Consider the following 140908-nt stretch of genomic DNA (forward strand, 5'->3'; position numbering starts at 1 on the left):
AAAAAAAAAAAAAAAAAAAAAGATAAATGTGAAGAGTTAAAAAAACAATCAAATAAAACTTGACTGCATCATGTCAGCTTCCCTCCTGACCTCCATGATAATACAATAAATGAAGCAGGTTTTTTTTGGAGGGGGGGGGGGCTGTTTACACGTAACTGAGTAAACAAAATCAATTCAGATTTTGATGCCACATTGAACATGAAAATAGACACTGAATCGAGTTAATTGTAGTGCATCTAGTTTGCGTTCATTGACGCTGCAAATTACAGGATGGCAGCGAGAAGCAGAGCCAGAGGAGAAGCAGAACAAAAAGCAATTTCACTTGTTTGATCCGCTGCCTTTAAAATGTGAAACTCAGCCTTCATATGGGTTGACATTTCTGATGGAAGCCTCTGACTGAATTAGATTTTACCATTTCCTTTTCTGAGGTTATGCCTCAATGTGATGTTTGAAATAGATTCTTTGCTACTGGTGTGTTTAACAAAAAAAGAAAAAAAAAGTTTTATTTTTGTTGTTTTGAAAAAATATTCCAAAACTATTTCAACGAAGGGCGTTTTAGAGTGTTTCATGCAGAAGCTATGCAACGTTTTCTTTGGAGATTTGGAAGAGAAATGATGAAATTGTAAAAGCTGCAAAAATAGATACAATCTAAAAGTATTCGGCCCCGTAATACGCAGCATGTTGACAAGCGTGGCTTTGTTTACTTGGTAGGAAAGGCAAATGCAAAAAAAAAAAAAAAAAAAACCCTCACATTTCCCTGCACATCTAGTGACAGTAATTAATCATCGCTCACATGCAGAGTCTGCAGGGCGCGCGCGCATACAGACACACACACACACACACACACACACACACACACACACACACACACACACACACACACACACACACACACACACACACACACACACAAACGCGCACAAATAGTGAGAAGTGAGCCTTCACACAGCGTGCATCCGCAGTTTACCAATGCTCCGCGGCCGGGATAATATTTGGTGGTGGTTAAAAAACGTGGGCTGGCGTGGCAGCCGAGGAGGGCTTTCTATCAGCGGCCTGAAATGAAGTCTGTGACATCTTGGCCCGTTTACCCCCCCCTCCACCCCTCCCCGGCCCCGGCCCCCCCCCCCCCTCCCCTTCCCCTCTCCTCCCGTCTCTCCACCTCTGCACTCACCCTCAGGTGAAGAGCAGCAGGTGTTAAAACACCCTCAGCCACAGAGCTACTCACTCCTAATGAGTCCTGCCTCCGCGCTCCATCCATGCATGGAGGGCTTTATTTTTAGTGCGGCTAGTTAGAAGAAGCCCCCGCGCGGCCGCGGGCTCGCGGGGAAGAGGCGCGCCGTGGCCTCGCGCCGCCCTCCCGTCATGCACCGAGCGCAAGAGTCAAATTATTAATGAAAGGGGTAATGCCATCACGCGCCTGCAACGACTTAATGGCACCGAGGATGGCTTGAGAGAATGTCCAAAATAAATATTCTCCTAGATTGGAAAAGGCAAAAGAAACACTTGATTTTTTTTCCTTTTTTTTTTTTTGCAAAAAAAAAGTATCAATGAAATAAATCTAATTTATGCAGGGTCCTTTATTTCTGTGTCTCAGCTCAAAATTGCATTTGCAAAGGGGAAAAAAACTGTCATCATTACTGCTAATATTAGCTGGATACCCCTGCTATTATTTTACATTTTTCTGCAAATTCTGCCTCTATTCTGTTAATGGTTTGCTCACAGCCGTCTGTAGATACTATAATCGTGGGAAAATAATGACAGTTATCAGTCGCACCCACCAAGTACCCATAAAAATCTGTCCTCTGTTCTGGAAGATGATAATTATTGGTTGTACTACCATTATCATTGTCGTTGTTGATAGAGGAAATCTTGAAGCATTTTTCGAAAGTAATTCCAGAGAAATCACTTCAAATTGGCCTATTTTAGGAGGGACAAGGGACCAGCTTTCGTTATAGCCTAATATTTCACAGAAATCTTTAAATCCAGGCATCGGCAGCCGCCTGGCACATTGTGGCACAGGCTGCGTGATGGCAGCGCTGCATTTTCATAACACATTTTGCAACTTGCTCGTTCTGTTTTGAGTTCAATTATGTAATTACACTGATAATCACAGTGACGGAATTTAACTGCCTTTAATTTGTTATTCAGGTGGAGATGAAGGGACCGCGGATGGAGCAGCCAGCCTGTGTTTGCTGCTCCGCACAGACACGAGCGGAGGAGCGCGAGCTGTCTGCGAGCGATCCCGCGCGAAATGAGGAGCAGCCGGACACCTCGCGCCTCTCCGGCCGCGCGCGTCCTGCGGAGCCTCCCTGACCCCGGACGCCGCGCATTTATCTGCTTCTTCTCCATCACATGAGCGTTAAAGTAAGTGGAGTTATACATTACTTTTTATTAAACAGCTGACATAAATATATATTTTTTTCTTTTTTCTTTTTTTTTTTTTTTTTTTGCAAATATGTGATTAGAGGTGAGGGGATCTGCAGCAAAAAGCGTCCTTTTTTAATTAAATTAGCAGTCCAGCGGTGATTACTGATGAAGGCGGGAGGATGGTCGCACCCCATCCTCACCTAGGTCCGTAATGACCAGGGGTGTTTAACAAACCTGTGACCAATAATTGGCTCCAGTATAAAGGATGAGATGCATTTAAATGCAGTAAGAAAAACGGGACTTTGCATGCTTGCGTTGCTTTAATACTGGAAGTATAAATTCATGCGATCAATAAACAAAACCATTATCTGTAGCGGCAACTTTAAGGAATACTTTAAGTTGATTTAATTATGTATAATTGCCACCTAGTTAATAGAAATCCCCGTCTCACTGCATTATATTCACCTTTTCGTGTTTTTTTTCCTCTGTGGTATAAAACATTATTAGTGCTATTCTCACTTCACATCCAAGCAAACTGTTTTACCTTTTCCAGTGCTGCCAGGTGTAACTGAGCCCTCAAGTCAATCTAAGTGTTAAATACATGACTAATTACAGAACTACTTATGAAAATTGAACGCCAGTGTTATGTTAATACGCCTTCCTCCTGGTGGAGCATTAATCAAAGAGGCTTTAATCAAAGTGGTCAGCAGACACACAAGCTTTAACGAGAATGGAAATATTATTTAACTTTTATCAGAAACGCCAGTTTTTAATGCCACACTGATATCCCGTTATTACTGTAAATAATCATTACATCATAATAATCATAATCAAATTAATAATAATAATACGTTGTTTCTTGACATGTCAAAAGCAAATCTAAGGTTTTGTGGTTTTCCTCGACTTTATCAGCTTCTTCGGACCCAGCCCCACCGTCACCAATCGGCTTCCCTCTTGGAGAGAGTGGACCAATCAGCGACAGTCTTTGATGAATATTCATGAGTCCGAGATTCAAACCTTTGAGCGAGTTTGTCTCGGTCCACAGCATCATTCCTGGGACTTTTCACAGGCACAAACTACATTTTCTTATGAATGGAAAGAGAAAAAATCAGTTCGGCTTAAATTGGGACCCATCCTTCACTGAGATCATAGAAGGAAAACAACAAAAGCGAGACAAGGGGGACCGCCAGAAGAGATGACAATGACTACGATTCCAGAAAGTCTTAATAGCCCTGCCTCAGGAAAAACCGTTTTCATGGAGTTTGGACCCCCGAGTCAACAAATGTCGCCTTCCTCCATGTCTCACGGACACTATCCCATGCACTGTTTACATTCTGCAGGTCACACACAGCACGACAGCTACAGTCCAGCCTCGTCGTTCCCCAGATCTTTGGGTTATCCATACGTAAACTCCGTGGGCAGTCATTCCACCAGCCCATATCTCAGCACAGTACAGACTTACCAAAACAGCTCGGGACTGGCACAGACGCGGTTAGAAGAAGCAGGTAAGTGCGGATGATCGTCGCTCATAACTTTGTGTGTGTCTCCACAACATTTACAGGCTCCAGTGTGTGTGGAAAAGACGAGCCAGATGTGGAATTAGGCTTGGTAATTATTTATTGCGTAACGCTATAAACAATGTATGCAATTAAGGGTAATTATACCTAAAGTACAGGCTGTAAAACTTGCGCTGGTGTAGTCATTGCAGAGCAGCACTGTTCGCCACAACTGCCTCCTCATTTCTTTTTCTCCCCCCCTTTTCTCCTCCTCTGCTCCCTCTCTCTGTGCTTCCCCAGCGCCAGAAACGGAGAAAAACACGGTGGTCGAGGGCGGAGAGGTGCGCTTCAACGGCAAAGGGAAAAAGATCAGAAAGCCAAGGACTATATATTCCAGTTTACAACTTCAAGCCCTGAACAGGAGATTTCAACAAACTCAGTATCTGGCGCTACCGGAGAGAGCGGAGCTGGCAGCGTCGCTGGGGCTCACGCAGACACAGGCAAGTCTCCCCTGCAGCACCGCAGAGCTCATCACATTATTATTATTATTATTATTATTATTATTATTATTATTATTATTATTATTATTATTATTATTATTATTATTATTATATGTCGTTAAATAAAAATGAATTATTTTTTAATACTCTCCCGTGCGTATTTATTTTATTTATTTGACATAAAAAAATTAAAATAATTTTAATCTCTTCCAGGTAAAAATCTGGTTCCAGAATAAACGGTCCAAATTCAAGAAGCTGATGAAGCAAGGTGGCGGCACCATCGACACCAACGCTCTGGCCAGTGGCCGCGGACTGTCGAGCGGCTCCCCCTCGGTGGCGCCGGTCTGGAGCTCCCCCACCACCGTCAAAACCTCCGCGGGCTCCACCGGATCTTACATCCCCAGCTACACCTCGTGGTACCCAACCACACACCAAGAGTCTATGCAACAGTCCCAGCTCATGTGAGCAGAGACCCCCCCCCCACACACACACACACAAACCCCTCACCCACCCCCAGCATCAGGATGGCGACAGGCCCTGCGGCCAGCTCTGCATCGATTTGAAAGATGCACATCAACAAATAACAAAACAAAGAACAACAACAACAACATCAACAACAAGGACGATGGCGACCCTGGAGCTTTTTGCTGCCGCCGGCCGACACAGAGGAATTCACGCAGAGAGGCGGAATGTGGAGGAGACTGAAGGCGCACGCGCTCCATTACAGCGGGAATCGTAGACAAAAAGGACCCCCCCCCCCCTTCCTCCGTTTTTTTTTTTTTTTTTTTTTTTTTTTTTTTAATTTTTGGGCTGCTGTTGATCACTTTTTTTTGTCTGTTTCCTATATTTTAAAGTCATATCTATGTGAGCAATTCTGTTGTTGAGCTGTAGGCTACATGTTAATTAGAAAACACGTGTTTGTTTATACCGGATGTCGGGCCTCAAAAACCTTCAAATCAACCTGCATTCTCTCACACAGTTTACTGCCACAGTGGTGTTTCTTTTACCAAAAAAAAAAAATATAATCCTCCTCCACCGGTATAATACAGCACATTGTGCAAAGCCCCAAGTCGCTACGATGCTGTCTTTATGTGTTTGTTATTTAAATTAAGTTATTCGGGCTAGTTTTGTTTTCCTTCTGTTGAAGTCAGTCTGTGTTCTTTTTTGTAAGTGTGTTTGAAAAAACAACACTGTTGTTAATGCTGCACTAACGCAAGCAAAGCTTTTCTATGCCGTGCCCCGATGTTATGTGAAAAAAAGTGAAAAGGCCTGACGATTTGCTGCTTGAGAAGAGAAAAAAAAATATCCCGAGGTCGAGCAGCTCATTTGTCACTGTATTTTGTACATAACTTTCAGATTTGTTTTCGTGTTGTATACTGGATACGCTGTGAAACAGGGTTTTAGGCTTTTGTGTACTCGTCGAAATGTGTTTAGTCAACATAGGAAATATTTAGTTTTGTATTGATCACTTTAATTTATTGATCTGTTTCTGAAGTTTATGTACATAATGTGCAAAGTTTCAAAAGCAGTAAAATATGATTTAAATTATGTCACGAACGGTGTCTGATTGTAAACCCCCCCCCTCCTCCTCCTCTTCCTCCTCCTCCTCCTCCTCTCCACCCACCTCTCCTGCGAGAAGAAAGGCTGCAGCGTGGTGCAGGTTTAATGCGAGCTGACACAAAGCAGTATCATGTTGGCTATTGTGGCAGACACCGTGTGAGCGCGCTTGTGTGAACTGCAAAAGGCACTTGGTTTGGATGCATGCTCATGTTTTAGCCTCCGCGCTGCAGCTGCTGCACACCCCGCAAACATCTGGAGCGAGCAAATCACACCTTAATTCATCGTCAAAAACTATATTTCACGTGCAGATGGTGCATATTTAGGAAAACGAAAAAAAAAATGCAGCAGCAAATGTCATATTTGTGGTTGATAAGCTACAGCTTTTGCCCTGTGTTGTGCTTTAAGCGGCGCGGCGCTGGAGGCCTGCTCTCATTCAACAAGCGGACCTTGTTCCTTTTCATCTTTTCTTAAAGATAATCTCCTTTCTGTTTATCTTCGGCGATCCCCATTTTCCGTCTTGAGAGAGATCAATTGTGTGTGTTAAGTGAATAATTGGTCAAGAGGCAGGTGCTGCACACGGGACGGGGCGGATCAGTGAGAGCGAACGCTTCCCAGGCCTGCCTGTCTGCAAAACACTGTTACTGCATGGATGCATGATCTGAAATAGTTCCATCTATATATTTGATTTACGGGTTTAAATGCACCTGTTTGGGATTTATTTGTCAATATCATTTAGAGATTTGGAGTCCCTGCAGAATTACATTGCCATCATTCTTATTTCATATTTATACACAAAATAATGAGTAATAAAATTTACTTTGTGCATCAAAGAAGAGTTAAAAACGTGGTGTGGCAGTTTAATGTTACATTGACAGAGTTTAAAATGTGATATGGTGGATCAAATGTCTTGTTCAGCTAATAATCAAAATAATATATATGGTAGAATAATTATAATATATTAGATTAGTGAAAGTAATCCACAATTAAGGCGAGAAATAGAAAGAATTTTTTTTTTATTAATTATTTTAGTGCATTTTAAATATATCATTGGTAATTTTGGGAGAAAATTGGTAAAGCGTGATCTGCATTGGTTTTTATCTGCTTAGCTTAGCCCCATAATATTATAGATGTTATGTAATTGTATATTGATAAAAAAATTGCAACGTGTGCAGTCTGCAAAAACTGAAACAATTAATGCATTAAGAGATAAATTATTATTATTATTATTATTATTATTATTATTATTATTATTTTTATTGCAATACTATATCACACTTCAAATGAATAATCCCTGTTCCTCAAGAAGCTCTGGCCTCGTCCATTGTCTGCACCCTTCTCTTCCATTGTTCTATTCTTATTTTAATAGAAAACTTGAAACATAGGGGATCCTTTATGAGGAAACCTTAAATCCAGAAGAGGCCTGACTATATTTCCTTAGCGTGAATAAAGCAGTGCTGCAGCAGTGAACACAGATCTGCCTACCTAGCAGCAGAAAAGGCGCAGCTGCACATCCAAGAGGGTCAGTGTTATTTCGCTGTATTCTCTCCTTGATTATACGAGCTGAGCCCATCAAACCCAGCATAATTACAGTAATTTCGCCCTTATTTATTCTAATGCAGTTTCCTATCTCTGAGGTAATTATGAGCAATTTTTTTCGCACCGAGGATCTTTCTGCGCTGACAAAAGAGATAGTGCTGTGAAAGAAATTTTCTACAGCAATAGAAAAAAAGCGAAATAGGTGAGCTGCCATTTCGTCTCTGTTCCCTTAGACTTAGCCTATGTATAAGACTGACAAATTGCTTGCAGGTGTAGCCTACATCACCGAGTTGTCAATGCGAAGAGGCTTCAAAAAAAATTAGAAAAGCACAATGTGCGAGAGCAACGACTAAAGAACAACTTCTGTGTCTCCCTTTCCTTACATTTCCTCTCCGTGTGAACAGATTTCTAAGCTATAGGAGTGTCCCATAAAAGACGCTCCTTGGTTGCACAAAAAAAAAAATAAATAAAAAAAAAATAAGCAGGATATGTTTTTTTTAATTGATGTTACAGGATAAGATCTGACATTTTCTTTTCCGTTAAGGAACCAGTCTTTGAAATAGTTCCGCATCATCAAAGAATCTACAACATTCACAGATCTGACTAAGAATAAATTAATAGCTTACATGTGAAAGAAATAGATAAATCGAGCAAATTCTGAGAATCGAGCCTGTTTCCTGTTTTTAATGATCACACAGCACATTCAGACATCCCGCTAAAAAAATATGTAAGAAATAATTATTAAGCACACACCTTTTAGCTTGAAATGTGAAGAGGCAGGCTTCCTCTTAGGGTTTCTCAGAAATCAGCATGAAGGCAGAAGAGCAGCAGCAGCAGCAGCAGCAGCATCCTTCAGCACAGAGACAAGACGAACGCTTAAATCCCATAAAATGTGTCCCATGTGTTGGTCTAAGCTATAGCAGCAGAGTTCAGAATATGACTGAAAATGCCTGCTTTATTTCCCCTCTTTATAGCTGATGGGGAAAAATGTAGATTATTAGCATAAATGTTTACTCCTCATTACGCTGATGACATTGTGCACTCGAGATCTTGGTAATCTTTGGGGGGAAATTATGAGTAATTTTTTAAAATTTAAAGCAGCAGTTACCATGCAATTCAGGCTAATTCTGCGTAGGCTCCACACGGATATAATTATCGTTGAGTCAAGATGTTAGGCTAAAAACTATGCATTGATATTCCCATTTATTATGTACATACAACTTTGACAATGTTGATGCTTGAAATAGCGGGAAATTGTCTTGTGTAAAAATTACACCCCATATTAGGACATCTAAAATTGCGAAGAATTATATAGTAATTGCAGGCTTTCAGATTTGAAAGCCAGGAGGCTCAAACCAGAGCAAATGTGGATGAAATTACAGATCAGGGTATAAATTAGGATGGGGGGTATGGCATTTACAAGTTGCCTGAGAGATACACAAAAGTGTAAACCACAGTGGCTCCAATTCATGAATGAAATCAACAAAGAGCTCCAAGAAATTCCATTTTATTTCCAAAAAAGCAAACAAACAAACAAACAAGCAACAGAATTTTGATGACATGTCTGCATTGCAGTCTAATGTCCACTGGCTGCATATGTTTACAGCAGCAGGGTCAGACCATTGGAAGGGACACATGGATGTAGAGAGTGTGTGATGCTGAGTTATCAGACAGCTCAGATCGGCTGCATGCCTGGGGTTTGATACTGTCAGCCCCGGGGGGAGGCTCCATCATGCAGATATAGCAACCGCTGACAAGCTCCAGTCCTAATTATGTACAAGGAAACGATCCCACTTTATGGCCTGTGGTCTTGTGAAGGGAAGCGCGTGGGGGAGACAATGAATGAGGGCTACGCTAACTGATAGCACCGCAGCCCCGTTATTACCTTTCTCAAGCTGAAATAAATTCCCTTAAGTTAAAATAAAGCCTAATGAAATCGACGTCCCCTGTAAACGGCAGTAAATTCCGCCTGAGTGTGTTTTCCGTGCGGCCCGCGGGCCATAACGTGAGCCACATGCATAATGTGGGTCAGCGTGCTCGTCTTCAGAGATCACAGGCTTCCACTCTGCGAGACGTGAGAAATGTTTCCATGATGCTGTAGCTCCGGGCTGTCTTGGATCTTAGTTCCTGTCTCTCTTTCTCTTGTTAAAGGCTGAGTTCATAAAACGTCTGGAAAGCGACTCTCCGACTCCAGCGAGTCTGAGGAGCCCGCGCTCGGTCGTACCCACCCCGGCCTCGCGGCTCCACGTCTGCTGCCTTGTTGTGGTTATTCTGCCCCGCTCGGTGGCCGCTCCTCCTGCCGTCCTCCTGTCCACTGCCTCGGCCGAGTCCGGCTCAACCAACCAGGGTCTCAGAAACACCTCCATGTCACCAATAACACCATTTTTATGGCATACATTTAGTTCATTAAAGCTTTAAAATCCGTCCAACTTTAGCTAGTAGCCGGATCCTGGTTGCTAAGCAACCATTAGCATGCTAAGCTATTACCTTGTGCAATAATTACCATGTTTAGCTTTTTTAAACCAAACTTTAAGTATTTTTATTTTTAATGTTTCAGCTTTTCTTCGCCAAACTTTAAGTATTTTTAGTTTTAATAAACACAAGTGCAGAATTGCATAGTTTGCTATGGCATTTGTTCAATAAACATATTGTAGAGATTTAAAATCTATTTTTTCCCTTAAAAATAATATTATAGGTGTTGAAACAAAAAAAAAAAAAACGAGAACAGCAATACACAGAAACTATATGCTTAAAAAATAATCTGCATTATTTAGTCCCAATAAAATATAATCAATATCAAACCTAATCAACAACAACAGCAATTAAAAAAACCACATGAGAATGCACAGAAAACATTTTATTTAAATAACGTCTGGTCATATATGAAACACTGCTAAAATAAATAAGACAAAAAATACAATTAATTGTGATACACGTGAATCAGAGGGGAGGACAATCAGTAGCTTCAGGTGGTTGAATGGATTTGCACCAATAGCCTAAAAATAGGAGTCAGCGCGACATGAGCTGTCAAAAAAGCTGTTTTTAAATATTTACAGATGTGGATTCAGTCACTTACCCCTTCAGGATATTTAAATCAACTACATGAGGAAAAGATCAAGGTGAGATGCTTTTTTGTTTCATCGCACAACAAAATGAGGTCATATTGAAAAAGGCACGATACAGTTAACTTGTGCTACATTTGTGACAGGTTGTCCTGCGAATAATGCTTTTTTATTTTTTGCAGGAATGGTATAAAAAAGTGACGTCCGCGTAAAAGTGGGCTTCACGCCCAGGCTGTGATTGCTTTGGGTAGTAGTGGTTCATTCATCCCTCACATAAACAAAATAAATAAATACAAAAATAACTGTAGAAATCTGTGTCTACCATTTACCATTGCGAAAACCAGCAAGGTCCATGAACCTGTTTTGGCTCCAATAATTTCTCCTAAATGCTTGCGCGTAAAAGTCTGCGTGACGCACACACAAGGTCTGTGAAATTGTAGGTATTGGCATTTTTCTTCACCAGTATTGTCCGATTGAAACCCGGCGTTTCTGTCTTTCTTTTTCTTTCTTCTCATTTTTTTTTTTTTTTTTTTTTTTTTTTTTGTTTGTTTGTTTGTTTGATTTCAGAATATTGTCCCGGCGCTGAGGGCGGCGTTGTGGTGGTGCTGGACCAGAGGAGGCTGCAGATGCGTCGTAGAGTTCGTGGTTGAGTACCAGGAGTAGTTTGCCAAAAAGGAGGAAGGCGCAGTCGTGTTGGGAGGGCTGCTGCTCTGAGGTAAACTCGAGCTGACACTGTTCATTCTTTGAGTCTGTGGAAAGTCCCAGACGGTGGTTGGCGGGGACGTGCACGGGGGAGATTCACTGGAAGCAACATGTTGTTCTGGAGGGATTTCTCCACTTTTCCACAACTTCTTGAACTTGGAGCGGCGGTTTTGGAACCAGATTTTGACCTGAAAAAGAATCCGATACACAAGCATACAAAAAATGATTAACAGATATTTTCCGGCTCACGCCCTCACTTGTCACCTTTCATTTATCCCAATACAAAACATACATCTGATTTGTGACAGCGTATAAACCCCGTGTCTTTAGATGTACCCACCTGTGTTTGCGTAAGGCCCAGGGAGGCTGCCAGCTCGGCCCGTTCTGGCAGAGCCAAATACTGCGTCTTCTGAAACCTCCGCTGAAGTGCAGCCAGTTGGAAACTGGAATAAATGGTTCGAGGTTTCCTGACCTTCTTTGGTTTTCCATTAACCATCCGGATTTCTGGCTCGCTCTCTTCTTTCTCTGAGGAAACATTCACATGCAATTCACGTCAGCTTATGCGTGAAGATTTATGCCATTTTCCCAGTCTCGCAGACTGTTGGGCATATTTGCATAAATGTCTGTCTGTGTTTGACAGACTAGAACACAACCACTAATTTGACATGATGACATTTTAATGTTTAAATGCACACGGAAACTGTCTTCCTTTAAAGTTGTGTGAGAATTATCTTAATATTTGTGTCATTTTTCTCTTATACAACAAGATCTGGTCGTGGAAGTGTTTTTAAAGATCTGCGTTCTCACCTGTGTCGGCAGGATTTGGAGAGGGGTTGGAGGCGTAGGAGCCGTACGCGCCATAAGACGAGTTGAAGCCGAGCTCGTACGACTTTGCGTTGTAGGGCACGGAGCTGGCGGCGCTGCCGTGGTACTGGTAGGTGCCGAGCTGTCCAAACGGAGACCCGGCGCAGTGGCCCGGCTGCTGGCTGTTGTAGTAGCTGCTGTCCGTCGCCGTGGACACGGGCAGCGTCGGCGACTCCTGCGATTTGTGCAAGCTGTGGTAATTGCTTGAGGTAATCTGGTTCGAATGCATATCGGTATTCAAGTTCTCAAAAACCCCGGTCATCTTCCAGCTGGAGCGCAAGCAGCCTCGGGTACCTTTACGCGCTAAAAACCGCAAGATTGCAAATGCGCGCGCTGAAAAAACGACTCGGATCTCGGACAGATGACAACTTTCTGTGAATAAAGACGCATCCCCGTGTAAACTGTGGCAAAAAAAAAAAAAAATCAGCGGAAGGTGTGTCCCCCTCACAGTGGCCTGTGATTATCTGCTTCGGTCGGTGGTGGGAGCGCATTTATGGGAGAGTGAGAGGGAGAGCTACTGTGTCTGAGGCAACCAATGGGTAAGGGCTGCACCACTGACTACTCCCCACCGCGTCCTCCCTCCATTATTTGTTCAGGTCTGTCTGTCCCGGCTTTCTTCCCACAGTTTTCCATCAAAGCATCACAATCAGAGAGAGGTGACCAAACCCGAAGACCTAAAAAAAAAAAAGAAAGGTTTGATCACCAGGGACATGGTGGGCATTTTATAATATATCCACGTGCAATCAGCTACGGGGGAAAAACAAAATAAACAGAATGTTTCAGTTTAGTTGCAAAATGCACCATGGATTAAAAAAAACAGTGAAGCATAAAATTAAATAAAGGCAATAAACTGGTGCAACAAATTAGTTCTGTGACTTTGATGTTTGATGTTGCTTGTTGAGATTAATCATGAGGAAATCTTTCTTCTTTTTTTTTTTTAGTTTCCAGATGTTCTTATAAATTTGGTGAAATGTGGCAGAAGCTTGCCAGACTCAAACCTCGAAAGATGTGGACATCGTGGAGTGATCAGAAGGTGTTTACACATAATCAGATCTGGTAAATCAGGCTTCAGTGGAAGGTTTGAAGCTGTAGAAGAGGACCACAGCGCCCCCAGGTGCCAGAACGTCACACTACAGACGCGTATCTTCTTCATTTACATTTTCTCTGCTTTTGGTGGAGAAAAGCGAGAAAAAAAAGAATCATTATAGAGTTCAATTCACTTCAGATCCCAGCAAAAAATTAAGAGCTCGTAATGTTGGTTATTTCACCACGTGGAGCGTTAAAAATTATTTATGCAGTGAAAGTTAGTAAAGTGTCTGTTTATCACCACAAGGTGGCAGCAGAGTTTCTTTTATAGCCAGGACTGCCTCCGGGATTCAATGTGCTATCAAAAAAAAAAAAAAAAAAATGGAGTTGACCCTGACACTCCAGGTTTTTTTATAACGTGATGTAACTTTGAAATCAAAACGTATATACACATAGAAATGATCCCGAGGAGTTCAGTTTGATGAAATTTCCATGCATGTGTTTGCATGCTTTCAATTGGAAATTTTGAAATGTGAAATGTTCTACATTGATAAAATAATTAATTAATGACCTTAGAAATTAAATCTTATATAATTAAAATGTCAGAATTAAATGGACCCGGAGAAGTTTCCTTCAATATTCAGCCTGCAAGTCAACTGAAAGAATTGATCTCATCAGAGCACAAACCAGCAGGTGTTTACAGGAAGTATTGTCAGAACATGGTTCACAGTCAATATCAGGATGTGTTGCTCAGAGCAGATCCTCTGTGATTCATTATTTGGTTATTTAAAGTTATAAATGGAAGGAGTTCAACAAGAGGTTTGATATGAAGTGTTGGAGCAGAAATAACCTGAGCTTCACCCCAGAGGACAGGTCAAAGGTCAAAAACACTGAAAACAATGCAGTTTTCTTTACTCCGTGCTTGGCAGTAACTCCAAGTGTTTTAGACTCTTTCAGGAATTAAGCTCCTTGTCATACATTAGTCTTTTCTACAGCCGTAAAAAAGAAATAATCAGAGCTCATTAAACAAGCTTGTTTGCAGCCGTTAAGGGCAATATATAACTTTTCTTTTAAGTGAAGAAGTATTATTCATAAAAATTAAAGGTATTTCCAGGACAAAATAACATCTTGATTGATATCAGCGAGTTGTTTTTTTCCATATTGATGAAGCTTATTTGAGCAGCCACTATTCAAGTTCACTTCTTCATACTGTGATGGTGTGTTTTCTGTCACTGCTCTGCAGCAGGTCCCCTAGTTTGAGTCCCCAGATGAATGTATCAGTCCATTGTTTCCCTGAAATTCACGCAGTCCTCTCCCATCGTACCGATGTAGCCGCATGCCACGGCTCATTAGTGGAACAAAGTCTCTGCATTCAGCCTCCGCCATCGGAGCCAGAATGAGCAGAAATGACTCAGGCAGTGACGTAAAAGCTGAAAAATCTACTTCCAATTATTTATCCTCATCGTTAATAATGGAAACCACTGGTAGGAGAACTATCTCTAGTGAAAATAGTGGTTAAATTTGCTGCATGTTATACATTTCATGCTGCAAAGAGGAAAAACTAATGTTTGAATGAGGGATATATTTTCTGTAGATCAGGGTGTCTCCATTTAGTTCAAAGGTCACAGCCTAATTTGACCTCAAATGATCTGACTCATTATTCAAATCATAAAATCCTTTGAATATTGAGCTTCTGCAAGTGTTTTCTTTTTGTTTAAGTTCAAAGAGGTAAGAGGGTCATTTTAGCAACTCACATCAAAATAAATATTTTTCCAAAAATACTTAATAAATTGCTTTTTTTTTTTCAAATGACAATAAGTGCAGGCAGAATTTTATTTGGCAAATTTGATGAAATTCTTAATTTTTAGCGAGCAATCAACAAATATTTTACTGCATATTGACTGGGCGAGCAGTTTTGGCCATGCTGAAGTCCTTTTTATTTAACATATGAACATAGACTTTGCTGCACAATTTCTTGGTACATGTCATTACTCTCAGATCAGTACTATGTTGCATGTATGTTTTCCCCTCTGTTGCAGAGCAGCTGGTGGACTGGATCCTCCCGCTGCCCACTGACATGGAAACGATGCCAAATGACCGCACACAGATGTACGCTGATTTCATCGCGCATTTCAAATTCGTCACTTAAATGGGAGTTCATCCTGACCTGCATTATTCACACGAGTCAGGCAGTCTGTACAGTCTGTGTCTGCTGTTTGTTACAATTGTAAAATAAAAAAAGTAATTGGACACAATGTGCCTTATGGAAGTTTGAATTTGTATTTTTTAGAATTACGAACCAAAATGTATTACAGGATCCCTACTGAAACATTAATTTTTTTAAAAATTTTTTTTAGTTTAATCCAACTGAGTGTTGTGGGGAGACTGTTTCTCATTAATCAATTTCAAGAAAATAATAAAGTTTTTTTCACACTGAGAAAAAAAAAACAAGGTCACTGTACAGGGAAACATCACATGAAAAATATTTTAATAATTGTCCAGAACAAGGTTGTCAAACCTATTTTAGTTAAAAATTTGGTAGCACTTTATTTGAAGCACCCGGTATAACACATAATAAGTAGTTATAACACTCACAAATGATCACAATGCTTTATAACTCACTATACAGCATAGGATTAGGTTTAGGTCCTGGCATTGTGATCATTTATGAATGTTTATAATTATAGCTACACATGCTATAATGGAATTATTATGCTTTATAAATGTACTTATAATATGTTATACAGGGGGGCTTCAAGTAAAGTGTTACCAAAAATTCAAATTCATGTTACATCAGTGTTCATGTTACTGGGCCAGACCAGTAAAATGTTAACATAATGATACACACAACTCTAAGTTTTTCCCTGAAAAGGTTCACAATGTTCAAACCATACTCCATTAACGACTAGAAACATTTGGAGGAAAAAAGCGACCTTCCACAGTATTTCCTTCTCAAAAAACAGGATTTCTAGTCGATATGTTTCCTCAGATTTACTCCCACAGCTGAATTTCATGCTGATACTTGCTGGTGAGCATTGAGGTAACTCGCTTTCACTGCTGCATGACGTCTCAGCAACATCACTGCTATTCTGTTTACTTTACTCAGTGTTGAAAAAGTGAACAAATGAGGATCAGCGATGACTTTTATTTCAAAATGGAGTTGATGTTTTTGCACTATGCAAAGCCATCCTCCAGCAAGGTCCTTATTTTTCGTCATTTCTGGCTGTGGAGCCTCAGTATGTTGAACATCTCTGGCTGAAGATGTATCCTTGCACCAAAGGTCTTCTTTCATTTATCCCAATAAATGAATCCACAGCTTGAGTGTATTGTGTTTTTGTATAATCTTAAGTCAACATGAGAGATGGCAACAAGATATTTTAGCTTCTGTTTTATCTGTAAAAGGTTGAGTGGAGGAAAAATAAATGTGGGTGTTATTGACATTTTATCCTGATCAATCGAAGTGCACAAAACAGGAAGTCACTCTGAACGATAACCATCCCATCATTTTGAAGCTGTATTGATCAGCGGTGTCTGCTATCTTGGTATTTTGTTAGAGCGGCTGAATCGACACAGAAGGGACCTTTTGGGCGGCAGAGCACTCTCATACGGAGAGAGGAGGTTCAGGAAATGTCAGCAGAAGTCGGGGCTCCAAAGAAAAATGAAAATAAAATGTGTCGAATGTCCTTGTTTGACAGGATTGGATTGGCTACAAACATCCCAGTATTCCAGCCCATGCAAGAAAACAATAAAAGAAAGACAAAAACTTCTCCCATCTTCAAAAGATGTTACAGGTTAAAGCTCATTTGGTTTAGATTTTATTGAGAATTGGGGTTAAAACATTGACGAAAGCCAAAGGTTGTTTGTTGTCAGAGGAACATTAATCTCCATTACAAGGGTGATGACGTTCCACATCCAAATCTAAGTAATCCATGTTTTGATGTGCTAGATGATTTCATATGAATGTAAAAACATAAAATATTTGTAGTTTTTAATTTACCTTTTACTGCTCCTTTAAAATACAAATTTCATACAGCTGGTGGGAGCTGAAGTTTACCGCTGTGTACTGGGGGGCATCTCTGTCCGTCTCTCATTGTGCGAGGAGCTGGCAGCTTTCTACCTCAACAGGCTGATGTGGCTCTTGCTGCTGGATTCTCTGAGCCGGTCGCCCGCTGGGCCCATTGAAGCATTCATCACCATGGCAGCTCAGCCTTTTACTCAAATCACATCAGTCCAGGCTTATTTTCACCTTTGGCTGAGAAGTCGAAACGTTTTTTTTTCATGAGATGATTTCACACAAACACCAGTGGGCTCATCCATTTTTCCATTGTTCAGAGAATCAGCTCGTCAGAGCTTCTTCAGGGTCTGAGTGCTTTATGATCACGCGCTTCTTACAAACATGGAAATGATCCACCAAATGTTTCTTGACCTCTCTGCCTCTGAGGTTGAGTGAGCGCTGCGCGGCTCCGGACGTGTGTGGAGCTGGAAGCCTTCTGCAGGGTGTCCGTGATTGAACACGTGCTTCCTAAGAATTAGTCATGGGGGGGGGGCTTTTGCCCTGCAGAGAGGTTATTTTTAACAACAAAGAGTTTAATGACGAGCAAAGGCAGACAATAACAGTGGGAAGGAAGTGTTTGGTTTCAGGCTCCTCGCAGATGCTGATGTTCAGATTTGATGCTCATGGGGGGAAAAATGTGTGTTTGCTCTCATGTTGGAGTCAGATACACTCCACTAATGCTGTATGCTTTTCAATTCAAGTAAAAGGAAACAAAACCAATGTGTCTGTTTATATGAAAGCCCTAATGACTTTGCAATCTGAAAGAAATGAATAAATTCCTGTTGCTGTTAAGACAAAAGAAATGGACTGGCTTCTTTTTAATCAAATTTAAACAACTCACTGTTCGGGTAAATGGCTACCTCATGTATGACGTGATGGTCATGACGTAGTGACATAAGGGCAATCCTCAGGCATGATTTTCTCATTTTGTAGGGCTAACAAAGGAATCCCCAGTATTCCCTGTGTCATCCGGATGAGAAAGAATCCAGAGGGGTCTGCGAGGTCTCGTCCCCTCATTGTTGATTCAGCGGCACACCCCCCACCCAGGAACCATAAATGGAAGCGGCCCTTTGTGCCGGGGGAGTGGAGCAGATTTACTGCGGATGGTCACCTTACAAAAGACCGCAGCACTGTCACAACAGGACCAGGATCAGCTGCTCCAACTTTCACACAGTATGATTCAACGCCGTGCTTTACACAGCCACTGATGCAGACACAACTCCTGTCATCACTCCGTGTTCGCGCACCTCCACAGCAAGTCAGGGCCACAGCACTCATCCCTGTGTGTCATATGAGGGCCAGGCTTAGAAGTTCTTGCAAAGACAGTCTTTTAAGGTTTGATACTCAAAACAAACTCTTGGATTTGGGGAATTTCAGTTTTCTAAAATTACTGCACAATGTAGGTTGTTGGTGCATATTTTTGAACTCTGAGATGAAAACCCATCCAAACATGCACACAAAAGGTGAATAGAAAGAAATTCCTAAGCCAAAAATCAAACTGGGAATGTTGCAGTTGTTAGTGAGCTGAGAGGACAAACCACGGCACTCATATTTCACTTTCAACTAAATGGTAAAGAAACCCCATCCAACTGAAATAAGGCTTTTAAAATTAAATGTCCCTTTGTGTTGCATTAATATCCTGACCTGCAGGATGTTTAATTAATATCAGTCTATTTAAAGCTGGTATATTCAAGTAAAACAATATCCTTTCAGCATGATGCTGCTGTCCTCAATAGCACTTGATTTTTTGGCACACCAGCACATATCCTGTCTTTTCCAGTTGTTCACTTTAAGGCATGTTGTCTTGCTTCTGATAACTCGTGGGTTCAGAGTTTCCTTGAATTCGAAACATCAAATGTTTGGCCTGCTGTCTTTCCAAATAAATTAAATCTGAATTCAAATTGATGCTGAACTTTTGTCTTGAATTTCATCTTGATGCTTTGAATCCTTCTTTTAAAGCAGCAACATTTATTTGTTTGGATGGACACTGCAGCCATTACAATAGTTTTACACCATCTGTTCTTTGGAGGAATGTTTCCCTGCCTCTCTGATAACTCGTGGGTTTGGTTTCCTCCGTCAGTGTCTGCTGTGTTGAAACTTAAGGAGCTCGCCCTTCTGTCCGATCAGGACTTGAATTTCACCAGTCACCTTCTAACAGTCCCTAAATCCCTCCATTATAACAATTAGGGTCAAATACCACTTAACAACACGCTTGATCACAAAATTTTAAATATCTGAAATGAATAAAAACAGCAGCAAACACATTTCTTAGTCAAAAATTTATTCGGGAGGAATAACTTTGTCCACCGCCGTCTACTTTCAAATAAAATTTATAAGGAGAAGAAAAACATGTTTGAGTTGGAGGACTTGTTGGATTTATCTCTGTTCAGGTGCACATAATAGGATGTGGCACACTTTTTGAAATGCTGATGCCTTTTTCTATTTAAGTGTCACAAATATCACCGTAATCTGGAAGATAAGAACTTCCCTATAACATGGATGTCAAAAATACAGCTCTCAGGCTTTATCCAACCTGGCAAAGAGCCAACCAAGACCTGGAAAATTAGATTGGAAATGTATTTTTGATGGTGATGTTATTCCTAATTTGTTCCCAGGGGGTTAGGGTTTTGTCAACATTAGCATGAAAGTATAGGTTTGATAAAAAAAGAAGCTGAAAATGGATGGGTAGATGGATGGAAGTTTAGTAAATCTGAAAAGTGGAGTATAACTTCAGAAAAGAACGTCAATTTCCTTCAAGAAATGTGATATCTTTAACAGTGGATTGACGAGAGGGAGAGGAACACTCAGGCCTTTCTGAGATGAGTGTTGGTTTTTTGTTTGTGCAGAAGTGCAGCTAATCTGTGAAGAAAGAGCTCCTCACCTGCAGGGCTCCACCTGTCCGACCTGCAGCACGTCTCTGGTTTCTGTCTTCCGACGCTGAGCTCAGACAATGCGGGGCCACGAAGCCTCATCGTCTCCCACAGCTCGCGTTACACAACCACCCAAGGCAACGCTGGACATGAAAGTGCTGCTTCTCGGAGGGCGGGTGAACTCAGGTGAAGCCGGTTACACACCTTTGTACCAACAGGAACACACACAAACCCCATAAGGCGAACTATTGGAGCAAATGAAACACTTTTGTCATGATCCAGAGGAAAAAGAATTACTACATGTTTATACCAAATCTGGTCACTTCTTTCTGTTTCCTCTGAACTAACTGTAACGGATGAATCACAGATTGCTGTATTAAACTGTCAGACAAAACATTAAAATGGGTTCTGCTTAAATATTTTTTAAAAAATGATTCCAGCACAAACACAAACACTTTTACGCTTTTCCACTTCTGTTTTTGAAAGCTTGTTTTTGTGTACCTATTGATACTTTCAATTGGAAAATATAAAAAGAAGAAATTGTAAGTCCTTACTGAACATTTGCACCATGAGTGCATTCCTCTATAGGTCCACTTGCAAACAGTGTTTACTTGCAAAGCAGTTTTAAATCCAACTAGAAATACTGAAACGTATGTCATTTTGCACTTTTTAATTAAATTATGTTATATTAAAATGGTATATAATGGTACACTGGTTCAGTTTTTTCCTATTCTGTATTTTCCTATGTGAACACTTTGATAATTATTTGCTAAACTGCACATTTCAGCACCTTGAAAGCAGGTTGTGTTTATATACTCACAAATGAGTTGAATCTCGAGCTATTTGCCAGTAAATGATGACTGAAGGAGATAATGGAGAATCTGGGATGACATCAGTGAAGAAGCTTGTGATGAGTTAAGATCTGATGCATCTGTTCCCAAACCCGCAGCAACAGAGATGCCTTTCACATATTTTACACCAGAGCCTCCCTCAAGTCTTTTGCTGCAATTAGGAATGTGGTTAAGACCCTGCTACACCCCCTCCGTCCTCTCTCACACACACACACCCCAACACCCACCCAGCCCCCGGCTGCCAACAACTCACACACTCATGCATACATACAGCAACACACACTGACATACACTGGCCTGTCTAACGGGCAACAATGGCCACATTGTGTAGTGTTTCGTGGTTGTGGCTCATTCTGGTTCAAACTTCACGCTGCCATCAAACGCCAGCAGATACATGAGGGGAGAAGTGAGCGGGCCTGATACAATGAGGTAGTTTCATGTGCTTGGGCACTGTTTGGGAGATGACACACAGCGGCCCATGCCACTCATGCTGGCGGGTGGAAACATCAGACATCTGAAACGCCAGTGTTCAGGGCCCGGGTACCTTAAGTTTGGCCGTTTGAGATTGAATTCCTGAAAACTGAAGTACTATACGATTTTCTTTTCATCTAAAGCCCATTTTAGGCTTGACACAGAGAGTCTCAGTCTGGATGTCCTGAGCTGACTGAAAATCAGTGTGCCACAATCACAGGACCACAGAATCTGAACTGATGATTTATTCATGCCTATTGTGCTGAGCAGGTGTTATTAATGAAAGAAAACATAAATATTTTATTATGGTTGTCTCAGATGAGAGATCAACCTGCATACAGTAAATTCTGAGCTCTAACTGATCAGAACAAGAAATGTTTGTATTGTGAGCATTTTAAAAATAGCTCAGTCACTTGGTGGCCATCTGAAGCGCGTCTCTTGAAATTGGGGAGGGTTTTATTTGTCCAGCTGATGTAAACATTTGCTCTTTGGGCATACTAAAATAGCTAAACAACATATAGGACCATGTGTTGTTATATGCAACTTGAACAAATATGTACATTTTGAAAATCTAATATAAAAAATGACTGCATTTATTACATTTAAAGGGTTTTGTTTTGTTTTGTGATTTATTACCAGTGATGGGAGTAACTGTGATAAAATGAGAGGAATTACTAACGGCATTACTATTGCGTAAAGACTAACCTAACTAATTACTTTTTCCAGTGTTACAACACCGTTACTGACAATAATATGAGGCTCGGTTCTGTTACTTTAATTTACCACTTTCAGCTTGGTTTTTCCTCCACTGGAGTCCAGTTGAGGCCACAGAGCATGAAGTTTGTGTACAGAAAGAAGGAACCATTCAAGTTCCATTAGGGGCAGTCTAAATTCTATGATATGTCTTTTTTTTAAATCAAGTCACGCAATAGTTACTTTGTTTTGTAATTAGTTACTTTTAGAATATTGTAACTCAGTTACTTAGTCAGCTTTCGTTTTTGGAAGAAGTAACCAGCAACTGTAACCAATTACTTTTTTAAATTAACTTGCTAACCTATGTTGTATTTGGCGCTATTACAAAAAAGCTGAATTGAATTGAATGGAATTGGTAAATTGTGTTATACATATTACAATAATGATATAAATGAAACTGCATCATGTGAAATAACGATAATATTTACATTGAATGCTTGATAATAAAATTAAATATGATGCACATTATTGGGTTTTGTCAAAAAAAAACAATGTTGCTTTAAAACCGATACAATGTAGCTAACTCCACAGTCAGGAACGGTCTACATGATGTCATCATCTAATTTGCATAACAACTCATTTACATATCTAGGTCAAATTCGACCATGATGATGTCATTTAAACCAATACATTGTTGCCAACTCCTAAGTCAGGAAAGTTCTATTTGATGTCATCTTCTAATTTGCATAGCTGCTCATTTACATATCTAGGTCAAATGGACCTCCTTTATCGTCCTGACCAGTGATGGGAGTAATGGCGTTAAAATAAATGGCGCTAATAATGCTGTCACTTAAGTAAAGAACAATCTTACCAACTACTTTTCCTAGCGTTACAGTGCTGTCGCCGTTACTGACAATAATATGAGGCGAGAATCCATTACGATAATTCACCGCTTTGAACTTGTTTTTTCCTCCTGTGAGAGGGAGCATGAAGTTTGTGTACAGAAAGAAAAAAACGTATTGGTGCAAAGTGTGTCACGTGACATGACAGCTTATCATCATCATCATCATCATCATCATCATCATCATCATCATCATCATCATCATCATCATCATCACCACCATCAGCAGTAGGGAAATCTGGTCATTCAAATGCGGCTTTCAAATTGAAATACAGACATCTATTGTGTTTGTACATGTACATGTATCACTCTTTCTCAAATATGGATATGATATTTTTATGACATTATTGTCCATTTATCAATCACATTTCTAACTGTATTAAATTTATGGCAGGTATTACGTTATTGGAGCAAATGAATTGTGACTGCGCTGACTTGCTACACTATCCTCCACAGGACCTGGACATTCTGCCTCCCTCCGTCCTCTGCAGTGTCGGGGGCAGCCGTGGGGGGCGCTGTGGAGCAAGCCGCCGGGAGCTGCCCCGCTGTGCTGCACCGGCCGCAGCCTCCAGTCTCGTGCGGGCTTCAGAGGAGAGGAGCAGCGGGTCCGCGGCTCGTCACTGTGGGACTTGTTGGACGCCGCGATGCTGCTGCCGCCGGGAGGAAGACGCCGGGCTCTGCTCCTCCATGCCTGCCTGCTGCAGCCCGCCGTGCTGCTGGCCTTCAACCTGGACTCCGCTCAGGTCATCAGGAAGGACGGGGAGCCGGGGAGCCTGTTCGGCTTCTCTCTGGCCATGCACCGGCAGCTCAACCCCGATAAAGCCATGTGAGTGAGCGTCCAAGTTGTTTCTCTATCACGTGTTGACTTAAAAAGGTTTTTAAATTAAAAGTCAATTCCCTGTTGAGATTTATATATTTACTAATTCGACCGAACTTTAATTTGTGGTGACAAAATGTGAAATATTGTCAGCACATTGAGGTTTTTATGTGTGAGGCAGCTGAACTTTTTGACTTTCTGTCAGATCTTTTTCTGTCTGAAGTTAAACTTTTTACATCTAATTCACTGATTCTGCAAGACAATCAAACCTATTTCCCCCCACTGGCTGTGCAGCATTGAGGTTAAAGTTACCAGATCCTATAGGTCTCTGTCAGTGCGTCAATAAATGTCAATTGTCTCTCCCCCAGTGAGACTTTGAATAAGAAACGGGACGCGGCCAAAGCACAACGAGTGCATCAACAATGGTTATTACTGAAATGTAAATGAGTAAAGTCAAAGGGAGCAGGGAGAGTGATGGGCAGTGATGGCAGGAACAAACATCAGGACTGCAAATGTGTGCAGCTTGGTATTTTGAAACAAAAGTAATTTATTGACTGAAAAACTCCAAAATAAATCCTTGCTGATCACGGTTTTTACCATGAAAATTAACATGCGTGTCCTTTCTGTTGGGAGAATCCATAGAAGTTTGAGTGCAATTCTATATTTTTAAGAAGATATTAATTTTCATGAAGTATTTCACTCATGTGAAAAGAAATTATGATGCAAGGTTCCTGTCTAAACTTCCCAAAGAGGCCAGCAGTGTGTCAATCTGGAGCTTCTTGAGTGTAAATGAGTGAAGTTGGGATGAGGGAGTGGTGCATCAACGCCTGGAAGCAGGGTGAGGCAGCATGTGAGAGGTGGAGCACATAGCTGGCACCGATCCCTGCTGCAGCATGTTGGGAAACGGGGAGAAGGGGTGATCGGCCCTGATAACAAGACTCAGAGAAAAACTCTCAAAGACGACACAGATGAAGCGTGTGGAATTTTATCTTGATGCTGTTTTGACTGTTGTGCACAGGCATGCCTTGGTTCAGTGCACCTAGTGTCCACCGAATGTATGAAGCTCTTTAAAAATGTGCTTTTTTTCCCTAAACAAGGACTGCTTTGTCCAGAAAGAATCCTGCACTACTTGAAAAAAGGTAGTTTTACATTTGTCTGAGGAGACAAGTGTAAACAGAGTAGGGAAGTCACAGATCTGAAGTCATATTTGTCAGGTAAATACAGGCCTGAAATGTGACACTGTCGTGAGAGTTTGTTTTTCAGCCAGTAAAAGTAAGAGGGTGGTGCAGATTTACCTCCTTGACAGCCTGCTGCAGTGGGCTGACCCAGTTTGGGCCATTCTGCAACATCAAAAACCCCAAAAGACATGAAACCATCACTGCATGTGTCATCTACAACTTTGGAAACATCTTTCAGACTAATTCGTGATTTTTGCAATAAATGCTTTAAACGTATGAATAGAACAGCTGCACTTTTAAAAAAGTGTTTTGAGTCTTTTATATGATGTAATCTCATTTTTTTGTGTATAATTTCAGTCTTTTGTGGAAGCAACAATAATTGCTTCAACTAATGAATAATTTATTGATGAAGACTGAAAAAAACTTAGAAGTTTGTCATGTAATTTCTTGCTTTGTAGGCTCAAGAGGCCTAAAAGAGCTTAAAAGTTGTCTTTTCAAGCAAGCATAGTCATGCCAAACAATGTTGGTCTAATGTAAATCCCTGAAAGTTTTTGAATGTTGTTATTCAGTTATTTTGCTTGTTTTGAAACTGTAGTTTAACTTGTTCATTGTGTGACTTTGGATGTCCAATAAGGTGCCACCGCTGATACATTAAGTGTATTATTATTGATTATCATGTTAGACAGAATCTGTAAGATTATGAAATAATATCAAAGTTTTACTTTAAAAGTGACTGAATCTGAACAAAGCAGCTACTAGTTTTTTCATTTTTTCGTTTCACCCCTCTTCGTTTAATTTTATTTTATTAGAGCCAATGATCACAATCACCTCGAGGTCCTTTAAAAGATGAAAACCCAACTCAGTGGAAAGGAAAAGCTCTTTTACTCTAACAGTAAAAAAGCCTTTGCAGAACCAGGATCCGAGGAGGTGGTTTTCTGCTGTTAGGAGAAGAAAGAGAGAAAAGGATAGGAGAGAGACAGAGAGCAACAAGCAGCAAGCAAATGTCAAAACAAGGTAAGATAATCCACTAGCAGACTGGACGGGGGCAGGACGCTCAGATCACTCACTTCCGGAGACCCTGAGAGAGAGAGAGAGAGAGAGAGAGAGAGAGAGAGAGAGAGAGAGAGAGAGAGGGACAAATATCCATCCATCTATCCATTCATATCCATCTTCTGCTCCATTATTTGATTTAGGGTTGTGGGGTGTGGAGCCGTAAAAATCAGATACAACTTAGACAGCTCTCCAGTTCGTGACAGGACAAACAGAGAGACTAACAGTTTCACCAATTAACCTCAATGCATGTTTTTGAACTGTGAAAGGAGTAAGAGCTCAGGGACACGAGATAAATGAGAACATGCAAACTCCAGGGGCTAACAGCTACAGCACTGCGTGGTCCTTATCCTACCACAGTTTGATTTGATTCATTTCAATTCGACTTCATTTAATTATTCATGTTATAATTACAAGAAAGCCATTTCATGGCACATCAGTCATGTTCAGTCCCTGTTCTGTTTATTATTGTTAAAAGGCTCCTTCCACTTGGTTGTGATCTTCATCCTAAATCCTCATGTGACCCTGAGGCAATTAGCCAGACAAGTCAAGTGGAAACTCAGCAGAGTGTTCGGACAAAGGTATACTGAACATCTCCGCTTCAGTTAAAGCTGGAAAGCACACTGAACTCATGAAGGCACAGTGAGCAATGTGTGTGTCACACTCTCTGCATCTGTCGCTCTTGCTCTCGTGTGAACATGTGTTTGATGATGATCGCTGGCAGCTGCAAACTCCACTGGATACCACATCTTGGATTAATACCATTACTGTACATCATACGTGACGAGAGCGGCTCTGACATTTGGAGGATTCATTTCGAAATGCTGAAAAAAACCCTCAAATCTTCTCCACCCCTATTGTGCTAAAAGTATTGTTTTATTTATAATTCATAAAAGCCAGTCCACACATGTCGGCCATCTAATGGATTCCTTAAAAGCACCACTTTCTCTCAGTGTTGATGTTATCACGCCTTCCTCCCGTGTTGGTTTCTGCTGAGTGGAAGATATGAGATCCACATCGGACTCAACACTCTGTGGTGTCCTGCAACGAGGCAACTGGACACCCCCTTCCATGAATACTGTGTTAAGTTACTGAGATGGATTTAAAGTCCTCTGAATGAAACTAGAGAAAAAAAGCAATTTGACTGGACATGCACGGCCATCTGTGCACATGTAACCTGATAGATGATGAATCAGTGAATCATGAGTTCAGATAAACTACCCACGTGTTTGTTGAGCTTGAAGAAAGTTTGACATGGTTATAAAAAAAAAAGAAAAAATGTTTGATAATACTTTCATCACTTGCAGCTCTCCACTTGATTTTGATATAAACTTGCAATGAATATTCATGGTTTCTGTTCAGCCAATGGGCGATTAGCACCAATCAGTGTGCGGTGTGTGAGCTGAAAGGGTGAGGACAGCTGCAGCGGTTCCTGTGGGTTCTCGCTTTGAGTGCACAGCTGCAGAAGCTCTGGAGCACATCTGTTAACGGGGACCAGTGAGCTCACTGTGTAAACCCACACCGGCCACCATGCATTCCCATCAACGCTGCGGGGAAAGACAGGCTGCATGATGGGACGCGGTTTCATTCTGTTTCACGCTCATACGCAACACTGTGAACACTGACATGACGCTGATTCATGAGCGCTGAAATACACTGGGACTAATAGTTTATCTGGTGTTGTTAACATTGATTGAGCAGTTACTTTTTTAATAACGGAGTTCTGCAAATGAGATGCATCGAGCCGCTTACAGAAACCTGCACATTGCTTTGTTTGTGCTTCTCTCACTGGAAGCACTGTGTGTCTTTCTGATGACTCATTTAGTCATTTCCCTAAGATTCTGCTACAGTTGCATCAGTTAGAAGAAGATGATCTGGATGTGAAAGTTTCTTTAAAAAAAAAAAAAAAAAAGGGTTTACTCATCCAGCAACATAACCGTTGAAATAAGAAACAAATGTCAAATCATGTCTTATTTAAGGCTGCTAATGCATGACAGATATCGAGGCAAAAATCAGATATTTTATTCTTCTTTTACTGTCTGACATGTTCCATGTGTTTGAGAGGCTTTTTCATTCAACAGGGGTTCAGAGAAATACTAATAGAACTGCTCTTCTCTTGATTCAGCACTTTAAAAAAAAACTCTGTTCAACACATATTAGTGGCTCAACTTTCCTACAGAGCTATTTCAGGTACAGAGAATCACTATCGCCAACTATACATGGTTCGTCTTTGTATATTTCACATACGGCTCGTATTCCACAGCCTGGATGATGATGTACATTCAGAATCAGGAATTTAACCATCTCAAAAGAAGCTGCAGATCTCTGACAGTAAACTGTTGCCCTGGCACTCTGCAGTAGGTAAATTATGCAGGGCAATGAACCACTTCTTCCTTTTTGAAACTTGCTCAATAAAGTAGTTGTTCTGCCAACCTTTAACCTCCAAAGCTCACCCTCTCACAAAGCATCGCGGAGCATCAGCAATCCATGAAGAGCTGCTGTGTTTCACGAGTGACTCATGTCAGCAGCCAGTGAAATGACCCCATTAAACTCTTCAGACTCACGACATCCTCTTTTTTTTGGCATTAATTTGAAGACGAGTGCATACCATATACATAGAAATCCCACTTGAAAGCATGAAATAAACACTTTGTAGCACATTTATGAAATTATTATAGTATTAAATTAAAATGTAAAGAAACTGCAGAAACTATCAAAATGCTTTCAGTGAAGAAAATCACTTTATACCAACACTTTTTATCATATCATTGCTGTAAGGCAAAAAAACTTGTGATGTTGTCACTGAGTCATCCAGCAGCAGCTCACGTGATAACAAAGGTTTTGCAACTTACTTCTTGTTGCTTAGAGATATGGCAAATGTTGATAGCTTTTATGCATGTGTAACCTTTTACATGCTGCCAGAGTAGGGAGGAAATTACAAATCACGTGGCTTGAAACGAGACCACAGAAGCTACACCTAACCACCAACTGTGCAGACTCTGTACATTTTAAGTTCTGTCTCTGTCCATTGGGCTGCAGGGTTGGGTCATTTTGGAGACTTTTTTGTCTTTTCTTTAAATTAAATGTGAATTGCTGTTTTCCAGATTGGTTTTCAGTAGGTTACCGGCATGCTCATCACGCAGCTAAAGATTCAGACGTGATTTTGAAAGACTCTTCTTGCTTTGTAAACTCGTATTGCATGATTGGGAAACGGTATTTAAGATATAACGGTATGTCAGGAGTTCTGTTGCGAGTCGATCTGGTGGTTATTTCAGGTTAAAATACAATAAACCTTTAAGTTTGTGCTGCCCTTGTCTTGGTGAATGAGCACCAAAGGAATTGTTTTGATTAAGTTATTAAACACGTGCTCAGAGGGTGTTCTTGATGTAGTTTTCTGATTCTGATTAGCGTTTCAAATCCCGCTTTTGACAAACGACTATAATCAGCCACATTACCGATTGCGAGTGGCCCGCCAGACTTTCAGTGAAGGAATGTCTTCAAAGCAGGCAGAGGAAATCCTCTCCACCCGTTTATACTATAAGCTCTGACTCTGTATTTGGCTTCTGCAGCCCACCTATTGATCTGTGAGCCTCTTCATGTGTTAAACTCTCCCGAGGAGGTCAGAGGTAAGAGTGACGAGCAAACTATAAAGCCTCCGCTCAAACAAAGCCCAGTCAGATGCAAATAGGAGCAGAATCTTCCCAGTTTGCTTTATTTTCACACAACAGATACAAAACTTCATAATGAGGGACAGGTTGCTCATGGAAGTTTAAGCTTTCCTGTTGTATCTTAAAAAGCTGCTGCATCTGTTTCTGTTTTCTCCATTTTCATCTTCGGAGTTTGTCATTTAACCTTTGCTCGTTCGAGAAACGAGCATCGAGACAGGAAATGCTGTACGAGAGCGTGAGGTGTAATACGCAACAAAGGTGGCGGCAGGAAATGAATCAGGGATGTTGTGATTATATGTGTCTAAAGTCAGGGGCCGCCAGGATGCCCCCATTGTTCTTAGTTTTTGTGGATAGTCGTGCAGATGCGACGTAATTCAGATATTTTTTTTTCTCTCATTTTAACAATCAGTAGGGAAAAGAAGAAAAAGGAATCACTTCCTCTGCCAGCAGTGGGCATCACACCGGTGCTGCACCAGACATTTTCAGTCCGCCATCCCCGTCACGGCAGATGTTTTCACATCTGTGTGCTAAATTCAACAGGCTACCGCTCTGGAGCGTGTTGAAAAGTATTCAAACAGAGGTGATAAATAATGAACAGAAACAGAGGGAAAGCTAATTCCTTAAGTTTTCACTCACATTTGTTTTTTTTTTTTTTTTTGTGTGTTTTTTTGCACAGGGTGTTGATCGGCGCCCCGAGAGCCAGAGCTCTGGGAAGACAGAAGGCCAGCGTGACGGGGGGGCTTTACAAATGTGAAATGACACAGTCCAACCACTGTGAGCGCATCGACTTCGATAATGAAGGTGAGACGTTGGTCTAGTTTTAGTGAATCTGTCTTGTAATCTTTCTATTTATTGATCTGTTGTCGCATAATTTAATTAATTTGTCCTTTATTTTCTATCCGATTCTTCCGTTGCTCACTGTATTTTTTCAGCAATAACTTGATTGATATTTATATTGTTCTGATATTCTATTGTTGTGCCATCAGTTTAGGGCTCCATCTGTCATTTCGTGTATGGTTTATTATTCTATCATTCCATCTGTTCTATCGATCTGTCGATATATATCTATCCTCATGTGACTGTCGTGTTGCTCGCCTTCCACAGAGGACCTGCGTATTGAGAATAAGGAAAATCAGTGGATGGGGGTGACTGTGCAGAGCCAGGGGCCTGGAGGAAAGATAGTGGTGAGTGTTTGAGACGTTGTTCCCACTTTCCTCTCCTCACACTCCCAGTTGTTTAAAGATAAGAGCTAAACTGCAGCTGTGTGGCTTTATTTCAGACGTGTGCCCACCGCTACCAGAGGCGTTTGTTCGTCAACACCCCCCAGGAGTCTCATGATATCACGGGCCGCTGCTACGTCCTGAGTCAGGATCTGACCATCGACTCGTCCTCTGACGAGGACGGAGGCAACTGGAACTTCTGCGAGGGCAGAGCCAGAGGCCACGAGATGTTCGGCTCATGCCAGCAGGGTCTGGCCGCCACTTTCACCAAGGACTACCATTATGTGGTGTTTGGAGCACCGGGAGCTTACAACTGGAAAGGTCTGCACTGACTCATATAGAAATCCTGTTGTATTTACTTAATCTCCACATGCAATGTAAAATAGTACAAAATTTCACTGACAGCATCACTCCTCTGCAGGGGTCGTGCGGGTGGAGCAGAAGAACAACACTCTGCTGGAGATGGGGATTTATGACGACGGCCCGTATGAAGTCGGTGACGAGCACCTTTTGAATCCCGAGCTCGTGCCGGTGCCTGCAAACAGCTACCTCGGTGAGTCTGTCTGCGTTCAGACAGCTTTGTGTCTGGATCAGGATGAGATGTAAAACACCCCAGCTGTTCATCACAGAGCAAACAGAGAGAGAGAGAGAGAGAGAGAGACAGTAACAAACACCAGTGGGCAGCACAGAGCGGCAAACGGAGTCCACATGCAAGTCTCTGAATAGAGAGAGCATTCAGAAAAACAAACAGAAGAAAAAAAGATGGAAGATATGGATTTATTGAGTGTGCAGGTGTGAGGTTGTGTTGCACCAGCGTCTCCTACTGGCCAGTCGGCGCACCTGCAGAATCACATGCTTGAACTTGTGCACCTGTTCAAGCAGACGTCCATCCATCCATCCATCTCAAAATCAGACTAAAACTATTGACTGTCGCAAAATGCATTTTCTCCGTCTCTCCTCAGGATTCTCCCTGGATTCGGGACACCACCTCACCCGCAGTCGCAGCCTGACGGTGGTGGCCGGAGCTCCCAGAGCCAATCACAGCGGCGCCGTGGTGCTGCTGAAGAAGGAGAGCGACGCCTCCGCCAGGCTGCTGGTGGAGCACATTCTGCACGGGCCTGGACTAGGCTCCGCCTTTGGATACGACCTGGCTGTCGTTGACCTGAATGGTGATGGGTAGGGACCATTTCTCATTTTTTAAGTATATACAAACACTATTTTAATCTCTTTGATGCGTTATGGGACTGTTATTTCAGTTTGATAATGAGCGTGATAGATTTTTCGGTGTGCGTGAAGATGGCAGGACATCATTGTCGGGGCTCCTCAGTTCTACATGAAGGATGGAGACGTTGGAGGAGCCGTTTTTGTTTACATCAACAAAGCAGGAAGGTGGGAAAGAGTCACTCCTCTCCGTCTGAATGGGACCAAAGACTCAATGTTCGGCCTGGCTGTGGAGAGCACTGGAGATATCAACCAAGACTCATATGAAGGTAAATCCAACAGTGATTTTTTTTTAATGGGTTTTCTTTATGAGTTGACATCTTTTTTAACAGTTATTTTTTTTTGCATTCCTCAGATTTTGCCGTCGGAGCCCCACACGATGACGACGGGACTGGAAAAGTTTACATTTATCACGGATCCGAGCAGGGAATTAAAACCAGTCCAGCTCAGGTTGGTTGAGTGTGACCCTGCTAAAGCTTTATTCAGTCACTCTGAGGTAACAGTGAATCACATGACCAGTGCACGAGAGGCATGAGAGCAGAATAGTTGAGAGCTGTTTTGTTTCACAGTCCGTGTTTCAGATTACCGGGAGCTGATAAAGGTTTGAAGCCAAAGTCAAACTTTCTCACACTGTAATGTCTTCTCTGCAGCCGCAACAAAAAGATTTAGCAACATCACCGTGAGAAAATCATTCTGTTTTGAAAAAAGTGCTGTTGCAATGTGAGAAAGTCGAAAAATGCCTTGACACAGATGCTGAGGTTCACCGGCTGCCAGTGGTTTATCTGTAAAACTAATGAAAATACATGAAAATCAAGTACAAATATAGATTTTTTTTTTAATGAAAATTGTAAAACAATGTTTTTATGCACATAAAAACCCACCAACATGATGAGATTAAAAGAGGAGTCTATCACAAACCCACTTTAAAAAATACAAATTTTACCTTGATTTGCTGCTATGAGTTGTGACTAACGCCAGGGCCAATGAAAGGTTTCTGGAAATGTTCACACAGGTGGAAACTCTAATCTTTCTGTACTGTAATTTAGTTCCAACAGTAAAACTTCCATATGTTTTAGTTTTGTTACTTGTTCATTTAAATGTTTAGTTTTTAATGATGACTTTTGCTTAGAAATAATAAAAATAAAAAATACACCTTCCGAGATATTTCAATCTTTCATATAATTTACTTTTTTATTCTCTTTGTTTTTATTATCTGCTCTGGTACATCTGATCAGAGATAAGATAAAATATACATCCCCTGACATGATATTTTTACCTTTGGATTGTGCTTCTGTGTGAAGTTAATTTTCTGTCTTTGATGCAGATTCTTTCTGGAAGAGAGCACAGCAGTCGCCTCTTCGGCTATTCCCTGGCAGGGAACATGGATCTGGACGGTAACTGGTATCCAGACCTGGCTGTCGGCTCGCTCTCAGACACAGCCTTCATATACAGGTAGATGCAGTGGAATAACATTTAAACCCTTCTCATATTTACCGCGGTTTCATTCCACAACCTTTTCCTTTCAGGGCAAGGCCGATCATTAGCATCAGGAGAGACGTCAAAATATCTCCCCAGGAAATCGACCTTACAATTAAAACCTGTGGTGACAGCATCTGGTGGGTGTTCTGGTATTATTAGTTTTACTTCGACCTCACAGTCTCAACTTTGTTTGTTAAGAAAAACTATTCTCTGTCTGTCCGTAGTTTAACTGCGGACCTGTGCTTCTCCTACAAGGCGAACCCAGCGTCTTACAGCCCCAAAATAAGTACGTTCATCGATTTTCCACATATGGAAATGTCGATTATGTTTCTTCTGACGTGTGGTTTCACCTCAACGCCGCAGCGCTCGGTTATTCCGTCGAGGCGGATGGAGATCGCAGGAAACAGGGGCTGACCTCCAGGGTGATGTTTCTCAACAAAACCCGCACCGAGTCCGACTACCAGCTCAACGGCACCGTGGACCTCCGCGGCCAGAACCAGGAATCCTGCGTCAAGATCAAAGGCAGACTGAGGGTAAATCATATAATCTGACACATGAATCCGTCTGCTGTGCTTTTCACTGAAGGTGAAAATCTGTCTAAAATAAAGCCATTGTTTAGTAATGCTCAGTCTGTTTGCACAGGACAACATTAAGGACAAGATGCGCAGCGTTCCCATCGAGGTGTCCGTAGAAATCCTCGGTGCCAGACGCCAGAAGAACAGAAACGGCCTCCCTCAGCTCATGCCCATCCTAAGCTCCACTCAGTCCAGCAAACACGTCACGCAGGTGAAACAGAGGCCGTATTTCAGTCGCCACGAGAGCTGGTTTGGTGATGACAGCAAGCAAAGTGCTTTTGTTCCTGTTTGTTGTTGTTGCAGGTCAACTTTGTCAAAGAAGGATGTGGGAGAGATCATATCTGCCGGAGTAATCTGAAGATGAAATACAGTTTGTACTACAAACCCAACAACCTGGACGAGTACTTCCCGTTAAATAAAAGGTTTGAAATTGTTGAAAAAAATTAGTATCATTTGAAGAGAAGAGAAAAAAAATGATTCAAAGTCTCATAGTGTGGGAGAAATATTAGCGTTTCTACTACACTTTCTGTTTGAGTTCATATCTTTATTTGGATTTATATACACAGTGGACTGAATGCAGGCTGACTGCGGCAAATATGAAGCAAAAGACAGATGATAGAAATGAGTAGAAAATACTTGATGAATGCCAGAGGTGATTTCTTGAAATGAGCTCAGACACGCTGTGAATGTGATGTATTTCCACAGCACATAATGTAATTATTACTGATCAAGACAGTCGAAAATAGAGTACATGAACATCCAAATCAGACATTTCTGCCACTATTTCTTAAAAATATATAGATACATGATATGCAGCTTTAACTTGTACATATAGTTTTCTTTTAAATATTAAAAAAGCTGTGGTTTATGTTGCATTTATGAAGAAATTTATGAGAAATAAGTCCGTCAGGAAGACAGTCTAAGACAGAAGACAGAACTGAAGCAGAATCAGTCAGGCATTTACAGAACGTGTCAGTGAAAGTTACAGCGAGCCACAGAGAGGCTGGAGACCCACATGACTCCTCACCGTCTACTGTTCTTCATCGTCACTCTTCATTTACTGAACTGTAACAGTTCGTAACTTTTGATTTCGCTTTAAAAACAACATCAGTCTGACGTTCTCTGGTGTGATTGTTTCTCTGCAGCAAGAACAACTTGCCCGAGTTTCATATGAATTACGAGAGGAAGGACTTGGCGGTGCGGGTGACCGTGAGCAACATGAACGGCGACGACGCTTACGAGACAAAGCTGGTGGGAAGCTTCCCCGACACCCTGCCATACTCTGGAGTCCGCTCGCGTCTGACAGTAAGGCTCCCGTGTGTTTGATTCGATATTTCAATGTGAACAGGAAAGTGTGGTTTGGTAGAAGATGTTTTTTCCTATAAATGTGATGAAGTCTTCACAACCATAGTCTAAAGTCAGTGGAATTAAATGAAATATTAAAGTATTAAGTGGTGTTTGAGCCTCTAATAATCATCGCATTTGTTATTCTGAAATAAATTCAAAAAAAGCATGAACATTTCTTCCTTAATGTTTTAAAACGTCTTCCTCCCAGAAGGAAAAGCAAATCCTGTGTGATGCCGATCCGTTGGGCACTCAGGCAGAGTGTGATCTTGGAAATCCTTTTAAGAGAGACTCGGAGGTACACACTTGTCACATTTACATGCTAATGTGTTACTTAGGCACTGAGCTATTGTATTTCAAATCCAGGAGCTCTTTTTTCATTCTTTTTTTTTTTTTTTTTTTCTTCTTCTCTTTTAAGACCACCTTCTACATCATCCTGAGCACGGCAGGTTTGAGCCTGGAGACCACTGAGCTGGAGATTGACCTGCAGCTCCAAACGTGAGAGCCGCTGCAGCCGATAATCACCTCGGCTTTGTGCTGCGTTCTGTATCATTTTGATTTCATGATCACATACGGATTGCACCGTGCTACGCTACTGAGACCCCGCTTTTTTTTTTTTTTAGGACCAGCGTGCAAGAAAATATCCCACCTGTGAAAATCAAGGCCGAGGTGATCACGGAGCTGCCTTTGTCCGTCAGCGGGTAAGATCGCCTGTTTTAAAGCTGCTGTTTGAGAGAATGTAGCGATTCAGGACCACCAGCAAGCAAACTGAAGGTTTTGAAGCAGTCTCTGGAAAAAAAAAAAAAAAGGATGCCTCTAGATGTTGGTACATTTATATCCAGAGTTTTAGAAAATGTCAAATCTCGATTTAATCACCAAACTTTGCTGAGATTTCTCTTGGTGCTCTGCAGTGAGGCCAGTCCCAGTCAGCTTTCTTTTGGAGGCGTGGTGCGAGGAGAGAGCGCCATGAAATCAGAAGAGGAGGTCGGAAGTTCCATCAGATATACGTTCACTGTAAGTCCGTCCGCCTAACCTTTTTTTTTTTCCCATGCCAAGTCATTGTTGTCGTTCTGTGAGCTGCAGAGATTTGTTTTCTCCTTCAGATAAACAACTTGTGGAAGTCTTTGATCCCTTCAGTCAAAGCCTCGCTCCACATCCACTGGCCCAAACTGAACAAAGACGGGAAGTGGCTCCTGTACCTGATGGAGGCTTCCAGCTCCGAGGGCAGCGTCTGCTCTCCGGAGTCTGAGATCAATCCTCTCAAACTCATCCAGGTTCGGACTTTGAAGCTCTTCAATAAGTATGATCGACCATCAAATAAACCTTTCAACCATTTTAACGAAAAGGAAATGTGCTTCCAGAAATCCAGCCTGTCCCGGGCAAAACGAGAAACTCCGAGAAAAGACAGAAAAGCTGAAAGGAAAATGTCTCCTCTGTCTGACAAGAGCAAAGTGAAAGTTTTGGTGAGTCTGTTTTATTGATGATTTCATATTATTTGATAGAGCAATATGTGACTGTGCACACTTTTATAGAGCTGCGACATCAATATTAATGCAAACACACATCAATCTTCACATCATTTATACAGGAATTGTCTTCATATTAACACACACTTTTCATATTTATGCATGCTTCCTGTGCTCCCCAGTCCTGTGAGAAGGAGCTGAGGTGTGTGGTGTTCAGATGCCCTCTGCTGGGACTCGACGGTACTACCATTAAACTGAAGTCCCGGCTGTGGAACTCGACCTTCATTGAGGTGAGAGTCAGGCTTTTAATTTCACACACGTGTCTCTCCAGGGTGTCATTACAGCACTGAATGAGCTGAACATCTCTTTTTTTCTTTATTCCAGGATTATGCCTCTGTTTCAACCTCGCTGCTGGTCGTGAAGGCCTCCATCGTGCTTCACACGCAGGCTGAAAACATAATCCTGAAGACTCCTGACACCACTGTAAGCGGTTCAGCGGCCGCACGAGACGACGGTTCACGCTCCGCCTTGCTCCTGGCTCAGCTGTTTTCCTCTCGAACGCCGCAGGTGACGGTGTCGGTGTCCCCGGACAGCGAGGTGGCGCAGTACGGAGGCGTTCCCTGGTGGATCATACTGGTGGCGGTCCTCGCAGGGATCCTCATTTTGGCCCTGCTGGTGTTTCTGCTGTGGAAGGTGAGGAAAAAGCAGGCCGACTCTTCTCATATCAACCAAATATGACCAAAGAGCAGGTAAGTTTGTGTGCTTTAAATAATGTAGCGGTCAGAATAAGACGTCACACTTCACACTTGGTTTGGTTTGTACAGAAGCAAATGACTTTCAGTTTTTTGTGGAGGTGACATTTGATTTCTGCTGTCTTAAAGGAACAAATCATGACTGACTCAGTGTGCCTCTCTAACACACCCCCACCCCTCCTCCTCAGTGTGGTTTCTTCAAGAGAGCAACTAAAGACCAATACGATGCAGCGTATCACAAGGCTGAGATCCATGTTCAGCCCTCTGACAAAGACAAAGTCTCTGCTGAGGCCTGATTGGTAGTCTCTGAACGGGGGTACGGTCAGCATGGAGTGTGATCACTGCAGCGACTAATACACTCGCCGTGCAGCTGGGCCCGCTCGCGTAACGCTGGAAACTTCACACACATACTGTCAACAGCTTTTAACAGAGAGAAGGAATTTAAAATAAATAAACTATATTAGACTCCTTCCTCTGAGGCGATGTACACCAATCAGCCATAATATTATAACCACTGAGAGTAATCTGATGATCTGCTGTGTGCGTCCACAGCAAACTGGGATGCACTGTGGATTCTGACACGAGCATCAATGAGACTGCTTAGACGTCAGTTTGCCCTCACACCCATTAAAAGTACAAAAATATCTTCTCTTCACCTGTCAGTAGTTGTAATCTTATGGCTGACCGCTGTATCCTCAGTTAGGCTTTTGTGCAACGTGCCGCTTTTCTCTCCATCAGGCTTAATATCCGTCGTCTGCAGAATGCCTTCTTCTTATTATAACTTGTTTTATGCTTTGCAGGCGCTTTTCCCACTCAGCTGTCTGAAAACCGCAAAGCATGTTTCACCCTCCTGCATTATTTCTCCCCTTCGTTGTGCATTGAAGCTGCAGACCTGTACTCGTACCATTCCTCGTTGTTTCATTTTTTTTTTTACTCTCCTCCTCCCAGTGTGGATTCTTCCAGCGCTCCAAGCAGGACGACAGCGTCCCACGTTACCACGCGGTGCGGATAAGGAAGGAAGCCCCCGAGTATCAGGACGGGAAAGTCAAACTGGACCCGTTTGAGAGGAAGCAGTGGATGACGACATGGATCGACAATGAAAGTTACTCCTGAGTGTTTCCTGCCGATGATGCTTCTCTCCGTTTCTGACAGGCCACAAAATGAACTGTGATGTTTGTTTGTTTTTTTTAAATATTGGTGAACAGGTGTTTTTTCCAGGGATTAGTTGGGTTTAATCCCACATTTTTTTGTACACTGTAAAATCAATATTTTTGTAATTGTTGTATATATTTACACTGTGTATTTATTTTTTTTTGATAAAAAAAAAAGGGGGGGGGAATGAATCATGCCACCAAAGTTTTTACCACTCATGTCTGGTGCAGCATTACTGATGTTAGCGTTGTACTGTCCAACTTCAAACCTCCAGTCTATGCAAGGAAGGTACACTGTAACATGAATGTAAATCAGTACACAGTTCTCATTTACTTTTAATACTTTCCACTGAAACGCTTCTTTTCCATTTTGACACGATGTTTAGGTACATTATAAATGACCACAGCTAACTCCTGTTTGTCCTGTTCAGTTCTCACCTCAAGGTAGGAATCACTGCTTTAGATCATCACTGGTATAAATAACTCCGCTTCGCCACCTCGACATGAGGGACGCAAAGGGAAGAGTGAAAAAAAAAATCACAGACACCTTTTATACGATGCTGAATTTAACTGTGGAATTGTCTATAATAAAGACTTAAACATTGATTCTTGGTGTTGATTTGTTTTACTCTACAGTGCTAGTTGTGAAAATGCAGCACTTGTTTTCTACCTTTGGAACAAAACTGAATAAATATAAAGCTTCCATCAAAAAATGTATTTTTGTTTGCATGTTTTGGACTGAAGGAGAAAATATGAAAACTGCAGAGGAAGATAAGACCAAACCTACACACAGTGTAATAACATTCATGTAGTAAGACTGAGTGTGTGTACTGAGGTCTACATGTGGCTGCCTCCTTCTACTATTCATTCACCAACGACACTTATTGCAAAGATTCATTTAATTATACTATTTGAAACAAACGTAAGAAGAAAAAAAAACAAAGGAGCAATTTGTCTGTTGAGTACAAATCCGAAGGATTTCATTTCTGCAAACTAATTACAAAAATGTCCACGTTAGCAAGCACTGTTAACAGCAGTTCAATCAAACGTCAGACGAAAGGTCTTCTCCTGCTCCTTCCTCTGGTTGTCGCACAGCTTGGACACCTCCTCCACTCTCCTCTGCAGGAGAACCGAGTTCTGATCGATCCATTGGAGCGAGTCCATGTGAGCGTTGAGGATTTTACAGATCTGCTGAAGCTGAAAGAGAAAGGAAAAAAGTTTGTTTATTTTTAAACAAGCAAGTCTTGTGCAAAGGTTTCACAACAGCAGTCGTGTCTTCGGTCATGACGTACTGGGTCACTGGTGTCTGCTGGCCCACTGGATGTGTTCAGGTGCTCGATGATCTCCTTCAGGTCCTGGGACATCCTCTTCAGCTGTGCGTCCACGTTCTCGGCGAGTTTGTACGTCCTCTCGCGTTCCTCATCGGCGTTCTGCATGTAGATGGTTCCACTCTGCTCTTTGACAGACTCCTCCAGCGGGCAGAGCAGGTCCTCCAGCTCCTTCTGCTGGGACAGGATGAAGTCCAGCTCCTGGTTGAGCCTCCTCTGGTCCAGCTTTACCTTCTCCATCTCTTTGTGCAGGGAAGTGATCTTCTCTCCATTCTCCACCAGCATCCTGTCCCAGGCGTTCACCTGAGTCGCTTGCTGCAAGAAATGTCGCTCTTGGTCCTCCAGCTCGAGACTCCACTTGTTCATGAGACCCTCCAGCTGGGCGTAGGTCATCACGGGAGGGGCTGCAGTGGTGGTGGTGATTGTTGTGGCCGTAGCAGCCGCTGTGGTGCCTGTGCTGGTCAGAGGTTTGAGTCCCAGAGCGAAGCCTGTAGCAGCAGGAGTAGCGGCAGCAGCAGCAGCAGGTGCAGCAGCTGTTGCTGTTGTGACTGCAGAGATCAGGCCGGAGGGGGTGGTGGTGGTGGCGGCTGTAGCTGCCCCGAGGGGTTTAAGCATGAAAGCCAACCCTCCAGTTGTGGCTGCCGTGGCGACTGTAGCTGCAGTGCTTGCTGCTGAAGCTGGAGCAGCACCCAGAGTGAAGCCAGTGGTCAGGGCGGCTGCAGGTGCAGCAGCTGAAGTGATGGGTGTTGAGAAAAGAGTGGGGCCTGCAGCTGGGGCTGCTGCTGCAGGAGGAGCTGGGGTGGATGCGGGCTTGATGCCAAAGGCAAACCCTCCAGCTGCGGCTGGGGCTGCTGCTGCCGTCGCTGGGGTTGCCGTGGTGGAAGCTGGTTGAGCGAGGCTTGAAGGAGTACTGGTGCCGAAGGAGAAGCCTCCACCTCCACCTCCGCCTCCTCCTGCGGCGGGGGCGGGTGCAGCAGCTGTGGACACCTGCACTTTATTGGCTCCAAAGCTGAACCCTCCAAACGACAGGCCCCCCGGGGCCGTGGTGGCTGCTGGCGCGGCCGTCGCCGCAGGTTGGGGCTGAGTCTGAGGGGCCGTCCCAAAGCTGAAGCCCCCTCCCGAAGGGGCAGCAGCAGTAGCAGCAGCAGCGGGGGCGACGGGCTGTGCGGTCAACCCGCCGCCCAGCGTGAACCCTGACCCCGCGGCCGGGGCCGCCGCAGAGCCGAGAGACAGCCCTGCCGGTGCCGCTGTGGTTTGGGGAGTCGCGCCCAGGCCAAAGCTGGAGGTGGGTGTTCCAAAGGAGAAGCCCCCTCCTCCCGCAGTGCTCTTAGCCGCGTTGCCGAAGCTGAAGGAGTTGGTGGCGGGGGCCGCGGCGGAGGCGGCGGGCTGAGCCGGGGTGCCGAAGGTGAAGCCCCCTCCAGGGGCCGCGGCCGCGGCGCCCGTCAGCCCGAAACCAGTGGCCGGAGCCGGAGCCGAAGCTGCGGGCTTCTGAGTTCCGAAGGTGAAGCCCGAGGAGGGCTGACCGAAGCTGAATCCGCCGCTCATTTTCCTGACCGAAACAAAAACAAACTGGACTGAAACTCACAAAATGGTCCCTTCGCTTCCTCGGTGGACGTTTTTTTGGCGCGTGACAAACACGAGCGGTCCTGACTGAAGTTAATGGAGACTCGCCGAATCCCCGCCGGTGAGCTCCCCCTGGGTAACGGCCAAATGAGTCAGGAACGGGTTAGTAGTTACTTTAACGACAAAAACTAACGCCGTTTATACGAAACGTGGTCAATCGCCTGCGTAGGCATCTCAGCGGGCTCCTAACGGAAATGACGTCAGAGATCAGCCCGGAACGACATCTGTCCTGCAGGAGGACAAGTCCCGCCTCTTTCATAAGATCGACACAGACTGTGTCCAATCACATTCACAGGCCAGACTGCAAAAAAATAGAAAGGACGTCATAAGAAAATGTATGTGAAATATAGTTTCTTTGTTGTACTCTAAGAAAAAGTTAATTTTCAAAGTGAGTATCACTTGAAAAAACGATGAATTCTTACCTTCCTGTAGCAGAGACTTTATGGACACAAGAGAGACTTGATTCATCCTGACAGGAACATTTTTCAGTCATGGAGTTTGACCCACATTCTACAAAGAAGCATTCTAAGTGTTGAGTTCATTTAAAAAATATCAACGAGCTAAGAGATAATCAAATTGTAGCATATTTTTAAGCAAAGTAGCAAAGAATAAATCACACTGATACTGAGACAAAATAAAATAAAAGTATTACTGAGTTGAAAAAGAATGTCATGTGTTGGATATATTATAAATCCTGTTTTCATATTACTCAGTTACAGTTTTTCTCAGTTGCTTTGGTGCATTTCTCACATCTCTATTAACATTTGCACAAGTTAGTTCAATCTTCACAACATTCAGTCATTTGTCATAGTATGAGTTTTTCATTCCTTCCTACAAATGCTTTTGGACATTCATCAGTTGCTTTTATACAAGTCTCTGCTGTTTCATAACATTATCATATGCTTATATAGTGCCAGTCAAAATGAATTTTACTTGTGAATGCTGGATATTCATTATCTATAAAACTAACAGTTCTCATTTCATTGCATTTTTGATGTTGCATTGGAACGCACTTCTAGAATAAACTGTGATAATGAAAACATGACAAATCCTTTTGACTATCTTGTTAATAAATAATGGCGTCAGGAATTTTCATCTTGACAACAGTGACGCTTTCATCATCATGAAAGCTTGCTTTTGAGGAATGGAGTATTAATTTTGAGCAAGTGAAACGCAGGTTATTAACTAGGTTTTGAGCTCTATTTTTATTGTTTCAAGAAAGGCATTAAATGCTGAACAAATGTTTGAAAAAAAAGGTTGTGTGAGAAATGCACCAAAGAAAAACTGACAAAAACAGTCATATCCTAAACTCATTAGTATTCCAGCCTTTTACCACAAGAGGGAGCTCGCGTACCACACAGTGCTTCATCAGTTAAAACCAACGAGAAAGAATTGAAGTGAGCGTTTCCCGTCCCGTCCAGTGGGGGCGCTGACTCCCCTATGAGCGCTTCACCAGCCCGTTTTAAAGGAGGAGGAAGACGGGTCAGTGTTTCCCTGTTTATGTTTCCTGAGCATCAAGAGGACGAACGCAGTTTAGCATAAATACTGACAGACGGATCGAACATTAACAGCGAATATGCAGCCCGGACACTCTGTGAACTGCGGGGCAGCCCAGCGATAGTTCATATGCTTGATATCCTGCGATAAACCAGCCACGACAACGTAGATGCGCTCCGGTGTCCGAGGCTCCGCTGTTGATGCCACCTGGATTTAATTTAATCTGCGTTTTGACGTGTCAGCATGAGGATTTTAAGGTTTCTGAGGAGCAGCGTCTCCGTAGCAAAGAACATCGACTACTACTCCAAGTTCTCCCCCTCTCCTCTGTCCATGAAGCAGTTCCTGGATTTTGGTAAGACATGTAGAGGTCATGTGGACCAGGAAAGGTGCAGTAATGTGATGTGCACACGCAGATTTATTTCAGTACTTTTTGTTTACTTCCTTTTAAGTCTGATTTCTCTGTGGGCAGTAGCGAAACAATTTGATTGTACAGGGGAAACCTGTTTCTCTGGCAGTGAACTTGAGTTGAATTGAAGTGAATTCACCCCTCCAGGCTGATAAGATGTTATCTCCCTCCGTCCTCCAGGCTCTGAAAATGCTTGTGAGAAAACATCCTTCGTGTTCCTCAGGCAGGAGTTACCTGTCAGGTTGGCAAACATCATGAAAGAGATCAACCTGCTGCCAGACAACCTGCTCAGTACTCCTTCAGTGAAACTGGTCCAGAGCTGGTATGAAGTTCTGTCTTCTTTACTCTCCTGCTGGTGGCTGCAGACACAACATGATGGTTTCCTTCACCTCATCCTGTAGGTATATACAAAGTTTCCAGGAGATCCTCGAGTTCAAAGACAAAAATGTAAATGATGAGAAAGTCACATATGAGTAAGTTATCTTCATTTTATTTCTTCCAATACCGCCATCTGTTTCTATGGATAGCTCTCATGCTCTCCTGTTTTTTCTTGTCTCTGAACAGTTTCACAGACACGGTCGTCAACATCAGAAATCGCCACAATAACGTCATCCTCGTCATGGCTCAGGGAGTGGTGGAGTATAAGGAGACGTACGGCACCGACCCGGTGGTCAGCCAGAACGTCCAGTATTTCCTGGATCGTTTCTACATGAGCAGGATATCCATCAGAATGCTGCTCAACCAGCACAGTGAGCAAATTCTATTGTTATTTCAGTAGATTGTCCTCAGCAGACACCAGTCTGTGTAAATGTCTTAGTTCAAATCCCACTACAGCTGGACAAGGTGCTCAGGTTGCATCAGAAACTGCACGAAGCATTTAAAATCAATATGCAGACGTCTTAACACATTCTATCTCAGTAGAAATAATTCTCCTGGTTGAGTTATTCATTCACAATCTATCTCTAGAGTCCCATAATCAGGGTTGAGAACCATCTGTCTTTGATCATGTGAGAGCCACAGAAATTGAAATAGAAAAAGGCCCTGAAGACATCTTTAATTTTGATTTAATACAGTAAAATTGAGTATTTTTACAATGTGAATTGCACTCCACATATGGTTAAAACTAATTTCATTAATTTGGGCACATGCCTTAAAAAGAAGGGTCTTTCTACCACAAAGACCCTTTAAGTATTATTCTTTAGTTAGTAAAAACTACTTTCCTGTGTGATACTGAAGCATTTGTTGATCTTTTTTTCCTGCGTGTTTCCGATCAGCGCTCCTCTTTGGTGGAAAGGTGAAGGTGAATCCTGCACATCCCAAACAGATCGGCAGTATTGATCCAAACTGTGGCGTCAGCGAGATTGTCAGAGGTGAGAACGAGCAGGGAGAGCAGGGGATGGAGTTAAACAACGCTGTTCTTTAAGATTTTTTTATTTGTTTCTATTATTGTCACATGATGAATGCAAACCACCTCCTTACAGATGCTTATGAAAATGCCAGGAATCTCTGTGACCGGTATTACATGAACTCTCCTGAGCTGATACTGGAAGAATTTAATGGTAACTACACACAACCCAATCATCTGAAGGGCTGGACAGTGGTGTAGCGGTTAGTAATGATGAACCTACAGGCTTTTCTATGTGGAACTTTTAATTTTTTCTTGTGTCTAGAAGATGTTTTGTTTCCCACGGGGATCGAGTTCAAATGATTGAAAATGCATTCACGGTTCAGCTTGAAAAAAAGTCTATAGCAGAGAATAAATCTGATTTCAAAGAAAATATCTCTACGGAATATTTGACATGGAGAGAGAGAAAGAAAAGCAGCTCAGTGAAGGTCTCTCTTTAAAAAAAAAAAAAAAGGTCCATTGTAGCCTGAGTCAGCTTTAACTATAAACTTTAGTGACCTTTAAAGTAGACACTGAGTCGCCTCCCAAACTGAAACTGGGAGCCGGTTCCACATGTCAGGAGCCTGAGAGCTGAAAGCTCTGCCTCCTGTTCTACTTCTAGAGAAACCGAGGAACCTCCAGTAAACCAGCGCTCTGAGAACAAAGTGTTTTCCTGGGGCGATGAGAGACTACCTGTGAGCCAGTCGTTAAGAACTTTATAAGTTACAGGAAAAGTTTTAAAATCTATTCTAGATTTAACAGGAAGATAATATTGTGATCTCTCCTGCTGGTTTCTGTCTGTACTCTCTTGAATTAATTGAATACTTTTTAAGTTGAATCAGCCTGATAACAGGGAAGTATGTAGTCTAGAATGAACAAAATGGAATAATTTTACAGCTTCACTCTGAGTCAACGTGTTCCTGATTTTTGAGGCATTAGGCTTCGATCACTTAAGATCATTAGCCTGTTTATAATATATGATTTCAAGATGTTATTCAAAGTGGATCCATCTTTTAAAAGGGACTAATGATGTTTTTTGACCGTGTCCTGACAGCCAAAGAGGATGGCGCGCCGATCACCGTGGTTTATGTTCCATCTCACCTGTATCACATGGTCTTTGAGCTGTTTAAGGTGAGAGTCGCCTCCTCGTGCGTTTTCCTCATTTCATCGGTGGTAAAGTTTGATGGGAAGTTTTTTTTTTTTTTCTTTCATTAAAACCTTTTGGATCGTTGCTGCAGAATGCCATGCGGGCCACCATGGAGCAGTATGGAGACTGTATGGAGTATCCTCCCATCCACTGCCGCATCGCCATGGGGTCTGAAGACCTGACCGTCAAGGTACCGTTAAAGAAAACCAGGCAAACCTGGAGATTGATGTGTTTGTTGGGTGAGCTGATGCTCACGCTCTGTTTCTGGTCAGGTGAGCGATCGTGGAGGCGGCGTGCCGCTGCGGAAGATCGACAGGCTGTTCACCTACACGTACTCGACGGCGCCGCGGCCGAGCATGGACGGCGCCCGAGCTGCTCCTCTGGTCAGCGCCGCACGTCCGTCACCTCTGAAACATAACCGCCGTCTGTCTCAGCGTGGACGGTTCAGCTTTGACCAGTGTGCGATCAGATTAGTGGGTCGGCAGTTAGATGTGCACGTGTCCAGGTGTCCTTGAGCAAGATAGAGAACACCAGCTTTCTCAGAGCGGAGCGTTGGTGATCACTTGAAATAATTCGAGACTACTCAAGTGAAAGTCTCTCTCTTAACTCTACCTTTACCTTAACTGTATCCTTTCTCTCTCAAGATAACATTTTTATTCAGTCAACCAGGGAAAAAAAAAAAAAAAAGAAGCACTTTCACCTCAGGAACAGATAAAAGTTATTTTATCACGTAGTAAATTTTTGTGGCCATGATCCAAAAAAACTTGTTGCATTGCAAAAGCTGACTGCTGGGTACAGTAACCAGCGTGCAGCGTTCAGTGTCGTCGTCTGTCGAACGTGCTGCTGATAGAAGCGCTTCACTGCTGCTACATGTGAAGGATCTTCTATGTTTTCCCCTCCTCTTCAGGCCGGTTACGGACACGGCCTGCCCATCTCCCGACTCTACGCCCGCTACTTCCAGGGAGACCTGAAGCTGTACTCGCTGGAGGGTTACGGGACGGACGCCGTGATCTACATCCGGGTAACTCGGGCTCGAAGAAGCAGTTTTAACTCTCACAATAAAGAAGATTCAAACAGATTTGTCTTGCCTTAACTCCATTCACTTGTTTTTTTTTTCCCCTTTGCAGGCGCTTTCCACAGAGTCCATCGAGAGGCTCCCGGTGTACAACAAGTCCGTCTGGAAACACTACAAGACGATCCACGAGGCCGACGACTGGTGTGTCCCGAGCAACAAGCCCAAGGACATGACCACATTCCGCAGCTTTTAGAACAAAACCCCGAACCGTCCTGCAGCAGCACGACTTCCTGTAAACGAATCAGCGGAGATTTATATTGATCTGATGAACGGGTTGAAACGTGCCAGATGACTCCAGAACACTTTTAATGCTGATAGCAGAAAAGTCGTGTTACTACAAACACGAAATTTGAGTATAACTGGAGAAAAAAAAAACCCATTTTGTATTAAAGAAACAGTAGCAATGAGTTGAGTTTTAAATATCATTTTGTAGTTTGCACTTCTGTGAGTTTGTCCTTAGTTTACAAGAAAAGGGAAAAATGTTACAAAAAATATTATTGCTTTGACATTTTTGTTTTGGCTTTAAGTGGTTATTTAAAATAATTACATTTTGGCACTTTATTTTTGCATGGAACAAAACGAGTGGTTGCCATTGAAATGATTTTGTTCTTTTCTTAATAGAAATCTTAGATTTTTTTCCTACTTTGTGACATTTATGTTGCAGTGGTTTAGGGAATAGATTCAGTCGAACACACCGTGGCTCAGTTTCCATGTTGTACAAATAAATTTGAATATATCCTGTTTGTATTTTGTTGAGAAACTGGAAAGTTTGTTTGTATGGAAGCTGAGTCCTCAACACACTGATCAGATTTCTGATCTTTGGTTTAAACTGAGACGGTTTGTGGATTTGAGCAGTGATAAAGAAATGCTCCCCATACCTCAGTAGAGTTGAAACTATTTAAATATCTTTTCCTCTGCTGTCTGCCTGTCAAGTTTAAACACCGTCTCTTTCCTACTTCATCATTCAGTGTAATGCCACTTGTCATCCTGAAAATATATCGTTAAATGCTGGAAAAGTATTACTGATCAATGAACAAAACACATTTCAATAAACCAGTAATAAAAGCAACCTCATGTCGAAATGATTATGCTGTGTATTAACAGGTTTTCTCCACTGGTTTGACTCGTTTCCTGAAACAGAAGTTACATTTCCACAACAACCCGGGCCAACTACGTGGCAATCGATCACAACAGAACGGTTTTCCTAATTCAAAGAGAAAAAAAACAGGAGAAGTGAAAATTAGTTTATTGATGCCACACGTACCAAGATTCAGTCTTCCAATTTCATAAAAGGATTTGGATGCAGTGCCACATGGATTTCATTGTACAGACCCTGGAGGAGGGGGTGGGGTGGGGGGGTCATACTAGAGAAGAGGAGGAAGCACTTGGGTTTGGCCTCACATTCAAACTCGCCGCTACATGCTCACGCCATCCTTGTCATAAAGACTCCTCTACTGGCCTGGGGGAGGCGGAGGTGAAGCGGATCTGAGAGCTGGAGCTCCGCCGTACCATCTCAGCGATAACAGTCACAGCCAGAGACGGCAACAGTCTTATCTTTCACTTAGCAGAACGGTCACCTGCTATTCTACTTAGTAGAAAACATTAGATAGTAGAAAATAAACAATGGTATAGAAAAACCAAAAAAAAGGGATATGCAGTTATTCGGCACATGTATAAAACTTATTTATACATTTAAAACCTTGTCAAGCTTAAAAGACAAATATAGTGCTTTGATTTTATCTGTACAATTACTGCTCCTGCAGAGAGCACAGTCTGGAAACAGGCGCATGATATTAGCAAAAATATATATATAAAAAAAAAGATGCTTACAAAAACAAAAGCAGTTTGCGTTTGACTTCCATAGGTAAATGTGTGCATAATCTGCAAGAACTACATTATATCAGGATATAGACTCTTCTAGCTCTTTAGTGGTAAAAATATCGGGAGATCCTTTTTCGGTCACATACCCATCTTTTTTTTTTGGACATTCTCAATGTTTCAGTTGAATCATCTGCGTGGGGAAAAAAAACAAAAAAACAAAAAACTACCAGTATAAAGTGAAAACTGGCCCCTCAGGCAGTTGAATGTTATTCTCCTGAACAACGAACAGAATATGAGTGAATTTATTAAAGGTCTCTCTGTGTTTCTGGGAGTGGCCGTTCTGAGCGGATCCCTCAGCAGAAGGAGTCCGTGGGGACGGGGAGCTTCCCGCTGCGCCGGACCTCCTTCTCACGCTTCTCCCGCAGCTTCTCCAGCTTCTCCTGGGTTTTACGCATTTCCTTCAGCTTCTTCTTGATCGTCGAACGATCACTCTGGCTCGACACACCCAGAGCCTAAAGAAAAGTAGATTTAAACTATAACTTTAATCCTGCGCACCAATACATCGCTAGAGAGTTTTCATACACAGCCATAGAATCGACACTACTGCTAAACACGTTGAAGCACAGTTTTATAGTTTTACTTGAAAAGAATATGAATATTACCAACATTAATTCCACAAATCTACAAGAAAGTGCAGTTTTATAAGAATTTAAATCAACTTCAGTACAACTTGAATAAGCGTCACAGCAGCAATGGGATATTCGTCCACAAGGTGGCAGTAGCACACAGTCAGAAACTTCAGTCAGGAGGAGTGAAACCCTCTGTCATTCTATTGTCACTATGTTCATTTATTCTTTAATAACTGAATAATTAGTGACAACTTTTGGTTGTTTTTGTTTACCTTCAACTTGTCGCTGTCCAGGTTCAGCAGCTGCTGGCCGTCCACACCCTTGGCAGTGAATTCGGGTGTGTATTGGTCCATGTTCATGCCCATCAGCCAGTGGCAGACCTGCTGATTGGTCCATTCTGAGACTGGACGGTTCTGCCACTGGTACTCTTTTGATGTTGCCACTGGCTCATCATCTAAAGTCTAACGAAGAAGGAGAAAAAAAAAAAAAGAACAAGAAAAAAGCAGATTACAAAATGACACACTGATGAAAATAAATACTGTGATGGAAACTGTTAATTTAACTGTACATTAACAGCTCTGAATGAAAAACAACCACACTGTATGCGAGTTTAACTGTACTAAATTATAAGTGCAAGGAAAACATCCTGAAGAAAGTCTATAAAGTCCAAGCTGAGTATCACAATCGTCCATAAAAGAAACAAAACAAAAGCCAACTGGATATATTACGTAACAACGTGCTGATACACATCTCCACAGCTACCGCAGAGAAACCAAACATGCACTGCCAGCCAGCCACCGCTCAGACTGATGCATGTTTGAGAAGAACGGCCTCCGACGAGAGAGAGCAAGCGGATGTGAAACATCACTGAGCAGGCAGCGGCGCATTCATCACTGTTCTGTGGTCTACCGAAGCCCGAAAGACATGGAAGCACTGGCTCGCTATTCTTATGAAGGCAAGAGTATTGAACAGCACAGCTGCCTTAAGAAAAGCTCAGCCGCAAGACTTGTTGTAGCGCAACAACACAGCTTTGACACATATACACATGCGGCTCTTATACCCCGCTCCATTCATGATTTAATCTGAGCTATGAAAGGGGAGGGGAGGCTCAGGGAGCATGCTGGAGAATAGCCCCTTTCAGCCGCATCAGGGCGTCCCGCTCGGCTTTTTGTGTCTGCAGCGACAAGGAGGGCACTCACCTCGCTGGAAGAGAAGATTAAAGTGTGAGAGCGCCCAGACAGATTGGGTTCAGCAACTAACCCAGAGGTGTCTGAACTGGGGCTGGCAGGGTTAGAATCATCTATGACTGAAAAACTCTGGAACAAGTGGAAACAAGGAACGCATTTAACTGGAGTAACACAGTACCAGACAGCAGTTGTTGACGACCGGAAGCAAACAAACACAACATGGAGGGACGTGGGTTAAAGAACAGAGCCGTGGCCGTGGGGGTCAGGATGAGTGGTGCTGATTAATGATTAACGTGTGTTACAGTGGCGTCAAACCGGGTTATCAATTACACACAAGGATTGACTGTGATCCTCCACGTGTGGAAGAAAGGGAGAAGATCACGGTTTTTGAGTAGAACTAAAACTAAATCCAAAGACCAGTCCACCGGGAAAACGACATCAGACATCTCTACACTACACACTTCCAACTGCGAGGACACACACTCTAATCAGGCATGAGGTAATGTTTTCTCTCCAGTACAAGCTGGTAAAGGATCTTTTGTGACCTGTGATGGGAGGGTTTTGGAATGAAGGAAACAGCATCCAGACCTGCAGCTTGTTGTGAGAGACTCACTTTATTTTACAGGCTGCAACACAACAGGCTCGATACAGTACGGCAGCTGGAGGAGCTGAATGTACAGACTTCCTGATTAGCCGGAGCAACGAGCCTTGAAAACTACGTCTGGATTCTTTGGGTTTCTTCAGACAAGCCAAAAGGTTTTCCCATTAATAAGCACGGGCTTCCCAAAAACACTACCACATACCCACTACTAGAAAACACAGTGGATTATTCAGAGTGCATCGAAGCTGAGGAATTAATTAAAAACCCACAACTAGGATGATTAGTAATGATCTACAGTGGCATCGACAATCAGGAGGTGAAACAAAAACATGTATACTGTACCAAATCTAACGAGCGACTGAATAAAGAGGACCAGGAGAGATTTGTCTGTTTGAAGGAAACATGGTTAAGAGACGAGCGATCAGTCAGAGAGGCACCGACCAAAAAACAGCAAAAAGGAAACAGCAAACAGCAGCAAAAACATTTTCTTTGCCTCTTTTTTTCTGCGTTTCACGTTGCGAACAAACCCTTTCCTGCCTCGTCTCACTAGCTGTTAATACATGACCCACTTGCTGCAGATGTTGTGTGACTTATCAAGTTACAATAATATATTGTCATGATGCAGCAAAAAAAAAAAAAAGCACAAAAGTAGGTCAAAAAATGTGTTTTTCTTCTGAATCATATTCATATCTTTCAAACTATTAAAAAGGTAACGTCTCATTCTCACTGTGCTGGATGCAAACCCTCCATATATTTCAGGTAATACCTTATTCTTGCGCTCCTGGCTGTGCTCGCCGCTGGCCTCATTAGCGGCGTACGGCAGGCTGCTGCTGGAGGACGAGGGCTCTCGGTCTCTGTCTCGCTCTTTGTCTCCGAACCAGGAGAAAGGCATGCAGGTCGGGATGGAGGTCATGGACTCGGCGGGGGAGAGATTCCCTCCAGACTCCTCCAGTAGCTCAGCTGAGCCCCTGATCATTAAAACAGACAGGATGATGGAGGTACAGACACACGGACCTGAGCACAGGAACACTTCATATCTCTACAAAAGGAGAATTCAATAACCATCATATGTAAGAGAAAAATCAATTTCAGGGTCAGGAATTCTTGGAAAACTGCCATTTCTTTGCTGAGGTTCGACTCAGAACATTGTTTCTATTAACAGCTCAGAAAGAATTGGCTTGCATGTCTGTGGCACGTCTGATCATCTAACTGAATTTTACCAGGGTTATTGTACACTGACAGTGTCAACTGCCCTGAAGTTCAATAAATATCTCAAATATCTATTTTTTTTTAAATGGTATAGAACTGATGGTTGTAATGTTGTACCTGCTGTCCAAAGATGCCCTCATTGCCTCCTTGTCGTGTTTTTTTCCTTTGCCACCTGACTTCCGTAGGCCCCTGTTTACACACACAGTCACGATGAATCTGTTCATTAAGAAAAAAAAAAACTCCACAAAAAACAAAGGCAAATAGGAAAAAACTTAGATACTTGCCCAAAGTCTGGAAAGCGTCTCTTAGGTTTTCCCGCGGATGAAGCCTCGTTGAATTCCTCTGTAATGAAACAGAAACTGTTAGTCTGAGCAGCACTGTGTCTATTCAGCCATCTTTTTCCAGGGCCTGTGTACCTTTGTGCTCCTTCCCCTTGCCTTTGGACTCCCTCTTCTTCACATTACGCATGAAGCCAGAGGGAGATTGTGGAGAGGAGCTGTGCTTTGGGGGGGACAGGGGGGGACTCCCGCTCTCGACGCTGCCTCCCTGTGAAGGAGACAGAGACGGGCTGCTGGAGAGCTCCACCTTGCTCCTGGACGAGTCTCTGGTCTCGCTGGGATCTTTCTGAGCGCTCTGAGGAGTGCTGATGGAGACCGGAAGGGACAGGCTCTCCTGCATGGACCTCCTCCTCCTGGGGGATTCCTGCTCCTCCTGCTCGTCCTCTTCTTCAGTTTCCTGTATAGAGAAATCTCATTATTCACAAGGACAATGCAAGGAAGGGGGAATCAAAGCTGTTTATAAACAGAAAGCTGCTTTCTGCTTCATTATGATGGTGCATTCTTTATACATGAAAAAGAAAACAGCATCAAAAGATGCTCCCTGATGTATTTTAGGATCTGTAGCAATGTTTTCACAACTCTGCATTTTAAGAAATGTGCTGCCTCAGACCGGACTACATCAGGTCACACCTGCAAACCTCGTTTCCTGACACATGTTTTTTGTTTGCTAAATATGGAATTAGGCAAAGAAAGTTGGAATCAATGTCAGCTCCTAATATAAAAACAGGCAGCCTAACACAGCCATCAGGTGTTACAGACCTGAGTGTGACCGGAGGCCACAGCCAGGTTCTCTTTGAGCTTGCTGCGAGACGGAGGCTGGCGTTTGGCCTTCTGAGCCAGCAGGCCTTTGGCTCGGTGTGCGCTCGTGTCCAGGCGCTCCGTTTCAGGGACCGCCTCACTCCAGTCTTGTTCTGTAGAAGAGGAAACAAAGAGTCATGCTTGATGATAAGACACCTGTAAATGTTTAACAGGTGGGATAATGAAGGTGTGACATGCACATCCGCTTCAATCATTTGGTAACGTTGTACCTGGCAGTGAGTCGACGGATTGCGTGTTGGTGACGGAGCCTTGGCTGCTCAGCCTCTCCTCCGCCGCCGAGTCCAGACCAGTTTGACTCTCGACAACCGAAGGTCCTCTGGACTCCAGAGCAGCAATCTGTGGACAGAGCAGTCACACTGCGCTCACTTCACTGCGGTTTCTAGATCTATGAGTGTTCATCTTCTGAGCTGAACGCTCACCGTGTTCTGCAGGCTCTCCAGCTGCTCCTTGTACCACTTCTCTTTCTCATCTAAAGTTTTCTTGAAGTCCTCCTCTTTCTTCACAAAGTCTATTTCTCTAAAGAAACAAAACGGAAATGCAGTCCCGTCAGGCCTCTAGCTAGTAAACATACTTGTTTGTTTTTTTTAGTATGATTCTATTATTCAAATAGTAATCAAAATCATAAGTACATAATACAGATACCTTTCATTGTACACGGACCACGGGATGTATTTCAAGTATTTCCATGAATTATTCATTACAAGAAATACAACATAGACCAAGAATATTGAAGTCCAACACATATAATGCAGAGTTTAAGGTTCATTTCAATAAAACAGCAATCAATTCTCCATAAATTGTTAGAATAACAATTCGTCTTTTCCGTCACATCTTTAATAGGTCGCTTACTGAAATGTTGGAAAATTTAAAAAAAAAAGTATAATTTGAAGCAAAAAGTAATTGAGATGGTATAAATGTTTTCATAAAACTTATTTTGTGTTGACAAGGTGTTTTTACTTGATCCTCCTTTAAAAAAATCATCAAAACAGTTCTTTACATTGGGTTTGAGACGTTTTTTTTTTCCTCCAGTTATTTTTAAACGCAGCAACACCTCCACGATACTGACAGACAAACTCACTTCTGCTGGAAGTCCTTGAGCAGCTTCTTGGCTTTGTTATACTTCTTGTCCAGAGTCTCGTACTGGACCTGGGTCTCACTCAACTGTTCGTTGACAGTTTTGCACTGAGCCTGAGCTTCCACCCAGGAACTCTCCAGCTTCAGGATCTTCTCGTTCCCGTCCTCGAGTTTCTTTTCCAGCTCAGACTCTCTTGCTTCCCACAACGATCTGTCCTCCTCCGAAGCCCTCAGCTGCACAGAAATGATGGAATGTTACTTTGTTTTGGTAAAATGAAGCTGGTGAGCAGAAGGGCGGCTGGCAGTCACATGTGTGGTGCAAACTGTGTTACATAGACTCCGTTAGGAGTGTGCCTCTTACTGCCAAAGCTTCAAAAATTACTTAGTATACAACTGAAACTACACTGAAAGAAGTATCCTTGGAAAAATCATCAGAAGGAATGAGGCAGTCAGCCAAGAAAAAAACAGGAAGTCCTTAAACAGTGAGTAAACTCTGTTTCTATTTATATATGCAGGGTGAAATATTTAGAATGTTACTGAAATTCTGTTTCTATTGCGTTTCTGCTGGTTGTGGGAAAGCCATCCTCATACCTTTTCATTGAGCTGGTTTATTTCAGCTGTGGCAATGCTGTGCTTGAGCTGCAGCTATGAGAAAAACAAAACAACAACAATAAAACCCTTTCACGTGCATTTCATTAGTTCCTCAAACAGAGAACAGATTGAAAAGCATCTCATTCTGACGAGCGATACCTCTTTGAACCGGAAGGCCATCTGAGAGCTGTCCATGTTGGTCGGCATGAATAAGGCCTCGGACTCCGGCAGCTCAAACACCTCCACGTTGCGTCCCGGAGAGAAATTAGAGCCCAGAATCCTCTCGTCCATCCTGTCATCGTCCTCGTACCGCTCCTCCTGAAATATCATTTCACACATGCCGTTACATGCTGCAAACAGCAACACACTCTTTATGCCCAGGAACCTGGCAGGTGTGTGCCAACAACAACAACATTACACACACATTTTTCATAGGGTAACAAGACAATCAACACATCTTTTCCAAGAACTACTGAACTGTATCCACTCACTGAAAACCGCTTTCCTTTATCTGCCTGCTCCAGTAAAGCTTACCATTATCCTCTGTGTAGTCACTCTGTCACAAAAGCAGAGGCTTGTGGCAGCCTGAAGCTCAGACAGCAAATATTTCACAACTCTGGCAGACAGATGGCGATTGCATGAACATTTTCCAACACAGCACAATGATGACACATGGCCGCCTCAGAGCCGGCTGATCTCTTCCCGGGTGATATGAGTGGGATAGGTCTGGGAGTGGCAAACGGGGTGAAACTCTGTTCACATGTCTTATCATAATTACGTATTTGTGACGTTTACTGGAGGCTTTGCCACATCCAGCTTACATATTCAGTCCAGTCCTTTTGAACCAGACATGACGACCTTCGAGAACGACCAGGTAATCAATCATCTACCGGACGGGGTGACTCACCTCCTCTGTTGAATGTTCATACGGGTCATCCAGCTGCTGCTGCTGCTGCTGCTGGTGGTTCTTCTCTTGCTCCAGCGTCTCACTGATCAGGCGGGCCACCTCACTCTGTGTTCCTGGCTTCTCTCGACCAATCAGGAACCTGTTCATTTTCACATGTTAGTGCACGAAATAATGTAATATTTGAAGTGTTGCGCTGAAATATCACACTTTGAGATTCTGATTGGCTTAAAAGAAAACATTACCGTGAAAAAAGAAATCAGAGACAGAAGTTGAAGAATCATAAATATGATACTATCGTTTTTTTAGCCGTTTCATTTAAGAGCCTAACATCAGAGTTTTGAGGAAATAAATGGATGAATGTTTAAATCATCTTTGAGCGGTAACACCCAGGAACTACTGTTACCTCACTCTGCCTTTGGTGTTTTTCAGGACTGTAGCAGCAAACAGCTGGGTGACTCCCACCAGACTGATACCGTCCACCTCCACTATCTGGTCGTTCACTTGGATGCTGGAGAGAGAGAGAGAAGAAAAAAAAAAGAGTAATTAATGGGCGAGATATGCGAAGTTTTCACTGCAGTGCTAGAAAGCTCTTTTTGCATAGTACTAAAAACACAGTTACATCACTGCAGCTGGCAATAAATCTAATCTAAAAATTTCTGGGCAGGAGAGAAAATAAGGCTCTTAGCTTGCTCCGGGAGGCTCTAAATAAATAGAACCATTTCTGTCACGTAAATCATGGATGGAAAGAGGAATTCCTTGCGTTTGTCGTCATAACAAGTACACAGAACGAGCGCCATGTTTTTAGACCAGATGTATCCAAGACATTTCAGTCTGGGGTCTTCTTTGGGGTCTCCAGACTAATGCAGACAAAGCCATGTCACTTTCTGCTCCTGAGATATTCCCACCAACCTATCCTTGTGAGATGTAGTAGTATGCAAGCTTTTGCCACGTTGCAAGTGAGAATTTACTGCTGGATCGCTGATGTGTGCTGGAAGCAACGCTGATATCTGCTGCTCATTTCTGGGTCTCACTGCTGGATCATGATCTGTATTCTAATTGATACAGTGCAACCACTAGAGGGCAAATTAGGAAAGCAGTTACCTTTATTCAAAGAAAAAAATGCAGATAATGTAATCTGACACATTAATAACTTCATCCTGAAGTCTGAATTGATCTCTGGCAAGCCACTTTTACCGCTCTGTTCTGCTCCAGATGCTTCCAAAACATTTGGAGTGTCTTCCTTTTTTTTTTTGCAAACACTGTTTTGCATTTATGAGGGTTTTGTACTCACCGTCCGTCTTTCTCTGCTGCTCCTTGCTCTGTTATGGTTTTCACAAAAATGCCAAGCTTTTCCAGACCCTGGTCAGCTCCCACTCCCATTCCTATGATACTGATACCAAGCCCATTATCTCCTGAATACAGAGAAGTTGGCAGAAAAAAGAAAAAAAATGAATGGGTAAAAGGAAAAGCAGTAGCACAAGTTCTAGATACTTCCTACAAATTAAGATTAGAATCAGAATGTTATACATTTACAAAAAAAAAAAAAGAATTAAATTTCACTTTTATTAAGTAATCTAATCACACCTTTCTCAATCTCCACCGGGAACACGTCCATCTTCTCCACTCTCTTCTCCAGCTCGTACTCTGCCGACGCTGCCACTGGGTCGACGTCGTCATTGCGACGATCATAGTCTTCATTAGAAAAGGTGCTGAAGACCTGCGTTGAAACATCAAGCGTATATCTTCAGTTCAGTACGCAGTGTGTCTGACCAAACTGGACAAGGACACATTGTTTTCACTGGGCTGGCAATTCTGAGAGGGGAAACTTTTATTCATACTTTAGACCTTTGTTTCTGAAGCCCAGAAACAGTTGCCGAGGAGAAAGCAAATTTACTATCTGGTTTATTGATCCTTGAATTTTTGTCTAAAAGAAATACTACAAAGCTACCTAATGATCACTTTACGCGTCAATATTAATAACACCAGAGCAGATAAGACGTTTCAGAAACATCTTCAGTGCCACCTGAGTTTTAGGAAGTTGTCAACTTTGTAGCGAGGCTCTTACAAAGTACGGGACGTGTCCCAAAGGCAGTTTTCTGCTTGCAATTATAATGCAGACACATCCAGCACGGCCATGTGGAAAGTAGGGCACAGCTGGGGAGAGCTAAGCAGTGCATGTACCACAGATCAATATTTGGAAGCGACAAGTGTTGTCATTGCAACAGCGAAAAGAAACTGCATAGAAAGAAGTACCAAATAAAAAAAATGATTTCCTAGGCTTCAATGAGCAGTTTCCAACAGTATTCAGCTGCAGCCTGATGAGCATAAAATCCAGAAAGTCTGTTTTGTTTTTCTTGAATACTACCAAGCAGAAATGGAATTTATAATCCACTCGGGGTCGAGCTAAAGTGAGTGCCTCAATGTTACGCATAAAGTGGACTAGGGATTACCATCCCCGGCAGGTTGGTTACAATAAAGTGCCATTTAGTTCACTCTCAGTAATGACAAAGTTGCCACCAGAACTAATTTAATTTTTTTCTCCTCATTTCAAACAATTCAGCTTGGTTTTACTTCTGTAATCAGATAAATAAAACCAGAGGAACAAGTTGAGTTATTACAAATGTAAAGCACTTAAAAAAAAAAGTAGATTAGAGTTTAGCAGACTCCATCAGGAGCTAATGCCTGATTATGGGGATGAAGCTGACAGTGGGTCGATAGCATAAACTCCTGGCTTTGACATTATTAGACTTTATTTGGGTGGAGTCACGATGACACAGTCCGCAGTGTAAGAAAGCGCTTCTTAAAGACGTCACTGACCCGATTATTAAATTATACAATTATACAATTTGGAAATATGACTGAAGCCCCATAACCTTTAACTAATCACAGGCTAATTGATTTGTGGGGGCTAAAAGGCAGTTATGAATCGTTTTCACATTTGCTAACATAAGCTGCAGAAACAGTAAGAAAAAACACAGAAAATGTATATAAACATTTGTAAGTGAACTTTACAGATCTACGATACTTTCATGTACAGTAAGAAGGATCTGAAAAGCAGTAGGAGAAGTAGGACTAGTGATACTGGTGCAAAAGAAAAAAGATAAATACAGATAAAGATAAAATTATTTGACTGGCTGGTATCTAAATATTTGCTTAACTTCAATGGAGACAGACGAGGAAGTGACCCGGTTATTATTTATGCTGACCAGCAAGTCAATCATCTGCAAAGTGCCGTGAGCAGTGAGCATAGTTTGGTTTTAGATTTTAGGAGGCACATACTGTTTCTGCACACCATTAATAATTAACTAATGGTCCAGTTTATAGTCCACTTTATGCTCTTTTCTAAACATAAAGCAGACAAATATATATTTTGCTCACTATAAGGTTAGTTATTGGAAGAGGAGTGTGGGATTGTTCCTGCTTAACCACTCACACATTGTCTTGTGTGTCATGGAGGTGTAACAATAAGATTTAATCATGTTTAAGGTCTGCAATTCTTTGCTACAAGGCCTCTGTGGCATCTTTGATGTCGTGCCTCCATTCATCCCTCTATCTATAGGATGAAGGAATGCAAATGTCAACAAGTGAGCCGATAAGACTGATTATGACGTCTGCCACGCAGTTGTGTGACGTATTCAAGTACATGTTTCTACTCGTTAAACTGTGATATATAACCTGACTTCAATATGAATCCTTCAGATGAAGCCCTGAACAGTTCCAATAATAATTTTCCGAAAATATGTCACTGAGATGCGGCAATTTCCGTTTCACAACATCCCACTGATTGTCAGTTACATAACCTGCACTGTGTTATCTTGACACTGAAGGTAGGGTCATATATGGGTAAAGTTCCCCTGGCAGGTACTTTCTTCACATGCACTCATGCAGTGCGGGTTAAGAGAGGCTGGACACTGGCTGAGTCTGTACAATTGTATTGTTGCTCTCTGGAGTTGAAGCAGGAATGCTATTCATGGGGCCCCGATCTCCCATCAACTCAAGTGAGACCTTCATTCTGAATACGTCTCCTGCTTTTCACACTTCTTATCACCACGAGTTCAAAATCTATGAGCACTCTTCACTTCTCCACAAAAAATACATGGTGTTATTTGGAACACAAATCTAAACTGTTGCACAAAATCATGGCCTCTTAACCTCATAAAATATTTAACCAGGAGTTGAAGGGAATTGTGAACTAGAACACACAAAAATAGGCCTTTTCTGCATGATTTAACTGAAATAAAAATTTATGAATATGAAGCTTTAAAAGAAAACCTGATAAAATCTCAGGAGTGAGAACTGCTGCATCCTGAGCTGTACACCTCACTGTGTCGCAGTTTGGCTTCCATCTACCGTCCCTCCCCTGACTTTCCTGTTGCCATGGACTCCTGGGCCTTTTTCAAACAATGTTCTGTTCTTTGCTGAAACCTAATCACTCAACCACTGTCTTCTTTTAGAAGAACGACAGAAATCAGTCTCATTATCAGCCTCGCTCACACAAAAACACAATTACATACAGCTCGCCGTCTTGTTGTCAAACAAAGCAGTAACTTTGAATAAAAGTTCATAATGTTCTCAGTCTGTTTAGCTCAGACTGCAGATCCCTACACGTATGAAAGTCTGGACAAGAGGAGATCCATTTATCCTGTTTAAATGAACATCGAATTTATCATGTTTTAAGGCTCAATTCTGCCTTTACATCATTGTTTATATGATCACTAAAATTCCGACGTGAATCAGCCGGCTGCTATAACGCCAACAAATTTCCATTCATTCCTAAACACAAGCTCTCAGCAAGATGTGTTCTTTTTCTCTCCGCCTTTTACAACTGGAGCGGTTTGTCTTCACTGTGTGAGTTCACATGCATTCTTGCCCACACCGAAGCGCTTTCCATCTTTCCCTCGTTCCTCTCTCAACAGAATACCACTGTGGGAAATGAGTCAGCAGCTGTAAGGAACAAGTAAACCAGAGAAACCTCCAGCTATGGCAAAAAAAAAAAAAAAAAAAAAAACTACGGCGGTCCACTGAATTGAGGAGTCCATAATGTGAGCAGACCCACAAAAAGACAACAGATCCAAACATGTGGGAGTGAGCGGGGCAGAGGTGGAGGCCTGGCACGCAACACCGAGCAATTACAAGAAAAATCAGGTCTGGTTTTTCATCCTTGGTGTACAGATCAAAATACATCAATCAAGATCTGAACGCATGATCCTGAAAAAGAGAAGCGCATTGTATTCACAGAAACTGACATGACAGGAAGAGGCGAAGTCAGACGGAGACATAATGGAATCAAGTTTCCAAAAGCACTGCTCGCGCAAACTGGTTCAGCAGGTTTGTTTATAAATGGCCTACAAAGCTACTTTTGTCCTGCTAGAAGAGATAACACACAATCACCACCATCCTGTAATAAAAACACAAATGCTCCTATGTGCTTGTGCTTAATCACAGAATACAACATTTCAAAGCAATCACAATCAATGCAAAACTCATCCCGAGCCAAGTTGTGTAATGAGCAGCATTGATGTGCCTGCATTAGCATTCATGCCTGTCTTGTTGGAAAGTCACCCACCAGGCCAGGTGGCTGGAGGGAACTCAGATCCTCTCCACTGTTTGAATGAGGGTGGAGCCATGTCAGACACATTCCTCAGCAGAAGACCCGTCTTAGTAAGGAAATGGAAAGCATAACACGACAGGACGAACTGGCTGTGGATGCAGTGGTGATATTTTGTCTGAGCCTCTCTGGATTTTCACTGATCATGTACGATAAAGAAAGGAGTTTCTGTTTAGCAGGAATTTTATCCAGCTCTATTGTATAAATAATATAATTATAATCCATTTAGCAAAATGTAATTTCTTATCTTCTACAAGGACACGAAAAGGCATCTGGAATATTTTTTGGCTCCACAATCTTAATTTGTGCCGCAAGACTGTTTAAATTGTCAAATGATCAGCCTGGAGACACGAAACAAAAGTTCCACTGAGGGCATTCTGAAAACCAACATGATATAAAGGAGTGTGTGCTTGGACAGCTGCTACTGTCCACAGTGGAGGAACTCAACATGCAAAAAAGATTAGATATGCTGAATTCTTTCAGTTACAATAAAATGTGCAAACTTTCACCACACCCTCTATTCAAGAAGGGACAATGTGGGACGTGGTCACTTCACCAACAACTGCTTTATGCTGACTCTGTGAAAGTAGGGTACAGCAGCAGGTGCTGATCCTGAATTAAAACGCTTTTGTGTGATGGTTAACAGGTACTTGACTAGTATTCCCATGTGCAGCCTGCCACACAAAAATCCCCCCCTTAATCTACAAGCTCCAAATGTAGAGAGGTCTGAAAATGACTGTGCTTTTGTCCCCAGGCAGATAATGCACCTATAGAGCAGGTGATGCTATTCATTGAATAACTCTTGGCTTTTTACCAACTATGAACCTCAGTGAGAAACTCAACAGTAAAGCATACAACTATAAACCTCCAAATCACTATTCTGAAGTTGAAAAGTTTGTTCCAGGTAAGGACATGCCTGGGCACACCAGCTCTGCAGAGTCAGTTTTATTCAACATTATGGAGGAACTTTTCCCCTCATTAATGAAGACCAGATATATAATTTAAAGCTGTGCTGCAATATTTATTCTGCACATACAGCCAGAGGGATGAAAAAACTTTGATACTGACACAGCGGCAACGCAGCAAATCCAAGCTCTGCTAAAAATGCAATTCCTCTGCCTGATATAAAGAATAATCTTTTATAAATCATACTTTCTAATGGGACTAAGGCACTTTTTAATAAAACCATCCAGTTGGTATAAATACTTTTCCTCTTTTCAGGTCAAGAAGATCAAGTTAACAGAATACATTTGGCAACAGCAGATAATTCGCTCTACCTGCCTGAGAGGCTCTGTTCATGAAAGTTTCTGCTTTCAAAGCCGATAAAGGTGATACATGTTTACATCAGACATCTTTTAACTTCACAAAGACACCCATTCTTCCTCCGCACACATCTACTCTGTCAAAAAGACTCAAGTTTCTTTGGGATCTAATCCTGTTGTGAGTCCAGAGTACAAAGCACTTCCTCTCTAGTAGTCAGCAAAAACGGCTCCAGTGTGCTCGTTCTCCACGGCATGTCTGATTAGGAGACTGTGAAGAATGATGTTGTGAGACCAGAGAGGCTTCAATTAACCTCGGGTACAAAGCTGATTCTGAGGCTGACACTACCAAAAAAAACAAAAAAAAAAAAAAACAGTGCTGAAAAGTGTAGTGGAGCCACATACTGATATTTTGCTGGGTCACGACTGTTCCTTAATATTGACTGACGTTTGTGTATATCCTCAACTGAACCTCTTTGATTATTATAGTTGCTGTTACAGCAATGAAATGGCATAAAGATTATGAACAAGTCATTCTCTACCAGTTAAATGAGCACATTGACTAATACATCCAATATTTTTTTCATTTTATCAGGGGATATCAGGATGTATAAAATGATTCAACACCCTTTTTCGGGTAACTGGTAGTTTTGGGGTATAGACGGTTTCAATGTCATTTTATAGATACAGCTTTAATTCCAGTTCCAGTGTGCTGAAACAAGCATCCCATGAGCAGAGGCCCCAAAACACTCTACACTGACACAACCTCACTAACAAATACAACTTCTTGTCAGCACTGTTGCTCTTCCACCAGAAATGGTTGTGAAGAAGCGTGAGGACAGGAGGCAGTCTAGACACAGTTCACCATGTCGTCTCTGTCCAAACGGAGGGGATGAGGCACATTATTGTTTGTGTCCCCTTCGCTTCAGGTCAGTTTCTGGTCCCCTCTCCCAGGACCCCCTGCCAGGATGACTGCGATGGGGAGGGGGATCCACACCCTGAGATAACAGTACATTTTAAGGTCTGGATAAACACTGAGCTGTGTGGAATGCTTTGCAGTGATTTGTTTTTCCCCATTTTGGTGAAATGTTGATTAGATATGACGACTGTGGAAAATCAGTGGCGAATAACATTTGTAGTTCCACCCCTCCCCTAAAAACACCTACTGGAAATGTTTACAATGACAATGTGTCCAAAAAGATAATTCTGGAAGAGTACTGAGAAACAACATCAAATGCTTGACATGTAGCAAAACTGGCATAGAAAACAAACAATATCACTGTCATCCATTTGTTCACAATCCCACATCAAATCATTGTTCAAACTTGTTCATTCATAAAATGACAAATAAATCCGTGGCAACACCTTAGCAAATTAAACTATGGCAGCACCGCCAGATATCCAGTGTCTTGTTTCACAAAGAAACTTATGGACTTATAAACTACAGTTTCCTGAACTTCAGCAGAGTCAAACAGCTCCTGTATGGTTATTCAAATACATTCACACACACATTCACACACACATTCACACACACATTCACACACACACACACACACACACACACACACACACACACACACACACACACACACACACACACACACACACACACACACACACACACACACACACACACACACACACACACAGAGTAATTTAGGAGGTCTTAAAACACTTCGACATACAGACAAGTAAGTGTGGGGGATTGTACCCACAACCTTATGATTGGAAGTGGACTGATCGAGTCACAGCTGCTGTGAAGTAATTAAAAAAAGTCTCTTGTATCAAAGATCTTGTGCCACCATCACACTGGCAGGACTTTCACCATCAACAAATGGGAAACGTTCATGCTCCCACCTGTTGTTTATTCAAGATTTAAATGCTCATAAATTATTCGATAGTTAAAACAAAAATATTCAAAATAAGATAATTTATCCATGGTTTGCTAAGGGTGAATAACATATTCCAAATCCTTTGGGGCATGTTGGACAAAAGCAGAAAAGTCCCTTATGAATGTAGCCCATTATTCACATTAGAAGGGGAACCACCCCAAATGAGTAAAAATACCCATCATATCATCTGACTCAGCAGTGACCGAGGCTTCTTACTAGATGGTCTCAAGTTTCACATTTCCACTGTCTACTTCAGGGCAGTTTGTGTCAAGCTGCAACACAACTCTTAGAGGTTCTTACGCAAAGTCAACATTAGATACAAAAAAACCCCACAAACACCAACACTGGTTCTCAGAGCAAAACATTTTCCTTAATCTCCTGCAGGATTAAGGAGAGGTGACTGTCAAACTGGCTGCCTTTACGCTCACTAAGATTAAACAAAGTATAGTCTGCATTTTCTTTGCACTGGTAAAGCTTGTCTGATGATATGCTACAGCAGCTGTGGTGTCGACACACTCTGCAACCAAGCATTCATTCTCAGCATTCACTCATTTGTCTTGTGTGTGCACGAAAACAGCCTGGTCAGACGCCATTGCTGAGTCAGAAGTACAGTTTATAATTAAAGTACTGTGCAATACGTTTTAGGCGCTTCAGTTTGGTGATAACAACACAACCCAGACTACTCACCAGGATGGGATCTGTGGAGAACTTGATCTTCCTCTTTAGGGGAGGCTCATCCTCATCCGACAGTCCAGGAGCCTCATAACAGTCATCGTATTCCCCGTACATTTGATCCTCAACATCTTCTTCATCCTTCTCCTCCTCCTCCTCTTCTTCTTCCATGAGGACCTGGTCGACATCTCTGTCATCAACAAATGCTGCATTCTCTATTCCGTACACTACTGGAGAGGCCCTATCCATTTGTTCCTCCTGCTCTCCTTCCTCCTCTGCTACATCCTCCTCTTCATCACGCAGTCCTTCGCCATCCTGACTCACAGTTAAAGCATCTTCTTGTCTCTCTTCCTTTGTATGTTCCTGAAGTCTACTTTCACTTGCAGCCGGTGCTTGCCGCTGTGCTTCTTTTGCAGTGTCTTTCAATATAATCTGAGAGCCACCGTTATGTTTTTCTGGTAAAAATGCTGTTTTCTGGTTCGATGGTGATTCGTTGGCATGTTGCAACATCTGCTCCTCAAAAACATTATCTTCGACACTCTCATCCTCATTCTCTTCACTCTCTGAGGATTCATTCTGAACCACTACCAGTTCAGCCCGGACCATGTTCACCCCTTTAGACTCCAATGATGACGTCTGGCTGGGCGATTTCTCCCCGGTGGGGCTATGTCTCACGCCGTCATTACTTTTAGCCCTGCTGGTGTTCTGAAAGCCACCAGCTGAAGGAGGAAGCTGCTTAATATCCATCTGGGGTGGACTATGTGGCTTTCCTCCATCTCCACCAACAGATGTTCTAATAAATCCATCACTAGATGATGATGATGAGGAGGAGGAGGACTTGTAGCTACGGCTAATTTGGGTTGTTTGCTCCGGTGAAATTGATTTCTGAGAGACATCAGCTGTCAACGAAGCAGACTGGGACGATGAGTCGGTAACTGGAACTGTTGGTTTAATGGCATTTGATCCGACTGAACTTTTGTTCTGTTTATTTTTGTCAGTGGGATCAGTTACGATTAAGGAGTCTGTAGTGTTTTTGCCAGGTGATGTCGTCCTAACAAAGCCGTCCCTTGTTGGAGAGGTAGCCAGGATGTGTTCAGTGGTACTGTGCTGTTTAGCAGACACTATTCCTCTTTTAGCAGCAGCTGTGTTGTTGCTTTCTGAGTCATTTTCACCTATGTAATTTTCTAACCTCTTTGACATGGGCCCTGCATTCAGTGTCACTCTGGATGTGTGCCTTTTCTCGCCATTAGTCTTGTCATCTTGAGGACTTTTAGATGTTGCAGAGGGAGTCTGCTCTGGTTTGATAGCTGCCTCGGAAGATCCTGACATTCTCCTTGTGTTTTTTCCCTCATCAGAGGCACTTCCCAGGGACAAGCGATTTACTACTCTGCTTGGAGGTTGCTTTTCAGCTGCAGGCGGCTCTTTGATGCCCCTCTCAAAGAGTTTTCTGGTCACAGAAAACTTCTCCGCCAATGCCACTTTGTCAATTTCAACTTCTTCCCCCTTGGGGGTTTTATCTAAAATGTTGCCTTCTGGAGTTGCAGCGTTGTTGAGGCTGACCCTGTGAGGGCTGACTGGAAATTGCACCTTTGGTGGGGAAACCTGGGACACTTCAGGCTTTAAAATGTTCTTTCCCTCTTGGCACTCTGGTTGCTGCTGACCATCCATCTGCAGGAAAATGTTCTTTATCTTGTTCACTCTGGTTCCAAAAGGCCTTCCCCTGGAGTCTTCCCGGGTGTCACTCGATCCATTTGCAAACGTTTTAGAGAGACCTTCAGATTTCGCCCCATCAAAGGAGCACTTGATGGCGTGGAAGTCCGATTTGTAAGCATTTCTGTGAGGGGACGCGCTCCTTAGGGTCCTCTCGCCCCCTTTGTTTTCTGCCTTGATCATTTTGCTTGTTTGTGGGGGAACAGCCTAATCTGAAAAGCCAGTTTGGGAGAGAGGCTGCTGACAGGACAATTATCCCTTCACGACTTCACGCAACCGGTGCCATGGGTCCGGCGGAGCGTTTCTGGAGCACCGATGGCAGTTTCAACTATTCACAAGCAAGGAAGTCATCTAATGAGGGAAGAAAAGAGAGAAGAGAGAGGCTATTAACACTAAGGACGACTCAACAATCTAGCGACAACGCACTAAAATCGCATGAAACGAACAGGTTGACCGTGACTTCGGCAACTGTTGGCTAGCAACTTGCGTGCAGAGAGAGCCCTTTCTGTGGGTTTTCATGGTGACGGCTCCGAGCGCGAGCTAACGTTCAAACGAGCTGATTAACCGCAAAACTCTTTTTTTTAATCGAACCGCAAACTTCTGGTGTAGTTGTCACACGGAGTCAAACACTAGACGTGTTCTTGGTAACGTTTAACACCGGTGGAAAAGCAGAGAAACGTCCACTTCTAAAGCGCTAAAACTTCAGTGGGGACGGTGGTTTTAGTCCCCGAGTCTCAAACAAAACGATTGTGGCTTTTTAACCCGCAGCCGCTGGAAATATCCGCACAAGTTCAACACGCAACTCCGCACAACTTTGTGGGAAACTCACCTTTTAGCTGCTCCATCGTGTGAGATTCCGAAGGACGGCCCATGGCCCCGAGTATTTCCAGTATCAAAGTTGCCCTGTCTTCTCCGTGCTCACCGCCATCATTCCCCGCTCCAGCAGCGCTTCCCTGCCTCCTCCTCTCTCCGCACTTCCAGACCTGCCGCGGGCTGCGCGCGCTCACGAGCCGTGTCGTCTGTGCCGCGGCGGCGGCGCGCGGCGCAGGCGAGGGAGAGCGCGCGCGGGGAGCGCGCACACATTCCAGGACTGTAACCCACCACTTCTCTCCTCCCTCCTCCTCCTCCTCCTCCTCCTCATTCTCCCCCCAGATTTCTTCACAGCACAGGCACATCAGGAGCTGTAAAGAGGAAGGCGTGGGAACAGGCTCACTGTTATCCCAGCTCACCTAGACTTCTGGGCAGACAAAAGTCCACACCTAGACTACAAAAACAGATCATTTACTGTGCATGCTCTCCAAGGAAAGCTGTAAAAGCCTTGTGGGAGACAGAAATTAGGCCTTTTCACTTGACATCCGCAATGCAGTGTGTGTTTGCCGGTGTAATTGGTTACACATTAGTGACCTGTTGCAGCATGAGTATGATCGTAAAGCAGTGATAAAGCAACTATCTTGTTTGACTGGCTGATGTCTTCAGTTTTATCTTGCGATGTGCTTTTAACAAAAGCTATGTTAGAAAACAAAGTTACGGCATGAATTGCAATGGCACAGAGAGAGCACAGAACAGGCCATGCGAGAAATAAATAATTTTTCTGGTTAATAAAGACAAACCAATGACAACTCAGCTGTATTCAGCACTTCCTTTTCCAAATTGCAGCCAACCTACCCAGGTGCTCAGGTTATATGATAAGAAAAGACAAAGTGGAATAAGACAACCAGGACTTCTCCTTGTTAAAAATACAACAAGCTGGCCCAAAAATATTCATTCACACATTTTCTATTACCACATAACCATGAGAGGTATGCTGCACAGATCATATCCTTTCATTACAGAAAGACAAACATTCACTCACCACACACTGGCCTACACCCAGTGATCCAAATGAGGTGAATCATCCATTCACCTCACACATAAACACAAGTTTATTTTCATGTTTTGCAAACATTGTACTCAACCTACTATTTGTACAGAAGAAAAAACATTTATTGTAACCATCAAACTTTTAAAAGAACAATTCGAACTTCACATAAAACTACTCTCCACTCCCATTTTGGACACTTGACCCAGTTATGTTCTTTCTGTGAGGCAAAAGTGCAAACCACTGCTACCTGCTACATGCAGAATTTTATTTTTGACACAAAAGTAGTTACATATAATATGCATATGTAATGATCATAGCAAAAAAAAAAATTCTAAAAGTTAAGGTAGATCATGCTTTGAATTTTAATATACAGGGGAACACTTTTATAGTGTACAAACATTCCTCGTTTATTTATGACTAGCAACAGTAGTTTCATCATTTTAAAGTTACAGCAACATTATTATGTGCAGTGTTATTAAATATTGTCCTCCACAGATAAATTAAGCTATATTTAAATCACAAAGTTTCTTCACAAGGATTTTACCAACGACTTGTCCACAACACCATTCAGCATACAAGGAGTTGACATGTGAAGAACCGAAGATGGACAGAACAGGGCAGTGATGAATAAAGCTGAAGTGAGTCAAGTTGTTCTTCAGGGTCATTTGTTCATCTTCCTGGGAAAGACACTTTGTGATGCTGCTTTGGGGTTTTCGTCAGTCTCAAGATCTCTTATTATGTGGTGAGGTCTCATGAGCCAAAATCTACATTCTTCCGTCATCTTCTCTAGAAAGTTACTAGCAACAGGGAGGCAAGATGAGACAAGCCTACGGCACATACACTGTACACAAAACCATGACAAGTGGTGTTTTTTTATTTTTTGGTTTTGTTTTGTTTTTAACCACATCCATCCAGGTGGTTGTTGCACCTGAAGCAAGAGGGGATCTGTTATGAAAACATACCAGCAACATTGTTTTTCTCAGGTGTCTGGTGACACATTTACTGAACAGACTGCACGGTGCTTCTGTGTAGATGTAACATTTGTTATTTCTCAGTTTCTTTTCTATATTCTTAATAAAGTCATTGACGATGTTCTGATCCAACTTTTTAAATTAAATCTCCAGTTTGGAAAAAACTAAGATATATTTTGGATAAAACCCTCAAACCAGCCTGCTGGGAATTTAAGTTCCAAAGTTTGTGGATTGCATCGTAAAATCATGAGCAGTGTAACTGTAAAACAGAGCAAGAGGCAAGCCTCTCTCTGTGAAGTCATTTGCTGTATGTTGCCTCATTTCATTATATAATAACTCACAGCAAGTCAGATTTATCTGATAAGACTATACATGACCTCAATTAAAATAGGCCACCATGTAGAGATTCTATATCCTGCACACACGAGTACTGACTGTAGATATGGTTTTGGGACATTTGGGACAATAAATGTCTAGTTTATTTGGCTGAACTCATCTGTTAAAGTGGTTCCACAGTAATGTGAAACTCCTTATATAGTTGGATGAAAACTCTGAAAACACAGGGCCAGTAGTTTGTACTTGTCATTTAGATTTAAAAGGAGGCCCCTCTCCAAAGAGCAATGCTGCACAAGCTGACTCCCACACTTCATAGCTGACAGTTGCTGCATTACAGATTGGTTTACTGGTTTGAATCAGAAAATAAAGACATGCTGTTTTTTTTTTCTGCTCTGCTGTGAAGATGCTGAGCGAGAGCGGAGTTAGATTTCCTCAGTGGCTAAGAACCTACATTGCAAAAATATCATCTAAACTGACCCAGGAAGCTGAAGCCGGATCAAGAGGGAAACCATAGGGCTTGATCTACACTTGTATTTCTATAAACAGAATATATTTTCCAACATGATGCATCCGGATAACATTTAAGCTCAAGTTTTGCTAAACGTTTTCTTTGATCATCAGATACAACATTGAGTATTCTTTTTATTCTGAGGTTTTGTATAAAAATCATCCTTCATTTTGGGAACACAACCTTGCATGCACTGCAAGGAAGTGTTATGTAACAAAACGCAAAGAGGGCAGTAATTATTGATAAACTGGAGTGAGTCTGTACCAAAAGGATTAAACAGATGGTGATCTAATTTTCAGGGAGATTGCTTATGTTTTTCAGTTGCCTAAAGAGAGTTCCCACTTACATTTTTCATCACTCAATAAATTAAATATTCAACAACCCAGCTCACACGTTCCTTCCAAAATGCTGTTGTTTTGTGCACTGGAAGATCAGAGCCCCTTCACAGTATATTAACAAATCAGAGAATTCAGGCTGAATTTGCCTATTGTTTAGAATTGATGTCAAGCATCCAAAACTTTTAAGAAGAGTTTTCTGGAAAAGCTCCAGTCCTCAGGCATTTCCTCTGGAGTTATCTGCCCCCACATTCCATGTGAGAATAGATTATCTGATATGGTAACAGTCATCGTCTTATAACCACTTATGTAAATAGTGTTAAATCACATTTTGTTTCATTACGGTGTACAATATGTCTTCCTCACATGTCTTCCTCTGCTCAGTTGTTGTAAAATCCACAAAAATAAAGTCATGGACATATTACACTGGCCGTGAATAATCTCAACAGTCCCAGTTATGGTATGCACTTCTTCAAACAACTTCTCTCAGTCTGTAAATGTGCAGTATAATGTCAAATATGAGCAATATTAAACAAGATTGAGTCAGTGTGTTGCTGAGTTTGTCTTCATTCAGCTCTTTTTGAGCCGTTTTGGTGGTTTGTTTCAAATTTGCAATTACCAAAAACACCAGTCAGTGTTTTGTTTACAGTATAATCTTCCATCCTCTCATTAGACTGATTACAGATTAGATGGATTAACAAGGCTGGACAGGCCAAGGATAACTGGTTTTAATGTTAAAGTCAGTAGGTTTACTCAGGTTTACTCTTTATTTCAGATCATGTTGAGTAAACATAATTCAAAACATCACTTTGCAAGAAGAAACATTACAGTTCAACAGGAAATGTAAATGTGCTTTGTTCAATTAACTCATAACTTTACAGTAGTTCTACACACCAGCTATGGCAAAAGTTTTTCCTCGTCAGCATGTAAAATTGTGATGTGTGAGCACATAAGGCTTACATGTGTCCGCGTGTTTACACTTTCCAGCTTGCAGGAGCATCTCCTAGCAACTGTGGGCCTGGAAAGCCATATAGACACAGTTCAGTGGCTTGGAGGAAGACTGCACGCTGCACTGCAGCCAAGCCAGAGGTCCCTATGGCAACATGTCAAACAGCAATGCATGAAGTGTGGGAGCAAACAAAATGGAAAAGGGAGCAGGTGATCTGGCCTGAACTGTGAGTGGAATCACCTGGAGAACGTTTCAGACTAAGTCCAACACGCCACTGCTGTCAATCAGAATTTATCTCTGCATCTGCAGCTGGAAACTGCTGCAGCAATTTATTTTTCCTGTACCTATGCTATAGCATATATATACTAAATCATCTTTTGAAAGTGCCTGCTTGCTGTTGTTGTCATTTTTGGATGTTTGTGCATGGAAAGGACACCAGGTTGCAGGAGCCTGTGACCTGTTAGCTGAAAGCAATAACAGAGATGCAATGCATGTTGACATGTTTGCACATTGTGATGTGGTCTTCCTATGCTACTGTGAGCTGGTGGTATGCAGCGTCACAAGAATGTCTGTTTTGTGTTATGCATGTCCTAGCCTGAACTCAGTCAGCCTTGCATGGTTTTGACATTTATTTTGGCATGAGAGAGGATGAAAAAACAAAAATACATGTTTTCTCTGCTTATTTTCAGGGGGAAAAAAGTGCATCCTAAAAATCTCTGAAAAAAAACCTCTTTCCCTTCAGGAATTACATGGGCAACAAAAATAAAAAGTTTAGAGTCTATCAGTTTTAAGATAAGCAAATGTATGAGTAAAAGAAAAAAAAACACATGAACTCTTCATGTGTAGATATGAGTTGACAAAACGATGACTGATGTGACAACTGCTCTTGAATCCATGAGAGGATGAATAGTTCATGTTTTGTTTCCCTCTTCCTTCTTCTTTTAATTTTGTTTTCAAAAGGAAATACTGCCATCTTGCTGCAGGCAAAAGAACTTAATTTAAAATATTTCATCCCAAAAAGATAAGAAAAAGGGAAAACTTTAAGAGAAAGTGAACTTAGTTAGTCTATTACATATGTAAGCCTGAGACTGATCTTTAAGGAAAACGGGCATGTAACTACGTATTCAGCCATTTTGACAAGATGGAGAAATTTACCAGATCATTAACCATCCATCCATCTTTTGTGCTGTTTTATCCAACTTGGAGTCAATCTCTGCTGAATTCAATTGCAATCAAATCCACAGTCAAGTCAATTGGATGGCTGCATAATTTGTCACAAATACATCACCTGATGTTGATCCCAAAACTAATGACAAAGAGATAATGAAATAAACAGACATGGTGAGCTGCAAAGACAGTTGCTGCTTCATATCCAGACACGGAGGACTTTCAGTTTTCTGCGGTTTCCTCCAACAGGCTGGAAGATCTGGTTGCTTCAACCTAGCCATCAGTGTGAATGTGAGTGTGTTATTGTGTGTCAGCGTTGGTCATCTGGGATCAGCTCCAGCAACCCATGACCCTTTTCTGGATAAAGAGGGATAAAAGGTGAATGGATGGTAAGAGATTTATTTGTAAAAGTAGATTGGATCAATCAGAATGCTATCGAGCCCTCAAGGAATTTAAAACTCCAGCAGCAACAAGAGCACAACATTGAACCAGTGAAATTATGAACTGCACAGTTCTGAATGTGACAACCGAATGAGTCTTAAGCATGCAAACCTTTTAAATACAATTTCAATTTTTGCTTTGATTTGTTGATTGAGGTGCTTCCACCAACATGTCAGTGATATCAACAGAAAGAGGGTGAGTGAAGTTAAGCCAGACGTGGAAAATGAGAGCACGCTTGTCTGTACTGATCAAGGTGTCAGTCATAAACAAAATGGTAAAAACAATGTTGTAGGAGGAACACAGTTTTCTTCACAATGCTGTCAGCACAGACGGCAACACTGCACCACCGAGCCTCCGTACTTCTCTCTCTGTGGCAGTTTGTTGCCAAGGAAACTGAGCGAGACCAATGACCCTTTTATAAGGTGGCCTCTTATGACAAAGCATCATTTTCCCAGGGCCATCATGGAAATGTTCACACTGCCTGAAGACAAGCTGCTTTGCGGCAGCACTCAGTTGAAAAGGCTATTTTATTGTGTGCTCAGGTACTTTATTTTGTAGATATCCTGCATATCCTGCTGCATGGTTGAAGTCACTACCATACTATTTGTGTCACATTTTGCAACAGGATGCTTACGACCTCCAGAAGCGAGGTCACCCTGTGCTGACTGATCACTTTATTGAAGTCAAATGGCTCTGCAGCAGCTCCTACTTGCCTCATGGTCACACCTTTTTTTTCATTGCATATCTGCTTCTTTCTTTTTTTTTTCACATCAGTGTCAGCCACCTATTTGCATCATTCAAAGCTTGTTTTCCATTGAGGAGATCATTCAAAGCTCTAAAATGTAATCAAGAAAAAAGGAATAAGTAAAAAGTAGCATGAAAAAGCTTCTGCTAGCACACAGACTTTTATGTACGTAAACGTTCAGAGAAATATGTATTGTTTCAATAGAAATAAGAGAACTGACAAGGTTTCAGGAGGTGACAGAGTTGATTCTTCTTTACAATTCGACGAGAAGAAAACTATAATTTAGCTCATATTCAGGATTATCTGTGTAGATGTTTTTATATTTAAAGCAGCTAAGACTAGTAAAATGTCATTTACTTATCATCCATCTTTCACATAAAATGTATCCACATGAAGACTGCTTGAGGAGAGATTATGGACATATTAGGCAAAATACTTTAGAGAATGAGGAAGAGGGGCTCAGAGAAGATGGAGATGACAGAGTGTCGTGAAGGCAGATTAACTTTGGTGACTGCAGAAAAAGAGTTATAATGATGATGACTCTCAAACAGTCTCAACATGCACCAAACACCATTTCCTCCATAAAATGAAGAATTAATGAGTAGATGTGTCAGTCTGCGTCAATACAGTCTAGATGTGTGAAAAGCTGCCAATGCGGGAAAATGACCTCGTTAAACTCGAAAGATTGAGAAAATGTGAGCTCGGCCACATTTTCACGAGTCTCTGCTGAAAACTGTTGCCTCCACGAAGCCCTGTCACGTTTTTCTCTCCAAAACAAAAAAAGTCTCCATCACACGTTTGATACCGTCGATCGCCGCAGCTCCGTCCAGGTAAACAACACGGCGTGGACCGTCAGCGGTGGCTGCGCGAGGGCGCACGAGGAGCTGCTGTCCCCCCTTCCTCCTCCTCCTCTTCCTCCTCCGCCTCCTCCTCCACCTCTTCCACCTCCGCAGCATCAGCAGCAGCAGGATCGCAAGATGGTAGCAGCGCACACTTCTTCGCATTCGTCGGAATCTGCCGAGTGGATTATTTGTCTGGACAAGAGGTAACATGAATTAATTAATCCCTCACTGGAGCTCGTGCGAGCAGGAAGTGGTTTTTAGACCATCGTGTGAGCAATGAGTTCCTGTAAATATGGATACCTGCATGGGCTGGGTGCCTCAGCTGCTGCATTTGAACAAGAATTTCAGCAGTGTAGTTTTAAACTTGTACTTTGGTGTTGAGCTTATTTTTTTTTAAACAGTTTTCATTAATTAGGACACATTTGAATGCAGTGGTAAGGCTCGTGTTTTGACCCACGATAAAGAAGAATCCTGTGACCACCACCTGACTTTCCCCACTCACCTGTGTAAAGGAAAATGCAACGGCCCGATGCTGGAATATCAAAAAATTGTGTTAAATTTTTCTTCCAACTAGCCTTTTGTCTTTTCTAGCAGACGTCCGGAGCAGGGGCGGACCCATAGACTTTTCAGAGGGTTTTAGGGGTACCAAGAGTTAAACATGCATGATATCCTGAAGTGGTGAAAACTTAAGGTTTTCACTCAAATCTATTATTATTTAGACTACGAAGAGAAAGTATCACTTTAATTACTTCTATTTCTTAATTACCAATTATTTACTATACTGGTTCGTTTCATTCTAAGCCCTGGAAACACATTTGATTTGAGGAGGTGCTGCAGTTATCAGCAGTGTAGGATTTGTTTTAAGCAAAAGTGAATTCAAAATATGAAATTATATTTTCAAATAAACTTTTTTTTTTATTATTTTTTGGATTTTCAGTAGTGGAGACAAAGGTTTTTATTCCTGTTTTATTGAATAAAATTGAATAAATTTATATATGCAGGTCCTCCACCATCAGACAGGGGGTGCTGCTGTAACCTCGCCACCTCTGTTTCACACAACTTTGGGAGCTTTGGATGCAATAATTTATCCTGTCAGCATTCATATCAGCCTGATAATACTTGTTCTATTCAACATCTGGTTCTTTTGTGCTGTGAGTAAACCAAACTATACATTTGTCAGTTTTAATTTATTATAATGGGGTCACAGGGCAGTCAGTGAGAGGAAACTGTGTCCCAGATAAAATGTTCCCCCTTACTTATCAAAATGACATACACCACTGTAAGTAGGTCTGTGTCCATTTGAGGGTTCTTTCCTGTATAATTTTAGACCAAACTCTTCTCCACATCGCAACAGAACATTTCAACTGGTCAACAGATCGAGTTACTGAATGCAGACAAAGCTGCTGCAGGAGGTGGCTTTTTGAACATGCTTGTATGCGTCATGTTAAAGTTAATTTAATCTTTAATTAATAGTAATGTGGTTGACATCACCAGCCTGTCAGCTAACAGCAACAGCAACCTGTCGTATTATTAGAACAAAATGGCATTTCAGTATGAAAACATAGAAATCATGCACTTGTCGTATCAAACAGGTAGCACAGGTGTAAACGGGAGACAGATCGGATGAGGGGGGGGGAGAACATTAGCTGCGTCACAACAAGACGGTCCAAAGTGCAGCAGCTATAAACAGCAAAGTGACGCAGTGTGCCAGATGTGTTTACACAGCACTGTCCTCTGGTTGGTCGGAGGAGCCACCTGTGTCCCTCAAGTCAGACGCTTCTGGATGACTCACCTTTTCCTGTCAAGTAATATCCATGTTTTATAACCACCTGCAGTGGATGGAGAGCAGTGGATTTTTTTTTTTTTTTCTGGGTGTGTCAAAACCGGTCAACAACAAACAAACTGTCAGAGTCAAATACTCATAAGAGTAAAGCTTCCAGAAATGTGTGACACTGGTTATGCATTCACGCTTCATGCTGTAACTACACGGAAAAGTAGAAGCAGTTGTCATCAGGTTCATCAGTGTTTCAAGGGGACAGACTGTAACAAGCTGCCACGGTGAAAACAGTCTGTCCTCACTTTGACTTCAGATCAGCACTTTATAAAAAATATTTTCTTTCCTTTTTTTTTATGACTTGGTTGGTTTTCAAATAGAAATTGGCTTTGAATGTCAGGCTCCCACACATTTCTCTCTCTCACTCTCTCTCTCTCTGCCTTCCTTTTGAAGTATGTGTACCGGTATGTTAGAAAGTACTTAGGGATAAAATAGAGCATGCTGGAAGTGTTAAGAGAGAACAGAGCCTCACGTTTAGCAGAGCTGCAGGTGTGATTACACAGTCGTATCAGGGAGAGCATGACAAAGACATTTTTTCGCAACTTGCTGCTCATTGAAAAGAGGTTTATTGTGCCACAACAAAAACATACAGAACACCACATACATTATAAAGAGAAACAAACACATAGCCTACTGTTTGGATTCAGTTCAATAGATAACCAATAGACATCGATATAAGCAACTGTACAACATCAGAATCTGTGGTTCCATATATCAAATGATGAAAAGACATACAGTAGTGATAACAAAGCCGGACTCAAATATTCAGCCACATTAGTTAATATATGGGGAGTTTTGTGTTTTATATTTCAGTTTAGATCGTTTGCATATTTTGGAATTAAATTTCATGGCCACTGATATTTCATTTGTGAAAAAATGTCAGGGACTCAAAACCCCCTTTTCTCACTGGTATTCAAAAACCCGTGACTAGTTGGAAACACCAAAAACTAGAGAAAATATGCAAATTGGTGACAGTTTTCCACTCAGAATCACTCTGTATTTTCAATATGTTGCATGGATGTTTAAACTCCCAGTCAGATCTGGTTCAGGACATTCCTGGAGTTCTACAATTCTACAATTCTACAATTTCATTTAGCAGATGCTTTTGTCCAAAGCGACGTACAACACAAGCAAGAATACAGACATAAGAAAGAAAGAAACCATTAGTAAATGCTTCAATTGCTTCAAGTGCGATTGGTCAAGGGAGTTGCCATCAAGTTGCAGAAGAGGAGCCACTACCCCTCCCCCTTTTTTTTTTTTTTTTTTGTGTGTGTCAACTTAGTCAGTGGTACATAAGTGCTGGGTTTTAGAACACCTGACCTATTCTTCCCCAAACATGGGGTCGGATTAAGTCCCTAGGTGTTCTCTGAACAATTGAGTCTTCAATTGTCTCTTGAAAGTAGAAAGAGACTCGGCGGAACGCACCGAGTTAGGAAGTTCGTTCCACCATTTGGGAACAACAGAGGAGAAGAGTCTGGCAAGGGATTTAGAGCCGTGCTGGGCTGGAAGCACCAGACGTCTCTCACATGCAGAGCGAAGAGGGCGTGAAGGAGAGTAGACCTGGATCAGGGAATCCAGGTAGGCCGGAGCCGTTCTTGTAAGCGTTTTGTAAGCCAGGAGGAGAGATTTGAATTTGATCCTGGCTGCAACTGCACATGCATATAGAACAACACTCACTCAACATTTACACACACTCACTGGAGTTATCCCCGTCCAGCAATCACTGCTGAAGACTAGACTGTCAGATCAAAGGCTCATCCCTCATTTCCTGTGTTTTCTGTTTTCTTCGAAACTAAATTACCAAGTGTTGCCCATCAGTTTTAGTTAGCTCACACTCTTTTCTGAAGAAAATTTGTGGATTTTTTAAATGTATTTAAAACTCAAGCAACATGTTTGTGTTGCCGTTCGACTCACACAACAAAACTGTGAACCCCTGTGAGATGTTTAAGAATATCCTTAAAGTAAATTAGCAATTTGACACGCCATAGTGAGATGAGGGTTTTCAATTTGGATTTAATTTTAGATGAGGATCAGGTCCGAAAAACTCTCTTCGAAAGACAATAAATAAACCAGACAAAGATGGAGCCAAATGACAAATAACAAAACAGCTGAACTTGATATGCAGAGACAGTATGCAAGTACAAGTATGCCACAGAAGACTCAAGCTTGTATCCACAGCCAAGGTGAAAGAAACAGACACATTTGGGCCAAATCCGCTTGAGGGAGGAACACAAGATCATATATTCAGGGTCAGGAAAGGAGGAAAAAGAAGACAGGCATAGAACTGATTCAATCAGAAGAGAACATGACAAGACAGCAATGCTCAAAACTGATGAAACGACACAAGACCCCAGTATCAAAGTACTGGAAACAGAGGAAAAAATGTGGAAATGAAACATAATGGAAAATCATGAACCATGAAAACACAAAACATGGAAAAACACCAAATGAGTGGGTTGGGACAATGAAGCTGAACAGCACGTCCAGAAATCGTCACTCATGTTTGACAGAAGCAAGATGACTGGTTATAAAGAAGTGTGTACTCCCTTTGTTCATGGCTTAACTCTGCTGCCTGAGTGTTCAGTCACTTCAGTTAAATTATAATATTGCTGATAAAAATGTGTTTCCTTCACATTTAATAGCTAGTGTAAAGCGGATCAATTCAAACAGTTTCAACTCCAGTCTCTTTATGATACTAGAGCCTTTTTAAGTCAAAGTGACATCAAGATCATTGTATACAATCATAAATCATGTCTTTAGGCAGTGTTACTTTCATTACTCTTCACCTTTCCAGAGTCCAGACCAAGGTGGGGTTGAGCTGCTGCTCTGCTACCTGTCCAGGTACCACGTGTTTAGTGAACTGCACATTGTCTCTGTCCTTTCATTCCTCCAGACCAGCAGAGCGCTCCGGGGAAGATGTTGACATAATCCTGGCCCGTCTGAAAACCGTGAAGGCCTTCAAGAGGTTTCATCCCAGTTTGCTGCATCAGATTTGCCTGTGCGGTTTCTATGAGTGCCTGGAGAAAGGGATCACCTGTAAGCTCCATCTCTGCCATATGGCCGACAAAACAAAAACGTCAAAAATAAAAATATAAAAATAAAAAAAATAAAAAATAAGTATAAAAAATATGGTTGCTTTGTTCAGGTCTCGATTTTTGGGTAAAAACTGTTCTTCTTTTCTTCGTAGTATATCGACAAGGAGACATTGGCACCAGCTGGTATGCTGTGCTCTCTGGTTCGCTGGATGTTAGAGTGTCTGAGACATCAAGTGGTATGGTAGGTGCACTTCATATTATTTCAGAGGTTCTTGATGATCTCCTTGTTGTTAATTCTTTATAATTTTTATTTATTAGTTATGAAAATGGGCAACAGTGTGTGGTAATTGTTTGCACTCACACCCTCCAGTGAGAATACCTCCAGACAGAAATTCAGACTTGGGGAGCTTAATTTTTCTAGTTTACATGTTCTCCTGGTGTATATTTTTTCTTTCATAGTCGAAATGCATGTTTTAATCAGTGATTCTGAGTTGCCTGTTGGTGTGAGTGTTACTGTCTGTCTCTCTGTGCTTTCCCTGTGATGGACTGGAGGCCTGGTCTGGGTGAAGCTTGCACAGCTGTCTGTCAGCTGGGGTTGAATCCAGCTACAAACAAACAAGACGATGGATGGAAAATGATTAGAATTTACCAGAGTATTACTGGCGTGATCACGTCTGTCTTTTAACTAATCACTTATAATTTAAAAATTTACCTCTAAAATCTGAAACTCTTTTTGTTTTTTTGCACTTGGATTACTTCATCTGAAAAATCTACTTGAACTCCATTTTTTTCACTCGTATTGGGGAATACTAGTCGATATTTGTTAATACTGGAGCTTAATTCTTTTGTCTGGATGCTGATTGAAGTAATTTCATTGCAGATTGGAGAGTATCCATCTATTTACCACAAGTGCCCAGAAGATTGCCTGTAGCCTTCGAGATTGGCCTGATCAGTTCAGACCATTTCTCCTTGAGCTTCTTTCTATTAGTAGAATAAGAAGCGGACATCAGCATTTACAACGTTTTATCTCCCCGTGGTTTTGAATTTCATGTCTGTGTGTCTCGCAGGACGCTGTCACTATATGCACACTGGGAACTGGCAGAGCTTTTGGGGAGTCGATCCTGGACAACACCCCTCGACACGCTACGATTGTTACACGGGAATTCAGCGAGCTCCTGCGCATTGAACAGAGGGCTTTCAGGTCCCTGTGGGAGGTAGGAGCTTCTATTTGATCCAGTCCAGAAGACTGCAGAGATCCTGTGACATATCTCGCTGATTACAAACCCTGTAACAGATCCCTGTAATCTGAAAAATCTTAAACAGATTATATCCACAGAAGATGTGCTCAGTTCTCTGAGATTTCAGAAAATAACCCTCAGGCAAGTTCACTCAAGTTCATTCTGCGGAAGTTTGTTCAGAATTTTTCTTGATTTTTTTTTTACTCTCTTTGCAAGTTTGATTAAGCTTTAAAAAATTAAGTACTGGCACATATATTTTTGCTGTAGCCTTTTGCCTCCACACCAGCCTACTGTAAATATCATTACAGTAAGTATGTTCATGAAAAACTGATCAATAGCAGCCAGCATTCTCTCAATTGGAAAAACTGTGTTTTTTATGTCAAACCTACTGGCAGCCAGGATGCAAATTTTGTCTTCAAAATGCTAATTTCTATTATTAGAACCTCATCTATACATCAAGGCTGTCAACCTTTCATATGTTTATTTTCCTCTCTCTATAATTACCACCAGTAATTATAACCAACGTAAACATGTCAGAGCCTCTCAGTTATATGCATTAATGTTAGGATAAGGAGAAGCGTCACATTTTCGTGATGCTTTGAAAACATATTCAAAAGATACATTTAATGGTGGAAATAAACTGGCTCCGCCCTGCTACACGTCTGCTGCTTTTTCCAGAGATTTTGATGTTAATATTAATAATAATAATGTGATCATTTTTCTTAATAATGTAATCCATTGAAGAATCAGAGCAGGTCTCCAGCTGTGCGGCTCATTTCAAAGCGGCATTGCTTTAAATGTATCTAGAATTTATCATCAAATGTGGGGGATGCGTCAAGCCAGAGAAATGCCACCTTGTGTGTTAAGCCAAAATATCAAATGTGAACGCTGTGACTAATTTAGCTGAGCGAAAGCCGGCGCGTAGGTGGGGTACAGTCAGAGTCTTGTGCTGTAATGAATTGACACCGAGACCCTTGTGGGAAGGACGCGAGCAGCTAAGTGATTACACTGTAACCTTCTGCGCTCAGGTTTGTGTTTAGTAAGCACATCCCAGGTTTATTCCGGTTTGAGGAGGCTTACACCTTCTGACCACTAGATGGAAGTGCAGTTCTGAGGAGAAAAAAACAGAAACTGTTGGTCAGAGTAACAAAGTCGTAGTTATTAGTGAATCCCAAAGATTTAAATGCATTTATTTTTGAAAAGTTAACTTTTATGTTTTTTTAATTTAGTGCACTTGAGCTGAAATATTTCAAACCTTTGTTTTATTCCTAATAGATTAGCTTAGAAGTAATGAATTTAAACCAATTTGACTGTTGAATATTTTTCACCTCTTGTGTATCCCAATAAACAGTCAGAGACTTGATGGTTTGTATTCTCACAGTAGGAGAAGTCCAGGTCAGATCCAGGCTTGTGGGTCTTTCTTGCTGGAGTTTGCATGTTCTCCTTGTGTGTGTGGATTTTCTCCTGGTACTCTGGCTTCCTCTCACAATCCACAAACATGTGTTTAAGGTTAACTGGTGTGTGCTACTGCCTGCTCCTCTGTGTTTGCCCTGTGGGGACACCCTGGCCATAAACTGGATGTACTGTAGCTGTGTCGAAGCTGGACAAAATCTTGAAATGTTTTCTTTAATTTCTCAGGAGACCATAACTCTCATAAAAGTTTTAAACGCTCCAACCCTTTTAATTTATTTCTTATCGGTGTATCGATAACAAAAAGATGTGAAACGATCATCGGACGCTACAGAGAAGCAGTGTTGTTTATGTGTGTGTTGTGAACTCGGCTGATCTGTCACAACACAGCCGTCCTCTCGTCTCCGGCTCTCGCTGGCTGGTAGACGTCACGCTGTGAGGACGCTCCTGTCAGCTCGCAGCGCCCATCTGCTCCGGGATGGTTTCCTCAGAGAGACAGCCCATTTCCTTTGAGACCATAGGGCATCAGCGGGTTAAATTATGGGCTGTGTGTGTGTCTGTGGCGGCGCACCAGCCAGTAGCTCTGTGACTGAATACTTTGCGCTGGATGTGTGTTTATTGAGCATCTCATGGAAGCACTACTCACACCTTTGCCCTGAGGCAGCTTCTTCAGTAAGACTTGTCTCAAATTTGATTTTACAGCTTCTGTCTCTGGCGCCCAGATCACCCTGTCTTGTCCTTAGATCCCTCTGGGCTTGTTTGCTGGGTCATAAAACCAAGTGAAGTGACCGTTAAGATGTCGTTTGGAAAGCAAATGCTGAAGAAGCATCTCAAAGTTTCCTTGCGAACATTTGATATCGTTCAGTTTTTATTCCCTCACTCTACATTTGAACAAGTTTGCCTCATTTTTAAAGCTTAAATCAGTTTGAAAGTTGAAACTAGGTCTTTCTTTTTGAAGTTTTCCTGTTATTCCTTTTTTGCATTTAATATCTTCTTCAGTATCTCCGGAATGTAATGTTTTCTATCCATCAACTTGACTACTCTTGTATTTCAAGTAAATCTACAAAATAGATGTTTCCTAAATCAGATATTTGCCATCACCTGTGGTTTTCTCTGCTTGCTCAAACACAGCAGTGTTTTACAGCATTGCTGTCAATACATAGATCCTCTACTGTTAGATGTGCTGATTTGGCTGTTCTGTAACTAGAGGGCTATACAGCCAAATTTCACATATCCTCCCTGTTGACAGATAATCATTTAACTGAGCTCGCAGTGTTTTAGTTTATTTGTACACCTCATTCTCCAAAATACTCCTCCAGGCAAGAGTGCCTATTTATCCCCCCTCATTTCACCGCAATGCAGAAAACTTGCTTATGTGGGATCTTGTTACTGTTGGCATCAGACTTCAGACGGTGCCTGTGTCACTTTGTGCGCCGTGGCATTGAACTCCTATCCAACTTGCTTGTCAAGGTTAGTTCCTCTATAAATGATTGAATCAAGTTAAAATAAATTTTTATTGCATGAAATTATGAAAGATCAGTATTTTTTATACTATAATATACTTATATTTTTCTGTGCAGGATAATTTCTTCTTCATTTTTTAGGAGAAATCATGATGAAATGATTAATTAAGGGTAATCAAAATGACTTCAGACTTCTGAATAAGTTTTAGTGAAAAATCAAAAGTGTAACAGTTTTGGTTGTTGCAACACTATAAATGTTAATAAAAAAATAGATGCTTGTGAGACAGAACATCTGCTGTCTGTGTGTGTGCCTGCTGTTGTTTACAGCACTTCCTGTACCATTTGTTTTAATAATTCTTACACTACTCTATTTTGTATGTTCACTGCATGTGTGAGCAGTCCATGCTGGGGTCACTCATGCATGCACTTTCCCCCTCGATATTTTTTTACTCTGCTGACTGCTGCAATCACCACGATAACGGCTTTCATGCAGCTTGGCACGTGACAGAAGGATTGCGCCACCGCTAACGGGCAGCCGCGTGCCTGTTTGTTTAGCGGAGCAGACATGAGCCAAGCTCGGCATACATGGAGAGTCTGACTGGAGCGTAGATGACCTGATCGTCACCTCAGCCTTCACTTTGTTTCCTGCTTCCGATGGGCCGCTGTGACTGAAACAACACAGTCGTAATTTGTGTTTTTAGTTCTGTAAGGTGGCTCCGTGAACTGGTTGGTTCACGTTCGACGTGACAAACTGAACGTGTGCCGTGCAGGCTTTTGTATGCAATAGAAATACAGACGAAAAAAAAAGAAAAAAAAAGAAAAAAGAAATACAGACGCTCCCGATTGGATGTATGGTTTCTTGCGTGTTTGGATGTTCGCAGCGTATCCGTCAGGCTTTGGGCTGAGAGCGTGGGAGGGAGATGGGTGCGCAGCTATCATCGGTCCATAGAAGCAGCCTGGTGGGCAGCCAGTGAAGAAAGCTGATGAACGGGAAGTGGCAGGGATGTAACATGCCCTCTGGTGTCTGAGGATTGGGTGAAGGAGAGGGTGGGGGTTGAAAATCAAGGCCACGTGCCTCCTCCGGTGGTTACAGCATTCAAGTACCGTGACACATCTGGGGCCAGAGTGCACATCTGAATATGTGTGAGGAAAGGGCTTGATGATTGTATCAAAAATGTATTATTCCCCATTTTTTACTGCTCAAAGAGCTTTTACATCATCCAGAATCCACGATAAGACTCGTCCACCCTCAAAATACAGGAGAAGCTCTGTTTTATTATTTTAATCTTCACAGCTCTGTGGATGATCGGTTTCTTCGGGTGATTAACTCATGATGTGCGGATTACCTCACTTTAACTTGCTTTACAAGAGCATTTTGTAGCAACTGTTGAATTGATCCTCATGGTACTTTTCACACACACACGCACAGTTTTGTGCCATCAACACTGAGATTTTCATCCTTCAGTATGAATTTTGCAAGAAACACAAGGAGGAAAAAGAAAGCTGGAACAATTTTCTCTCTTCACTTCAAGTAGCCTCTGAAGCTGATAAAGACGGTCAAAATGAGATTTAGTGTGCTCTCATGCCGGTGCCTGTTCTGTACCAGCTCTCATTACATCATATTCAGGACGACTGTGGGCAAATGGAGCAAGACGTGGCTCTACAGTGCAGGATTTTGCTGGAATCGGCACAGCTGAGCTGGTTTGTTTTGTTTTGTCAGGTAGGCGTGGGACACAGCGATGCAGACATGCACTCAAACCCTCCTGCCTTTTTTCCAGCACCATCTCTCAATTTCATCTACGCTGCACGATATCAGATAATATTACTGAGTATCTTTGTGTTTTGAGATGCGTTCTTCTCCATAACAGTGCACATTCTCTTGCCTCCTAATTGACACCAGCTGTGACCGAGTGAGCGTGCATTTAGGACAGTTGGGCTCCATCCGATTGGCCAGATATGTTGATATACAGAGCATGAAGGCAGAGTGCATTTAAATACTATTTATCACTATCAAGTCTGTGTTTTGTGATCTGTATTTTGCATTTTCTGCGTGCTGATGTAGTAGAACTAGTAGTTGTAGTGTATACTGATGTGCAGCTTGTATATTGAATGAATATACTTCACACATACATAAATTTACAGAAAAATAAAACCTGAAAGCAAGAATGTAAAGATATTAGAAAATCATTCGAAAAAGTTATAATAAGTAAACAAATAAATATGAAAACCACTAGATATATTTAATTGGAACTCTCTATATTTATTGTAAAGCTTCATTAAACAAAGATGTTCCTAAATCCATTGTAGCAGATCTTAAATGTTAAAGAAATTGTATTCATAGAAAGTAAAGCCTCGCCCACTTCTGGGTAAATGTGCCCCAGAGGGCCTGAAGGGTTTTGGTTGTATTGTGATATTCAAGCGAATCAGAGCCGTGTTTACAGTGAAATCATTGATCAGCTGACAGGCAATACGTCTGCGCTGTGATTTAGCCACCAGTGTGATACGCTGCGCTTGTCTAGTGTTGGTGAGGACCCTGGCAGCGAGGTTAAGCTGCAGCTGTCGGATTGATTTTCGTTCAGAGCGGCGACGACGTCATTGTAATAGTCCGACCTACTAACAAGTAAACATATGAACAAGGGTTTCTGCACATTTTCCATCAAAAACACTGAAAACACCCATTTCTGTGGGGAAAAAAAAACGCTGTTAGAAATATTTACGTTGTGAATTCACAATCAATATCTTTGTCCAATTGTGATCTATGTTTAAAGACCCAGGCTGAAAGAACTGAAGAAAAATACATTCTGCCGTGTTTTAGACTTGGCATGTGTTAGACTTTGAATCCTGTGAATAATTTCTTGTTTAGAAAAAGCTGAGGGAGTTCAACACAGCTGTGCTGTGGTTTTATTATCAAAAGATTAAAGATGTATACTTTGGAGGAATAGTGTACTGGATGGTACAGGGGCTGCAACGGTGGAGTAGTGGTTAGAGTTCACACCTCATAGTGAGAATATCCCTGGTTTGAGGTTTCTCTTAGTCTAACAACATACATTTGATATTGATAGATCACTTTGAATTCCCCAGAAGTTAAAATATGAGTGTTTGTTTGTAGTAGTCTGCCACTCTGTGTTTGACTTGTGATGGACGTTGTGCAAAGGTACCACTTTGCACAACGTCTGCATCTGTGAGGTTTGGACTGTATGAAAAAGAAATAGGAAGAAATAGATTGATACACTCTTTAATAGTTGCCTTAAAGGAGAAGTACTCAAGAAAGTTCTGCAACTTCCCTGAAAACAACCAAATTGTCAAATCACGCATTCAGAAGGTGATGAGATGTTCAGCTACAATAAAATAACAATAAAAAGCTTATATCTGTTGGTTTTATCAGACTGTCTATTGAACCTAAAGATTAAAGCCATCCTTCTTTGTTTGAGTCATGCACTAAACCTGATAAGGTACCTTTTTTCTAAACTGTGTTTTATATTCAGCGCAACTCAGTTTTTTTTTTTTTTTGCCATAGTCTGTTTGTGGTGTCATTGCTCAGTAATTCTTAGTATTTCATCAGAAGAGTAATAAAATTATCCATATAAGTGGCACCTTCTGGACAGACCACACAAATACCGGATAGATTTCAGAATGTTTCTTCACCGCTGAACTTTTCTTTTCCTCTGTAATGTTCAATTGATTCTTCTTTAAAGTAAATGAGATTTGCTTAAAGGCTGAACATCTCCAGCTGATTAGAGTCACACATTGCAAACTCTGAATAATACTGGCATTTCAATTTTCCTTGTAAAATGTGAATTTGCCATGCTTTTCCACATTCACAAAAAAATGTCATCCTGAATCGTTTCAAGTCGCTGGAAACAGCGGGAACATTTTTATACTCGTCATTACTGGTCTTCACATCCTGTGTGACTAACCTTCCTCAGCTTTCACACTTGCTTTGTGAAGGTGCTCATGCTGAAAATGAAGAGCTTCTCTGTATTGTGTGCATGGACGAGTGAGGGAGAGGGATGGAGTGGGAGAGAGAGAGAGAGAGGGAGGAAGAGAGAGCGAGCGAGCGAGCATGCTCTGCTGTGTGTTCAGTGACTGGAGTTGAATAATCACCGAGCCACTGCTGCTCAGAAGAAGTCAGCGGCGGACTGGTAGTCTCCTGAGCTCTCTGGTCAATACAGTCTGCTCTTCTCTGACAAGGACACGGAGGTGCAGCGGGATCATGCAGGGCAGTGCGACCTGTAAGTAGTGCGGCATTCTGGGAAACCTCCATTTGGAAGCTCACGTTTGGACTGTTTGTTCCTGCCTGGATGAAGAAGAAGCTGTGGAGGATCTTCTAGTCGTTAACTTTCAATAGCAGGCTGCATGGGATGCTGGTAGGATCTTGAGGTAATATTTTATGACCACCGTTTTTTCAAAAGCAAGAGAAATGACAGATGCTAACTGCTATCAGTTTTGATTTCCTGGTTTTAGTGATGTTGTACAATTAGCAGAGAATACAGCTTTTACGACTGAAATGTGAAATACTGCATAGAAATGTTGTAATTTCCATCCTCCTTTAGGCGCGTCTTGAAAAGTTTGTTTTGTCAGCCATTTCTACTTCATAACATATAAACTGAAAACACCTGGACTTGAAAAAAATAAGAAATGCACCTAATCTTATGAGATGTTTTAATGTGAATGTAGGATGAAGAAAGCTTAAAATATATCAGTTCATGTGTGATAAAATTAAAGCGCTGTATATTTGGATTCAGTTTCACTGTTTTGAGATGTCCCTTTATGTATGAGTAGGCGCGTTACCTTGAAAGAACACGGTGCACCAGCAAAGTTGACCTCTTAACTCAGTGGCTTCCATACTGCGGCCCCCAGTGACCTTAGGTGTGTGTTCAGTAGGATCACTGAATACTTTAAGAACAATATGCATCCCTCTGATTATGTAATATGCTGTACATTATTTAGAAAAATACAGAAGTGCACTCATGCACAGCGATTCTCACAATGCACACCATCTAGTGAAGCATGAGCGGCCTGAGCTGAGAAACACTGAGACGGCTCATAGGTTCAATGATGTGTTATTGTGGCATAGAAAAGACTAAACTTATACACTCAAAGTGTATCAGCCAAGAGCATCAGATACATCTGTATTTATATATTTTCACTCCACTTTGAGAATCCTTCCACTTGAGTATGAAGAAACATTTAATGACCTTATCGTTACCAGACAGGGTGAGGGTTTATATTAGAGCTCCCCCCAGCTGCTGTAAACACTGAAATCATTGAATGAGCACAAATAAGCATAAAGTTATCTGTGCTTGACTGGAGGAATACAGAGCGTGTTATTGCAGATATTTTCAAACACTTTTAAATACTCTTTTTACATCAGGATAGAAAGTGGTTATTAGGACTGAATCACTATCATCAATACATTCATATGACTCTGAAATAAAGTGTGTATTCTGCTTATATGCTTTTCTTTCTTCAAGTGCGTCAATACAATTTATTTTAAAAGTCATTTAAACAATACTGCTTCCCATTCCAAAGTGTGATGTGGAATAAATTACAGCCCGGGGAAGTTTCTGATATTAATATAAAAGCACAACGTTCACAATCGTTATTGCTGTTTATTGTTTCATTTCTTTTTGTGTCTAGTCATCAAGATCTTTTCCAAAGCAAACACCATTTCTAGGTTTTATTCTACGACTTGTGTCATTTTTCCATTTGACAGCACTCTTTGGTTTTATGCTCCTGAATTGCCTAATAAAACATCAGTTTCTCTCACTAGCATCTTGCAGTTTGAGCACTTTCAGGGTGAATCATCATTACCACTGTAAAAACCAAAGCCCCTTTTTCTATAGTGTACTTCAAATGTCTGTAAAAGCACAAGAGGTACAATAACAGTCCGATCTTTACAAGATATGGAGCTTTGTAGGAAACCTCCTTAAAAAATGTAGTATCTCACATTTAGAAACCAGCTGAGCTGTAAGTCTCACATCTGATAGAAACTCTTTGTCAGTATTCCATAAAGATCTGCATCCACCTTGGACTTTATACGCGTAGTAGGAAAACTTTGTCTAAATTTGTGCGTCAGGTACTTTTCCTTTGATTGTCAAACATGTACAAATGGTTAATCCAAACAGGGCAAGTTTCAGAGACCCTCGTCAGTGATTTGAATGACTTTCCAAGGCTGAGAACTGAACTCAGTTTGTCATGTAAATAGTGAGTTTCTCTTTGGTGGTTGAACCACTGAAAATAAGTGAGACTGTTTATGGAAAAACATATTACTTTCTATAATCTCATAAACATGGTTTAGTCAACAAATTTAACACAAGTGCCCAGTAATATTATCAATCAATATCACTTTTAAATAAACCTTAATTCTATGAACCTAAATCATCATGTGGTGTATTTAGCCAATGATTAGAAAATCTGATTGAAGATTGTTTCTTATTCTTGTGCTTGATGAAATAGACAAATAAAATAATTAATAAGACATCTTACTCAATAGCTGTTCTATAGTGATTAAACTAGGCAGGAATCTGATTATTCTCTGTAAACAATGAACTGGTATCGCTCATACAGCTGTGGAGCTTTTTGCCCGAGTCCCTGTGGGGCACGTCTGTGTCTTACAACTATTGACCGTCCGTTTGTCAATAATGCTGATGTGCTTTAACAACTTGGAGATCATAAAAAAGAGCATGTACCAGCACATCTGCCGCCCAGTCAGCTTCGACGCAAACTAACCAACTGTGGTGAAGTCGGAGCACAAATCAGGTGCCGGAGTGGTTTTATTGGGCAGTAATTCATGTCTCAGGGATAATCTCAAGCGCATGAAGACTTCCTAAACATTTTTATATTTGTAAATCTCGTAAATCTGTAGGCTGAGCCATCAGGGATTCATCATGCAGGTTAAACTTCTCTCATAAATGTTTGGTCTAATTTCATGCTCTAATAACCTGCCGGGATTAAATGACAAAGTCCACTGTGTCAATCATCTAACTGGGGCGATTACCAGTGGAAAGACTTGCCCGTTTTGGCCATTCAGGTTATTTGTATATCATATTTCAACTATATCATCAGCTATGAACAAAAAAAAAAAAAAAAAAGCAAATGTAGGATGTAAGATCAGAGATATAAGGACAACTGAATGTAAAAGTAAAAAAATATTCATTATTAAAACATAATAACAACTGAAATACCTGGGACAAAAGTGTTTAAATATACAGAGTCGCATGAAATGATAAAAGAGAGTACAAGACAAAAAGGTAATCAATGTGTTTAAGTGTTTATCAGTCTGGTCAGTAAATAGATGACGGATGATTTTCTGAGAGAATAATGTATAATTAAAAACTATTCCATACAAGAAAAAAAAAAAAATCTTTCTCATGTAAAAAAGCTTTCCAGTGAAGTGGTGGCAGAGATGCGATTATTGATAAAACCCTGAGTGCTTTTGACTCACCTGACGATGGCCCTAATCCTCCTGCTCTCAAACAGCAGTCCCAGCCGGCGTGCTGGGTCCAGCACCTCGGGGAGCGCGGCTTTACCGCCTCAGAGGAGTTCACCTCATCTGCTCATCAGCTCCTCAGTTTAAGTGCTCCTCCCTAATCCCAAATCCTTTAATTGTCTGTAAAATTGATACAATTGTTGAACTGACTGTTTCACTGGTTTTGCATTGATTGACTTGGAATAATGAAGTCTGTTGTTTTGGCGCGGGCAGAGCGTCTCTGCTCTGGACGCATCTTCATAACTTGGGTTTTGGAGATGACTCATTTCGAAGGCTGAGGTCAGTGAGGCGTCTCAAAACGCCGTCTTAATTGAGGGAAAACGCCGTGTTCCCCTGAAGGGTTACTAAAGTGATTAGCCGACTTCAGAGGGTGGAATTGAATTTAAAACACGACCTCCGACTACACAGTGCTGTCAGGGGAACAAAGGGCTCTGGAGTACTTGCTTTGGCTCAGCCTCCCCTGACCTGCAGATAGGACGGCAGAGAGAATTGGCCGGCCACTAAGTGGTCCTCAATGAGCTTTTTATTGACCTGGAGCAGTTGCCGCATCACATAATCGGTTTTTGTTTATCTTTTACCTCAAATGAATCCTAAGTCATCAATCTTCTCGACAAATTTTGGTCATATAATACAATTTCAGGAGCCGGTCTGTAATAATTGGGTTGCAGTAGATGCTGTTACTGCTGGCGTTTACATATGTATTAATGTTTCACATATTGCTCATCTAATGAGTTACTAGTTGTCATGCCACAGAATTATGATGGAAAACATTTTTTCACATAAAATACACTTTACTCAGGTTCTGAATATATTCACAAACAGTTTGATATTGGGCTAAGGATTCTTGGGTTGATGAATTTGAAACTCAAGCATGAAACTGGTTTGATTTTGAATCCTAAAACAGATTCTGGGATTTTTTTTTCCTTCTTCTTCTTCTTCATCAAAGCATGACCCCACATTGACCCTCGAACTTCTTATGGGGCAACATTTCTTCACGGCTCGCTGGTCATGTCGGGAACAGCCTCTTCGTGCAGCAGCGCCATGAATAAAATCATGACATTTACATGAGTGCATGGCTGCAGTTAGATGTTCATTATGTAACATCTGTGCTGCTGCAGGGCAGTGGCATGTCTCAGGAAAATACAGAGGAATTGTATCATTGTATTTGTCCTGTGGCTCCAGTGATCAGGGATTACATACCGTCTCAAATAGAAGCATGTAATCTGACAATAGCAACATGGAAAGAAACATCCAAGAAAATACAAAAGAAACAAAAGAATAGAAATTTAAACTGTATGTGAGTTATTTATTTATTTTTTTGGAACAGAGCCCCACTTATTTACGAATAAACTTAATTATTCATTGAACCCTACCGTTATGAGCACGGTAGAACTAGCCAGGATGAAATATCATCAATCACCCGAAACTCTGATTGACTTTTTTCTTTTCTTTTCATGCCAGAAGATTACTTATGACAGCATGGATGATTTCTTTTCTTGGGGGCAGCTTTTACTGGATGGGACATCGTTGGTGGAGAAACAGGGAATCATGTTGCGAAGAATAACTCACAGTCATCTGACAGCCGTGGACTTCCATTACCAGAAGCTGTTTTTATCTTTTAATGAGGCATATTTAGCTGCTAAATTGTAGTGAAATGCCTGTTGGCACTGTTTGTCTTCTGCAGTGAAGAATCAAAATTGTCACTTAGATCAGTCTATATTAGTATTTGATTATTGAAACATTTGCTGCTTAATTATATGGCTGAATATGTGTAATTTAGGTACTTGTGAATACCTGTTTTTATTTTTTGCTCGAAAATGTGTTTTATTTTATCAGATGTAAACGTAATCATGTTAAGCTCCGTTGCCTTTTCCAAGTCATTTCAATAAGACACAAAAACAAATCTACTCATGCTCTTAATAACTCCACACTCCTTTAATTTCTGCAATTGAAATACAGTCTCGCTCAGTGAAAAATGTTGCAACGCAGGTTTTATTCACACTAGCTGCAGAGTGCTGATCATGTATCAGAACCACAAAAAAGAATACTTTCCGTTTTTTTCGACCAAGACATCCAGTAAGAATTGATGACCCTTTAGGCTTTTCCTTTCCTTCAGAATCCCTTCGAGGTTAACATGTAAGGTTGTGGCGGTCGTAAAAAATTTTGATGCTCGCATTTACTTCTCCCACAGGGTGACTTATAATCACTTTGGAGATCCATTAACTTGTCCTTAAGTGGCACCATTAAGGTCAAAAGTTCACTCTGGTTTATGGCCAATCACTTACCAAACTAGTGATTTTAAGCCTGAGCAGTTGTTTTTGTGTATGGCTGACTGGCAAATTCTGGAGTGTTAACACTGTATTGGAAACGGGTTGTCTGCCTATGACTTTATATATATATATATATATATATATATATATATATATATATACACACACACACACACACACACACACACACACACACACACACACACACACACACATATATATATATATATATATATATATGTATATATATATATGTATATATGTATATATTCTGTGTGAATTTGGTTTAAAACTGATATTTTTTGATCTGCTACAACTGATTTGTGTTTTGCTTTTTGTGTAGAAATACCACCACTGCATGGCTGGACTCCTGGCCCCACCCTATGGTGTGATGGAAAGCAGTTGCAGCGCTGACAGTGAGTTGCTCCAGTTTATTGTTTCCAGTTGCGTTTTGCACTCAACATCCCAAAATCTCTTTGTTTATCATTTGTTTATCATTTGAAAAGAAGTGGCTCAGTTGGTAGTACATTAGTACGACACTGAACCCCACATTTTCCTCCTGTAGTGTTTGAATTACTGCCTTCGCTCCTGCAGTGTGAGCCTCAATGATTGTATTTATGTGCTTTAACATAATTTAAGCTTAAAAATAAAAGTTTTCACCTTTATTTCACACTTCTAATTTACTCGCTTTTTTAGAAATCTGACTACGAAATGTCACTGTCCTGATTTTCCAATTATAATTTCAAGCGTCTGTGTTTCAAATTGATGTAAAGTTAATAGAAAAACAGTTAAGTCTATTAGATTAAAAAGTTAGAAGTCTATCCCTGTGTTTGCACACTTTCAGAGGTCACTTTAGGAGCTTGTTACGATAAAGAACTTTAGTTTCCAGGAACTAGCTCATGCAGTCTATATTCCATAAGTAATGACATTTAGAATATATTTCTCTGCATAACTGCATCACTGTTCTACTTTATCCTATTGCATTGCGATAAAGTTTGATACTATTATTCATGCTTTTCTGTTGCAAGTTAACTTAATATTGGCCTAGCGTTGCTCTAACAGAGCACTTAACTCGCTTCAAAGTCATGTGCCATAAAAATGATGAACAGCAGTGTGTGCTGTGAGAAAATCCAGAGTTTGCTGGGTCACAGTCAGGACTTACTGCATGTACTGCCATGGATTTCTGATAACCACTTGAAAGTGATTGACACTTTTTTTAAAAAAGAAAATATTTCTCTGCTTTCCTGAAACAAAAGAGAGCTTTGTGAAGAATTCACTGCCTCAAACACCCACACCCTAAAATTAGGATTTGATTAACTGCTGAAGCCTTCAGAGCTGCTTTTAACAGTGGATGTGCCTGCTTTAGTATTCACCTCTCCTGCATGCTTTCCAGTCACATTGTACATAAGTGCAGAGCTGTGAGTATTTTTTCGCTGTGCTCTCTGGGGCACTCGGGGGATTTACAGTATGCACTCTGTGTAAGGATACAACAAGACACAAGTGGCAGCAGCAGCAGCAGCAGCTGGAGGCTGATGCACTCTACAGTGCAGGACATGCTCAGGACATGCAGCTCACTGGGTTTTCAGCTGTAGAGGCCAGGCTAGATGAATTAAACATGATTTAAACAGTTACAACACCATGCTTTCACAGCACTTTGGTTGCTTTTAAAGTCTACATTGTTTGGCTCTCTCCATTCACGGATTCAGCAATTCACAAACTTCTGTACGCGTGTGTTTCACATGTTAAATGCAACAATTACAAAAATATCTCAGCTTGTAAATGTTCAAGTTTTTCTTTCTGTGGAAGTCTAATTCTTTGGATTCACCATTCATGGTGCGTGGTACATTTGCATTGATGTGATTGAACTGATGTGACACCTAAATGAACAGCATGATGGCACTCGGGCTGCTGTAAAGCCTTCACAAAGGACTTGATAGACAGCCGTGTTAACGTCTCCAAACGATACTGATGCTGAAATTCTCTGCCAGATATAAATAGAGATACACTGAAATAGTGCAAGATGCTGAGATTTAGATATGATTTATTTGGTAGAAATTTTTATTGTCTTATCTTCTACATTAGATGAAGTGAAATGCAACAAGTTCACCATCAGAGCTGTTCCAAAATGAAGCAAACATGTTTTTTTATGATTTACAATTTTTGATGTTTGGTTGCATTAGGTACATAAAATAAAAGTTCAGGGAAATAATAAATACAGCCAGTTTGTTTGTAAGAATCACCTCAGGTTTTACAGAAAGAGTCTAATCCAAATGAAACATAATGGATTTTTGTCTGTTTGAGCGTCTGTCATAAAAGATATAATGGGTGGTGACGTTAGCGGTTCTTTAAATGGTCACTTTAAACGCACAACGCTTGAACAACAATAAAATAATCTCACACAAAAACCTGCAAACACACAGGAATTTAAAGCATGTCGCACAAACCGGGGATACAGCGAGCAAAGTCAAAGCGACGGACGCTTGAGTGGTGTTCCTGAATGCATCGCCCCGAGCATAATGTTACATTTTGTGCCCTGGCCTTTATGTGTTGTGTGGATTGTGTGTCTGGTTTTGTGGTATCGACAGTCGCAGAAGCACATCTAAGAATAGCCGAGTTTCCCCTGCAGATACAGTTGTGACTGAGCAGCCTGGACTGATTATGCTATTTGTCCTGAAGGGGAGCAGCACAGCAGACACTCAGAGCCCCTCAGACAGAGTAATAATCACCGCCTAACAACCCCTGGACAGAGTAAAACACTGGTCTGTGCACCGCTTTACTGATCTGATTTGCAAATTTCACTTAATTTAATCAATTTCATTTAAACACATTATTATTTATTCAATAAAGAAGGATTTTTTAAAAAAAATCTGGATACTGGTTTAAGTCATTTTATATAATGGAAGTAAATAAAGTAAAATGAAGTCTACTTTTGATGGAACAGCCACTGAAAGAACAGAACGCATGCAGACACATGAACGCATCAGTGGTCAATAATTAATGAGATACATTGTACAACAAAGTCTTTTTTTCATTGAGGGTAACAATCTTTTTAGTACATGCAAATAAATCACTCACTGAAATGTGTGTGATGTTTTGAAACTCCAGTCGATAACTTCATCTCAAAATTTAATCTAAATGCATTTATAAAAAAAGTCAAGATTTTTTTTTATCATATTTTATCAAACTCTGAAATACACAATGTGAAAGTATTTTTTAAGACTTTTTGCTTTGCCTATTTGTTCTATGAAAGCCCATCTCAATTACATTTTCAGTTGCATGAATTGCTTTATTTTGTATGTCATGAGTGCATAATAAACTCACCAAAAATGGACTTGTCAATAATTTTCAGATATTTCGAGATGCACTTATACTTAACATATGTAGATTTTTATTTTTTTGCCAGTTTTCTGAAGCTATTAAACTTGAAACATTGAATTTTCAGTGATATCTATATTTTTATAAGTACTAATGTGTTGGTTTTATACAGTATATCTGCTTTTTTAAAAGACAGACGTATTTTGTACTCTTGCATTTCTTTTTAGACCTCAATTCCAAATCTCACAACTTTCCATCTCAGTGCCTCTTGTGATCACAACTGTTATCTTTTTAAGCATTTTTCTTTCTTGAGGTTTTCCAAAATCGTTATTGCTGAAGTCAATGTTAAACATGCTATCACACCATTTTGGTCTTCAGTAAAGCCAATTTTGAGCTTGGTTTGAAAGATTATTTTTATTTTTGTAAATACCAAAATAATTCATAGGTATAGCAATGTAATTTGCATGAATTTATAGGTATACCGCTCATAAATCACTGCGTATTTTATGTTTTCTCTCTTTCCGTCAGGGATGCCGGACAAAGAGAACATAAGCAACAATTCGTTTGTTTCAGTCTCCAAACATCAGACCAAGGTAATTCCTCTGACAGGGACACTCATCCATTACTCGCTGCACTAAAGTTTTACAGTATGCATCGCTACAACGTATTATGAAAGAGCACGAGAGGCTGTGGCCTTGAGACAATGCTGGCTCCTGAGCTGTGTTCCCAACTTAAAGTGGAGCTAAAATGTTTAGAAACAAGTTGAACTCATTTTGTCATCACTTTGTCAAGTTTTTCCTGATGTAACAGCATCTCTCATTGTGAAACAGCAGTGGGTGGAAATGAGCAGGGATGTGGAGTTTGTTTAAAAGTTGGTCTAATTATAAACAAGGTGTCCAGAGCAGTTCCTGCTCCACCTCAGTCCTGCATTCATTTCCTGCCCACCGGCTTGATAACATGGCACTCCAGCAGATTTATGGTGCCTTGTGTTTTGTTCCTGTACGGAGTTCAGTCACAACACAATTGTTCTGTTATGTAAAAAGGAGAAAACCCATCAATTACGTTCCAGTTATGTAACAAAAAAGCTTGAATTTACTTATACATATAGGAATAATGACTGCAAATCTTTTCTACTATGGAGACTTGGTGAACTTTTTCTTCTCATAAATTAATGATGGGGCTTTAAAGGCCTGACATAAATGCATGAGTTGAGCTGCTTTCTGAAGCATGTCGAATGCATTTAAAATGCCACAGTCCTGCAGACCACCTCCTGGCCTCAGCTGGGAAAGAAAAAAAACTCCAACAAAATACCAAGAGCGCTCACATACACTGACTCTGTCTGTATCTTTTTGAATCACGTACACACATCTGCCAAGACGCTGGCGGCTCACTGCTACGGAGCTAAAACTTCAAATAACATTGAAGGCCAATAAACACGGAAAGTCAGCTGTAAGTCATACAGTTAAAGTCAGAAGGACATCCTTTATTCAAAGAAACAGACTTCAAGGAAAAAAAACAGTCAGTTGATTCTGTGTGCTGTTACTCTGGTGTGTTTTAGTGACATTTACTGGAGATTTTCACTCTATAACAAACCTTCGTGTCAAAAGTCAAAGAGTTTGATTTTCACCCTTGTTTTTATTTCAACTCCTCTTATTTTTTGTTTCATTTTATTTTACAGAAGTCTTTCATTGAAAGTCCAGCCAAACCCCACCCTAAATGCATTTCTCAGGTAGTAAACACCAGCACCTTCTGTGTGTAGGGGTCAGTCACACCTTTATGTTGCAGGTGCACGTTTAAACTGCGCTGTACGGAGATCTGACCTCATTTCTAACGGGCAGGTTCCCTCGGAGAAGATCCTCCGTGCTGGGAAGATCCTCCGCAATGCCATCCTGTCCAGGGCGCCGCACATGATCAGAGACAGGAAGTACCATTTAAAGACATACAGGTATTTATACATCTATTTATCTGTCTATGAACAAAAGAACAGAGAATTATGAAGAGACACGAATCACAGTGAAACGCACAGAGCTGCTGAGTGTGTTCGAGGTGTTATTTGGACCTGTGTGTGTTTTTTTAGGCAGTGTTGCGTGGGGACAGAACTGGTTGACTGGCAGATGCAGCAGGGCTCGTGTGTCCACTCTCGCGTTCAGGCTGTGGGCATGTGGCAGGTGTTGCTGGAAGAAGGCGTTCTCAACCACGGTGAGAGAGTCTGCGTCACGTCTGTCTGCTCACGACTGTTCGCACAAATCAGAGAATTTCATTTTAAACTCTGCCGCTTGTGTTGTTCTCGCCCTGGTGCAGTCGACCAGGAGCTGGGCTTCCAGGACAAATATCTCTTCTACCGTTTCCTGGATGACGAGCTTGAGGATGCCCCTTTTCCCACTGAGGAAGAGAGGAAGGAGAGTCAAGAAGAGCTGCAGGACACGCTGCTCCTCCTCTCTCAAATTGGGCCTGATGCCCACATGAGGATGATTCTGAGGAAACAGTACTGCTCACAAGCTCCATTCACTAAAGTAGTGCCCGCTAAAGTGTGACAGCACGATCGTTTCTTCAACATTTTTCCTTTATTTTTTCAGCCCATCTGAAAGGACAGCAGATGACCTGGAGATCATTTATGAGGAGCTGCTGCATATCAAGGCCTTATCCCATCTGTCCACAACTGTGAGTTCACACACTGTCCAGTGTGGCCATATGAGTCCTGTCACTGTGAAGTCCACGTTCAGCAGCTCCGCAGCTCATCACACAAAAAAACTGTGACGATGCAGTTTTTAATCTGACACTTTTCACATGTATCTTCACTGCTCTTCCCTTCCTTGGCTACTTGTGATAAATATCGCCCAGTGCAGATCAGGAACAGGATCAGGATCTTCCACAAGAGCTGCAGAATTCAGGACGCTCTGAGATAGTTGTCCTGTCCTTTCATCTTTTATATCGCTTGATCCCACTTAGGGTCTCAGAGGGCTGGAGCTGATCCAAGCTGACAATGGGTGAAGGCAGGGTACACCAGCAGACAGGCTGCCACTCCATCAAATGATTAAAACAGAAGCGCACACACACACACACACACACACACACACACACACACACACACAAACACACTCTCTGACACACATGGGACATTTAGAGGCACCAGTTCACCAGAGCAATGGAGGAAACATGAAGAGAATAAGCAAGGTCCACACTCAAACTGGGAATACACTTGCAGATCACAGCACCGTCCAGTCGTCTGGCTATTACAATTCTTCAACAATGATCACTCGTAGTCTTGGTTATCATGTTATGGTTTATTTGTGTTGAATGAATGAATGAATGTTAAAATTCATTTTTGTGAAAGTCAGTTTGTGTTGTTGCTTGAAGAAAATCAAACCCAACAATAACTTATGTGAGATCTGCAAAAAAAAAAAAAAAAAAAACTTCTCTGGACTTAAACTAAATTTATGTGGATCAATTTCACCCCTGCGGAGCTTTGAATGTCAGTACAGAAAACCTTTGCATGGATGTTGGGATTGCAACCTTTTGGTTGCTCTCTGTTATGTAATATTGATTTTACAGAGTATAAAATCTCTGAGCTTGAAGTCTAATCGTATCGGTCTTTTCTGTTGCTCAGGTAAAGCAAGAACTTGCAGGAGTGTTGATCTTTGAGTCTCACGCAAAGGCAGGAACAGTGTGTAAGTATTGAGTCACGTCATTGACAAAACACCTCTCCCAAAGCACCTGGGGCCATTAATCCCGTAAATCCCAGATTATGCTATATTAGATCAGTGACGCTCCTCTTTTTTCATTTTGTCTTTCAGTGTTCAATCAGGGCGATGAGGGCACGTCATGGTACATCATTTTAAAGGGCTCGGTCAACGTTGTCATCTACGGAAAAGTGTGTACATTCACAAATCTCATTGTCAGATACAGCTGTTGAAACATTTAATGGTCTTTTTCTCTCACCACGGTATTGATCCGTTCCCCATTATAACTCATTTGTATGCTGGCCGGTGCAGGGAGTCGTTTGCACTCTTCATGAAGGGGATGACTTTGGGAAACTGGCTCTCGTTAATGACGCGCCCCGCGCCGCCTCCATCGTATTACGAGAGGACAACTGTCACTTCCTGAGAGTGGACAAGGAGGACTTCAACAGGATTTTGAGGGTGAGTGGATTTACAGTGTTTACTGAAGCTTTTTCAGTGACAAGGAAAAGCACTGTCACCCTCTGTTGGCAAAAACTCTGTAATGCAGCCATCAAAATTACTCAGTGAATCTTAGCACTCTGTATTCATTAGTTTGGTTACTCCAATAAATAGTTTCGCTGATTTTGATCGCTGTTTAACTGTGAATGTTTAGTTCCATCTAGTAGCACAGATGGCCTCAGAAACGTCCCTCCTGGAACATAATACAGTAGTAGAGATTAGTTTGGAATAAATATGGGACAGTGATGCTTCAGAATATGACAGAATATAACAGAATATGACTTTAAACATGTAATGTAGCTTCAGATTCTCAAATGTTTCTCTTTCTGTCAAAAAATTGTAGAATTGTAATGTTTACACAAAGTGAGATCTTTAAAGTGAAACCAGTGAAACACTGGAAGGTTGCACAGGGGGGACATTCATATGTTCACTAGAATTTCAAATTTATTGGTATTGGTTTTCAACAAAGTTTGACATGAAGGACTGCTGACCGCTTATCTGCCATATATTCTCCTTTTATACCATTGATAATGTCCATTTCAGCTTGATGCTCATTGATGGCAAAGAAATGGCCAAAATATTAGAAATACCTCACAATATATTGGACTCCAGTACAACTCCACTGCTAAAGATCCATCTGTGTTTCCTCTATGATGTTTCATCCAACTTACATTTGATGGTCGTTTACAGTAGAAATACACATTAACCTCAAATGTGTGTTTTGAGTCTGTCAGAGTAAACCTGGAGAACTCTTTAATAACAAACTCCTCACAAAAGCTAGCCAGCGCATCAAAGAACAAAATGACATTAAATTAAAGATAGTATCATGCAAAGTTGAGCATCATTAACTTTGTGAAGGCAGAACTTGAGACACACACCTTTCATTGGATCATTTAATACAGTGGCCAATGTGTTAAACTATTTTGTAATTCAACAAAGAGTAATAATTCATTATTTTGAATGTGTTTCTAAATAGTCAGTGAATCACACATCTTTACATGTCGTTTCCACTTAGCTGTGAAAACCACAGTGGAAATTCACAGAGCCTTCAGTGTTCAGTAAACCTAATCCCAGCTGTTTCATAGTGTGCAGCTGCTTTGACAGATCACACAGTGTTCATGTACAGTACTTCTTGTGTCTTTATGATTAAATATGGAAACGCTGTGTATTCATGCATGTTTTCTGAAGGATGTGGAAGCCAACACTGTGCGCCTGAAGGAACACGGTCAGGATGTTTTGGTGTTGGAGAAAAGTCTAAGCAGCAGTCGAACGTCTGTCCAAGGATCCTCAGCCTCCCATTACAAGTAAATTCACCCTTCACACTGCTGATGTCAGAGACAACACTTCATCCAGTAGCTCTGCCTGACAAGTCTTTAAACTTGCAACCTCATATTCATCTTTAATCAACAGTTACTGTAACGTTCATCAGGTTACTGTGCTAACCAGCCACCAGCAAAAAGATTTCATGAGCCTGAACTTTTACGACCAAGACAGGATAGATCTGGATAGAGGGGTCAAAGTACAGTATGATAATGGTGTTACTCTTCTGCCTTTCACTTTCACAACACTCAACAATAAAGTCTCACAGTTTTAAAACTTAAAGGCCCATCAGATAATCTGATCTGCAGATAAAGATTGCAACACAAGCTCGATCGTCCTGCAGCCATGAGCGTTCTCCTCATGGAGGCATCTGTCACTACACCGGTCTAATCTGGAGAGACGTATTAATGGTGATGATCGCTCGGCTTCTCGAGGGAAAGGGAGGCCTGGCAAGTCACAATTACTTGTTCAGGGTCGCCCTCTAATCAACTCCACTCCTCACACACGAGAGTGTCAGGCCTTGTGTTCTCCCCCACGAGTGGGGGACACAGGGGGAAGACGCAGCGTCGCTGCTGTGGCTCGCTCTTGTCATGCTGTTATCAAGTAATAAAAACGGTCGAGGCCGGGCTGTGTTGATTCTCCTTCACACAGGAAATGCCCCCCACGTAATTTTTTTTTTGGCTTCTCCGGTGACACTTAGCCCAGACTCCCCTTCATCCTCAGCTGGCCGAGAACACTGATTGTAAATAGGATTGTTATCAACTGAAGCAATCACAGAGACACACTGGAGTAACATAAATCAGTGGAGGGCCATAGCCGTGTCATTAAGCATTAAGAGCCAGTGTTTCTTGATTAGTGAAGAGTGTGTTTTCTCCTCCTGTTGTTCCAGATACAAGATAATGTCTGGGACGCCGGAGAAAATTTTGGAGCATCTCCTCGAAATGATGCGATTGGATTCTCAATTCACGGAGTCAGGTACCGCTCGCCCGGCCACGTCCTGCATGTCAGATCAGAGCCGTCTAACACCAACCCATCAATATGATGATGATCCAAAGTGAAGGGTTTTCACCTATGCAGCATATTCATTCTCTCCTCCGCGCTCCCCGACTCCGTCTGTGTCCTCCACCACCGCACTGACCCGTTTGTTCTCGTCTATAATTAGCCACACATCACAGAGCTGATCTAATTACTGCTGCTCGTGTGGATACATATGGTTTTCATTTGCCTGCAGAGGCGACAGCGACAGGGCCATGTGCTCCAAGGCCTGACGACACTGTTTGATGTGGTTCTTTACAGTGGAAATACAGGTGTTTGTCTTTGTTTCCGTCACAGACTCAGCTTTGGATGACTTTGTGCTCACGCACTGCGTCTTCATACCCAACAGTCAACTGTGCCCAGTCCTGATCGCTCAATATCCTTTCAGTGTTCTGCTTCCCGGAGTGATAAAATGTCATTTTCCAATTTGTTTGATTGTTGTTGATCTTTAACCGCTGTGCAGCTACCACGCCCAGGCTTCACAGGGCTCTGAGCAGGAGATGCTGGACTACACGCTCAACAACAAGCGCAGGGTGATCCGCCTGGTGATGCAGTGGGCCGATTTACATGGAGATCAGCTGCAGCAGGAAGACACCTCGCTGGCCTTTCTTGAGGTCAGCTGATTGCTATGAATTACTAAGCCCCGCTTTAGAGTGTACTGTAGATCAGTATATATTGTGGTACATCAGTGTTTCCATTTTTTTACCGCCGAGCCTCTACAAGAGAACTTCTCAGAAAGTTGTGTACCAGTCTCTGATTTACAGCACAGCAGGTGTAGTTTGTTTGTCTCGAGCTATAAGATCTTATGCCTCCAATATAAAAGATGATCCTGATGATCTCCTGATGGAATGTGGTGCAGAGCTTTGAAATCTAACCTATTTTTTTTTTCATTTATTTATTTCATTGCCTGAGCTTCGTCTTTACTCAAAGCTGCTCTTGTGTTGCAGGAGTTTTTCATGGCTGTGTCTAATGATGCCAAAGCACTTCCTGCCCTCAGGGATCAGCTTACAGAGCTGGAGAGAATTGTAAAGCACAAGTAGGTCCATGATTTATTACTGCTGTTTAATATGAACTAAATTCAAATGATCCTGTTGATTCTTTTTTTAATGGCTACCAATGAAACCAATAAACCCTCCAGTTGATTTTTTTGTCTACTAATATTGATCTTTTCAGTGCTGAAGATGCAAAAGCCTCACAGAAAAAGGTAAAAGAGTGATCTTTTCTGCTCGAAGTTACAAGTTCTTACGCTGTTTTATTGTATGAAAAGCTAAGCGTGTTATCCTGCCACAGCACAAAGTCCTGCTGCGACAGTTCAGTATGGGAGATGAAAAGCTTCAGAGACGTCAGCCGATCAAGAGCAATGATGAAAGTGAGCAAAGAACAAGCCTCTACATGCTCCTGCCTTTTATTGTCCAGCAGTAATATAATACTACACTGGCTGCACCCATTTTCTGTCAACTATCTGTCCACCTTTCCTCCATTTGACATTTGATTTTAAGTGCATCAGGCATAGAGTCACGTTATGTCCGGTTTAGGTCACACTCCTGCTGATTTTTGGAGACATTTGAATTGATGACCCACAAATCAAACAGCCAAGAAAATGCTTAAATAGACATTTTCTTTTCATTTTAATTTACAAAAACCTTGATCTGCATTTTGCATTACTTCTCAATAACATAAAAACCTTTATTTTGTGCTGTTTATGAAGCAGTGTGTTTTTGTGTATTCTTCAATTTTTGGTTTTTGGTTTCACCTAGATTATTTATGCTGTTAAATTGAATCAATTCCCTGCTAACTAATAGCTTGAACAGTATGTTTTGCTTTGACATGGGTTATTTAGTGTCGTGGAATTTTATTTTAAAAAGTATCCTAGGCCAGTCACGGTGCAAAAAACCCCACAAACATATATTCCAGAAAAAACGTAAAATCCTCAAGTATATCCACTCTTGGTTCTTGAAGTCTTCCATCGTAGTTCTCCTCAGAAAAATCAGGCAGAGTCAGAGTCAGAATGCAAAAGGAGGACTTTATTCCCAAAAAACCCTCCGGCAGTCAGGCCGACCAAAGAACTGACGCGTCGATCGCTCTCCGCTCCATCTATTTATACTATTTCTTGAGAGTTTGTTGCTTCTCAATTGATTCTTCGTCAAAACACAATTGCTCAAAACCATTCGTTGCTTCTTAGTTGAGTCTTCGTCAAGACACAATCACTCAAAACCATTCGTTGCTTCTCAGTTGACTCTTCCCCCCTCCCCACAAAGGTCAATGTTCGTGACCCCTTGGGAGGCCCTCTCAGCCTCCATCAAGTCTCCATCAAGTCTTCCCAAATGCCAGGTGTTGTGCAACAAATCAGTGTCACATTTCTTATCCAATGAGCCTCATTTGCACCAGAGGGAGACAGAGAGAGAATTGACCTGTAGTCTTGACTTTAGAAAAAACAAACTATCCAGCTGCCAAGAGGCTGCCGTAAAAATGAAACATGGCAGGCTGGCGAACAGAAAAAGGATACATGTCTTTTCTACGCCTGTGTCTTACTAGCATACTATAACTCACAGAGACATGCATTACATGAACAATAGTAAATAACATAATATAATAAGCATGATGTAAAGAATATTATAAAATTATTCTACATTTCCCCCCTTTGAGACTAACAAGTCTCATACTACACCTCTACAACTAATCAACTACAATTTATTCATAGCAAACATAAGCATTTGTCTGTAAGCGTGTAACAGCAGTATTTAACTGCGGCACATCTTGCACCTTTTCAAAAAGGTTATGTGGTTTCAGCACACACGTATGAATATACTAAATCATCTACATAAAATGATTAATAACATGATACACACTCCGATAAATGATCAATACTAAGATTATATTACTAACTTAATACAGAGATTATACTACTAACGCTTAACCTTCCATTACCAATCGATCTCCTGACTGAACCCTTCCCCACAAAGGGATACAAGCAGCAGTACACTACTCAGTGAAGCTTGGGGTATTATTGGATGCAGCGGGAACCGCTTCCTGCTGCCAGCAGAATTGCCGAAAAGCAAATCATCTTTTGCGAGTGGCAAGTATAGACGCACTCAGCTACGTGGTGTATCTTCCAACACCTGAACATCTTTCATCATCTCTCGTACATCATTCAAAGGCATGGTGGCAAGGTACTTCCAAGTATAAACACAAACTTTTCAGAAACCAGGATCCTACGCGAGCATTGGTGTCGCTGTCGCTGACATCGCTGCCGTCAGATGATATTGGGTCATAAGTTGGGGAGAAAGGTGTCTCCCTGGCTTCTCAGGGGTTCGGGGACCCGTGTGTGTTGTTGGCGCCCTTTGCTCCTGCGATGGAGCGCATCCCTGCATCGTCATAAAGGGAGGGGAGGTGAGGAGAGGGTCTCCTGTGTACTGGTGACATAGGTTGGGAGGGGATGCTGGTAGTAGGTCTTCGGAGGCTGATAGCGGCATGGAGGTGAAGCCCAAAACACGCCGGTGGACTCTCGTGGACGAAGTCTGCTGGGTCCTGGTTGTAGATCCCCCACCGTCAGTTGCCATGGGACAGGCTCCGGCTGGAAGACACTGTCCGACGTCCTCTCCCCTGTTTGGTCTCGAGTCATCGATGGTATGTTGTCCAACAGGAGTGCATTCCTGTCAATATTGCTCTTCACCATGATTTTCCCATAAAGACAAATAACCCATTAAGCTTTCTTCTAATGGTATCCACCATCGGCACATTGTTACCTTTTTCATTTTTTTCTTCTTTCCATAAACATTTTCTTCTTTGTTTTCCATACTACCCCTATCTGGAGTTCTCCAGAAGTAGCTAGCACTCCACCTACTGTGGGGTGAGGTAGCGTAGCAACTTTATGGTCGCAACAACCTATTGGTTGCGTTAAACTTTTTCATAATCTATATCTTAATGGTCCTTCTCCTGACTCTAAATCTCCAGAGCCTATTTGTTTCTAACTTAGTTGAATCCTAACTGAATCACTCCCTCGCCTACTTGGTAACAAACCTCTACTCCTAGTTTCTTTGCTGCTTTGTTTGGAGATCAGTCTTTATGATCTTATTTCTGTCTAGCTGCGCCTAATCTGCAGGGGAGGCGTCATCTTTTCCCTTCCTGTAGCTGCCTCTTCCCTGCATGGAGGTATTACCTTCCCCTTCCAGCTCAGGTGGTGTCTGCTGATGCTTTGAGGGCAGTCTGTCAGCCCTGCAGCAGCAGTTTCAGTAAAAACAAACAGTCTTACCCTCGATGTCCAGTGCAGTGCGACTTGGTCAGGACAACTTTGAATGGACCTCCTCGTCTCAGTTGGTTCCATTCCCTCTGAAACCTTTTATGTATACCCCCTCTCCAGATCACACTCATTCTAGAGATGGTGTGATTTCAGCCTCTCCATCTTCTTTGGCCCCTTTTACCTGTTGAAAAATCACCTTACAAATACAGGACAATTGTTGAACATAACTTCTCAGCTGTTCACAAGATAGACCTTCCAAAAGCCCCTTCAAAAAAGGCATAGGCATGGGTCTCCCTATGCATATTTCATGCAGTGTTAGATGGGTTAGTCTGTTAGTTTAGTTAGTTTGACAACACTTAGCAAAACATTCTTAAACATCTTAGTTTGTTCTCTCTGTTCGCTATGAACTTAATTCCCTTAGATTTCAAAATTCCCTGCGACTGTTGGTTATACACATCCAAACTTCTGCTGGATCCCAAGTATTTCATAATACGTTTTATTACCTCCACCACAAAGTGGGATCCATTGTCTGAACTACATGTGTCAGGAAACTAAACCTTGGGAAAACTTCTCTACACAAAACTTTGCTACAGATCCACTGTCTGGTGCATGGGTTGGTACTTCTTCCACCCATCTGCTGAAACGGCATATTACCACAAGAATATATCGCATGTATCCAATTCTTTGAGTCATATCTACAAAATCTATCATCAGATGATGAAATGGACCGTCTGGTGGAGGAATATGCGCAATAGGTGCCGAAAAAGATTTCCTTGTATTATACTGAGCACATACTTCACATTCATGCAGCACTCGATCGACTGTGGGTGCCAGAAATGGTGACCACCAAACATCTCTTAAGCGTCTTAACACTTCCCCCCTTGCGCAATGGTCCTGACCATGCGCATTCCTAATAGCACAGCGTAGCAGAGACAGTGGCAAGACAAAATGTCCAGTACAACTCCTCCACAAACCCCGCTGCGGCCCATCCAGGGTGTTCATGGCCATACCCCTTAAGCCACACCGTTTTTTTCCTGTGGGACTGCCTTGTCCTGTGCTGCTATAAGAGAAGACAGAGTAGTTAAGGGTTCACAATCAGCTGCAAACAGTATGAGGCACATACTTACCCCTGCTGCCTTTTTTCCTCTTCATCAGTTAATTGATTACCTTTAGCTATTAAGTTGTTTGGCTTTTGATTGGCAGGGCATTCAATCACTGTAACTGCCATTGAAAGTAACATTACTTGTAAGAGTTTGGCAATTTCATCTGCATGGGTGTCCTAAAAGCCTTTATTTCTGCCAATTGGGCAGAGCATGGTTTTCTCAATTTAGTACTTTATAATTCCATAAAGGTGCCATGTGGCTTCAGTTCAATTATGGCAAAACCCACATGGTTGTCCATGGCATCCTTAAAACAAGATCCATCCATAATTAAAGTCACATCAGCCGTTATTGGTTGGTTGTGTAAATCATCATATACCCGCATAAAGTTGTCTATTTCTTGTTCACAGTCATATTGGATACCCTCATCAGGAGTTACCATTTTAGTGGCAGGATTCACCGCAGCACACCGCTGGATTGTGAGCTCAGGAGCATCAAGAATAACTTCATTACCTAGAACTGGTGCCGACTGCAGGTCCTTTTTTCCGTTTAATTGGTCTGCAGCTTTTTCTAGTGCACGTAATGGAGCTTTTTTTTTTTTTTTTTTTTTCCTTTTCTTTTTCCAGCATAGTCAGTTATCCATGGATGGTTATATCCAGTCATCCCCAGAAAGGAAAGCATTTGTCCTACTGTTTGTGGCTGCAGAGCTCGAGTTATAGCCTCTATCTGATGGAACTATGTTCCTCTTTCCTATGTCATCTACATACTGCATTACTATGCTTGCAACATCTATATACTGTAAGTCTTAGGCTAGTATTCTATCAAATACTGATGGACTTTCTACATAACCTTGTGGAAGTCTAGTATACGTATATTGTTGTTTCTGATATGTAAAAGCTAAAAGATACTATGACTCCTTATCTATCGGCATACTGAAAAATGCAGAACAAAGGTCTATTACCGTATACTATCTAGTATCTGGTGGAACATTTGATAACAACGTATGTGGATCAGGGAAAACATATGTGGATCAGGGAAAACAGTAGTCTCAGCATCGACAATGGCATTGACAGCTCTTAAATTATGAACCAACCTATCATCTGTAGAATTGGTTTTTTCTTGATTGGAAGATTAGTGTGTTACATCTACTTTTTGTTTTAACTAGCACTCCCATTTCTAGTAATCCATTTATGGTTGGTTCAATGCCTTTGATTGCATGTTGCTTCAATGGGTACCAATTTCTGTATGGCAGTCGATGGGTTTCACTGATTTGACTCTGCCCACATCAGTCTTATGTCTTGACCATACTTCCAGTGACACTTGTTGGAGAATTAGCTCTTCGTCTTCTTCGAGAGTTGACTGAAGTTCTCCATCAGTCTGATCCAGTAGATCAGGGTTGTTGGTTTTTTCCATCATCTGGTTGTTGGCACATCATAGTGCTTGATTCTTCCATTTCCTCGTCAGGGAAATCCACATACCCCATCTGGTAGTGCACATTATGTTGGCTTGTAGTTGGCATAAAATTGTTGGCTCCATCTATCTTGAAAGATCATGGGGTTTTATGCCATGGGTCTTCAGTCAGGTCTACAGCATCAGGCGTAGCTGTAGAGGCCTATGCAGCCACTGCAGATGAACTCATTGCAGTGTGGTTGGAATGTCATCTGTCTCCACTGTCTGCAGAGTCTCTTCTTCTCCAGCAGGCGTCTCTCCTCTGCCTGGCAGTTGGCTGTGTAGCCCCCCTTCTCATCCCTCTTCTTGGAATTTGATAGGTGGGTGGAGCTATTAGGAGCTGTGGGCCTGGCGGGTGTCAGCTGTCTCCGCCTCCCGTCCAACCAAATCCATTGCAGCATTCCTTGCTCTTGATTTACTGTCACAACTTGCTTGCTCTGTTCTCCAAGTTGCATTGCTGTCACTTTGTTTGTCAGTTCTTTATTCAGATCCTCTTCTCTTCTGTTGCTGTAATCTTCATCTTCATAATGCTTGATGTTTGATGCCATTTCATCACAACATTTCTCATCAAAGACTCCGAGAGGCCATTTTGCCCCTTCGGGAGTTCTGTTGTTCTATTTTCTTATACATTTTAGAATTTCTTTTTCAAATTTTGGGTGCTGTCATATTAGTACCTGTGCCTCCTGTTGTCCTCTTGATCCATTTTAAATCCCATGACCCTTTCCACACAGCTTCTGTGTCTGTGGGGGTAGTTTATATTAGTACAATAAATTATTTATGTATTTATTTATATATATTTTTATTTAGAACTGCTGTTCTCAATACTAGTTCTCTAATATAATCATTAGGCATGCTGCGGTTCTCGGTTTTGAACCAAACTCTTCTGTACGACATACATAGATCAATTCACCTATAAACCACGGTCTGTCGTTGCTTAATTAATTAATTTCTTACAGCTGGCCACCTACTTGCAGAACAGATCTCTATGTCTGTCTACCTGCATAAATAAGCACTCTGCTAAAGAAATCCCCATCCTGCGAGTAGCTGTCCAATCACTGTCTCTTCCACACCCCCCTCCTGCCTATGTGTGAAATCTGAGCCAGAGGAGCAAGAGGAGCACTCACCTATCACCCGTTTCAGAAAGCCATGGCGAGTGGAGGAGTGGAGGAGAACGAGAAGTTAAAGTTTGTCGAGGCATTTTTAATTTTAAATTTGTGTATTTTCTTTTCATGTAGTTACATTCAAACTTCAAAAAAAAAAGAAAATACATTTTAAAGTCTTTTCTCTCTTTTTTTTTTCAGGATGCAAAAATACATACTGAAATAAAACCGTAAGCCTAAACTGAGATACTAACCAATCCATGGAACCCTGTTACCCTTTCATGGAATGACTGATATCCAACCATGGATTTTACTGCCATTCCGTGCCGTAATAGATTACTTAGCAGCAAAGTGGCCCGTCTTGATGGTGCTTCACTTCAGCTGCGAAGATAACGCATCCAACCCCCCTGCATTCCAGCAGCTCCTGATCCCCGTGTCCAGAGCACGTCGGGGAATTCCCCCTGTACTTGTTAGAATAACACATCTGGTCAAATGCCACAGTTTTCTGAATTATTTCCTGCCGATTTTGCCACAATTCAACTTTAGTTTTCATTTTTATATCTACATTCTATCCAATAATAAGTTATTTCATGCATCTCAATATCTCTCCTATGTTCTCAGGAGAGTAGTAAATACTCCTTATCACTGCTGCCTCTACTCACTAGCAGTCACTCCCCCATGGTTGACTCTCAGCGTACTCTTTTACGCAGCCCTGTACTATAGGGTTCTAAATTTGATCTCTTATTTTCTGCCATCATCCCAAATACAATTTCCTATCTATAATTATCCATACCCGTCTCATAATAAAAACTGTAACGTCACATAAGCTGCAGTATTTAAATAAAATATTCTTTAATCGTCTCATTTGAAGGCAAACCTGCTGTAAATTTTCCACCTTCTCAATTTAGTCAGTCTTCCTTTTCTGTCTATTTACACTATTTATATCATTTTGCTAAAATACCCTATGACTACATGCGCATTTTATTTACATATGTACTTTTTTTGGCCAAAGTTTCTACTCCTTTTACCATCTGCTCTCCTTCAAACTCTCACAGACAGTCTCACACGCACAGTCACCCCTTCTCCTTTCCTCACATCTTTATAACACTCACTTGCTCTTTTTACACACTCTCTCAGACATAGACACAATTACCTCCTCCGCGTCAGAAGGCTTTTTGTTTTACAACCACCCTTTCAGCCCCAAAATTCGCTTTGGCGGTCCAGCTCACAGCTGAGCCGACAAATTGACCTTTGGCGGTAACCGCAGTTGGGACGGATCCATCCGTGCTCGACCCTCTCCTGGAGTCTCTTGTGTACACTTTCTCTCCTCTCCTGGGAGAAGGCTTACTAGTTTACAACCTACGCTTCAGACCCAGAGTTCACTTTGACAGCCCAGTCTCTCCGCTGGGTCAACAAATTAACCTCTCATAGGTTGGACCGGCCGTCCGTAAGGGACCCACTTCTGGGTCTCCTGTTTTATACCCTCTCCCTCCTAGAAGGCTTTATTTATGGCAGAGATTACCCATTCAGCCCTAAGGTTAAATTACACAGAAACAACACACTCGCATCCGAAAGTGAGGAGTGCTATTTGCTTAGAACAACCTTGGCAACCATTTAGACATAAAAATTATGAGTAATTGTTACCTTAATTATTTCCAAATAAACATCACTTAACTGCAAAATTCTCTTTTAATACAGATCACTTGGAATTTAAACTACTTAAATTTCAGACTTATCTAAACTTTTCTTTAATTTAATTGAGTAAATAATGTGTGTTAAACATAGCGTTTTGAATTGAATATTCAAACAAACAAATTTGCATTCATTTTACTCCATTTAAAATTTAAAACATTATCTAAAGTATTGATTTACAGTTGTTCCTGTCTAACAAACCCTTAGCGGTATCCGCATCTCCACACTGGCGCCTACTCCCGTCTTAGGAGAATTATCCTCAAGCGGCTCCCACTCTTATACTTATGCCGACCCTTCTCTAGCCGCGGTGTCACTTCCCCCTCAGAAGTTAAGACACATAGCAGCCTGAAGACAGTCCGCGCATGCAAGCGGCCCCTTTTTACCCTTAGCAAGCAGACTCTTTCTGCACCATGGTCGTTACTCTTATGCAATTTGGTCGTTTTTTGCATTCTGACTCCGAACTCCCCCTCTGAAATTCTTTTAAATCAAATTTTCTTTTTTATCTTTAAAAATCACTTTTTAACTTTATCTAGGTTCTTTTGGATTAATTTAATCCGGTTTTAGATTTCACCTGGGCAGAGACCAGACATAAGCACACAAAAAATTTAGACGCAGAATAAATTAATCTGCTTACCTCCAATTGTTGTGGCCACAGTGTGCTGAATCAGTCCTCCTCCACAGATAAAAATCAATCTCCGGTTACTCCTCCTGGCTGGCTCGCCAATAATATGTCGTGGAATTTTATTTTAAAAAGTATCCTAGGCCAGTCACGGTGCAAAAAACCCCACAAACATATATTCCAGAAAAAACGTAAAATCCTCAAGTATATCCACTCTTGGTTCTTGAAGTCTTCCATCGTAGTTCTCCTCAGAAAAATCAGGCAGAGTCAGAGTCAGAATGCAAAAGGAGGACTTTATTCCCAAAAAAACCCTCCGGCAGTCAGGCCGACCAAAGAACTGACGCGTCGATCGCTCTCCGCTCCATCTATTTATACTATTTCTTGAGAGTTTGTTGCTTCTCAATTGATTCTTCGTCAAAACACAATTGCTCAAAACCATTCGTTGCTTCTTAGTTGAGTCTTCGTCAAGACACAATCACTCAAAACCATTCGTTGCTTCTCAGTTGACTCTTCCCCCCTCCCCACAAAGGTCAATGTTCGTGACCCCTTGGGAGGCCCTCTCAGCCTCCATCAAGTCTCCATCAAGTCTTCCCAAATGCCAGGTGTTGTGCAACAAATCAGTGTCACATTTCTTATCCAATGAGCCTCATTTGCACCAGAGGGAGACAGAGAGAGAATTGACCTGTAGTCTTGACTTTAGAAAAAACAAACTATCCAGCTGCCAAGAGGCTGCCGTAAAAATGAAACATGGCAGGCTGGCGAACAGAAAAAGGATACATGTCTTTTCTACGCCTGTGTCTTACTAGCATACTATAACTCACAGAGACATGCATTACATGAACAATAGTAAATAACATAATATAATAAGCATGATGTAAAGAATATTATAAAATTATTCTACATTAGTCAGCAGTACTTTTACATGTAGTTGATCACAGCTGAGGCAAAGTAACCGTGGTCGTGTTTCTGTTTCACGGCCCCCAAAACGACCACTGCATGCTCTGGTTTTTACCTCTTTTAGTTAATATACTAAAAATAAAAAAGGCAATTTTGTTTCAATTCAACAGCTGGTGTGCTCATTGACTGAACTGGTTGATTCTTTTTTTTTACTTTTAGCACTACTAGAAAGATAAAAAACGTGAAACAGTTAAAGTCCCATTTGCTTAAAACCAAGTATTGGAGGATATCATTGCTAATACACAATAGATTTATTCTTCAGATAGAAAAATAGGAAGTTTTCCAAAATGCTCTATCTTATCTCCTGACCTGTGGGCTGTAAAAGAAGCGTTAATCCTATTGTCTCACACTCTGCTGTGCTGCCTCGCCACTCCTTTCATTCCTCCTCGCTGACAGTTGCTTTAATTACTCTGATTCATGCCTCCAGTTCTGTTCAAAGTCTACTGCTGCGACCACACCTACACCACGATCCGGGCCTCCGTGGCGGCTTCGGTCAGGGAGGTCATCAGCGCCGTGGCCGACAAGCTGGGGTCAGCGGAGGACCTGCTGCTGGTCAGCCTCAGCTCGGCAGGAGGTGAGAGTTGCCGCAGCTACTTGTTAATCAAATAATTGGAGACGGCGGACGGGTCACACCAAGCAGAGCGCCATACTAATTCATCCGGGCTGATTTAGTGGGGAAATTAGTGGCCTGTTGCGGTGAGAGTGTTGACTGTGAACGGCTGCTTCACTAGGTGCCAAACAAATCGATTTTAAAGAGGCTCCAGAGAAGCCTGGGATCGGTTCTTCTCATAACAACCAGGACAAAGATTGATTTCAGAGGCAGCTTCTTACTATCGTGATGTTTCCTCACTGTTCCCAAAAAGTGTTGCTGAAAGTTTGTGAACTTTCATGACTAAAGATAAACAAATGCAGCTGAAGTTATTCTGTTAGCCAGTCATCAGGAAAACCCACATTAGCACAGGGAAAACATGCAAATCAAAAAACACTAGTTATTCTTGTACTGTGTATATTCCAACAGTCATTGCTCTATTGGGAACTAATTTTTTAGTGTTGTTTTGAATTGAAGTTGACTTTAAATTCAGATGCTGGGGTATATTTCCAATGGTTTGTCATTACTGAACCAACATGGCCTGTGCTAATATCCCCTTATGGGATGTTATTTCTCAAACAAGAGCAAACCAGGAATGAGAAACAGTAAGAACTCTCCCTTATTCACCGTCTTCTGTCATATTTTTACAGAGAAAACTGTCCTCAAGCCCAACGACATGTCAGTGTTTTCCACACTCAGCATTAATGGACGACTGTTTGCCTGCCGCAGGGACCAGCTGGATTCACTGGTTTGTGAATTTATTCTCAGAACTGTACCAGTCCATGGTCGTGGGGTAGTAAAGAACATCTGTAATCACCAACAGATTCAGAGTAAAACTGTTGTTCCTGACACATTTTTATCATATATATTTTTATAATGTGTTATTTTGTGTGTTTGTGTGTCAAAGACTCCTCTGCCTGAGCAGGAAGGCCCCTCTTCAGGCTCTCTGGCCAGCTTCGAGCTGATGAGTTCCAAGGATGTGGCTTACCACATGACCTCTTATGACTGGGAGCTTTTCCACTGTGTACATGAGGTAATCATGCCTGGGATCCATCTGTCCATCCATCCATCCATCCATCCATCCATCCATCCATCCATCTCACTTCCTCTTCCTCTGTATCTTCCAGGTTGAACTCATCTACCACACGTTTGGACGGCAGTATGTTAAGAAAACCACCGTGAACCTGGACCTGTTCCTGAGGAGGTTCAATGAAATTCAGTTTTGGGTGATCACAGAAATCTGTTTGTGTTCTCAGCTGAGCAAAAGAGTGCAGCTCCTCAAGAAGTTCATCAAGATCGCTGCCCAGTAAGATGATCACCATTCAGTCCTTTCTCCTCTTTTAGTCTAATATTAATGGATTTTCTTGTGTGCGACACTAACTTGACTGTCTGTTGCTTGGTTTTTCGAAGCTGTAAGGAGTACAGGAATCTGAATGCCTTCTTTGCTATCATCATGGGGCTGAGTAACCCGGCTGTGTGCAGACTCAACCAAACCTGGGAGGTGTGTATATCCGCCGAATCTAAACTACACACACACACACAATAAGGTCTGTCAGACAAAATTAGATATTTGACTCGCCAAATATGTCAAATTGAAGGAACATCAGAAGAGTTATGCTTATTATTATTGTCTATTGATCCCAACAGCTGTTAAGAATGATCATATTTTGAAGAATATTATTAAATTTTAGCAAACATTGCGACCTGGCATGAGACAAATTGCGTGTCCTGTGAGACTCGGGCTGCTCTGGGAGTGCAGTGTGAGGTGGGGGCTCTGGTCCCACTTTTTAAAAAAAAAAAAAAAATCCCTGTCTCGCCTGAAACTCTGTCATTTGTTTTCACAGAAACTTCCCAGCAAATTCAAGAAACTTTATGGAGAATTTGAAAACTTGATGGTGAGATCAAACAGTGCTTTGACACTCTGTATGATTAATGTCCCTCTGTGTGGTTTGGCTTTCTGCAGGAGGAAATACTGAGATGTAAATCAGTATCATTACAGAGGCAGCTGTGGGTTCAGAGGCATTGCCGTGTGTCAGGACTGTGATTGATGCTTTTCGCACAGCGACGATGAATCTTAGAACAGTGTGACTGTTTCCACAGGACCCGTCCAGGAACCACCGAGCCTACCGACTGACAGTCAGCAAACTGGAACCTCCCATCATTCCTTTCATGCCCCTGCTGATCAAAGGTCAAACCTATTTACTCAGATGGCTCTTTATCTTTAATATAATGTCATCTTGCTCTGTAAACGATGGTTGTTTCACTGTTGAAATGCTCCGACAGTCTTCAATTGCTCTCATTTTTTTTTTTATATCATTGCTTTGTTTTTGTTTTTTTTCCAGACATGACATTTACTCACGAGGGCAACAAAACATTTATCGACAATTTGGTCAATTTTGAGAAAATGGTGAGACTCTGCAGGTGCAGATTATTGTCCAACAGTCGGTGTTTTTTTTTTTTTTTTTCCTGATTATTTTTCAGTTAATTGATGATACTTGTTGGTGATGATAGCGCTCTGTGTTGCAGCGGATGATTGCCAACACGGTGAAGATAGTGAGATACTGCAGGAGTCAGTCATTCTGTAAGTTCCATCTGATCTGGTTCTATCACTTTTTTTTTTAATGGAGATTCTCAGCTCCTGACTGATATAGAACTTTATTTTTTTTTCCCCCTTAATAGACTATGACTTATTTTCTCATCTGTTCAACACAATCAGGTCCAGATTCGGCACTGACCAGCAAGAACCACCCAGACGTCTGGACCTACGTGCGTCAGCTCAGCGTGATCGACAACCAGAGGACGCTGACGCAGCTCTCTCACGGACTTGAGCCCCGCAGGTCCTGAATCCACTCAGGGACTGAAGCGTTACGCTGCGTCACGGCGTGACGGGCGCTCACGCCGGTGTGAATTCTCCCCCAATACGAGCAATCACATGGAGGACCTAATGATGTGTCAGATAATGAGATATTGTTTCCGAAGCCGTTGCCTGACTTGTTAAGCCTTTTATTACAGTAATTTGTTACATTTAAGCAACAGTATTTGTTGGCGGGTGAAGCACCTCTCATATCACTGTCATGCCGGTTTCACACCACGTCCCACTCAAACGTTTGAAGGAATTACAGATTCTAGTGAGATCTCGTTTATCAGACTGTTGCGTAACATTTCACTGATGCTTTAAAACTGCAAGGTCTCAGTGTTCCTCATATCCAGTCGTTTCGTATCTTTTGTATTGAACAGTATTTATACTATTTAAGTTTGTGATATTTCTTTCTGTTTTAAATTGTATACAAATATTTATTTTGACATCAGCATGCAGAGGTTTATGAATGTTCGACTTTTTATTCACGTGGGCACAGTTCTCTTTGAAAGTCTGACATATCCTAAATGTCTGAAAACTTTTTGTGTTGTAAATATTAAATATTTTAGATGTACTTGTGTCATTACTTTATTACTACTGTAGTCTGCGTTTAGTAATATGCGGTTTATTACTTTTTTAAAGTGATCCATAATTTATTGGAAATTATTATAATGTATAAGTTATTATGTTGAACCATCATAGTAACTATTCAAAATTCCATTATATAAAAGTGCTGGATAGTAATATGCAATTAACAAAGAGCTCAAAGAAAACCTGTAACATTCAGCTGAACAAATTATTTTCTCTTACTTTTTTTTTAATCTATCATGAACAACACTGTTCATTGCAAGATACGGCTCAAAGACTCCTGTTTACAGCTGAAACAAAATCTTACTGCTGATTCTGAAGCCATACCTGAAGCTGTATTCTGGATTTTTTTGTTGCAGTGTTGTGCAACCATTGACTATAATATATTACTTGTGCAGCACTGGTTTGTTGTTGGCTGAGCTTGTTTTCTGATTGTTGTTACTGTGGAGAAAACTGATCTCTTCATAATTTTTTAATGCAAAAAGACTTTATTGATATAACACACTTCAGTACTGCAGCAGTGTCAACACAGTTTTCATGATCTGTATCAATTATTCACAAAGCGATGAGGCTTGCCACCACGCAATGCGCTCCACAGATGAAAAATCCAACCATCAACCATGATGGGAAACTACTCCTTTTAGTCGCATCTTCTTTGCAACTTCTTATCACATGTGACTAATAACTTTTCTGTATTATATTGGTAATGATATTTTGGTCACCTTGTCAAAGCAAAAATACCACTAAAAATAAAGCAGTTTTTATAGTTTATTTATATTTAAGGAAATTTGAATAAAAAGAGGCATCACATGCAAAAAATGCTTTCATCATATCTTGGAGATTGCAAGTTTTTAAAATCATTTGAACAAAGATATAATAGCTGACAATTCATTGGGAACAAAATTAAAATATATATTTATATATATATTTGAAGTTGTAAGGAGTCTCCTTCCAGAGATAGCTAAAAGGAAAGGCTTAGTGGTGGTGTAGTGATTTACGACTCTTTGTAGGTAGATTTTGTTTTCAAATCTGGGCCAGGCCTTTCTGTGTGGAGTGTGCATGCACTTGTGGCTTAAGTTATTTATTTTTATTTATTTTTTCCTCTCTCTCTCTTCATTGATTTTTCTCCAGGCACGTCCTCTGACATCCCAAAAGCATGAATATGAAGTTAAAATGTGACTATGAGTCACATATAATAAGATAGCTTCTTATTATCGATAATGATAACAATATAGAAAATGGATAGATGGATGTGCTTTATCCCAGTGTGAAACTTATCTGCTGAAAGTTCACTTTATTCACAATAATTCAAAGTAACTGGTAGAACTGACTGAATGCCACTAATATAAACATTTATTATATAAATCAGTAAATGCTTTGAACAAAATGAACTAATTAAATTACTTAAAAAAAAAAAAAAAAAAAAAAATCCCCAAAAACTTGCGTAAACCCACTTGGAGTCTGGGTTCCCAAAGTTTCCTAAACTGTCTCCAAAGTTGTGAAATGATGGGGACTTGTATTTGTTTGGCTTCACACTGAACAACCTTGACTGATCCTGGTTGTAGTACCGGCTCTGTCCAGCAGGGGGCGCTGCTCGGTTGGAATCCGCCCTGCTGGATGTTGTGCAACCGGTCGAACCGCCGCGGAGCGGGAGTGGAGAAATGAAAGGACGTCACATGAGATTTCCCGGAACTCCGACTGTTTTTCTGAAAGTTTGTGTCGGACTGGAGAAATCTGCGGGGGGAAGACGGCCTGGAGACCCCTGAATGCCGGTATGTATGCTCCAGAGTCCGGCTGGAGGCTTCGCTCCCTCATTCGGTCCGGGGCTCTGCTCAGGGATGCATGTTTTTCATCATTTCATCTGGAACCACGTTGTTGCTGCTGGATTTACTATCTACATATAAAAGCTGCGTCTTAAACTGTGATTATAAGATAGGCATCCAAATGATCCAGTGTGCTTTTGACTCAGTGTAATGGATCCAGTGTTTTATTTACTTGTGAATGTTTTGTGTTTAATGCCATGTGCTTTTCTGCTGATCTCTCATCCAGACTGAAAAACTCATTAATCATACTGGATAGTAGCTTTCCTCTTCCTGCTGCGTTTCTTTGTGATGTATTTACATTAGGGAAAGATCACATTTCGAGAATAAACTCACTGCATTTATTTTCGTAGTTAGATGTTGTTTGTAATTGCTTTAAGCAAGCATTTCTTTTTTTATTATTATTTTAAAGATGGCAAAAGAGCAACAGCTGCCTGGTCATCTGCTGTGACTGTTCAGGGTCCAAAGACCAGAAATTTTCATTAAAATCTAATAGTAATAACAGTAATATAATAACATGGGGTTATTATGACTATTGCTACATTTATTAGCTGTTGCATTAATGCACTACTCGCAGCAAACAACAAGGTTATATTTATAAATGTCAAAGCAAGAGTCATGTGGCATTTTAAAGGGCTGTATAAAAAATATATTTATATTAATCAGAATGGCCATAACTCTTATATCTCAACACAGCTGAACTGGCCATAAAAACAAAAGAGGTTTAAGAATAATTTAAAAAAGGAAAAAAAATCTATTTCCCCATGAATGAACTTACTTTGTTTTATTTTTAAATGAGTCCTTGTATGCTACATGAGGAATCAGCCACTGAAATCTTCCTTTTGTGTTTTTGCAGTTAAAAAAAAGAATAGGGTGATTAAATTCTCTCCATAATTATTGTTCTCATTGCTATTGTGGAAAATGCCAGAGGTATTTGTTTAGAGAAAATTATGATTTTTTTTTTCTACTTTCCTCAAAAATAATCCTTTTCTTTACCTTTTCTCAGTAAAACCCTTCCAGGGTCTTGTTGTAAACAGCTGACAAACAGTTTTCTGTTCTTTATACATGGGCATGTTTAGACTATTCAGGGTTTTTGTTTGTATTTTTTAATTTTTTAAAGAAAAATTATGCACAAAATATTTAGGAATCAATTGAAGGCAGTTTACATTTTTAAATTTTAATTTAAGGAATCAACACCAAACTGCTCCTATTGAAAACCCTTCATTTCTTCCCAACCCAAACCTCAGCACACACCCAAATGTCAGTAAAGTAACTGAATACTGTTTGATATCATGATACAGCGTCACAGTTTATACAGGCTGTAGGCAAATAAGCTGCGAGATGGGAGCTGCCCCTGTGTGTGTGTAATTGATTTATCATTTCATTCTTTACTTTTTGACATATGGCCGTCGGGCCCTCGCTGCTGCGGCGCTTACAGTCGTGCTTGCTATTAAGTGAGAAACTGCCAGTGATGGCTGCTGGAGTGCTCCCATATCCCAGTAACCCTGGCTTCTTGAGTGGTCGGACAATACTGGGGCCGGTCCACGGAGTAAATGACTGTGAAGGATAAGTATAGCATGAACACAAGTAAATCAGCGGCGAGCAATGGCTCCCCTCTGTGACAATGGAGGCATTTCCCACTGTGATGGATAGTAATCCCAATGAAGACCCAGGTAACAGCCTTTTAAAAGCTGTAATTGCTGAGCTGTAAATGGGGAATCTGTGAACAATAACAGAGCTACAATTTCCTGTAATGATGGAATTATTTCTTTACAAGATGCTTTTATGCTCTCACAGACAAACAAAACGATGTGATCATCAATCTGCGTGGATTCTGGTTTGGAGGCATTACGCTCCTCACCCTGCCTCGCGCGCATAACATCATGTCTGTGTCTCTGTGCTCAAGAGGAGCTCCTTTTTTTTTGTTTTAGATGAAAAGATAATGAGAAAATGAGCGTCATTTAAGTTGTTTTTGTTGTTTTGAGACAGTTTCTCGTCACAGTTTGTACCTCTCTCTGGCCTTGTCTATGACCATGTTGGAGTTTCCTGTGAGTTTGGCCTTATGATCACAGCATACCAGGCGTGCCATCGTCCTCATTCAAGCACGGTCTGGACCCTGAGCTCGCTGCTTACTGTTACTGATGATGAGGAGCGCGTGTGACAGGGAGGAAGAGGCAGCTCTACCGCGGCCTCATCTGGAGGTTCTGTCCCGGCCGCCACGCCGCTTTCGTTTTCAGCTACCGTTTGAAGCGCCGGGTTTGTTTTACCACAGTGGACTTTGTTGTGAAATGGACTTCCTTCCTTCTCCCTTCCCCTCCACCCCACCCCTCAGAAGCTGAGTTTGGAGCCGAGCGTCAGAATGAGATGTCGTCCTCCGGCGCGTCTTTCGTGCAAATCAAGTTCGAGGACATCCTCTTCTACGAGAACTGCGGCGGCGGCAGCTTCGGGAGCGTGTACCGAGCCCTGTGGATCTCCCGGGACAAAGAGGTGGCGGTGAAAAAACTGCTCAAGATCGAAAATGAGGTAGGAGTCATAATTGCCCGGGCTTTTCATATACTTTTTAATTGTCAGTGTGGTAATCATTTTAATTGCTCCCCCCCCATTCAGCGAGATGTGGTGACTTCTGTACCCATCACTCATGGTCATTATACTCGCCCACTCTCAGAAACGTGCCGCAAAAGAAACATTATTGCCAAAATGAAATAATGCATTTGGCCCATTTACAAAGGGAGACTGCTCTCGAAACCCCCCTGAAAGCTCAGACTCATTGTCTTAAAAGACAAAAACAAAGAATTATCTTTGAAATCTTTGCAGGGAAATTGTCTCACACTTGTTGGCCTGTGATGAGACATGCAGAAATTTATTCATCTTTTCCTTTATGATACCGCAAAAGATCGCCGGTATCCATTCAGCTTCACTCAAGTGTTCGGGAGATGATTGTTCTGTGAAAATAATAATGTGATCCTTTCACACTGAGAGCATTGTTCCTTTAATTATAGTGTTTGGTTACAATTAAATCAACTCATTTTGTCAGGTTCCTGTTCACTCAGGAAAAGGTTACACATAGAGCTCTCTGGGTCAGAATTATATATTAATATATCTTCAGACATGGGGTTATTTTTAGCCTGCTGGCAGCTCGGCCCTGAGGCCAGCCGCTCCGCTGCTGCTGTCCAAACAGGAATGTTCTCAACAACTATTTCATAGATCCATGGGAAAAATCACACAAACATTTATTACCTCCGGAGGATGGAATATATTGGTTTGACTTGTCCTTCAGGAACTGTCATTTGAGTTTTATTAGTGTTGCTTTTGTAAAGTTAACAGAGTCTTTCAGTAAAATCCTTTCAGTTCTTTACAAAAAGCATGCGGCCTTTATTAGATGTAGTGTAGTGTTGAGCCATACGGCTCTAAATAATAACTTTATAACTGAATAAGATGGCTCCCTGGTACTGGAGAAATGTTGAACATACATCATAAAGTCCTCGATGGCTCTTCCTCACTGAGTGTGTCCAGCAGCTCAGGTTCCTAACACTTCCTGTGTGTGTGTGTTCCTCTCTCAGGCCGAAATCCTCAGCGTCCTCAGCCACCGCAACATCATCCAGTTTTACGGCGCCATTGTTGAGGCTCCCAACTATGGAATTGTTACCGGTAAGTCTTCATTAAACACAGAGCAGCTAGTTTTGAGTGATACACATCAGGTTTCTTTACATGGAGGGGAAAAAAAAAAATGCTGTTTGCACCAGTTTGCATTGAGTGGACCAGAGGTTTCTATGGAAGCATTAATGAATGCCAGAGGCTTCAGGAAGGCCTCACGCTCATACAGTAGCTGTGTGACCCTGGTTTTGTCTGCATAGGTCAGAGGCAGAGAAAAATAAAGCCGCCTCAAAAAGCTCATGGACTGTGGAAAACAGACCAGCGTGACTCCAGTCAGACTTTAATCCAACAGGTTTTTTCTACTGAAGTTGACCAAAAGGTGACTTTTGCCATCAGTTATACACTCGTTATCAAGACAACAGTCCCTTGGATGCTGATCATGGCTGACACATCATGAGTTAACCAGCTCTCCTTTTTGTTCTACAATCAAAAATCCCGCTGCCAGTCTGACTTGAGGACCAGCTGGGACCCGGCTGCAGTTTGCACAGTGGCTCCAGTCATGTAGCTGTCAAATAAGTCGGGAGGTTTAACAAAAAAGGAGCAAGAAGTGTGAGGACAAACAGGATGAGGGGTCAGGACCGTTTCAGGCTTTGTGATTAGCGGTTATTAGTCATAAATGGCAGCCTGCGCCGCAGGATTGACAGCTGTCAAAGACGCCCACACTGCGCTTTTTATACGAGCAAGCGTCCGGTTTCATGTAATTATATGATAGTGAGCTGCCATGAATGTTGTGAGCGGAGAGTTGTTTCTCTGTTTCAGTGGCATTTAGCAGGAGAGGCACACCTCCGTGGTCTGGATCCTGTCAGCACTGTGAGGGGAATGGAGATCAAATCCTCTTTATGCCACACAACGTAAAGTAAAGTAATAATGTTAAGAAAACAGCAATTTTCAAATGTGGAGCTGTTTAGTCTAAAAATAAAAAGGATTTAGATATTCTTCATATGTGGAAATTGTGGAAAAAATATTAGATTATATTACATAGAACATACAAGTTTTGTATTCTGTAACATAATGGAATATAATGTGTTATAATGATAATAATAAAAAAAAAACTTAAAGCAGGTTTTAACTTGGATTTTTGATTTCTTTTTTTTTTAGATTTTCTTTCTTCATTTTAACATTCATGCACATCACCAAATCTGAAAAGGTGATTTAATCATTTAGATCTCTGCCTCCCAACCGTTCTTAAATGGAGCTATCTTAATTTACATAATGCTGTTAAAGCCAAACTGTCACAGTCTCATCCTATTTTAGATTTCTTCTACATATGCAGTCACTGTCGTGGATATTGTGGATATTTAATCAACTTTGGTCAATTCATTGTGGAACTCTTACACATACAGTCCAAAAGAAAAACAACTCTCAGCCTCCTGAAGGTAGCTCTTCTCGGTCTTCGTTGCCTCTCTAAATAAACCCAGTGATGTTGGATTCATGTGGACTTGAGCCACAGCCTGAAGAGCAAAGCAGATTTATACGAACTGATGTTGATTCGGTCAGTTTTCTGCATAACTCTTATCACAGTTACTGTACAGTGCGCTCAGCTGTTACACAGTGGGCCGACGCTCCCAGCTGTCCTTGAACACATCACACACTCTACCATAACATCAAAACCACGCCGCTTTCTGACAGCCGAGGTTTGTTCAACCCTTTGAAATAAACCTTCCATAACATTGTGGAACACCGTGAGATGTTTACGTCTCTGTATATAATGGTGTGACAGCAAAACAACCCAGCATGTTGCATCGCTGTGACCTCCAGTATCCTGTATGATCTTTAATGATCTGACGCTCCACACAGAGGAAGAACATGCAGACTGCACAGAGCCCAGAACAGAAGCGGAGATATTGTTGCTGCTGACCAGTTTGCTCCAGGTCTCACAGGCGCTTCTTGACATTTCCTTGTTTTTGCGAAACTAAAGAAGCTTCTTATCTTGGAACGACAACAGATCACCAGCGGCTGAAAGTCCATTCAGCAGCTCAGGCTGTGTGTAGAAACCAGGTTGTGACACACACTCCTGACATGTTTACTCTCTGCAACAGACCTCCAGACTCTTCAGGTGAAACAACGGTTTCCCTTTCCTTTCACAGTTAAAAAGATCGCTGTCTGTTCAGGGAAGAACTGTAAACCACACTATTGTTAAAAAAACGTAGCAGCTGGGCTCACATCCTGAACAGAGAGCGTCTTCTCTGCATTAAACATCACTTAAACACTCAGAACACAGCAGAAAACATAGCAGTAGTCATTTTTATTTCTATTTTAAGGTAAAGTCAACTTTATATCAGTACTTTTAGTGGTTGTTAACGTATATTTTGACTTCAGGATACACTCGGCCATCACGCCCGCTGACGTGTGTTTTAATTGAAAGGTTTCGTGTGACTGCGGTCATCTCAGGTCAGGTCGGCTTCCTCAATGCGATTTATTGATTTTTCCTCCCTGTGCTGAAATAATCTGGTTTTAGGCTGAGAGCTTGTCTCTCTGGGCAGCTGTGCAGCGTTGCTGGTTTCATGTGACTTCCAGACGGAAGGGTTTTTGCTAATAAACCCTAATAAACTAATAACCGAATAAAAGTCAAATGTATAACCATTGAAGATCTTTTATGTGACACTTGTGTGAGAAGTGAAGGAAGATGCACGAGCCGGAGATCATTCACATTTTTGATGACAGAATTATATGACAGGAGGTTGCGACTCCTCTGTAGTATTTTGGACGGGTGTAAGATAAAGGTTGCGTTGTCAAGGAGCCGCCGGGTGTTTCTGTTTATGGAGGCAGAATCTAATTAGCACCAGATACAGAGAAAATGTTTATCGGCGCCCTGACCACGCCGTGTCCACATTCATCAGCTCTGTTATAAATTTCCTCTCAGTGTTGACATACGGCGTCAGGCTCTTCATAGCAGCTCCTAGCTACAATCTACTGAAGAGACCTGTTTGCCTCTGATGACCTGCTGGAGGTTGAAATTATCCGCTGTCACTCAGAGATCTCATAAACCCGATGAGGAGTCGTTACAGAGCGAATGTTGCATTTGTCTGTTATGATCATTGCATCTTTTCTTTACACACAAAAGAGAGAGAGAGAGAGAAAAAAAAAGCTTTTCTGTGACATTAAGATGCTGTTTACAGCAGAGCTTGTTATCGAAGCAATGCAGCTGTGCAAGAGTCTCGGCGTTCCATGTGCACGGGGGGGGGAATTACACTTTCAACATAAGTTTGTCCGTCCGCGATCATCCAGTTCTCCTGGTAAATGTCAAAAAGCCAGCATGAAATTCTGCCTCATGATAATAAAAGTCCTTTCCGTATTTTATGGTCTTTAATTAGGCTCCTGTCTCGGTGCCTGTCCGTGTTTACAGTGCAGCTTTGGGTTATGATTGGATTATTATCCACAAACACAAGGCTCCCGCTGGGTTTGCTGGTGCTTGTTTGTCTTTATTTAAATGCTTTACTTCACAAGATAGTGTCAACAGTTGTTTTTTCCCCCCTCTGCTCTACATATCTTTGATTTACAAAAGGTTTTATCAAAGCTTTGTCTGTGTCTGAGATGGATTTGTGGAGGAGATTTTGTAAAAAGCTGTTTGATTTTTTTTTAAGTTTTGCACACTTTCTTTTTTTCTTTTTTAATGGGCACTCACAAATGAGCTCTTGAAAGCCTGGAAAAAGTGCAAAAAGTTTATTCTTCTATGAGAACGTGACAATGCGCTGAACGCGTGTCGAGGCAGGAGAGGTCATGCACGACGCTGTCAGCTGAGATCTGGCCCAAACTCATCGTTCAGCTCTGTTCACAGAATACTCTAACATACTGCACCGTCGTGTCTAATGCAGCACTCAAGAAGACGGCTTTGTTACTGTCTCTTCTAGTTTTCTCTTTATGTAAACACCCCATGTGTCTTTCAAATCCATCCTTTATATTGCTTTATGTACTACGGAGTCACACGGTGCTGGTTACCGGTCCGTCACAGGACAGACACAGAGAGACCATCACACTGTCACATAACCCTCAAAGCTCAAATGTTTTTACAGGAAGTGGGAGGAAGCCAGAGAAAGTGCACGTTCCCCTGGTGTGTGTTTATTCGCCGTCACTCATTCAGACGTGGGTTTGTCTTTTCAGAGTATGCAAGCGGCGGCTCGCTGTACGACTACCTGTCCAGTGACGAGAGCGAAGACATAGACATGGGCCAGATCATGACGTGGGCCGCAGAGATTGCCAGAGGTGAATCTGAAACTCATTTGCTTTGAAATCTATCTATCTTAAAAAAAAAAAAAAACAGCTAAAACAGCTGAGGACCAGTTTAAACCAACAGTAAGTAATATCCTGATGTAACTGAATCACATTTGGTTTGGTTCTGCCTTGCTGGCTGATTTGTACACGACTGAATTAACCAGTGTTTTTGTAGATTTTTCTGTGCTTGCGTAACAGCAGCTGCTGAGAAATCTGTGTGTTGCTCAAAAGCAACTTGGTAATGTAGACCGTTTACACAAAAGAGGCTCATTTATATCGACCACCTCATTGCTTCAGTAGTCATTTAGTAAACATGACAATAATAGGAAAGCCCAACGCTCTGATCTTCCTCTGAACTGCATTTAATGTATATACTTCATTATGTTTAGATCCTTTATTCCTGTCTTATTTTTATTTTAGGAATGCACTACTTGCATTCAGAGGCTCCAGTTAAGGTGATCCACAGAGACCTGAAATCCAGAAATGGTGAGTCATTTCATTTCTCGCTCACCTCGAGAAGAACATAAATAAAACAGAAAATCATGACTGTTGACATCTTCTCTGTCTTCCAGTTGTTTTAACTGCCGACAAAGTCCTCAAGGTTTGTTTATGGATTTTATTATTTATTTTTGTCTGGATTTTTAATAGTGAACACTTCAGACCGGGCACAGCGACCTCGGCCTGCTATCTCAGGCGGTAAAAACAAGTGTGACACCGCTGTGTTGTTTATCTCTGGCGTACGGACACAAGAGGGCAGTGACTAACTTAGCATGAACACTAACTCACTGGCGGTGACTGCAGAGCCTCAGCGCTCAGCGTTTGGCCCATGAGGTTATGAAAATGGGAATTGTAAAGAATGCTATATGCATATTTGTAAAAGTCATGTTTGAAAAGGTATTACGTTGATTGATGATCGATGATTTAAGATTTATTGGAGGCAGCAGATAAATCACAGGTTCATGATGAAATGTTTCTTCCAAAATGTTGCTCTGGCTCATTAGTCTCATTCCTGCTCTCATCTCTTCAGATCTGTGACTTCGGAGCATCAAAGTTTTTGACCCACACGACTCACATGTCTCTGGTGGGAACGTTTCCCTGGATGGCGCCGGAGGTGATCCAGAGTCTGCCCGTGTCCGAAACCTGCGACACCTTTTCCTACGGTGTGGTGAGTGGCAGGAATCTTTTTTTTTTTTTTTTTTTTAAATCTCCAGCACTCCGTGGCTGCATGATGCAGGATGGATGTATGGTTGAATGGACCGATGGATAAATAAGTTCACTGTGTTTTAAATGCTTGTGAAAAACTAATAGGAAATGCAAGATAAAGAAAATGACAAATAACTTAGTTGTTTTATTCAAAGTTAGTTGTTTTTGTTCGAAGTTAGTTACTCTTTTCAGTGACTCACATTGAGGGTTGCTCCACACACAGTTTCTGAAGGTCATTTCTGAGTTGTTTTTTAAGCTGCCAGAAGGTTTTTTTGCCGATCTTTTGTCTTCAGATCTGGTGAAGATGGCTCATAATGGAGTAACCAGGATCACGCTGATGAATGATGGACATGGAAGTTGCCGCTAACAACCCGAGTTGGAAAAGTCACAATCCATCTGTGAAATGCTTTTTCAGATAATTTGATTTTTTTTTTTTTTATGTCAGCCAAAGAGAAAAAGTATAGAAAATCTTATTAAGTACTGTGATTGCATTCAAAGAAGCTGTACTTACATCAGTGGTAGCTGAAAAAAGCACAGTTGTGTGGTGAGTAGCCCCACTGATACGTTTATTGCTGCAATTTTTTTTCCCAGCTAAAGTGGACAAAAGCTACACTTTTGACCTTTTTGCATCTTACGAGAAACTTACTGGGTCTTTGTTCTGTAAGTCTAAAAAAAAAACTTTAACGCTTATCTTAATCCTATTTCTGAATTTTATTTTGCACAGCGCATGAGGGAATTACTCTTTTTAAATTACAAGGCATCAAGGGAAAAAAAAAAAGCACGTTCAATTAAATCTATGTTGGATTTTACAATCGGAACAATGAGTGTGATTGCAGTGAATGAGTTTTCCGTGCAACGTGCAGCGAGTCAGAGTGTGCAGTTTCTCTCTTCCAGCACTTTTGACGAGGAGCTGATTTCTATAGCGAAATACATACATGTAATGAGACGCAGCTGGCAAGAGGCTGAAATCCAGGAGTGTGCCGCCGCCGCCGCCGCCGCTGCACGTATGCAGTGGAGACTTTTGATGTTGGAAACGCGGCTCTCCGCCACCTTTTCATGTCACTTCTCAGGCGTTGATGCAGGTTGTTATTTTTGACTTCTGAATGCAAACTGAAAGGAAGCTAAATTATCAAGGCAGGGCTCTCATTGTACTTCAGGGGCCATTCAAGCCACGGGATCTTATACGGATCTTTTTTGCGTATTTCCCAGGTTGCTTTTGGGCTCCCTGAGGAATCTATAAATGTTCCTAATGATTATTTTTGCAGGATTTGAACGCTGTATCCTGTGTAAACAACAAATACTCACCTGCTCACAAGTATTTATGCATTTTTGATTTTTTTTTTTTTTTCTTTCTTTCTTCTGTAAAATCCTTTGCTGGAGCAAAACAACTAATCCACCTACACGCATGTAAGCGCACTGTTTTTCAATATTATGATTTTGTTTACTGACCTCGGCTCTTGACTTGTGTGACAGGTGCTGTGGGAGATGCTCACTCGTGAAATCCCCTTCAAAGGCCTGGAAGGCTTACAGGTGGCCTGGCTCGTGGTGGAGAAGAACGAGGTATTTCACACCTGTAAACAGAGCACTGACCCTCAGAAAGGGAGGTTTTTATTGTCAAGTTAAAACTGATTTTCAATTGACTGGAGCTGCAGTTGCTTGAATCGATTAATAGCTTTATTGATTATTGGAAAAAAAAATGAAGTGAAATGTTCTTCACTTGTTTGTGCTTGACGCGAATCCTCTTGTCACACATCCAACGTTCTTCTGAAATGTCAGCTGTTCCTTCTACATTTGTAGAATAATGTTCTCCTTGTGTCTGTGGTTTCAAGTATGAAATGAAATAAAGTCATGAGACCTGCAGCTTAAGGCTGGAAATAGAGAGAAGTCAGTGCGAAGTTCAAGGGTGGGATGGATTTGACTGAAACCGATTACACCAGGAAGACGTAAATCTGCTTCTTCAGATGTTTCAACGACATTCACAAGTTTAATTCTGCTGCTCAGTATTGAACAAATATGACTGCCTTCCATCTCATTTCAGAAATTGCAACAAGTGGCATTTTATTCCTGTTCTTTTAAAGGTGCTGCATGTTTGATTTCTGTATTGCCTCCTGTGTGCATTAGGTGGCAGTAGTGAGCTGACGTAGGAGTTGGTTTCTCCTCCTGCCACCTCTGAGTTTCTGTCAGTGTTGGCAGTTTGTTGTTTGGTTAGTCAGTGCCAAGAGTGCAAACTCCTGTTGTGTCCATCTGAATTTTCTTTTTTTATTTAACTGAGGACTATTTACTGAATTTATAAAAGTCACCAGACTGAAACGAGCTGGTTAGATCGCGAACCTTAGTCCCGATACCTACAGCACGTCACACACACATCAGTAGATTGACATCATGACTGATTTCTTATTATCAAACATTCTAGATGAAGACATGATTACACATCGTGGCTTTAAACCGGATTGTGTGTGTGTGTGTGTGTGTGTGTGTGTGTTTTGCAGAGGTTAACCATCCCTAGCAGCTGTCCCTCCAGCTTTGCTGAGCTGATGAGAAACTGCTGGCGGACAGAACCGAAAGTAAGTTAACCTCTGCTTCATCTACAGCTCACGTATGTTTTCCATTTTCACTGTTGTCACATTCAGAGCAATCGTCTCTGTGTTTATTCAGGAGAGGGCGATGTTCAAGCAGATCCTCTCCACCCTGGAGTCCATGTCTAATGACAGCCAACTTCCTCAACAGTGCAACTCCTTCCTCCACAACAAGGCTGAATGGAGGTAATGTGATCAGCTATTCTCCAGCCCCACTAAATGTATTTATAACCCCCGGTTTTTCACCAATATACTGCCTCAGCCTAAGGAAATGTGCAACTGTTTCTGAAGAATGATGTGGAAATGTAGCCGATGGGGGCCGCGAAACACAAAAAAGGACTCGAAATCGTGCATATAGATCTTTAATAATTACACTGATAGCTACATAAAGACATGAAAACCCCCCAAAGAATCATCCATCTGGATATACTTCCTCTCTTTATCCATAAGACCCTAAAAATAATCACCATCTTTTTCAAGTAGAAGTGTTTAATTGGCCTGTATGAGCAGCTGGAGGTTTGGTGATGTTCAGCACAGCCTGAGTCTCAGCTGTTACTTTATTCTCTGTCTGCCTCTCGGCGGGCCTTGTCTGCGCTCCGAGGCTTTTCCTCAGAAGTTGTGCGCCGGTGGCATCTTGTCCAAGCAGCCATCTGCAGGTGGAGCAGGTTGGACTGAATCAGGAAGGAGAGGAAAGTGGCAATAAGCGACACGGGGAGATACATTCGTCTCTCCCTCCTCTGGAGGAGTTTGATGGCTGAAAGTGAAAGAAAAGGATTTTCAGAAATGAGATTTTTGATCATCTGGAGATTTGTTGTGCTCGTTCTTACTTCGCTCAGGTATAGCCACGAGCACGCTGTGCAGGCGCTCAATTCTCGTTTTCAATCGTACTTCAGCTTGTTGGCCTAAGAAAGAATAAATGCCCGCGATATTGAAGCGCTTCAGCCTCCAGCTCAAACGTAGCATTACACAATTTGTGTTTGTAGTTTCAGTTTACACAGAATAACACTTTTTTTTTGTAGTAATCCCTCTTTCCCGCTGATAGGTGGAGTTTAAACCTTTGTTTTCACCTAATTCTGACTGAAGTGTTTTTCTCCTTACGTGATAAATAACAACAAAATGCAGCGTGTTCTGCTTTCTGTTATCAGGCTGTGACTGTAGATCCAAAACTGTCATCCTCAAAATACGAAAGGGACTTTTTTTTTTTTTTTTTTTTTTTTAAATTTCACACTTCTTGTAATCATTCATTTTGTAGAGTGAATGTGAGACAGATCCGACTGTGAGGTGTGGCAGGGCGATGGTCAAACACAGACGGCTCTTGTCAGGAAGAGTGGGAAGCAGAAGCACTTTATGTGTGAGTCTGACTGTGGCGGGCATTGTTCGAGCCGGGACACTGCAGGGCGGAGGAACGGGGCGACCGGGAGGAGTGAGGCTGGACTTTCCTGTCTCTTTCTGAGGAGAATGTGGGAACTTTTTTTTTTTAAGCTGCTCAAGGTCAGCTGAGATTTTTACAGTGCAGCCCCATCTGCTGGACAAAACAATCCTCCCTGACGTTAGATGAACATCAACAAAGATAAATGAGCCACTTTCTGGCTGATTCTAGTAAGACTTTGCAAATTATACTCAAACTAAATGTAGTAGCTGTTCGATTGACCAGATATTTTGAGTTTTCTGTGCCTTATTCATAAATACTGTGCAGCTAAAATATAAAACCCACATGGTTTGGTTCTAAATATACTAAATATGTGAAGGTGACTCTTTAAAAGTGTCTAAATTAGTATAATCATTAATAAGAACATTCAGATTCATTTTAGAAATGATCCTATGTTAGCGAATTCCAATCTCAAAATGTAGCTGCCAAATAAAGGAATGTGGAAAATGTTTGAAGTGTTACTATTCATGTTTTTCTCAGCGGCATTATAAGTTGAGAAAACTTTCTTTTTTCAAATAAGCAAAAGCCACTAAAGGTGTAACTTTTTTTCCAATTGAATCAAAAGAATAAAAACTCAAAGCTTTTTTAAGTGACACTAACTTACAATGAAAATCTGACTTGTAACTGGTTCAAAACATTTTAAATTTAGCTGCATGCTGTAGTTTTCACACACGTCAGAGATTGAAGGAAAAAAACTTTGGTATTGAGAGGCGACAGCTTGCATGATTTAAAACCTTAGTTAGTTATAAATTGAGTGACTAATCGCCGTTCATGTCACTCAGTAATCCAGGACAGAGAGGAACCATGTTGAAACTAAATCAGAACAGGACAGAGGCTTCACCTGACAGCCTCCATCACTGAGCTTTACGTGTGTGTGTGTTAGTGTGTTGCTAAACAAAAGGCTGTTTGTTTGGAGGAAGACACAGCGCCCTTCTGCTTCTGGTGATTAAATAAATAATTAAGCCACCAGACTGTGCTTAAGTACATAAAAAAAAAAAAGATTCAACATGTGAAACACCAGAGCCGTTCCAGCCTTAAATGTCGTCGCTCTTCTGCCGTAGGTGCGAGATCGAAGCCACACTCGAGAGGCTTAAGAAGCTGGAGAGAGACCTGAGTACCAAAGAGCAGGAGCTGAAGGAGCGCGAGCGGCGCCTAAAGATGTGGGAGCGCAAGCTGATTGAGCAGTCCAACACCCCGGTGAGTTCCTCATTACCGTCTCTTCACTCCGGCCCACCTTCACCTCCGGGACGTCCGCCTCACAATGTCGAGAGCGGCGGCAACTTTCTGCTGTTTCCCCCCACTCGCATTACAAGACACGCCGGATTCCCCTTAACCTCTTCTTAAGTCAAGTTGGAATATAAAATAGAAAAAAAGATCAGAAAGAGAATAGCGTTTGGAGTCATTATGGCTGATATAAACTATTGACAGCGATGCATTTACATGCAGGAGGCGTCGGCTGGAGGAATAAGTACATTTGCATCACGATGCACTGAATGAATGCAGATGAATTTATATTGAAGCGTGCACTCACATGCAGTTCAAGCTTCGCTATTTTCTTTTATTTCCCCGCATGTTTTTCTTCATGTCTCTTATGGATTCATTAAAGATTGACTTACATATGTCTCTTATGAGCTACATCGAACGCCAAACTTTCATGCCGCGCTGTTTTTCGGTTTTCTCACATCAACCCTTTTGTTGGAAAAGAAATCATCTACTTTGTCTGTGTGTTTAAACTTTAAAACAAATCATTATTAAGTATATAACATTCACAGGAACACTTTTTGATTAAAAACACATTCAGTTTTTGCAGGATAGGAGTTCTGTCTAGTTAATAGGATGAGACAACAGGTTTGTAAAAAGTTTGAAGAATTCCAGGGAGAACTTGAGCTATAGTCATGTTTTTTGAAAATTAGCTCCTTCAGATGAAAAAGTAAGTCTTCAAATATTCTTTAACCATCCGAGTGTTGAAATTCTCCATGTCCAAACACATCAATAATTAATCTATAGTCAGTTTAACACATATTGTTCTTTCCTTCATAATGATTTAATGAAATCATAGAAAGTTCTATATTTCTTTCATCAGATCTAAACGATCATACATGACAAAATAGGCATAAATCTGTAAATAATTTAAATTTTTGGCTTGAAAATGCCTCATGGATTCATTAAATTATCAGTGTTAGTGTACATCTATCCATTCTGTACTAGTTTATCTAACTTCATTATTTTATCAGTCTTCAGTTGTTTTCCTTTTTGTCTGGATGAAAGACAGTTCTGTACCTCTTGCTCTCTCTTGCACACCGCAGTCATGTACAGTGTAAATATCTTAGCTCTGAAAACACAATTGCTTTCTTCTCTCCCCTCTGTTGACACACTTTGTCTTTTCTTTCTTTGTTCTTTTCTGAAATCAAAGCTTTTCCTGAATTACATCTCAAAATTGTCTTTTTTTTCTCTTTTCTTCCTTATAGTTGGTGGCATGACACTGATTATTTCTTTTACTTTTCTGTCCCCTCTTCTCTTCCCTGTCACCCCTCTGCCCCCCCCGCTCTCCTCTTGTTTTCGCCTCTCAGCTCTTCTTACCCGGGGCTAAAAAGATCAGTCAGTCGTTCTATCGGTCTAAGACGGAGGAGTCAAACAGTTCGCAGATGTCGTGTCAGATCAGGACCTCCGGCTCCGAGGAGCTGGATCTGCAGTCGGTGATGAGGGGCTTTGAGGACGCGTTTTCTCTGGACCTTGGCCGGCCCGTGCTGCACTCGGGGATACGGGTCAACATGCGAGCCAAGCAGAACTCGTCCAGATCCAGACGTATCAGAGAGGGACGCAAAATCCACACGGCTCTGGGACTGGGACGCTTCCTCTGGTCTGAGGACGGCCGCTGAAGCTCCGCGCCGCTTTAATTACCCCGCCTGCATCCGTGAACCCTGAGAGCTCACTTAATGTGTTCCCGTTATCGTGGAGGCCAAGAACGAGATGCTTGTTAAAGGAATTAACCAAATATTTCAATTAATCCTTTACTTTTTCATTTCCAAGCACACTCCTCTGTTCCTCGCTGCATAATGATGAACATTCACTTATAGGTGCAGGAATATAGTCGCACTATTAGAATATATTTGAAGCCCTCCAGCTGTGGATATTATGGATTCAATTTACTGTATGCCTAATGTTCTGGATGTATAGTGCCATGCTGTGAAGAAAGAGCCTGGTGAGCCAGTTGCTTAGAGAAGGCCAGGCTTTTATGATGAAGTGACATTTTCCTGACATTAAGATTGGCCAATTTGTTCTGGATGTGGTGGAGTGCAGTTGTTGAGACGCAGTCTCTTACCAGGACGAGAAAGTACATGTTTTTTCCTCTGACTGACCTGGGTTCAAAACAGTAGGAGAGGGACTTTGCTGTGTGACTGTCAGCTTCATTGTCTTTCTTATTTCCAAACAGGATGCCTTCCTCATACCCCCCCCCCCCCAAAAAAAAAGATGCGCTTAGAATTAAAAACGCAGAATTTAGGAGACTAATTTCAATCTTTTTACATCACATTACAAGCCATATTAGTGCTATTGTTCAGGTCTTATGCTTCACCTGGGGAAAGGACGTGTCGCTCTGAGTAGAGCTCCTTAAACTGTCCTCTTCACTTGTTCTAATCAGTCTGTCTCGTGAGAACGTGATCCTCCGTATTCCTGGTATAATCCTCTTCAGCCTTTTCTCTTGTACCACACATAATAATTCCCAAACATATTGTTCTAGACATGAGGATTAGCTCACATTCATTGTTTGCTTTACGCTATGTTGATCCTGAAACATTCAAATGAGTTTTTTTCCTTCAGCTTTCACTGAAATATTACACCTTCTCTGTTTTTCGTCAGCGTTTTATTCATATTAGTTTTATTTTTGCTTTGTGCTGTTTTGTCTCTGTTCCATTAGAGGACACATGTGGGAGAACATTTCATTTCTATCACTACTTTAACAATCACTGCAGAAGTGTTAATGACAGAAGACAGACCAGAGCGTGACTGATAACGTTTTATTAAAACTGGAAAACATGCTGCTTCATGTTACTTCTTTTTGGAGTCTTTTTTTTTTGTAACATTAATGGCACATTATAATTAACAGCATGCACAGCCTGGTTACCCTCCATCTAAATTAGCAATGGGAGACTTTGATCTGGTGAAGGCCACAAAAATGTCCTCTTCTTTACCAGAGAGACGGATTTTAACGGATGAGAATTGCAGCTAATAATCTGATCTAAAGAGTATAACTTAAAAATACATGAATTTGACCTTTCCCACTGCATGATGCATTAAGTTTTTCGTTGAATTTGGGTTCGGATGAGGTTAATTGACCTTCCTTCTTACACCTCACAAAGAAAGCAGACAGGGGAGCATGAGGACGGCCAGCTGCTCATGACTGATCTACATAGTCCACTTGGGGGCAGAATTGTGTGAACTAAATCCTCCAACTCAATTTTTTTTCCTCCCTTTTTTTGCACACAAATCCTGAACAGAAAAAAAATATATCTTTACTTTAGATGTAATATTTTGGTGCTTTTTTGTCCAGTGCACATGTGAAGGATGATAAATTCAGCACGGCTCGCTCATCTGCGAAACACAATATTCCTTTTAAAGAGTGATATTTAGTCACTGCAGTGAGGCTGTGACAGCAGCGCTGTGTTTTTGAATGTGTTTACAACCGAGCTGCACCGCTGGAGGAGGCGGAAAGCCGCTGTAGGGCTGAGCGGCTTTATGAGGCAGCCGCCTGCGCCGAAATGTATGGCAGCGGCGGCTGATCGAGACCCACGTTTATGGATATTCTGAGCTGACACAGGATGTCGTGGGAACAAGACGGTGAATGGGGATTACTCATTCATCTAGTCGTCTTTTTCTCCAATTTTCTATCACATTATTTCTGTCATGGCACACCAGTCTCACAGTCACAAATGATGAAATCTTTATTTTGGCTGGCAACTTTCTGCTTGATTACATTTAACGAGCGATAAATAATTTTTTTTTTCCAGCCAAACAGATCCCGTAAGATCAGTCAGATGGACATTTCGGTTTGATGTAGACCATTAAATGCGGGGCTTCTTAATCGTATGGCACAATAACTGAAAAAGTAATGGTTGTGAAGATACAAAAACACAGAGATTTGCCTTTTTTATTAGCATATACTCGAGTCTCGTTGAGTTTTACTGTTCAGACTTGTATTCCATAAATAAACACTCATCACGTCTGTGTCCTTCCATATTCTGTGGCTGTTATTTTGTTTGTTTCCCCGCAGTTGCTGCCCACTCTTGACATTTATACGTGGACAGAGGAGCATGTGGTCAGTATCAGTATGCCTTTATTTGGAACCGATGCAGGAAAATTGTGTTATTTTTAATACTGACATATTAATGTTTCGTTCCTTCAGTATTTCTGGATGCAGCAGATATTCGGTGCAGGTTTGTTTATTTGTTTGTTTTTTTTCTCTGAGTGGTTCACCACATCTTAAATTGAACTTCCTATTTGTTTGTGCACAGTCATTTAAAATCTTTTTTTTTTTTCTCCTTAGGAGATGGTGTTTGTGGCATGCAGCTTTACGCTGACCTGTTTAAAGAAAATCACATCACCGGGAAGCGGCTGCTGCTGCTCACAGAAAACGACATGCGGGACATGGGGGTCAAGTCCAAAGGTCACGCCATGCACCTTAAGGCAAGAGATCTATAATCATTAACCCCAGCATATCATCTCGTTCCTAACACGTTTAAAGTATTCGAGCTGACCTTCGAAATATTAAATATAACTAGTTAAATAAAGGAGGTTTTCTTTTATTTTGCAGGCTGAAATTGAAAAGCTCACTCACGACTACCTTGGGTTTGTCCACTTCCCACCTCTGTTGAAGGTTCAGAGTTTCTCATGTTTCCTAAACACGCTTGTTTATTCTTCTTGCTGACTGTATTCTGGCTCACACATCTCTTCTTCCCAAAAGGGTGAGCTGGAGAAGGAGGTGGAACAGAGTAAAACTGTCAATCTGGAGCTGGTGTTTGGGTACCACTGGAAACCAGGAACGGGGAAGTCTGTAAGTCTGTAAAGAAATGCAGTCAAACACTCCACTCCAGCGTATTCTGCAGCTGCGTGCACGTGATGCGGCTTCTCATTGGCTCCGTGCAAGCAGAAACATAATGACTATCACAAAGAAATGCTCGATCCACTTTGAGCATTATTGTAATGATTGATACCCTCTGAGGAGATGAACAGAATCTTTTTCCCTGAGACTGAATCAGCCCCCTACTACTGAAGCCGTTTGTTCTGAGGATCCGTGATGGCGGCTGTTATAGTGACCATTGAAGGCATCACTAGACATGTATTAAACCAGACAAATAAACATTTCATTCTCGGCCATGTACCACATCCACCTCAACTTGCTCGCAGCCCTTTGTTAGGGTCTCAAACTGTG

General features: G+C 41.6%; 8 protein-coding genes across 18 annotated transcripts in view; 5 read left to right on the forward strand and 3 right to left on the reverse strand.

Moving 5' to 3' along the window:
- The first annotated feature begins 1981 nt into the window (after positions 1-1981).
- On the forward strand, positions 1982-5911 carry dlx1a (distal-less homeobox 1a). The gene is made up of 4 exons (XM_030112479.1): positions 1982-2364; positions 3280-3872; positions 4164-4363; positions 4577-5911. Exons 2-4 carry the CDS (start codon positions 3563-3565, stop codon positions 4826-4828), a joined length of 762 nt encoding a protein of 253 aa, XP_029968339.1. The 5' UTR covers positions 1982-2364; positions 3280-3562; the 3' UTR covers positions 4829-5911.
- A 5075-nt stretch (positions 5912-10986) lies between these two features.
- Positions 10987-12529, reverse strand: dlx2a (distal-less homeobox 2a). Its single transcript, XM_030112723.1, has 3 exons — positions 12031-12529; positions 11564-11748; positions 10987-11411 (listed from the first exon to the last, which is right to left on the reverse strand). Exons 1-3 carry the CDS (start codon positions 12347-12349, stop codon positions 11085-11087), a joined length of 831 nt encoding a protein of 276 aa, XP_029968583.1. The 5' UTR covers positions 12350-12529; the 3' UTR covers positions 10987-11084.
- An 11005-nt stretch (positions 12530-23534) lies between these two features.
- Positions 23535-39411, forward strand: itga6a (integrin, alpha 6a). 2 transcript variants are annotated; one of them, XM_030111858.1, is made up of 26 exons: positions 23535-23779; positions 30343-30467; positions 30771-30850; positions 30946-31207; positions 31308-31439; positions 31849-32062; positions 32183-32376; positions 32463-32557; positions 33432-33559; positions 33634-33723; positions 33811-33872; positions 33950-34119; positions 34229-34372; positions 34465-34583; positions 35307-35466; positions 35717-35803; positions 35924-36003; positions 36129-36206; positions 36417-36519; positions 36609-36779; positions 36867-36968; positions 37154-37261; positions 37356-37454; positions 37539-37664; positions 37912-38039; positions 38672-38809. In XM_030111858.1, exons 1-25 carry the CDS (start codon positions 23598-23600, stop codon positions 38017-38019), a joined length of 3219 nt encoding a protein of 1072 aa, XP_029967718.1. In that variant the 5' UTR covers positions 23535-23597; the 3' UTR covers positions 38020-38039; positions 38672-38809. The 2 variants fall into 2 exon arrangements, with proteins under 2 accessions (XP_029967718.1, XP_029967716.1); XM_030111856.1 differs by lacking the exon at positions 37912-38039 and having other exon boundaries at positions 38672-39411.
- A 273-nt stretch (positions 39412-39684) lies between these two features.
- On the reverse strand, positions 39685-42028 carry nup62l (nucleoporin 62 like). The gene is made up of 2 exons (XM_030111859.1): positions 40167-42028; positions 39685-40071 (listed from the first exon to the last, which is right to left on the reverse strand). Exons 1-2 carry the CDS (start codon positions 41745-41747, stop codon positions 39913-39915), a joined length of 1740 nt encoding a protein of 579 aa, XP_029967719.1. The 5' UTR covers positions 41748-42028; the 3' UTR covers positions 39685-39912.
- Positions 42029-43283: 1255 nt separating this feature from the next.
- pdk1 (pyruvate dehydrogenase kinase, isozyme 1) lies at positions 43284-47763 on the forward strand. Its single transcript, XM_030111483.1, has 11 exons — positions 43284-43674; positions 43909-44050; positions 44130-44201; positions 44293-44477; positions 45003-45098; positions 45210-45287; positions 46167-46243; positions 46351-46449; positions 46532-46642; positions 47167-47280; positions 47387-47763. The coding sequence occupies exons 1-11, from the start codon at positions 43566-43568 to the stop codon at positions 47525-47527; spliced, it is 1224 nt and encodes a 407-aa protein (XP_029967343.1). The 5' UTR covers positions 43284-43565; the 3' UTR covers positions 47528-47763.
- An 800-nt stretch (positions 47764-48563) lies between these two features.
- ppp1r9ala (protein phosphatase 1 regulatory subunit 9A-like A) lies at positions 48564-68634 on the reverse strand. 5 transcript variants are annotated; one of them, XM_030111477.1, is made up of 20 exons: positions 68481-68634; positions 65957-68002; positions 58095-58227; positions 57802-57922; positions 56914-57018; positions 56511-56649; positions 55763-55921; positions 55604-55657; positions 55017-55246; positions 54358-54454; positions 54148-54274; positions 53879-54030; positions 53198-53516; positions 53066-53123; positions 52899-52970; positions 52339-52540; positions 51915-51959; positions 50984-51100; positions 50057-50245; positions 49509-49667 (listed from the first exon to the last, which is right to left on the reverse strand). In XM_030111477.1, exons 2-20 carry the CDS (start codon positions 67832-67834, stop codon positions 49509-49511), a joined length of 4356 nt encoding a protein of 1451 aa, XP_029967337.1. In that variant the 5' UTR covers positions 67835-68002; positions 68481-68634. The 5 variants fall into 5 exon arrangements, with proteins under 5 accessions (XP_029967338.1, XP_029967339.1, XP_029967340.1 ...); XM_030111478.1 differs by lacking the exon at positions 68481-68634 and having other exon boundaries at positions 48564-49667; positions 65957-67834; XM_030111479.1 differs by lacking the exons at positions 51915-51959; positions 68481-68634 and having other exon boundaries at positions 48564-49667; positions 65957-67834.
- A 7256-nt stretch (positions 68635-75890) lies between these two features.
- On the forward strand, positions 75891-119573 carry rapgef4a (Rap guanine nucleotide exchange factor 4a). Of its 4 annotated transcripts, XM_030111752.1 has the most exons (31): positions 75891-76009; positions 80534-80676; positions 80828-80916; positions 81743-81889; positions 94892-94964; positions 98392-98456; positions 99542-99592; positions 99702-99808; positions 99941-100062; positions 100165-100348; positions 100440-100524; positions 101471-101531; positions 101658-101734; positions 101856-102002; positions 103230-103345; positions 104251-104336; positions 104694-104772; positions 104860-105010; positions 105344-105432; positions 105570-105600; positions 105687-105765; positions 115981-116127; positions 116793-116890; positions 117050-117175; positions 117270-117448; positions 117553-117643; positions 117987-118037; positions 118243-118330; positions 118485-118549; positions 118669-118723; positions 118859-119573. In XM_030111752.1, exons 1-31 carry the CDS (start codon positions 75942-75944, stop codon positions 118984-118986), a joined length of 3078 nt encoding a protein of 1025 aa, XP_029967612.1. In that variant the 5' UTR covers positions 75891-75941; the 3' UTR covers positions 118987-119573. The 4 variants fall into 4 exon arrangements, with proteins under 4 accessions (XP_029967612.1, XP_029967613.1, XP_029967615.1 ...); XM_030111753.1 differs by lacking the exon at positions 99542-99592; XM_030111755.1 differs by lacking the exons at positions 75891-76009; positions 80534-80676; positions 80828-80916; positions 81743-81889 and adding an exon at positions 89000-89018.
- Positions 119574-121239: 1666 nt separating this feature from the next.
- The window catches only part of map3k20a (mitogen-activated protein kinase kinase kinase 20a), a 22906-nt gene continuing 3237 nt past the window's right edge, over positions 121240-140908 (forward strand). Inside the window, exons 1-16 of one of the 3 annotated variants that reach the window (XM_030112410.1) lie at positions 121240-121359; positions 123740-123930; positions 124968-125055; positions 129163-129264; positions 129694-129759; positions 129846-129874; positions 130301-130438; positions 131950-132036; positions 132966-133040; positions 133132-133238; positions 135543-135678; positions 139751-139795; positions 139883-139913; positions 140024-140163; positions 140291-140353; positions 140441-140530. In XM_030112410.1, coding sequence (XP_029968270.1) covers positions 123772-123930; positions 124968-125055; positions 129163-129264; positions 129694-129759; positions 129846-129874; positions 130301-130438; positions 131950-132036; positions 132966-133040; positions 133132-133238; positions 135543-135678; positions 139751-139795; positions 139883-139913; positions 140024-140163; positions 140291-140353; positions 140441-140530 — 1356 coding nt within the window. In that variant the 5' untranslated portion in view covers positions 121240-121359; positions 123740-123771. Of the gene's footprint in view, positions 121360-123739; positions 123931-124967; positions 125056-129162; positions 129265-129693; positions 129760-129845; positions 129875-130300; positions 130439-131949; positions 132037-132965; positions 133041-133131; positions 133239-135542; positions 135679-137051; positions 137933-139750; positions 139796-139882; positions 139914-140023; positions 140164-140290; positions 140354-140440; positions 140531-140908 lie in introns of those variants that run through there. The other 2 variants (XM_030112411.1, XM_030112412.1) reach the window with 2 other exon arrangements.

This window comes from Salarias fasciatus, chromosome 16, assembly GCF_902148845.1.
Source record: "Salarias fasciatus chromosome 16, fSalaFa1.1, whole genome shotgun sequence".
Taxonomy (NCBI): domain Eukaryota; kingdom Metazoa; phylum Chordata; class Actinopteri; order Blenniiformes; family Blenniidae; genus Salarias; species Salarias fasciatus.

What these genes read in the sequence shown, in the direction of transcription:
- dlx1a (XM_030112479.1), top strand. Translation starts at nt 3,563, where the DNA reads ATGACAATGACTACGATTCCAGAAAGTCTTAATAGCCCTGCCTCAGGA. An exon ending in GACGCGGTTAGAAGAAGCAG is followed by an intron (nt 3,873 to 4,163) that starts GTAAGTGCGGAT and finishes GTGCTTCCCCAG; the next exon opens with CGCCAGAAACGGAGAAAAAC. An exon ending in TGGGGCTCACGCAGACACAG is followed by an intron (nt 4,364 to 4,576) that starts GCAAGTCTCCCC and finishes AATCTCTTCCAG; the next exon opens with GTAAAAATCTGGTTCCAGAA.
- dlx2a (XM_030112723.1), bottom strand. Translation starts at nt 12,349, where the DNA reads ATGACCGGGGTTTTTGAGAACTTGAATACCGATATGCATTCGAACCAG. An exon ending in TCCAAATCCTGCCGACACAG is followed by an intron (nt 11,749 to 12,030) that starts GTGAGAACGCAG and finishes ATGTTTCCTCAG; the next exon opens with AGAAAGAAGAGAGCGAGCCA. An exon ending in TGGGCCTTACGCAAACACAG is followed by an intron (nt 11,412 to 11,563) that starts GTGGGTACATCT and finishes ATTCTTTTTCAG; the next exon opens with GTCAAAATCTGGTTCCAAAA.
- itga6a (XM_030111856.1), top strand. Translation starts at nt 23,598, where the DNA reads ATGCTGCTGCCGCCGGGAGGAAGACGCCGGGCTCTGCTCCTCCATGCC. An exon ending in GGCCTGGAGGAAAGATAGTG is followed by an intron (nt 30,851 to 30,945) that starts GTGAGTGTTTGA and finishes GCTTTATTTCAG; the next exon opens with ACGTGTGCCCACCGCTACCA. An exon ending in GTCTTACAGCCCCAAAATAA is followed by an intron (nt 33,873 to 33,949) that starts GTACGTTCATCG and finishes TCAACGCCGCAG; the next exon opens with CGCTCGGTTATTCCGTCGAG.
- nup62l (XM_030111859.1), bottom strand. Translation starts at nt 41,747, where the DNA reads ATGAGCGGCGGATTCAGCTTCGGTCAGCCCTCCTCGGGCTTCACCTTC. An exon ending in CAGCAGACACCAGTGACCCA is followed by an intron (nt 40,072 to 40,166) that starts GTACGTCATGAC and finishes TTTCTCTTTCAG; the next exon opens with CTTCAGCAGATCTGTAAAAT.
- pdk1 (XM_030111483.1), top strand. Translation starts at nt 43,566, where the DNA reads ATGAGGATTTTAAGGTTTCTGAGGAGCAGCGTCTCCGTAGCAAAGAAC. An exon ending in GAAGCAGTTCCTGGATTTTG is followed by an intron (nt 43,675 to 43,908) that starts GTAAGACATGTA and finishes TCCGTCCTCCAG; the next exon opens with GCTCTGAAAATGCTTGTGAG. An exon ending in GATGAGAAAGTCACATATGA is followed by an intron (nt 44,202 to 44,292) that starts GTAAGTTATCTT and finishes GTCTCTGAACAG; the next exon opens with TTTCACAGACACGGTCGTCA.
- ppp1r9ala (XM_030111478.1), bottom strand. Translation starts at nt 67,834, where the DNA reads ATGATCAAGGCAGAAAACAAAGGGGGCGAGAGGACCCTAAGGAGCGCG. An exon ending in TCTCCACAGATCCCATCCTG is followed by an intron (nt 58,228 to 65,956) that starts GTGAGTAGTCTG and finishes GTTTCAACGCAG; the next exon opens with GTCTTCAGCACCTTTTCTAA. An exon ending in AGGGCATCTTTGGACAGCAG is followed by an intron (nt 52,541 to 52,898) that starts GTACAACATTAC and finishes TTTAATGATCAG; the next exon opens with GGGCTCAGCTGAGCTACTGG.
- rapgef4a (XM_030111752.1), top strand. Translation starts at nt 75,942, where the DNA reads ATGGTAGCAGCGCACACTTCTTCGCATTCGTCGGAATCTGCCGAGTGG. An exon ending in AGGATGATTCTGAGGAAACA is followed by an intron (nt 100,349 to 100,439) that starts GTACTGCTCACA and finishes TTATTTTTTCAG; the next exon opens with CCCATCTGAAAGGACAGCAG. An exon ending in TATCCCATCTGTCCACAACT is followed by an intron (nt 100,525 to 101,470) that starts GTGAGTTCACAC and finishes TCTGTTGCTCAG; the next exon opens with GTAAAGCAAGAACTTGCAGG.